We start from the raw sequence: 144179 nt of genomic DNA, 5'->3' as shown, positions 1-144179 counted from the left end.
ATATAATTTGGATACTAGCTTTATTGGATATGTCATTTACTAGTATCTTTACCCATTCAGTAGGTTGCCTTTTAGTTTTATTGATTGTTTCCTTCACTGTGAAGAAGTGTTTTATTTTGATGTAGTCCCAATAGTTTACTTTTACTTATGTTTCGCTTGCCTCTGGAGATGTATCTAGAAAAATGTTGGTATGGCTGATGTCAGAGACATTCCTGCCTATGCTCTCTTCTAGGGTTTTTGTGGTTTCAGGTCACATATTTAGGTCTTTAGTCCATTTTGAGTGTATTTTTTTGAATGGTGTGGGAAAGTAGTCCAGTGTCATTCCTTTGCATGTAGCTGACCAGTTTTCCCATTACCATTTGCTGAAGAGACTATTTTTCTCATTAGATATTCTCTCTTGCTTTGTCAAAGATAACTGACCATATAGTTGTAGGCTTATTTCTGGGTTTTCTGTTTTGTTATATTGATCTATTTGTCTATTTTTGTGCCAGAACCAAACTGTTTTGATTACTGCAGCTTTGTAATACAACTTGAAGTCTGGAATTGTGATACCTCCAGCTCTTCTTTTCTTTTTCAAAATTATTTTGGCTATTTGAGGTCTTTATGATTCCATATTTAGGATTGTTTGTTCTAGTTCTGTGAAAAATGCTATTGCTGTTTTAATAGGGGTTGCGCTAAATGTACAGATTTCTTTGGGTAGTATAGATATTTTTTTTTTAAAAAGATTTTATTTATTTATTTGACAGAGGGATCACAAGCAGGCAGAGAGGCAGACAGAGAGAGGAGGAAGCAGCAAAGAGCACGGTGCAGAGCTTGATCCCAAGACCCTGAGATCATGACCTGAGCTGAAGGCAGAGGCTTAACCCACTGAGCCACCCATGTGCCCCCCCCTTTTAAAAAGATATATTTTAACAGTATTTCTTCTTCCAATCCATGAGCATTGAATGTATTTCCATTTCTTTTTGTCATCTTTAATTTCTTTCATCAGTGTTTTATAGTTTTTACCATACAGGTCTATCACCTTTTTAGGTAGGTTTATTCCTAGGTAACTTATTATTTTGGTGCAATTATAAATAGGATTATTTTCTTAATTTCTCTTTCTGCTCTTCTATTATTGTTGTATAGAAATACAACAGATTTCTGCACATTGATTTCATATTCTTCAACTTTACTGAATTTATCAGTTCTAGCAGGTTTTTTGTGGGAGCCTTCAGGGTTTACTCTGTATATTGTCTTCTCATGCACAGATAGTATAACTTTTACTTCTTCCTTGCCAGTTTGGATGCATTTTATTTCTTTTTGTTGTCAGACACATGAAAAAATGTTCATCATCATTACCCATCAGGCAGATTCAAATAAAAACCATATTGAGATACCACTTTACACCAGTTAGAATGGCCAAAATTAACAAGACAGGAAATGACAAATGTTGGAGAGGATGTGGAGAAAGGGGAACTCTCTTACCCTGTGGGTGGGAATGCAAGTTGGTGCAGCCACTTTGGAAAACAGTGTGGAGATTCCTTAAGAAATTAAAAATAGAGCTACCCTATGACCCTGAAATTACACTACAGGGTGTTTACCCCAAAGGTACAGATGTACTGAAAAGAAGGGCCATCTGTGCCCCAGTGTTCATAGCAGAAATGGCCACAATTGCCAAACTGTGGAAAGAGCCGAGATGAATGGGTAAAGAAGGTATGGTCCATATATACAATGGAATATGATGCCTCCATCAGAAAGAATGAATACCGAAATTTTCAGCATGGACAGTACTGGAGGAGATTATGCTGAGTGAAATAAGTCAAGCAGAGAGAGTCAATTATCATATGGTTTCACTTACTTATGGAGCATAAGGAATAACATGGAGGACATTAGTAGAAGGAAAGGAAAAATAAATTGGGAGAAATTGGAGGGGGAGATAAAGCATGAGAGACTGTGCACACTGAGAAACAAACTGAGGGTTTTGGAGGGAAGAGGGTGGGGATTAGGTGAGGGGGTTAGGTGGTGGGTATTATGGAGGGCACGCATTACATGGAACACTGGGTGTGGTGCATAAACAATGAATCTTGGGACACTGAAGAAATAAAATTAAATAAAAAAATCCATTCTGATGCAAAAAAAATGGATCATAGATCTAAATGTAAGAGCTCAAACTATGAAAGTCTTAGAAGAAAACCTAAGAGTAAGTCCTTCCTTGTGAATTTTGGTTATGCAATTTTTTTTTTTTTTAGTTACAACAGCAAAAATCAAGCAAAAAGGGAAATTTGAGAATTGGACATCATCTAAATATAAAACTTTGCACTACAAATTATAGCATCAAAAAAGAAAAGAAAAAGGCAGTCTGGAAACATAAAGGGAGAAAATATTTGTAAATTGTATACCTGATGAGGGACTTGTAAACAGAATATACAAAGCACTTTTAAAACTCAATGATTGAAAAAAAAAAACCTTAATTAAAAAATTGTCAAGGGATATGAACAGACATTTCTCAAAGAAAGATATGCAAATGACCAATAAGTTCATGAAAAGATATTCAGCATTACTAGTCATTAGGGAAATGCAAATGAAACTAAAATGAGATACTAGTTCATGCCCACTGGGACCAAAAGGACAATAACAAATGTTGGTTAGAATGTGTAAAAATTTTACCCTACCTTAGTGGTGGAAATATAAATAGGGCAACTTCTTTGGGAAACAGCTTGGCAGTTCCTCAAAATGTTAAAAACATGGATTTATCATAGAACTCTAATTCCTAGAAATTCTAATTTTAGATCAGTACCCAAGAGAAATGAACACATGTGTCCACACAAACATAGGTTCTTAGCACCGCTATTTAGTATAATAAAAACTATAAATTATCCAAATGCCCATCATCTGATGAATGGATGGATAAAATATAGTATCTTTAACTATGGACTATGGTGCCTCCATCAGAAAGGATGAATACCCAACTTTTGTAGCAACATGGATGGGACTGGAAGAGATTATGCGGAGTGAAATCAGTCAAGCAGAGAGAGTCAATTATCATATGGTTTCACTTATTTGTGGAGCATAACAAATAGCATAGAGGACAAGGGGAGTTAGAGAGGAGAAGGGAGTTGAGGGAAATTGGAAGGGGAGGTGAACCATGAGAGACTATGGACTCTGAAAAACAATCTGAGGGTTTTGAACGGCGGGGGAGTGGGAGGTTGGGGGAAACAGGTTGTGGGTATTAGAGAGGGCACGGATTGCATGGAGCACGGGGTGTGGTGCAAAAACAATGAATACTGTTACGCTGAAATAAATAAATAAATAAATTTAAAAAATATATAGTATCTTTGTACCACAGAGTATTAGTCAGCAAAAAGGAAGAGTGAAATTGTGGTGTATATGACAACATGGATGAATATTGAAAACATCATGCTGAGTGAGAGAACTCAGTCACAAAAGACCACATGTTGTATAATTCCATACATGAAATAGCAAGAATAGACAAGTCTTTATAACTGAACATCGATTAGTGGTTTCCTAGGGCATAGAGAAGGGGTGATGGGGAATGACTTAATGGTCATTGTGTTTCTTGTGGGGGTTGCAAAAATGTTTTAAAATTAGTTTCTACAGATAGCTGTAGAACTCTATAGCTATGCTAAACTTTACTTTACAAGTTTTCAAGTTTTATACTTGAAGTGAGTTAAATGTATGGTTTGTAAATTATATTTCAACAAACACTAAAAAAATCAACCTTGAATGGAGTGCTTGGGTGGCTCAGTTGGTTAAGTGTCTGACTCTTGATCTCAGCTCAGGTCTTGATCTCAGGGTTGTAAGTTCAAGACCTGCATTGGGATTCAGTTATTAAAAAAATAAAATAAAAAATTGGCCCTGAGGGAGGCATATTATTATTCATATTGCTTTATAGTGGAGGCAATCAATGCCACTAAAAGCACAGCTGGTCAAGTCAGGATTCCAATAAGTCCTCAGCTGATTACAAAGCTCATGTTTTGTCCCTGTATGTCCAGTCTGAGGAACTGAATCTTAGGCATATCCCACTGGCTAATGTGTACAATAAAGAACAGCAGAATTCAGAATGGGAGACAGCTGTATGGCACATGGTGTTATGTCCTTGGCTCACTGAATCCTGAGCACTGTGGGATGGAAAAAGGAAGCACAGAAGGGGGACAATAACCTGAATATGGGATTTTATAGTCTTCTTAAGGAGGTTGTAAGGGTGATGAGCCTACATTATATCCCCATTTGAGAAATAAGGGACCAGAAGCTCAGAGAGGTTAACTGGTTTGCCTAAAGTCACACAGTTAACAGGTGGTGAGCATCATACATCAAATACAATACGTTTTAGGTTTTCCCATTTTTATTCCTGTAGTGCATGTTGTGGGAAAAACACTCCCCTTAATTGTGACAATATTTACTCATATTATTGTCACTAACTACTTAAGTGAAAAAAAGTAGCTCTGAGCATTTTCATTGGGTAGGTTGTTTCTTGAAATAATACACAATGTATCATAAGTTTAATTTCTTGGAAGTGGTTGGCCTTCAAATATTGCAAGTGACTATCTAAATATGTGAATAGGTTTAAGCTCTGATAAAGACAGTAAACATAGCTGGCATGTTTCATGCCACAGATTATAACAACTCTGTTCATCAGGAATGTTTTACATTCACAATCTTATTGTTCTCTATTTCTGAGCATGTATATTTAAAAATAGATCTTCATTGAGTCTGTAGAGACTCACACTTCAAGTGTTAAGGTGTCAGATATTCTTGGAGCATATTGTTCTGGTGATGGAGACAAGAGAGTTGTGTGTTCCAGGTGGATCGGCCAGTGGACAATTGTGGCAGACTGGTTGCTCCCAGTGAGTAAAATGAGGGAAAGAGATCAGTGTCAGGAGCCTGCAGTTAGGATTTATGATAGCGGACAAATTACTGTGCCTGCTGAAGCTTTCAGAGGAGGAGCTGGCACTCAAGGAGGGCATTTTCACTTATCATGTCTCATTGGAGCCTGGCAAATTTGGAGATACATATTACTGTATCTATTTTAAAGATGAAGAACCTGAAGGCAATGAGGTTACAGAGATTGGTCATTGTCACAGAGATGTAAGTGGCAGAGTTGGCATTTGATCCTAAGTCTGTCTAAAGCTGAAGATACTGTACTCAATGGCTCCAACCCCACTGTCTCCTGAATGCAGAGTCCTACATACCAACACTCTGGTGGAAGTGTTGTGGTAGAAGTTTTTCTGGTGGAAAAAACTGGATCAGAATCCAAAGCAGAAGCAGATCTTTGTTCTTGATGTCTTAGGCCAACTTGTCTTTAAAGGAAACAGCCCTGAGGAGGAAGGAAATAGAGTTGTTCTCCTCTGTGCCACTTTAGTTTTGTGACCTTGGGGAAGAAAGCCTCGCCATCTCTCTGAACTTTGATGGATTCACATCTTGTGATACAGATCTACTAGTCTTCTCTGCTAATGTCACAGGGTTATTGTGAGTTTTAAAGTCTCAGAGATTGAAGGATGGTAAAAATATGGGATGTAGCTGATTCATTCATATCCATGATTCTGTTCTGATTGAGAAAAATATAGAGGGTGCTGATGATCATCTTTTGATCCCCTCACTTCTTGCTTTAGTTCTACTCTGTGACCATCTCATGGCCACCACATGGCAAGTGCTTTCAACCTTACCCCATTTGCTACATTAGAGTACAGATATCCAACCAGCAGTTTCAGAAGCTGACAGATTAATTTTAGGACATCAGTAATTCACAGCCCAGACTTCACAGGTGCTTTTGTATTTAAATTCCTCTTGTAAAACAAGGGCTCATAATCTGGGGTCCCACTCATTTATAGGCTTGAGGGAGCTCATAAAGCATTTGAAATTGCATGAAAAATCACCTCTATTTGTGCCTTTTTCTAGGTGGAGGCTTCAGAGTTGCTGTCAGATTCATAAAACCCACTGAATCTAAAGGGTTAAGAAGTTTCTCTTTGAAGGTACAGTTTCATGACCAGGTGACAGTCTCCTGATTAGACTCTCCAGGCACTGGCAGGGTTGCTCCCTTCTGATAGCAATATCCAATGGACCATTTAGCCCTTAAACTCAAATTTTCCTCCAAACCCAACTTTGCCAGTGGAGACTTCCATCATCTATTGCCACGAGTATTGAAATGTTTGAAATGGTCTTCCAGCCTCTGCATGGGCTCCTTAGCATCTTCTCTGCAAAGCCCACACTCCTTTTGCTTTATTGTCATGGCCTTACCGGCCCCTGACTGGCTGCGTCCATCCCAACTTTTTAGCCAAGTACCTTTCCTGCTCCTACAGCTCCAGCTCCCCTCTGTGGACCTTACAAACCCTATTCCAAGTGACCCCCCACTGTTACACTTCAGTTTTGCTGTTTCCTCTGTTTGGAATACCATTTGGGCCTCTACAACTTGCAGACTCCTTCCCAGTCTTTTGGGCTCAACATCACAAGGCACTTCCATTGGGAATCTTCCCCCATCTCCATACTTTACTTCCTAGAATAGTGAGTCTCCCCTTTCTCTAAGCTCCATATCTCATTTTTTGCATAATGTTTCTACCAAATTGTATTTCCTTAATTCTGCAGATATCTCCACCCTCTACTGTACTCTGACCTTTATATTTTCAGAGGTGATGAGGATGAGCAAGACCAACCAGTGACAACAAGGAGCTTGGAGAGCTATAGTTTATAAATAAAAGTTTATTGAATAAAGTTATTGAATAAAACAAATCAATAACTTAATAATTAATGTTGAAGAAGTAGGTACCACTGCAGACACCAGGGAGTGGGAGCTGAGACCAGTGTGAATCTTTTGCCATCCTTGGCGAATCACATTGGTTACTGCTTTGATCCATGACATTTAAATAGAAGGCCAGCAATCAAGTATTGGAAAGAATTGAGTCCACAGATAAAACTAGCATATTGGAAAGAACATTGAATTTGGAGCACTACATTTTAGTATCAGCCCTGCTATTAACTCCTCATATGGCACTGGCCAAATTGGTTCTTGTCCGAGGGTCTCAGTGTTCATAGTGAAACAGTGTTAAACCAGAGTATTTCTTAGATCACTTCCAGTATTAACATTTTATGAGTCTAAGAAAATATACCACAACCCCACATTCTGGGCTGATTTCCTAACCCTGTTTTGACAAAGAAAAGTAGAGATGTGAGAACTACTGCACCTCAGTTAAAAAAAAAATGTGTCTTTTTATGTGAGGATCTTTGGTCAAGATGCAGTGGAGAAGGAACGTTCTGATGGTATTGATCTGGGATTCTGTAAAGATACCTCAATTGTGCTAAACTCTGACATTATGTCTAATTTCCCAGAAGAGCTTTTATGAGCCTCTCCTGAGTCAAAGATTCCCTGCAGGACCATCCAGAATTATGACTCAGGCTTGGTAAGTTAATAGGAGGGTCAAGAAGCCAAAAGGCCATGGAAGGAATCAAGATCTTAAATCTGGACTGCACCCCAAGTCCGGCTGAAGTCCTTGGAGCATGTAAGCATGAATCAAATGTCCCTCTCATAAAGAGTATGGACAGAGTTAACTTTTATCTTCATGTGGTGGAACATTTATTTCATGATGAAAAAAGTTTCTGGTGTAGGGAGAAGGGTACTAGACCTTTTTCAACTTGCTGGGTCAGTTCCCTATGGAAACTCTTATAGTCTCCATGGGCATCAGTTCCCCCACCTGTGTAATGGGAACAGCCTCCCTGTAGCTACTTTGTGTTGTTGGGAGAAAAGATAACTCTGTGTATGTGAAATCACTCTGGAGACTGTGAGATGAGAGTCCTGTGAGGGAGTTGATGGTAAGATGGAAAAAAATATCAAAGAAAATCATCCTTTCTGTAACTCCTGGCTCATTTTACTCCTAAACTTGATTGGTTTCTCTCTCAAAGGTGGCCATTTTGGAACTTTAACTTGAATTGCTTGGTCTCTGAAGACAGAAGCACGGAATGCCAGAACCCAGAATATTTAAGAATGAAGTTAGAGCAAATGCTAGACATCAGCACTTAGTAGTAGAAAGGAGGAGAGCTAAAGTTGATTAGCAAATTTTACTCTTCACAAGACACTGATTCCAGAAGAAGGTAAAAATAAATATTCATTGACTTCTGGTTTGAGTTGTATATTTCAACTTACATCAAACCACAGCTTTTAGGGAGTTGGGATTGGCTCCTCTGGTCTATTCAACCTCCTCCCAAGTCATCACCTGGCATAGCTGCCCTTTTTTTTTTTTTTTTTTTTTTTAACTAGTCATGTACCTGTATTGGTTTTCTGCAGCTGCCATAACAATATATACCATATATATACCATATACAATATATACCAATATATACCATAAAGCAAGTAGCCAAAATGACATGATTTTATTGTCTCACAGTTCTGGAGGCCGAAAATCTAAGATCAGGAGTCAGGAGGCCTTTGCTCCCTCTGGAGGTGGCAGGAAAGGATCAGCTTCTGGTCTGTCTCCCAGTTCCCAGTGGTTCTGTGGCCTGTGGCAGCATCGCTCTGATCTTCACTTGGTGTTGCTTTCCTTGCTACATGTCTGTGTTCAGATTTCCCTTCTAGGGACACTAGTGCTACTGGATTAGAAGCTTCCTACTCTAGTATGACCTCATTTTAGTTAATTATACCTGCAATGAACTTAGCACCAAATAAGGTCACATTCTGAGGTGTGGTGGGATCAGGACTTTAACATATGGGATTTAACGGGGACATAATTCAACCTGTGACACTCCCCTCTTTGTCAAGAGAAAAACATTCTTGTCCTTTGGACTCTCATCTGCACCACCCATCAGTTTGGTCATGATGTCCCTCTTACCCACTTGATGTCTCTACTGACTTCACTCCCTTACCCTGGTCTTGGGCTTAGAGGATTTGTTCAGTGGATTTTATGTTGAATAGGATGGCGATGTGTAGTGGATCCTCTGTGTGGAGAGATAAAGAGAATGAAGAGTTATTTGAAGTGGGCTGGCATCAGAATGGAGGACATCTTACGGGCAGTATTGACTTCCTATTCGGAAATTTGCAATGATTTAATGTAATACAAGTATCTATCTTGATTTACATGGCTCCCTTCCATAATTCTACTTTAGCTAGTGGGATAATGGTAGGCAAGATTTCTTTGTGCCTTTTTCTTTTCCCCCAAAGATATACGTATTTATTTGAGAGAGAGAGCACATGCAAGCATGGTGGTGGGAGGGGCAGAAGGAGAGAGAGAAACTCAAGCAGACTCCAGCACTGAGCACGGAGCCTGATGTGGGGCTCAATCTTATGATCCTGAGATCACGACCTGAGTTGAGTGTTGGAGGCTTAACCGACTGTACCACCCAGGTGCCTCTGGTGGACATTACAACATTGCCACTACTTTATATTGTCTTTCAGTATAGGGAAAATGAGGAAGAGACTCATCATTTTGTATTTATTTTAGCCTAGGTCAGTGGTTTTCAACCAGGGTTGACATTCTCCTCCAGCAGACACTTGGTTATATCTGAAGCAGTTATGACTTTCTCAAATGGGGAAGAGCTGCATTTAGTGGCCAGGGATGCTGCTAAGTATTCCATAAGGTAGAGGACAGTCTCATGTCTGGCCCCCAAGATCAACAATGGCAAGACTGAAAAACCCTAGGGACATAATTTTCCTTTTAGAATGACTCTGAGCAAGAATTCTAAATGCCTTTCTACTTAATTGGAGTTTTCTGGCTATGGATCCTCTTAGTATGTGATCTTCATACCCTTTGTAAAGACCAGTAAGAAACACTCCTCAGGATTCGGACCCACTTGACTTATCTACAACCAGGTATGTTTATTCCGTTGCCTCCATCTGTAAAAGACAGGCCCAGTACTTGTCAATCTCTGGGTCTCTTAGTTCTTGAAGCCCTTGAATTTCTTATTTCAGGAATAACACTACCGTCTATTGCTATAATTAAAATTCCAATAATCTCACCATTATATTTCTACAAATAGTTCTGTAATTTTTTTTAAGATTTATTTATTTGACAGACAGAGATCACAAGTAGGCAGAGAGGCAGGCAGAGAGAGAGAGAGAGAGGGAGGCAGGCTCCCCGCCGAGCAGAGAGCCAGATGTGGGGCTCGATCCCAGGACCCTGAGATCATGACCTGAGTTGAAGGCAGAGGCTTTGACCCACTGAGCCACTCAGGCACTCTGGTCTATAATATTTTAAAAGGCAGATAATCTATAGGGGGTGGTGACATTGTCAATAATCTGACTTTACAAATGTGACACTTTGTAAGTCACACTGTTATTTATTGACATGTAGATCAGCTTAGAAGACAAAGACAAACCTGGTTTGAGGAAGCTGAGTTATATTTATGTAAGTCTGGTCTTCCAGCAACCTCTTGAAAATGAGATTGACTTAGAGGAGAAAATATTTCTTCTTGTCATATAAGAACTCACCATTCTGATTTGTGATGGTGTTGATGATGGTAACTATGGAGTTCCTTCCATGTTTCAGATATATTACATAGATTACCACATTTAAATACCACCACAATCTATGTTGGAAGTACTGTTATTGTCTCAGGACAGTGAGGTCACAGAAAGTAAACAGCTTGCTCATGGTCACCTAGCTACTAAGTGGCTAAATCATAATTTTAGATCAGATTAATCTGACTTGAGAACCTCAAACTCTGAGTGAAAATTCAGTTAATAAACAGTGTTCATTGTAGAATATTTTAAAAGAGAAAAATAAGAAATGATTAAGAAGTGAAACCAATAAGGAAGTGCTTAAAGTATAATAGTATCCATAATATGCACTATTGCATAGCTATAGAACCTGAGCTTTAGGGTAGTAATAAAAATAAGAATATATACGAAGGATCTACATTCTAGGCATAGGAAAATGTGCATGATATATTGATAAGTGAAAAAAGTGGGATGGAAACAAAAGTGTATGGTGTGACTTCAATTAAAAAAATAATTACGTGCTATACATACTAGGATTGTATGTGAAAAATAACCATATAGTATATACATCAAAAGAATAGGAGTACTTATGACTAAATGATAGGATTATAGGTCATTTCATTGATTTCTTTTGTAGTTACCAACCTTAACCTTGCATTCCTTTTTGTAATTAGATAGAATATTTTGTGTATGTGGGTGTCTGTATGCTCAGCCATGTCCGTATCTAGACTGGTATCCGTGTATCTACTCTAGGAACTGACCACTGAAGTGAAATACTGTTGTTGTCTATTCAGCATCTTCCTGTTTCCCTTTCTTAACCATACTCAGATCTATACATCTCTCAGTTTATCCATTTATCACTGGAGAAGTTAATCCCACCCAAGCTCCATGGGTAAGCTCTGATTGGTCTAAACTTTTCCAAGTAAGTCCCTCTACTTCGCAGAGTGATTGGTGTAGGCGATACAGACCGGAGCTCTAGGGGTGATCACGCACAGGGTCTGGATCCCAGCTGAGCATAGGGGACTCGATTAAAGCCAGTTAGATGAAAGTAGAGGATTTGTAAGAGTGTCTGCAGGAGAATTTTGCTTATTATTCTCATTTAGTTACTAGAAGAGATACTTTTCTTCTGGAAGGCATGGTGTTTGAATATGAACCTTAGAACTTCTCCAGGCACTTGGTCATGGGTTGACCTGCCTCTGGATGAAGAGCCTGCAGAAGTGAGAGAAAAGTAATGGATGCATACAAGTGTGCACACATGCGTAGATGCACATACACACAGGTCTTAGATGACCCTGTTAAGCCTGTCAATCCAAACAATCCTGAATCTACCTTACCTCTGGACTTTCAGTTATGTGAATAAAATAACATTTCCTGTATCTTTTCAGTACATTTGAATTGGGTTTTCACTCCTTTGAAACAAAAGTGACTCCTGTCTAGTACAGTTAAAAAGTTGGAAGCCCAAAACACAGGCCAAGAGATAAACCTCGCTTTAGATGTTTTTAAAAATGAACCAGCTCTACTATATTGTTAATGCTATCATTTCCAGAATATCCCATTGAAGAAATATCTAAATTAGTTACTTGGATCTTCAATAAGGTAAACAAATAGTCCTAAGCCTGACAAGGCCAGCTTTCATCTTTTCCTTCTCTATAATTTGGAATATTGGAAAGATAGGTCTAGTTGAATAAAGGCAGGGGAGATAGTTCTTAGGCATCTGTGTGTCCATAAACCACACTTTAATCCCATCTCACTTTATTCCACAACAGTCCTCAACAGCGGTGATTAAACCCGTTTTATAGATATGAAAATACTGGCTCAAAGAAATCATATAATTTGTTCAAAATCCAAGATTGGACTCGAGTTCCTCCTGGCACTGTGACGTGCTTCCTGGTATCCCACCCTGTTTCGATTAAGAAGGAAAGATCTAAAGTTTCAGTAGTCTCCAAGAAAGTAATTCCATTCCTTTTGCATTTGTGCATTATCCAGAATCTGACTACTAGAAAGATCTTAAGAATAGCAAGTGGAACTACCTGCATAATTAGACTGAAGCAGGTTTTTTTTTTTTTAAGATTTTATTTATTAATTTGACAGAGAGAGACCCAGTGAGAGAGGGAACACAAGCAAAGAGAGTGGGAGAGGGAGAAGCAGGAAGCCTGATGTGGGGCTCAATCTCAGGACCCTGGGGTCATGACCTGAGCCAAAGGCAGACACTTAATGACTGAGCCACCCAAGTGCTCTATAGACTGAAGTAGTTTTTAATCATGGCATCATTTGACCCACCTTAAATTGTTATGTTTATTGTATTTACAAGTAGCTTGGCTTTTTAAAAAATTTTTTATTTTTTATTTTTTATAACCATATCATATATTTTTATCCCCAGGGGTACAGGTCCGTGAATCACCAGGTTTACACACTTCACAGCACTCACCATAGCACATACCCTCCCCAATGTCCAAAATCCCACCCCCTTCTCCCAACCCCCCTCCCCCCAGCAACCCTCAGTTTGTTTTGTGAGATTAAGAGTAACTTGGCTTTTAAACAGAACATAAACACTTAAGATTAACTCATGTAATCCTATATTATAATTCCTACTATGACACTTATTAGCTGGCTATTTTAGCCAGGGCACTTGCCCTCACTGTGTTTCCCATTTATGTACCTTGTATAAGTCAAGATAATATTTTACCTTCCTTATTGTGGAAGGTAAAAAAAAAATAATAAAAAATCTGAAAGTACATAGCTAGGTCCCTGACATTTGAAAGTTCCTAATGAATGTGTAAGTGAGCTACAAAAATAGTGGAGAATCAAAACTATAATGAGTTTTTAGTGTGTAAAAAAATAGAAGCCTCCATATCCTCATCATATGTATTAATCCTACTATTTTAGGTGCTCTTGATCATTATTGCATGAAGTAACTTGAGATTCTGTAGGATACAAAGTTCCATGGAAACTTCCAGTGTTCTAATAACTTCATGGTGTTGCAACAAAAATATGAAACCACTCAGAATGGATGGAAAGTTCCCCTGAAATCTAGTATCTTTTTTTCATTTATGAATTCACTTCCTTTAAACAAAGTGCCAACTGTGTGTCTGGAATGCTATTTCTGTCCCCCTCTATCTATTTGAAGCATGTTATTCTGTAGAAACTTTTTGGATTTTAGTAGCTTTTTCAACTTATAATTTCTTTCTTTGATCTATTTTTTTTGTATCTAAAGTACTTATTTAATCATGTTGTCATGTGTTATTATTTAAATACTGCATATATTCATCCAGTCATTGTTATTGTGCAGAGTACTCTGAGGGGAAGCTGAAGGCGAACGAGGAATAATACTTACTTGTATAGGTATTACTTGTGTCCATTCAGTTTGGAACATGTGGGGTCATTCTGTAACCAAAGCAAATGGTAGCCTGAAGAAGCTTGCACACAGGGGAGGCCACACTAAGGGAACCATGGAGGAATGCAGCTGAAGCCATTGCATTATGTCATGTCTGCACCCTGCTTTCCCCCTGGATTTCTGTTCCTGTGAGCTTCATGAATTATTTCCAGATCCTGTAAGCTAACCTCTGTTGGATTTTTCTGTTATTTGTAGCCCATGATATTTTAATTAATATACCTACTCTTTTTTAAAAAATATACCCACTCACATCTCTTGGGTATGACCCTAAGTTTCTGAAGACTAGGGAATGGCTTATGAGGTCCTATGTTAATTGATACAGTGGGGTACCCAGAATATGAACCTAGATATTTCTGATTCCATACACTGGGATGATACATAGCATTAAAAATAATGATTCTTAGTGTTTGGGGGGTCATGTGTCTTTTACCAACTGATAAAAAGTATTCCCATATCCCTGAGAAATACATACTTTCACATGCAGCAGACCAAATGTTTATATGCAATGTTGGGATTTCATAAACCTCTGAAGCCATTCATGCATCCAGGCTACTACTAAGAATCCCATTCTAGGTGATGATTTCTGGATAGAAATTTGCATTTCCCCATTATTCATGCTCTTCTTTGAAACCCATCTAATATGAGATGTGACCTTCCAAACCTGTGTTAAAAGGAGACTTGTTTTTTACTGACTAGTTAATGTCAGTATTATCTACACATACTCCCTCTTATTAACTTGAGACATTCTACTCATTTAGTGCCCATTACTAATGAAATGATTTCTTCAATGAAGGAAGGATATCTTCAAAATTTCAAATGACCATGCTTTTAAGGTTACCTTATTTTTTCATAAATTCTGATATTAATAGCCATAACAATAACTTTAACAAGATATCAATGAGTATTTGTGTAGCAGGTTTCAGTTTTCTGAGCATTTGTCTCTAATTTATTCCAGTCTCAACAACCTTGTGAGGTAGAAAGAGTGGACATTTTTTGATTTATGACTATCCAGCATCCATTAATTTGAGGGACCTAACTAGCCCCTGTTTTGTACATTCTCAATGGGACTATAAATCAATGTCCACTGCCCTCCTAATAGAGAACTAGAGGCCCCTGGAGGTTGGTGCATTCTCTCTCCTCCAGACTTTTCCTTTACTGCTTCAAAGAAGCCAAAGGGCTTGTGATCTACACTTAGTCAATCAGACTTCTCCCACAACTTGGCCTGTTGCACTGAGTGACTCACACCAAGGAGAAATGGCTGAAATCCCTCATTCCAGGTGTGGCATTATGAGGAAATGGTAGAATGTTCTTGTTGCTTGGATCCAATTCTGAGTTTTTGTTCTGATTTTTTGCCTTATTTTATTTTATTTATTTTATTTTTTTCAGTGTTCCAAAATTCATTGTTTATGCACCACACCCAGTGCTCCACGCAATCCGTGCCCTCCTTAATACCCACCACCAGGCTCACCCAACCCAAAAACCCTTAGTTTGTTTCTCAGACTCCACAGTGTCTCATGGTTCTCAGACTCCACAGTGTCTCAGTGTCTCACTTCTCCTCTCCATCTCCCAGTGTCCTTTGTGTTATTCCTTATGCTCCCCAAGTAAGTGAAACCATATGATAATTGACTCTCTCTGCTTGACTTATTTCACTCAGCATAATATCTTCCAGTCCCATCCATGTTGATACAAAAGTTGGGTATCCATCCTTTCTGATGGAGGCATAATACTCCATAGTATATATGGACCACATCTTTTTTATCCATTCATCTTTTGAAGAGCATCTTGGTTCTTTCCACAGTTTTGTGATTGTGGCCATTGCTGCTATGAATATTGGGGTACATATGGCCTTGCTTTTCACTACATCTGTATCTTTGGGGTAAATACCCTGTAGTTGTTAAGATTTTTTTTGCCTTATTTTTAAGCCTGGACACTAGCCTATCAATTTACTGTGAGAGATCTTTGACAACATTCCAACAAATTCCCTTTTTGTTTAAGTTAACCAGATTTAGACTGGGTTGTTGCCAGGAAAGAGCTCTCATAGAGAAAACATAGTAGACTTTGAATCTCCATAACACATATGAGAATGTAGAATTGCAATTCAACAGTAAAAAGTGAAGCCAGACCTTTAAGATTCAGAGTGTTTTGCTATTGCTATTGCTATTGCTATTGCTTTTCTAGATAACTTCTTATTTGTTGTATCATTTGGGTGTTCCTGGTGTAAAAACAAGGACTGAACAGAATTCCACCTCAAACATTATTTTAGTTAAAATTAGCTTCAGTGGAATTAACAGAAAAATCCAACCTAACAGTGTTTTCAACAAGCTCACTCCCCCCACCCCTCCATGTGAGCTAGCTCTAGAGAGAAAGACTGGCTTGTGAAAAGTTGTCAAGCAGGGACAGATCTTCCAGCTAAGTTCTCAGATATCCTTAGGATGTGGCTCTTGTTCTCGTGATCCAAGACAGCCTGCACATCATGTGTATTTCTAGGTGAAGGTGGAGGAGAGAATTGGAAAAGACCATGCAGTACCCTTTTAAAAAGACTTGCTGGCCGTGCCACTCAGCACCCATGCTTATACACCACTGGCTAGTTGTATTACATCCCTAGCTGCAAGGGAGTCCTAGAAACAATAATTTTTTTAGCCGGGCATAAATACATTCAGACACACATTGAAGGTTTTTAAATTTTAACTTTCATCAATGATTATATATAAGTGTACAGCCTGATGAGTGTTCTCAAACTAAGTCCACCTATGTAAACAATACCCAGATCATTAAACAGAACATTGTCAGCACTAAAAATAAGAATTCTTTTTATAAAGAGAAAGGAGGGAACAGATACTTGGTGGCAACTGGTAGTCTCTGCCACAAACCCCAAACCACAGTAAACCACAGTAATTTGCTGGATTATTTGACTTGAACAAGCATTACTTCCAACCAAATCACCACCCAACCAGTACTTCCTTCATTGCATCCCCAGTGGCACAGAAAAGATGCTCAGAGAATTTATGTTGATTAATTGATTGAGCAAATGAACTTCTCAGACTCCCATTAGCTGAAATACTGAATTAGTTTGTACCTACATTTGCAAAAAGCATTTCATAAAACATTTGATCTTGTATAGGAAGGGAAGGTCAAAAGTTATATCAAATTTGAGCACTTGAATATTTTGTTGTGGTTACTGTTGAGTAATTAGTTCCTAGGTTTCAGGCAGTAAGCATTTTGTACATATTGTATCATTTAATTTGCACAGCACATTAGGTAGTGTTAAAAACTCAAGGCTCAGAGGTATTAACTCTTTGGTCTAAAGTTACCTGATCGATAACATTTTCTTAAAATTTCTGTTCTGTGTCACTTTGCTATGACGAATTTTTAAGTTTCTTCCCTTTGCCTTCTTCCTATACTCTCTCTCATAATGCTACCTCTCTAGGTCCATTTCTTTTTTCTCTGATCCCCCAATACTCTGTAGATTCTGGGTCTTTAAATATACTCTTTCTAATCTTTTTATACATGCACACGGTATTTCACCAGGCCTCAGCTGAAATTCCACTTAGTCCAAGAATTCTGACCTGTCTCCCCATGTCATTTCCCCTTTGTGATCCCAGCACTGCTCAACTTTTTCTAATTCCAACCTAAAAACAAAACAAAACAAAAACAACTTATAATGTATTATTTGCCCCAGGGACACAGGTCTGTGAATCATCAGGCTTACTCATTTCACAGCACTCACCATAGCACACACCCTCCCCAATGTCCATAACCCAACCACCATCTCCCTATCCTCCCCCCCCCAGTAGCCCTCAGTTTGTTTTGTGAGATTAAGAGTCTCTTATGGATTGTCTCCCTCCCAATTCCATCTTGTTTCATTTTTTTTTTTCCTTCCCTACCCCTTACAGCCCTCCACCATGCCATGATATCAGACCGATCATATGATAATTGTCTTTCTCTGATTGACTTATTTTGCTTGGCATATTACCCTCTAGTTCCATCCATGTCATTGCGAGTGGCAAGATTTCATTTCTTTTGATGGCTGTAATGCTACCCTTTCTTGCTCAATAACTCCTCGGCAATGAGCTTGAGAGGAGGGCCCTGTTTTGCCCACTGTGTTCTATTCAAGCATAGAATGGCTACTTGGAAACATTTGTTGGATGATCAAATGCATGAGGAAATGGAGCTATGATTCAAAGCCACTTCTGGGTGATTCTACAGCTTGTGTGCTCAACCCTGCGATAGGTAGCATCAATTTAGAACCTCTTGTCAGGAAGAGAAAGACCTGTCACAGCATATAGGATCCAAGATGGGTTTTATCTTCTTTAAAACAGCATTCATCCACCTGGTTTTGCCATATAATGTGATTTTTACCCCCATTAGGAAACATGTTCTTTCACACCACATCTCTCATTTAACATGAATGGCCATAAACAGTTTCTTTGTGTAACTTTTATCATGATGCTTACTTCTCGTTACTTTGCAGTTAGGAGGGTCCTGTTTCAAAGCACAGGAGCTCTCCCAGTCATTCTGAGAAGGGTCAGCCCTGATTGGGGGACTGTCACCATCACCAACTGCTCCAGCGCTCCAAACACTGGGGCTCGGCACATGGATGGTGTCCTGTGAGGGGTGCGGCCTGTGCTAGCTCCAGGGGAAAGGATCGCTTGCCCACTGCAGGGTTTTCCATCTTAAGCTTTTTGGATTCTGTGAGCTGTGTAGGCTGGGTGTTGATTTGATGTTAAGGGTAGGTGAACTCAATAAATAAAGGCGATTTTCCACTCTTATTGTTTCATTTCCAGCGCAGCCCTGGCCCAGACATGGCAGAGGCCATTTATTGTGGAAGCAGAGTTGTGACGACGGCGGCCCGAATGGGTGATATACGTGCTTCTGCCTCTGCTTTTATAGGGCAGCTGTTTCTTGGAGGATCAAGCTCAGGTATCGGGAGTGTGAATTATGAGTCTTCATCAACTTGGTCATGCTTTGTGGCCTGGGAAAAGCCAAAGTGTTTCCCTTTTATGATTTGAGAGTGCTCTCTTTGCAGCCTGTGGAGCAATTAGCCAATCTTTGAAATGGATACCCTGTAAACGCGGCATGTCCTTGGGGAGACACCGTGGCAGGTTCCTGCAGGAGGGGAGGCCAGCAGGGGGTAACTGCTAAGCTGTGGCTGAATGGCCTGCAAGCTGATGGAAAGATTGACCAAAAAAAAAAAAAAGAAAGAAAAAAAGAAAAAAAGAAGGAAAACTTGTAGACAGGCAGGAACACCAGCAAACCACGCCCGTCCCTCCCCCACGAAATCATGTCGGAGATTCCCCAACAGGTAGACCAAGTGTTAGGAAGGTTGATGCTATTTACTTTATTCGGAAAGTTCAGCTGTCTCTGATTATAGCGTTGATTTTGTCAGGCCGAATGTTAGGCTCCTCAGAAGGAGGTGAGTATCTCCTGAAACAGTTGAGAAAGACTGGAAGTCAAACATCCTCCTCATCTGAACGAGACTCTGAACCAAGCTGAAGCAGGAGCTCCCCTTATGATTACACCACCCCCCATATGCTTTTTAAAGTTTGAGATGAAATTCATTTAGCGTAAAAGTTTTTGTTTTTTTTTTAAGATTTTTATTTATTTGACACACAGAGAGATCACAAGTAGAGAGGCAGGTGGAGAGAGAGGGGGAAGCAGGCTTCCTGCTGAGCAGAGAGCCCGATGTGGGGCTGGATCCCAGGACCCTGAGATCATGAACTGGGCTGAAGGCAAAGGCTTAACCCACTGAGCCACCCAGGTGCCCCTAAAAGTAACTATTTTAAAGTGAACAATTGAGTGGTATTTAGTCCATTCACCTTGTTGTGCCACCCCCATCTCTATGTAGTCACAAAATATTGTCATCCTTCAAAATAAAACTCTAGAGCCATTAAGAAGTCTTCTCCCCTGAGCCCCTGACTGCCACCCATCTATTTTTTATTTCTTTGGGCTTACTTTTTCTGGATATTTCATGTAAACAAGAGTCACAGGATATGGGGCATTTTGTGGCTGACCCCCCCCCCCCGTACATATTTGAGGGATATATTCAATCAGAAAGCTTCAGAAAAAGTGAAAAGTTACCTTAGGTCCAGAAATCTGGTTCTAGAAAGCCACAAATTGTCACTTACTTCATGTGGGAACTCAGAAGATGAAAAAAACAAAAACTATTAAAAATGAAGTTTTGCTCTTCTTTTTCAGTACGATTATTTTGACTTAAAACAACATTCTAGGGATGCCTGGGTGGCTCAGTGATTAAGCGTTTGCCTCAGCTCAGGTCATGATCCCAGAGTCCTGGGATTGTGCCCCACATCAGGCTCCCTGCAGATGGGAAGCCTGCTTCTCCCTCTCCTACTCCCCTTACTTGTGTTCCCTCTCTCACTGGGTCTCTTTCTGTCAAATAAAGAAAATCTTAAAAAACAAGCAAAACAAAAACAACAACATTTTATCACGTCCTGATGGCAGATGGACTTCTGGCACACTTGGTGAGGTGGTGGTTCTCTGGGCAGATTGGGGTGCTTGGTGGTATTCAGATGACATCGGGCTAGTCCACAGGAGTCGAGGCAGCTTGGCTCCCTTCTGGGCAGCTCCGAGACGGCTGGGAGCCTGGGTGCCCCTGGATCCCTGGGATCCCTGTGCGTGTGCTCTCAGGGCTTCTCCAAGTGGTATCCCCAGTGGAGTCCCTGTACTTCTTAAACAGCTGTTCTTCATAAACAGCGCCAGGATCTACCCGGCTTCCAAGCTCCGAACTTCAGTATCATGCATGCTTTCCTCAGCTCTGTCAACCAGCCAACTACCCATTCTTTCCAAGCACTTGGAGATTCTTCATTATACTAATGTTTCTCTGATTTTTCTAGTTTCAGAGAAACTTATGTCTCCCTGCTACTTTTTAATAAGATCTTATTTATTTCTTTGAGAGAGACTGAGAATGAGAGGGGGGAGGGTCAGAAGGAGAAGCAGACTCCCTCCTGAGCAGGGAGCCAGAAGCTGGATTCATTTCTGGGATTCCAGGATCATGACCCGAGTCGAAGGCAGTCACTCAACCACTGAGCCACCCAGGCACCCCATCTCTGCAATTTTTTAACATTTCGGGGATCTATTTCTGGTGGGGACAACAAACAGCCTTTTGGTTAGTTTCTACCTTTAGTCTTGATTCTGTCTCACCCACTTCCAAAGCAGCTTTTGGGGTCCTCTTTAAACACACAAACGCGCGCGCGCACACACACACACACACACACACACACACACATAGAGTTATTACCTTGTCAAGAATCTTCAGAGGTTGTGCTGCCTTCAGCGTAACTCTGAGCTTGTGTAACCTGAATGGCATTTTACTAGCATCATCCCTCTCCACTCGAAACTCTCCTGTCTTCCCTGTTATTCTGAGCTTCTTTAAGATCCGAGCTGCACCCCATTTTTCCCCCTCTGTAGGCCTTTGTTTTTACCAATTCTTTTCTTGGAATGGCCCCTTTTCACCTAGATCTTCCCTACGTTTTATCCCAAGACTAAGGTTAGCTGCTCTCTCTGGGAGATCTTCCCTCCACATCCCACCTCTCTAGCACCTACTGTTTGTCCCTTTCCTGAGCTCACATGAACATTCTGGAAGCAGATTTGGGGGGGGGGGCAGGGTACGTCAGATAGGGAATTCCCTGCGGGAAACTGGTTATGACAGTGTAGACAAAGCCAAAGGAGCAAATAGGAGGAAGGGGAATACCCCCAAAATAGAAGCCTGTAGGCAGCACCCACTTGGTGCTGTTGGGAGACACTGTCACAGTGGATTCTGGGTGCACACAAAGCATCTGGCTTTGCCCTGGTAGTTGAAGTCTGGAGCCCATCCTGACCTCTAAGACTACTGTGGGAACTGTCACAGGCATGGCACCTGCTTCTTTGTGCTCTGCAGTGTGAAGTGGAAGCTGCAGATGTCCACCACCGAGGGGCTCTACTCTGCTGCTGAGGAACTAGTGTGGAGACAAGATGAATGCCAGATCCTTCCCTGCCTCCTGACATGAGGTCTTGTCTGGGGTGCAGGCCCTGCTAGGTGCTACAGACTCAGCAGCGAATGACGCCCAGCTCCCAAGTGCAAGGAGCAGTGGGGGGATGGGCAAAGCAAATTGGTGTCTGTCACATGGTGGCAGATGCTCCTGGGCCAGGCAGAAGGCAGCAATGCTCACAGGGCAGAAAAGCACAGCATGGAGAAGACAGCCAAGCCAAGGTGGTCATAGGGTAGGAGTGGGGAGAGAAGGCTGCCTCCATCCCAGTCCAAGTTGCTGGCACTGGATGTTGCATGCAGATTTCTGGATGTAGTGGGGGTGTGGTCTGCAGCCCACACCTGCCAGCAGAGGCACTTGGAGCTCTTGGATACTGGGGCTGTCCATTGCTTGGGAGAGGCTCCCAGAAGGGTTTCTTCCCATGGCCATATGTCAGGACCTCCTAGGCCCCTGCATCAACACTTGCCCTGACCCTGTGGCCCAGAGGTGACAGAGCCCAATGAACGCTTTGTTCCCCCACACCTAGGCCTGAGTGTGCCGAGTCGGCACATTACATTGGGCTCCCTCTGGGTGCCTCCTGGACTCAGATTTTTAATTGCATATTTTGGTCTCTCTCTCTTCCCGGGATGGTACAATGAAGACATGGCTCATTTATTATTGATTCCTCAGTGCCTCATGTTAGGACCTGCCCTACGTATGGATGGATCATGAAATATTGGGGAATATTAGTTGACTGGTCCTGAGAGGCCAGAGACCAAAGAGTTACTATTTAAGGCCATATCATTTGTTTGATTCTTTGTCATTTGGATGACATAATGCTCATTTAGGGTTAAAAGACTAAATGTCAAAGAGCTCTTGCTCAGTTGTGCTGGAAGAAAAAGAGTCTGAGTAGGAATAGTTTTGGTCACTGTCTCCATGAGATGATTGTCTCCTTGAAATCTGGCTCAGCGCATACATGAAATGATCTTTCCTCTTCTGTGAAAATTTTGTAAGACTTCATCGTTTGACTTAGTCACTTTCTGGACAAGCTTCCTGACCTCGGTTGATGAAATGAGAGGCGAGAACTGAATGCATCAGCCCTAAAGGAAATGGACCCAGTGAAACCAATCTTGTACCAGAATGCGCTGGCAGTTAAGTCTGTGTGTCTGTATGGTCACTGAAGCAGCCACTGGTCACTGAGTTCCGGTCAGGAGGACCACCTTAAAGGACCGAGACTGGGTTTACTGGTTTTCGACAACAACTGCAAGCATTTGTTGGATTTCTTTTCATGACTTTTGACCCCATGCAGGCTTGGTCATTCCCACATTCGTACCAGCACCGCACATAGTGCAGACCACAGCCGTGGCATTGTCACCACGCCAGGCCATTATTTAGGAATGTGTCTGCTTCTCTTTGAGGATAGGCTTCACTTCTCAAATTCTTCTTTATCCTTCTTGTGCATAGCATGGAACACGGTACCAATGAAGTACTTGAATTGATAACTTTCATAGCGTCGAATAACCTGTTGTCTTCTAAGGGTGAAAATTGTGTGTGATTTTTCTTTTTCTAGTACTATCTGGGTCTTGTAGAACTCTGTTGATTATTGTGGGCATTTTTATATGAATTCATAAATTCACCTTGGTCCATAAGCACAGTGGTGTTACTGATAACACTGTCTTCTGGATTATGAGAGTTTAATTGTGCTCCTGTGTCAAAGATGATCTTGGGATCAACTACCATGGTTCTACCTGTTAGTATTCTATCTTCTCAAAACCCCATGAGAAAATACTGTTATTACAAGTGATTCTGTACAGAACACCAAATTTATTGTGAAGTTATAGATGTCTCCTATGTCATGTTCAAGCTGAGGCTGATAAAAAAGGTTAGAGGTGGACTAAGGCCTCTCCAGGGTGGCAGAAGCAATGATCGGAATTTACTGGGCCTTGTCCACTTGACCACAGCCAGGTCTGGAATCTTAGGGCCTCCTTTGCAGGGGACATTGTCTTGGCTCAGTTGCACCTCTTGGTTTTAGTGATCCTGTTTTCTTGGAAATGAGAAAGATGTCTTTCAGCCCGGAGTTCCACACTTGAGAGACAAGGAGCCTTCTTCTCCCTATGGGAATCTGAGAATGTCAGTCAGAGAATGTCGTATCATCAGTTTAGGGGAAGGAGAAGATCTTCCCACGTTTTTTTTTTTACTCTGACTCTGTTTCCCAGAGGATGCACCCAGTTATGTTAGTGAGTCATGAAAAAATCCCTAGAGGTGCCATACTTCCCTGAGTTTTGTGCTTCCATTTAGCAGCTTGTTTTTTTTTTTTCTTTTTCTTTTTTTTTCCCTGGAGAAAATTAAGATGGAGGGTGCTAGGATGATGTCTTAAAAAGAGGAGAGCATTCTGGGAAAAAGTGGCAATAGAAAAATGGGAAAAGACCTAGTCATGCGATCAGGACAGTGTGTAACTATGTGACTTCGGGCAAATCATCTAATCTCTCTGAGCCGGGTTTCTTCAGAAAATTCAGAAAAATAAAACAATTTGTTTCTCCTACAGTCTAAGAATGAGAAATAGAAATGCTGTTTACTAAAATATGCATTATTTTTTATTTTTGGATTTATTTTAAATGACAACATTTTCTAAGATAGCTCAGGCAGGAAACTAGTTCATCTAGCTTGCCTTGAGCCGCACTTGCCTTAATGGGCCCACGGATTCTGCCCAGGTAGGGAGAACCTTTCAGGATTCCCAGTTTAGCTCAGCTTCTGGATCCTGATTGGGATAAGTGGTCTCGCCAAAGAGGTATCTGGGGAGGAGTGTCGTGGACTGAATGTTTATTGTGTCTCCCCAGAATTCATGTGTTAAAATCCTAACCCTGGAAGAGGTGGCATTAAAGGGTGGATGAAGTCTTACAGTGGAGCCTCTGTGAGCAGATTAGTGCTCTGGTAGCAGGGACCTCCCAGAGCTCCCTCACCATTTCTGCAGTGTTGGGACATCGTAGCAAGATGGAACTAGGAAGTGGGGACCCTCACCAGACCCTAAATGTGCCAGAGTCTGCCAGCCCCTGGATCTCAGATTGCCTAGCCTCCAAAACGATAAGAAATGCCTTTCTGTTGTTTATAAGCTACTTGGCTATAGCCGGCTACGCAGACTGAGGTAAGGAGCGAGTCCTTGCGAGTCCTTCTTTCTCCTGCCTCCTTCCCCACTCCAGATCGGCGACTACAGAAGTGCCCTTGCCGTTCTAATGCCTTTGATCATTTCTCCTGTTGTCAGTGTTATACAAGCAATGGTTTTAGTTTTATTTCACCAGGAGAACTCTTTAATCTTTGGGGATAGAGACTCTGTATGTATCTCTGTGCCTCAGTTTCTTCATTTGTCAGGTTGGGCCAGTAATTCCTGCCTGTCCTTCCTTAGCTTGAAAGGAAGTTGTGAGGTCACATCATAAGGTCCTTTGAAAACTAAAGTAGTGATTCAGTGTGAATTGTTTCTCTCTTGCCTTCTCTCTTAACATAGCACAGCCCTAGACTGCAATAAGTCATTCATTAGTGTATGATGTAAGTGACTCAAGGGTTTAAGATAACCTCTCAGCTAGATTGGAATGGCCAGTGATTCTCCACTGATAAACAAGGCTGATTGGTTCATTCACTGCAAAGTTTAGAGAAGAAGAGCTGCATAATTGCAAACTTCTTGGCCATGGATGAAACCAATGCTTTCTCTTAATTAAATTAATTCATGCTTCTCCTGGGTTACACAGGCCAATGGGCAACATTTTAGCTACAATAGATGTATAGCAGAGTTTCTCAGCTTGGCATTACTGACTTTTGGGCTGTAAAGGCCTTTGCTGTGGGGTCGGTCTTGTGCATTTTGGATGTTTAGCAACATCCCTGTCCTTTACCCCTAGGTATCTGTGGCAGTTTCTCTCTTCAAGGTGTGAAAACAAAAATGTCTGCAGATGTTGGTAAATCTCCCTTGAGGGACAAAATTGCTCTTGATAGCCATTCTTTACCTAAATATATTTCTTTCGTTAAAAGAATGAGTAAATGAATGAACGGATGAACGAATGAATGAATGAATGGATAAAGGAGTATAAAGAGAGGAAATGAAAACAGTTGACATGGCTGCTATACTTTATCAAACAGTCTCTTATAGGCTGTGTTTTTTTTCATTTATAACTTATAAGTTCATATAAATAGAAAAAAGGCATATATGTATGCACCCCTTCACTTCCCCAGAGAAAAATACTTACTTGACATATGATTTCAAGGATCTCAGTATCCCTAATGATAACACTGGGAGTACAGGTAGAGATACCAGAGTAGTATACCATAGTATATCTAGTAGTCGACACTAGACTAGAAAAGCAGCTGTTTTTTGGTTGAGTGAGTCACTCATGTAACAACGATTTATAGATCACCTTCTGGGTACCAAGGTCTGTATTAGGTGCAGTCTAGTGGATATAAATGAATGAATGAATCTCACTACCTATAACATGAGGTAATACAGGACATACTGCTACAATATAATTAAAGACATGTTCCTGTGAGAACACAGATTCACTCCATTTTAGGGTGTAGGTGGTTTTGGAAGGATTCTCTGAGGAACATGAGAAGTATCCCATAATTAATTATTTGTACAAGTTTTTCCAGCTGTAGGTACTTCTTAAACAATCAATCATTTGTTTATGTTATTCCACATTTTTAAAGTGCTCAGCCTTTTCTGCCTAAGCTCAGCTTAGCTGTCTTTGAGGATAGGAATGGGAAGTGACAGGAAGACTGAAAGGCACTGTGGTTGGTATGCTACATGCCATGACAATGAACAGAACAGACACAAATCCTTGTCCTATAGAAGTCACAGTTCATAAAATAAAATTCTAGGCTTTTCCCCTTCACTCTAAGTACATCTTGAGGTAAGTAACTTTATCTCTCTAAACCTCTGTTTCCCCAGGTATAGAATTGGGAGGTAGGATGAGATTATCTCGGTTTGTCAGCATCTGACTTTCTGTAATTCCACATTTCTTATATCCCCTACAACCCTTAAATCACAAGTTTTCAACAAAAGTCAGCTGTTCTTCAATTTGAGGAAATAAAATATATGGAAAACACATCCTGTTATAGAGCTAGATTTCTGAGAAATGGCACTACTTGCTTGGGGAAGACACCTTTGCCTGGTTGAATGTATCCATTGGGAAGTAAGGGAACTTAGAGAAAATGAGAATTAAGGAATGTTAAATGGCAGGTTCTGAAAATCCTTCTTAATGTGAGTGCTGATGCTCACATGTGGGTGCATGACTTGAGTCTTACGAGGTTTATTTCCTGTGTAGGATGTATAACTAAAAGTTCTTTATCCTGTGGATATGAACCCAAGATGTCCCCCTCATATATGATTTATACCAAACCTTTTTTTTTTTCTATTCAGCATGTAAATTATTTCTTTCTCTGGTGACAACTTAATTGCCACTGATGGTAATATGATTTATCTGTAATACTTATAAACCATAGTTATAGTTCTTGACCTGGATATCATATAAATTCTCAAGCTATAGCACAGATAGTATCTCATTTGTTCTTCCCAACAATATTATATATGTTGGGTGAGGGTCATTATTCCCATTTTATAGATGGGAAACTAAAATGCAGAGAGATTTATTAATTTACCTGATTTCTCACAGATAAGAAAGTTGTGGAGGCATGGTTCAACTTCATTGTTTCCACAACAGTATTTAAAATTGAACAGGATACCTGGGTGGTTCAGGCAGTTAAGCATCTGCCTTTGGCTCAGGTCATGATCCCAGGGTCATAGGATTGAGACCCGCATTGGGCTCCTTGCTCAGCAGGGTGCCTGCTTCTCCCTCTGCCTGCCATTCCCCCTCCTTGTGTGTACTCTCTCTCTCTGACAAATAAAGAAATAAAATCTTTAAAAAAATAAAAGTGAACAAAGACTCAAATCAAAGACAAGCCACAGAGTGAGAGAAATTTGCAATCCATATGCTAACAAAGGCACTACAGAATATATAAAGAACTACTATGGACCAATAAGTAAAAGACAACAGCAAAACTTGGCAGAAAAGCTTGAATAGGAATTTCATAAAAAGTGTCCCAATGACACTTTATGAGAAGTTGTTCACCTTCATTAGCCCTCAGGGAAATGAAAATTAAGATAATAATACAATGTCACTATACATCTACCAGAATGGTTCAAATGAAAAAAGGACATATTAAAGCATGTTGGACAATGGAAACATTAGTTTGTAGGAACTAACCAATAGGAACAGTGATAAGAATTAATGGGAACAATGGCTAGTGAACATGTGGAGCAATGGTGACCCTATATACTGTTGGTGGGAGTAAACCTTGTCGCAACCACTTTGGGAACCCAGCAGTATTTGGCACGTTGAGTATTTTTATACCTGCTGACCCAGGAATTCTAATCCTAGGTATCCCAAAGAACACTGTGCATATGTTAACAATCATGTACAAGAATGTTCCGCCACAGAGGGACGGATAAACAAATTGTGATGTATTTACACAGTGGGATACTATACAGCAGTGAGTATGAAGAGTAACACTGTTATTAACAACCTTGATTTATCTTATAAATACGGAGTTTAATGAAAGAAGCCCTAAGCAAGAGTCCCCATGGTGTTCTTATTGGTGCCAGAAGTAGGGATAATAGTTCGTTTGGGAAGTGTGTGACCAGACAAGGATGAAGGGGCTTCTGCAGTGCTGATAATATACAGTTTTGTGGTATGGATGCTGATTATGCAAGTTTGATCATTTTGTGAAAATCCATTAAACTGTATATTTGTGGGTTGTGTACTTTTATTTTTATTTATTTGAGAGGGAGAGAGAGCAAGAGCACGAGGACAGTGAGGGAGAAGCAGACTTCCCGCTGAGCAGGGAACCTGAGGGGCTGGAACCTAAGACACTGGGATCATGACCTGAGCCAAAGGCAGACACTTAAACTGACTGAGCCACCCAGGCACCTGGAGTTGTGTACTTTTCTGTATGCTATTATTCAGTTAAATTTAATAAATCCAGCAGATGAACTGGAGTCATTAGGACACAAAGAGTATCTGTCTGCCAAGAAGAGAGATGACTTCATGCAAGATCACCAACACATTTCTTATTTAAGAAAGTATCAGTGAGGGAGAAGAGTTGAAAGGGGATGCACCGTATGTGAATGGACCACTGGCCATCTGCTCACAGGACGAAAAAAAGCTTCTTGTGGGTTAAGTAAATTGCTGAAGGTCCAACAGGTCGTAAGGGGCTCAGCTGGAATTTCAATCAGTCTTTTTATTCTGTAGCTCATGCTTCTTCAACCATACCATCTCAGCAGGCAGTATTTTACTTCAGCCTCAAAACGGTGAAGAATAGGAAAAACAGAAGGAGGTAATAGGGTAGATGTCATCAAGAAACTATTTTAAAAATTGGTTTGAAGTCTACCTTTTACCATAATTCTTATGAGAATGTAGGCTGTATTTGTTTTGTTAGCTACTGTTTACCCAAGGAGTCTTTAATAGAAGGAAAGAAAGAGAGAGAAAGAAGGGAGGGAGGAGAAAGGGAAAGAAAGAGAAAAAAAAACGACTTGGGAGGGATGTTACATTTCATAAAGCTAACAAAGCTCCTTAAAGTTTTTGATTTTCATATTCTAAGTTAAGAAGCAAATAGGAAACCCTAGATATATGTATGCAGATGCGTGCATCCCTCTCTCACCACGGGGGGGGGGGGTTGGGGGCACACACGCGCGCACACACACACACACACACACACGCACCCCGCTTCATTGGCCTACAACTTCAGGGATCTCAGTATCCCTAATTACAGCTTACATTGCAGGCTCCACAGAAGCGCTGCTCATTCCAGCCCTGGCATGACTCCTGTTTAAACATACTTCCCAGAAATCTTAGGCAGCTTGCCACGATAAGGAAACAATTGACGTCAGATTTTGAGCAGGGGAATCCGTCCAGGGTGGGGAGGAAGGCGGGGGCGGGTCGTTAAAGGTGGTGAGAGCGAGGCTTTTCATGGGCGCTACAGCTGATCACTATTTCCCTGACCCAGTGTCAGGACAAAGAGGTTATTATTCCTGCTTGGCCCACCATTGCCTCAGCAGCTCTGTTCTGAAAGTCAGTGGCTGCCCGAGGTTTCCTTTGGGGATACCGAATGAGTCTGGCGACGACGCTAAAGAATTTTCCTCTCATTCGCTGGCTCTCTTGATGGTTTGCCGTCGTTAAAATATTTCTTTTTCTTAATTATGGATGGTCTTTAATGTTCCCTCTAGTTCACAGACTGTCATTGAAATGACCTCAGAAATTATTTAGTCAAACTTCTTTGCATTGCAGAATTTTGTGTGTGTGTGGCACAAAACCATTCTCCAGCCAATAAATATTTATTCACTGTGGCAGATACTGTTAGTATTCTACCTCGTGTTCAACTACTTTTCCCTTTTCCTTGCCTGTAGAATTTTTTTTTTTTTTTGAGGGAAGAATTATGTTCACACCCGAGCAATAAATTTTTATTGGTGTAAGTCAATCATGATAATCCTATTCTCACTCTCTCAGCATTCTTGGAAGCCCTTAGTATACCTTCTTTCTGGCCAAGGAGACCTAAGAAAAGGAAATTTCCCTGCAGAATTCTTGAAGAGATTTTGATTTTCTGATGAAAAGAGACAGACACACTGCAATGCCCTTTCTCATTCTGGCCTTTACTGTGAATATGATATTTGCTACCTTGTGACCATGAGGATAATGGCAAGAAAGCTATAGACATTATGGATTTCTTGAACCAACACAACCTATTAACAGTAGATACATTGTTATATAAAGAAAACATAGTCACTCTGGTCAGGCCTCCTGTTTCCTGCAAAAAATATACAGTTTAGATATACTATATTCAAGGAGCACATGGGTGGCTCAGTTGGTTAAGCATCTGCTTTTGTCTCAGGTCATGATCCTGGGGTCCTGGGATTGAGCCCCATGCTGGTCTCCCTGCTCAGAGGGGAGCCTGCTTCTCCCTCTCCCTGTGCCTACTCCCCCACTTGTGCTCTCACTCTCTCTCTCTCAAATCAATAAATAAAATCTTAAAGAGAGAGAGAGAGACAGAGACAGACAGACAGACACTCTATTCTGGCTGGGCACTGTGTTAGGGAAGGCATGTGATAGACATAGAGATGTACTATCCAGATCTCCCTTCAAGGATGACCAGGGGTCCAGCAGTGAGGCTGGGGATCAGCAGACAGCCTCCAGCTGCCAGCTCTTTTAGGATCTATCTTGGCTCTGGAGAACTCCTCTCCAGAGAGTCCCCCTTCCCCATCCAACCTGAGATCTCACTCTTCCTTGGGCACTCAGCATTTTGTGACTAGGTGAGGTAGGCGGGTAAGGACAAAACCAAATAATTCTGGAAGGGATTATGCTTAGTGAAATAAGTCAAGCAGAGAGAGTCAATTATCATATGGTTTCACTTATCTGTGGAGCATAACAAATAGCATGGAGGACATGGGGAGATGGAGAGAAGAAGGGAGTTAGGGGAAATTGGAAGGGGAGGTGAACCATGAGAGACTATGGACTCTGAAAAACAATCTGAGGGTTTTGAAGGGGCGGGGGGTGGGAGGTCGGGGTACCAGGTGGTGGGTATTAGAGAGGGCACGGATTGCATGGAGCACTGGGTGTGGTACAAAAACAATGAATACTGTTATGCTGAAAATAAATAAAAAAAAATAAAAGTAGAAAATGTAAAACAAACAAACAAACAAAACACAACCAAATAATTCTGGGCCAGTGTGGGATCCACTGGCAGGCAATACTTATTCCAGAACTCCCCATCAGGGTGACTGAGGATTTGTCAAGCTATCGTTGCATTCATGCCCTTGAATGGCAGTAGCAAAGAGAAATGACCTAATGGGCAGAGTGTAGGGGTGTGAAAATATCATTGGCCACGTTTAGAATATGTATGGAGATATGGTCAGTAACAAATGGCTGACAGGCTGGTCCATGATATGTAAAGGAAAAGGTTGGAGGACCAGTTACAGAAGTTTGGGTTAGAGGCATACAGATGAGTATTTGGGAGTAGGTAGAGTAGACCTGTATCACAGAGCAACAGCCACCTGAGAGTGTCTATTATGAGAAAGGCACTAAACAGCCAAACCGATGAAATGACTGGTCTAGTTGTTGTCAGCCAGCCTCTGTCCTCAAGCATCCCAGGGTTATCATGGCAGGCACAAGAGTGATGTAGCCAAGGTAGTAGAGATAACACATGGACTCTATAGTATGGACTCTTACTGAACAAATCTGATTAGCTGTGACATGGCATGGCACTGGATGGTCTACCAAGCCAGCAGCACAAATGAACCATGAACATCTGATACAGCACCAAGCCTTGAGACCAATAGGCCACTTAGTTGCAAGTTGGCTACAGGCTCCTTCCATTCTGTATGAGTCAATGCTTCTTTCTTACAGGAACAGAAACAATACTTTGGATTTGGAATTGCCTTTACTACCTGTGGGATTTAAGCAGTCACTACAGTCTAGAGGCTTACAGCAGGATCTACCAGTATGGGATTCCCGTATAATAGGGCATCAAACCAGAAGACCCACCTTACAGTAAAAGAGGCATAGGAATGTTTTACCTTGAATTAAGCAACAGTCTACTTTTGTAAAACTATACCTCTCAGACTCGTGTTGCTGCTTTTATGGCAGTGTTTTACCAATGTTGATAATGAATACCAGGTTATACCATGTTATAAATGGTATTGTTATAAATAACAATACCATGTTATAAATGAATACCAGGTCTTCCCATGCCTTCTAAGGCAGGATTCTGGACAAGGATAGAGATAGAGGATAGAGATAGCTACTCCTGTATTAATAATAGGATGATTATTGTCCTGCTCCAGCCACAGGAAAATTCTCTACCATTCTATGCAATAATGTCCATCAAATTAGCATTAAGAAACATTTGGGGACTTAAGATTAGGACTCTGAAAATTGATTAGATTTATTGATGTAATTTATCAGTCATAAAGAAAGCTTACACATGAGTTTTGTGTGCATTTGTTTTACCATGAATATATTAGTGATGGTGGATGATAATGAGAAAAATAAGCCCAGGGATTTTGGAGACATGACTTAAAATCACACACAGTGATTCTGACATTTTTTTCATACCTGATGTTTTATTTTTTTAATTTATGCAAATTTTGCCTTTTGTTTCACAGTGTATCCATTTCTGTCATACTAGAAAATAATCAATTCATCTCCAGGTCTTCATAATATTAATGTTCTAGAAAGACACCTTTGTCTTCACTTTTCTGCACATAGCAACATATCTCCTCAGTGAACCCTTGGATTCATAGATATTGCTCAGAAATGGAATGATGATGAAAATAAGAGGAATACAGAGGACTGATTCCTGGAGAGCACCTGTTCAAATAGAGGATATAGGCAGAGAAGCCGTGAAGGGAAGCAGGAAGGCGAAGGAATGGAAGACTCCTGGAAACTGAGGAAAGACAGTGTCAGTTTAGGACCCAAACCCCTTATGAACTTTGAAAGAACAGTTTCTGTTCTGTGGAAATAAATGAGACAGTGGGTTAAAGAATGAGTGGAAAGGATTTGTAGGTTTGTCTAAAATTACAAACTTCTCAATGAAAGAGTCGACAAGGGATGGACAAAAAGAGATGAGGATGAGAAAGCAAAAGAGATGGGGTGAGACAGAGGGAGCAACAGAGGTGGGGGTGATGAGAGAGGGAGAGAAGCAAAAGAGGGTACTTCTTGACGGTAAAAAAAAAAAAAATACAATTTAAGGGACAGATGAAAGAGAAAAATATTGGCAGCCCATAATAAAAAGTTTCAAAATCCATAATATAGAGTTTCAACACATAAATAAAGGAAAGAGACTGGATTGCCCTTTTGATTTCTTAAGAAAGTTGTAGGTAAATTGCTGAGTGCTTTAATAAATATTGAGGAGACAGAGGCATTCTGGACATGCTGTTCGCTCTGCAGAACTACACACAGAAGGGGCCAGGTTGGCGCCTTTCGGTACTCTGACTTTCCAGCCCATCAAGACTCAATTACAGTCTTAACAACTAATGAGTATCATCAGGTACTGATTATTACACCAGACTCCAAGTCATCAATGCAATAAAGCATCTAGAACTACAGTGGGAACTAAAGAGTTTTTGTCATTACATTTCTCCTCCGTGGGAAATTCTCAAGGCAAGTAAAGTCAACATCAGTAGCTTGCTTACTGAACAAAGGGAGTAGACTCAAAGCATCTTCTCAAGGCTGTTGGGAACCTGTATAGAAATGTGGAAAGCGGGGCACCTGGGTGGCTCAGTGGGTTAAAACCTCTGCCTTTGGCTTGGGTCATGATCTCAGGGTCCTGGGATTAAGCCCCACATCAGGCTCTCTGCTCAGTGGGGAGCCTGCTTCCTCCTCTCTCTCTCTGGAAAGAACCCAGATTTTGGGGAGGGGAGGATAGATCAGGATTTGATTCTCCGTTTCGGCAGTCATTAGAGCAATTGTCTTATTCTCTCTGGACCTCAGTGTTTTATCCCGTTACAAAGGAGGTAATGGTTTAAAGGATATTTGTGGGGTATTAAGTAGGATTTCCTGGCACTCCAAATGTGGGAGTCCCCATCTCTGGGACATCAAAAGCCTGGAACTGGGCAATCAGAGCTCCTGCTTCTTCCTATATTGGCTGTTGACCCTGAGCCAATTTCCATCTCTGTGCAAACTGCATGGATCTCTTAACATCTCTTCCCTCAGAATGTCTAGTTTCAGTTCAATATATGAACTAACAACTATCCTTGGTCACATTGGAGATTGGAGGATGTGCACAGCTACTCTGAATTTGGGTGATTTCCAAGTTTCCTCAGGAACACATTTGCATGTGATGTCTTAGGAAGGGCTACTTCTGTAAAGAACTAGCTATTACTCATAGATTGGTTTTGGTCTCTGCCAGATGCTTTTACCTTTTTCCAAATTTTGAGGGACTCACAATTTATTCAAAAAATTATTTATTTTTTCAAAAAATTCTTTTAGAAAATATATATTATGCCCAGCTTATGTGAAGGGGTGGGGATACACATATTAAAAAAATCTAGTTTCTGGTGATGAGGTGTCAGGAATATAGACATGTCTTTAAAATAAAAATGTGATCAGTATTAAAACAGGATTATAAATAACATTTTTGTGTCATTCTCTCTGAATTGCAGTATCTCCTTGAGATACTGTTGGGTGGGGAGAGCCCAGTTTCTTATCACCATGTCTCTAGGAGGAGACTTCCACTCCTAGGAATTGGAATGGGACCGTTTTTTACTCTGTGAGCCACTGTCCTCCCCAAAGAAACACCGTCCTGAACGTGGAGTTCGTACAAGAATAGGTTTCTTTTCTCTTCTTCCTCCTCGTTGAGCAGGCTTACAATTGCCCTGTTCCTTGTAGGAAGAAAAATTTAGGTTGATAGAGGCTGTGGTGGTGGAATAGTTGGAAACCTTATTCTGACCAAAGGGTAAAGCACTTTCTCTAATTCAGCTTCCACAACAATAAATCCTTGTTTTGTATTCACTGATCTGATCCTCTTGTTGATTATTATTTTCTGCAGTTATTGCATGCATTATTCTCTCTGTGTTAAGTAGTTTGTGTTTGTTTTTCATGCTATTCAAATATCCTACATCCTTGCTGATTTGGGGTCTACTTATTAGAACTTGAATGAAGTATGCATTCATTTTTTCCAAATACCTGTGACTATGTCTATTTCTCCTCTTAGTTCTCTTAATACTTTCTGTATGTATTTTGAAGTTATGTTACTAGGTGGATGCAAATTTGGAATTGGTACATTTTCTTATTGGTTGATTTTTTTTTTTAATAAAAGCTGTCCCTTTTATCATAGTACTGTTTCTTTCTTTAAAATTACTATGTTGGATATTTGTATATATCCAACTTACTCTATTACTGTTCACATTGCATAAATCTTCCTCCTTCACTTTCAAACTTTTACATCCTTTTATTCAGGGTATATCTCTTTTAAGAAGTATATGGCTGGTTTACTTTTAATCTCTGCTGTTAACCTTTGTTCTTTTAATAGAAATATTTAATCTATTTACATTTAAAGTAATTACTCATACATTTTTATTTATATATACTATCTCACTCTTTCTATTTTACTCACTTTTTTTTGCCTTACTTTGGAGAATGTTTTTATTAGTTATTTTTATTACTATTTAGTATATTATTTGCCCCAGGGGTACAGGTCTGTGAATTGTTAGACTTACACACTTCACAGCACTCACCATATCACATATCCTCCCCAATGTCCATAACCCAACCTCCCTTTCCACACCCCCCATCAAAAGAAATGAAATCTTGCCTTTTGCAACAATGTGGATGGAACTAGAGGGTATTATACTGAGCGAAATAACTCAATAGATAGATAGATATGGGATATAGATATAGATATCCAATGGATATATTGAGTTATTTCACTCATTATATCCACTGGATATCTATCATCTATATATCTATCATCACATCTTCTTTGCCCATTCCTCTGTTGATGGATATCTAGGTTCTTTCCATGGCTTGGCTATTGTGGACATTGCTGTTATAAACATTTGGGTGCATGTGTCCCTTTGGATCACTACCTTTGTATCTTTAGGGTAAATACCCAGCAGTCCAGTTGCTGGGTCATAGGGTAGCACTATTTTCAACTTTTTGAGGAGCCTCCATGCTATTTTCCAGAGTGGCTGCACCAGCTTGCATTCCCACCAGCAGTGTAGGAGGGTTCCCCTTTCTCCACATTCTCTCCACCATCTGTCATTCCTTGACTTGTTAATTTTAGCCATTCTGACTGGTGTGAGATGGTATCTCATTGTGATTTTGATTTGAGTTTCCCTGATGGCAGGTGATGTTGAGTGCTGTTGTTGAGTGCAATAGTCTGTTGGCCATTTGGATGTCTTCTTTGCAGAAATGTCTGTTCCTGTCCTCTGCCCATTTCTTGATTGGATTATTTGTTCTTTGGGTGTTGAATTTGATAAGTTCTTTGTAGATTTGAGATTCTAGCCCTTTATCTGATAGGTGCTTTGCGAATATCTTCTCCCATTCTGTCAATTGTCTTTTGGTTTTGTTGACTGTTACCTTTGCTGTGCAAAAGCTTTTAATCTTGATTAACTCCCAATGTTCATTTTTGCCCTTGCTTCCCTTGCCTTTGATGATGTTTCTAGGAAGAAGTTGCTCTGTGGCTGAGGTCGACTGTGTTCTCCTCAAGGATTTGGATGGATTCCTGTCTCGCATTGAGTTCTTTCATCCATTCTGAGTCTACTTTTGAGTGTGGTGTAAGGAAATGATCCAGTTTGATTCTTCTGCACGTGGCTATCCAATTTTCCTAACACCATTTTTTGAAGAGCCTGTCTTTTTCCCATTGGACATTCTTTCCTGCTTTGTCAAAGATTTGTTGACCATAGAGTTAAGGGTTCATTTCTGGGCTCCCTATTCTGTTGCATTGAACTACATGTCTGTTTTTGTGCCAGTACCACACTGTCTTGATGATGACAGCTTTGTAATAGAGCTTGAAGTCTGGAATTGTGATGCCACCAACTTTGACTTTCTTTTTCAACATAACTCTCGCTATTCAGGGTCTTTTCTTGTTCCATGTAAATTTTAGGATTATTTGTTCCATTTCTTTGAAAAAAATTGATGGTACTTTGATAGGGATTGCATTAAATCTGTACCTTACTTTAGGTAGCATAGACATTTTCACAATATTTTTTCTTCCAGTCCATGATCCTGGAACATTTTTTCATTTCTTTGTGTTTTCCTCAGATTTCTTTCATGAGCACTCTATAGTTTTCTGAGTACAGATTCTTTGCTTCTTTGGTTAAGTTTCTTCCTAGGTATCTTGTGGCTTTGGGTGCAATTGTAAATGAGATCAACTCCTTAATTTCTCTTTCTTCTGTCTTGCTCTTGGTGTATAGAACTGCAACTTATTTCTGTGCATTGATTTTATATACTGACACTTTACTGAATTCCTATATGAGTTTTAGCAGTTTTGGAGTGGAGTCTTTGGGGTTTTCCACATAAAGCTTCATATCATCTGCAAAGAACGAGAGTTTGATTTCTTCTTTGCTGATTCGAATACCTTTTATTTCTTTTTGTTGTGTGATTGCTGAGGCTAGGACTTCTAGTACTATGCTGAATAACAGTGGTGATAGTGGACATCCCTACCATGTTCCTGCCCTTATTTTCGCATTTGTGTTCATCAAAGATATTGGTCTGTACTTTTCCTTTTGATGGGGTCTTTGTCTGGTTTTGGGATCAAGGTAATGCTGGCCTCATAAAATGAGTTTGGACTTTTTCCTTCCACTTCTATTTTATTGCAACAGTTTCAGGAGAATAGGTATTAATTCTTTAAATATTTGGTTGAGTTCCCCTGGGAAACCATCTGGCCCTGGGCTCTTGTTTATTGGGATGTTTTTGATGACTGCTTCAATCTCTTTACTGGTTATGCATCTGTTCAGCTTTTCTATTTCTTCCTGGTTCAGTTTTGGTCATTTATGTGTCTCTAGGAATGCATCCATTTCTTCCAGATTGTCAAATTTGCTGGTGTATAGTTGCTCATAATTTGTTTTTATAATTGTTTGTACTTCTTTGGTGTTGGTTGTGATCTCTCCTCTTTCATTCGTGATTTTATTAATTTGGGTACTTTCTCTTTTCTTTTTGATAAGTCTGGGAAGGGGTTTATCAGTCTTATTAATTCTTTCAAAGAACCAGCTCCTAGTTTCGTTTATGTGTTCTACTGTTCTTTTGGTTTCTATTTCATTGATTTCTGCTCTGATCTTTATTATTTCTCTTCTCCTGCTGGCTTTAGGTTTCCTTTGCTGTTCTTTCTCCAGCTCCTTTAGGTATATGTTTAGGTTGTGTACTTGAGACCTTTCTGTTTCTTTGGAAAGGCTCGTATTGGTATATACTTTCCTCTCAGGACCACCTTTGCTATGTCCCAAGGATTTTGAACAGTTGTGTTTTCATTTTCATTTGTGTCCACGAATCTTTCAATTCTTCTTTAATTTCCTGGTTGACCCATTTGTTCTTTAGTAGGATGCTCTTTAGCCTCCATATATTTGGGTTCTTTCCAACTTTCCTCTTGTTGTTGAGTTCTAGCTTCAGAGCATTGTGGTCTGAAAATATGCAGGGAATGATCCCAGTCTTTTGGTACTAGTTGAGACATGATTTGTGACTCAGGATGTGATCTATTCTAGAGAATGTTCCAAGTACACTAGAGAAGAATGTGTACTCTGTTGCTTTGGGATGGAATGTTCTGAATATATCTGTGAGGTCCATCTGGTCCAGTGTCATTAAGGCCTTTATTCCCTTGTTGATCTTTTGCTTGGACGATCTTTCCATATCAGTGAGGGGGTGTTAAAGTCCCATACTATTATTATATTATTGTCAATGTGTTTCTTTGATTTTGTTATTAATTGGTTTGTGGCTGCTTCCACGTTAGGGGCATAGATATTTACAATTGTTAGATCTTCTTTTTGGACAGACCCTTCAAGTATGATATAGTGTCCTTCCTCATCTCTTAGTATAGTCTTTGGCTTAAAATAGAATTTATCTGATATAAGGATTGGCACCCCAGCTTTCTTTGGATGTCCATTAACGTGGTAAATTGTTCGCCACCCCCTCACTTTAAGTCTGGAGATGTCTTTGGGTCTAAAATGAGTTTCTTGCAGATAGCATATAGATGGGTCCTGTCTCTTTTATCCATTCTGATACCCTGTGTCTTTTGATTGGGGCATTTAGCCCATTGACATTCAGGGTAATTATTGAAAGATATGAATTTAGTGTCATTGTATTGCCTGTAAGGTGACTGTTACTGTATATTGTCTCTGTTCCTTCCTGGTCTGTTACTTTTAGGCTTTCTCTTTGCTTAGAGCACCACTTTCAATCTTTCCTGAAGGGCTGGTTTGGTGTTTGCAAATTCTTTTCATTTTTGTTTTTCCTGGAGTTTTATTTATTTATTTATTTATTATTTTTTATTTTTTATGGACATATATTTTTATCCCCAGGGGTACCGGTCTGTGAATCACCAGGTTTACACACTTCACAGCACTCACCATAGCACATACCCTCCCCAATGTCCATAACCCCACCACCCTCTCCCTACCCACCTTCCCCTGGTCACCCACAGTTTGTTTTGTGAGATTAAGAGTTTCTTATGGTTTGTCTCCCTCCCGATCCTATCTTGTTTCATTTATTCTTTTCCTACCCGCCAACCCCCCAACGTTGCATCTCCACTTCCTCATATCAGGGAGATCATATGATAATTGTCTTTCTCCAAGTGACTTATTTCGCTACGCATAATACCTTCTAGTTCCATCCATGTTGTCACAAATGGCAAGATTTCATTTCTTTTGATGGCTGCATAGTATTCCATTGTATATATATACCACCTTTTCTTCATCCGTAGGTTCTTTCCATAGTTTAGCTATTGTGGACATTGCTACTATAAACATTCGGGTGCACATGCCCCTTCAGATCACTACATTTGTATCTTTAGGGTAAACACCTAGTAGTGCAATTGCTGGGTTATAAGGTAGCTCTATTTTCAACTTTTTGAGTAACGTCCATGCTGTTTCCCAGAGTGGTTGCACCAGCTTGCATTCCCACCAACAATGTAGGAGTGTTCCCCTTTCTCTGCATCCTCACCTCTTTCTTCCACTATAATCCTTTTATATCCCATACTTTTTTTTTTGTTTTTTTCCTCCTACCTTTATCTAGATTTACAATATGCCAATAAGAGTCTTTGAAGAATATACATAATGAATGTTAAAAACACAGCCTATGAGTTTAGTCTCTGAATAATTGTTATTTCGTTTTCTCTAGCTTTCTCTTTTTTTCACCAAATATTGAGTAATAAAGAAATATATTTACCTATTATCTGTACAGTAACAAATGTTGTTACTTTTATAGCAGAATTTTTCATACTTTTTAAAGTGGGGTTAAAATTATTACCTTCAAATATGTCCTTAAAGTCTGTTTAGTGACTTAATTATCTGAATTATAATTAAATATTAAAATTATTTTGTCTTTAAAATAATCTGTCCTCTTCCTCACTAATTTTTAAAAAGCCTTTTTTTTTTTTTTTGAGGAGTAACTTTTTTTAATTTTATTTTTTCAATGTTACAAGATTCATTGTTTATGTACCACACCCAGTGCTCCATGCAGTACATGCCTTCCTTAATACCCACCACCAGGCTCACCCAAACCCCCACCTACCTCCCCCCAAAACCCTCAGTTTGTTTCTCAGAGTCCACAGTCTCTCATGCTTTGTCTTCCCCTCTGATTTCCCCCAATGCACTTTTCCTTTCCTTTTCCTAATGTCCTCCATGTAATTCCTTATGCTCCACAAGTAAGTGAAACCACATGATAATTGACTCTCTCTGCTTGACTTATTTCACTCAGTATAATCTCCTCCAGTCCTGTCCATGTTGATAAAAAAAAGTTGGGTATTCATCTTTTCCGATGGCTGAGTCATATTCCATTGTATATATAGACCATATCTTCTTTATCCATTTGTCTGTTGAAGGGCATCTTGGCTCTTTCCATAGTTTGGTGATTATGGACATTGCTGCTATGGACATTGGGGTGCATGTGGCCCTTGTTTTCACTACATCTGTACCTTTGGGGTAAATAGCCAGCAGTGCAATTGCAGGGTCATAGGGTAGCTCTATTTTTAATTTTTTGAGGGATCACCACACTGTTTTCCAATGTGGCTGCACCAACTTGCATTCCTACCAATGCAAATGACACTACAGATAAATGGCTTATATCCAAGATCTATAAAGATCTCCTTGAACTCAACACCCAAAAAGCAGACAATCATGTCAGAAAATGGAGAGAAGACATGAACAGACATTTCTCCACTGAAGACATACAAATGGCTAGCAGACACATGAAAAAAATGTTCACTATCATTAGCCATCAGGGAAATTCAAATCAAAACCACACCGAAATACCACCTTACACCAGTTAGTATTAACAAGACAGGAAATACTTCATAATCTTTTTACAGTGTCTTTGGAGTAAAATGCTATGGTTTCTATACAATATTGCATTAAAATCAGGTCTGAAATATTTTAAAGATCCACTAAAGTAATCACAAAATGTTTTACTTTAGACATCCTTAGGATAGATAGAACTTGCTTTTTTAAAGACTAGTCCCTAAATAATATCCACTTGTTTCAGCCTTTTTCCTTCTTCAGGTTGGATAGTAAACCATGGAAATTCACTGAAGGCTGCTACCCAGGAGATTCAAAAGGGAATTGTTAAAAAGGAGAACTATCCAAACATTGTCCTTTCTCTTTGCAGCCTAAGCAGGCTTTCATAGGCAAAGTAATAATAGGTGAACACTCCAAGAAGAATATTGTCTGGACTCAGGAGCTGTGGCTCTGGCTCCATGTCCAATGACCCAAGGTTTATGGGGTTCAGGTCCAGAGAAATGGATTTCTGCCACTGAAGACTCATTAGGGCTGATGCTGTCATGGTGCTAGAAGGGAAACCTTATGTTCATCTCAGATCTGCCAGCTGTCCAGCTGCCATCCCCACTGGCAATGGCAAAAATTTTCTGAACTTGGACTAGAGAAAACATAGTGAGAGCCAGCCTAGTCCATGAGCCCAATCATGGGAATGCTAATAATAGCAGACCTTTCTTGAGCACTTACCAAGAGCTGGTACTGCTGAGAGCAGTCTGCATGTATTAGCCCATTTACTCCTCACAACTGTAATGAAGCTGGTGCTGTGATGATGACTGTTTTGCATGTAAGAAATGAGGCCCAGACAGCTGAAGTAGTTTGCCTATGATTGCTCAGCCCGAAAATGGTAGAGGTGGGTTTTGCACTCAGGTCTGTCTAATGCTGGTTGCCAGGATCCCATCACTAGGCTTTCCCATCTCTCAAATCCAGTCTCTCAGCAGGGCACTCTGGTCCTCCAGGATGTGACTCAGAGCCTCCTGCCCTCTCTCCCACCAGGGTCTCCCCTCCCTAATCACCCCACACCTCTTTTTTCTGGCCCTACAAGTTCAGGCTGCACTCCTTGAGCACATCTTACACTTCCAAGATTCTTTCCTTTTGCTCATTACCTGTGCTTTAAAGGTACTTTCCCTTCTTTCCTGCCACACCAACTCTGTCATCCATCAGTTCCCTGTGCAAATGTCACTTCTTATATGGATCTTCTCCTTGCTTCCCCTTCTTAACTCTTGGCCTCCTTAAATCTGTTCCCTCAACATCAAGTTCATGTTTTAGCACAGCAGTCAGCACACTATGGTCTGTAGGCCAAATCTAGCTCACTGCCTGGTTTCATACAGTCCACAATCTAAGAATACCTTTTATATTTTTAAATATTTGGAGGGAAAACATCAAACGAGTAGCATTTTGTGAGTCATGAAAATTATTTGGAGTACAAATTTCAACGGATATAAGTAAAGTTTTATTGGTAAATAGGCATATTCATTTGTAGATGTATTGTCTAGGGCTGCCTTGGCACTACCACAGCAGAGTTGAGTAATTACAATAACGACATAGAGCCCAGTGTCTAAATTAGTTGCCTCTTCACATAGAAACAATTGGGTTAAAGTGGTGTTTCAAAATAATGGGCACCCACGTGTTTCTGATATTTATATCACTGTGTCCAGCTTGGGGCCTTGTTCTAAGGAGACAATAATTTAATGAGCCTATGAATGAAAATTAAGTGAGTGTTAAGACAATACACCAAGAACATGGACTCTGTATCATTTCTGTCACTGCTATCTCAAAGTTGGATAATTTGATCAACATTTTTCACAAAGGGATAGCACAGTAATTCACAGCTGGCAGCAAAAACTTGTTATCATGTATAGACTGGAAGGGTCTAGAGGTGGGAGCAGCTTCCGGATTCAAGAAAAAGAAAATCACGTAGACTTAGTCACTTTGGGAATACCGGTAGCTGTCTATAGAGATGCCTGGCCACCTGATAGGAATCTCTCTCAAGGAAGAAGCCAAGAAAATAGATGCCCTGGCCTCCTCCTGCCCCTTATGCCCATCTCTGGTCCATCTCTCCGTTAGCAGAGCTCACCCAGGCACTGGAGCCTGTCAGTGTTGGGCATGAAGGCCGGCTCCTGGAAAGCACCGAGGATGAAGACAGTAGCCTGGAGCAGTGAGGGGAAGATGTCCTATATACAAACCAAGTGGCAAGTTACCTCTTCAGGCATCAATCTCATCACCTGTAACATGGTCAAGTTGGATAATAAGGTTTATAATGATACTAACAAGCAACAACCAGACTAATAGTTGTTGTTGAGACCTTATTGTGAATGCTACATTTACTTTGTCAAACCACCTTCAGAATAAATACCATCCCCCTTACACAAGCAAGAGACTGGAGACTCAGGAAGCTATTGCAGGATACTCACACAGCCGATCAATTGCCCCCATTGGAAACTACATTCTTCCTGAAGTCCCTCCCTCATTTTTGCTTACAGTTCTGATCGCACTGGCTGTGGCAGTAGCCTCCTCCTGATATCTTTCAAGTTAAACAACACTAACTAGTCATCCTTGGGTTACCCGTCAGCTCTTCTGGATTCACTAAATTCATACAACCTCTTTCTTCTCGTATCTGCTTTCCTATAGATGCCAGTTTCAAAGTCTCCTCTCTGTTTCTCCTGAAAGCAGAAATGCCAAGGAAACATGGTCCCCCATCCCCTACGCTCTTTCTTGTTACTATCATAAAACTTGGGCAGGAGTCCTAGTAACAGAGACGTCATCAATAAAATTAGTCTTATGACGACCAGTTTTCCAAGAAACACGTTGAAGGCTGAACATTATAGGTCTGAACCCTGCTATGTTTATTTATTTATTCTGAGCAATTTGCTCAACACTAGAACCCTTGTACATCATAGCATAGATGTGATTTCTTAATTATTCATGCCATTAATAATTGACACCATTAATAACACCATAATTCCATTAATAATTGAGTATATAAAATGGAATTCTCTGGAATTAATTTATTATCATTAATTTTCTGTGCCAGCTTACCAGAGCTCATTAGAATGTTGGTCAGGATCTGTGCATCAAATTATTTAACTAGTCATCTTCAGGCTTAAAAGGCCAAGGAATTGTGGAATCCACTCCAACCACTTCCTTTCCTTACCATGAACGGTCCCTTTTTTGTCTTTTAGCCCTCCAGGAAAGGGGGAAAGCTTCTTGGGAACACCTCCACAGAATTCAGCTTATGTTTCTGCTGGCTTATAAAACAGGCCTAACAAAAAAGAGGAGGGAAGCAGGCTGCCTGTGGGACTATAAAACCTTGTAGCAACCTTCTCTTCGGGGCTACCAGCCATGCCAAGTCAGACCCAGGACTCAGCCCTCTCCTGGCTTAGACCCCAAGGACTGTGACTGCTCCCAATCTCTTATTAAAACTTTGGCAACCTATTTGCTGCTCCATGATCTCTCTTCCTTAAATTTACTAAAGGAAAATATTCCTGTCTTCCCTTTTCATCTTGATGCTATTCCTGAAGACGAAGTATTTGACCCTTTTAAGAGTTTCAGAGCCTACATAGATCATGAGTAATTCTTTGATTTAAGAGCTGCTGTCCTCATGTGGGGCACTGCAATTCATTGAACCTAATGTATCTGCAAAATGGTGTAATACGTACAGTGAAGGTAAGAGGGTAGCCAAGGAGAAACACTGCCCCAGATGCCCATTCTAGAAAGCTGAAGGGGAGGGTCAGCAGAAATCTGCAGTTGTCAGCATCTTCGGTGAAGAGAGCTGTCTGGTCTGAGGGCACGGCCTTACCAGGTAGGATGACCAACTCATTCTGTTTGCCTGGAACTTACTTGGCACTAAAAGTCCCACAGCCCAGGATTGGTCCCTGGGCTGAAGTGCGACTCCATAGGCGTGTTTTTAAAAACAGGCACATTGGCCCTAAGCATCTGACAAAGCCAGTCCTTTGTGAAGTTTTGGGTGCATTATCTGGAACAATGGACCACAGTGATTATGCTCTTCCTCCCCTCCTCCACATCAGCTGAGCTGAATACAGCTGCCCACAAAGCCCACTGGGATCTTCTGACAAGAAAATTAATGTGATATATTCCTCCCATGAACTCCCATAACACTCCATAACTTTCTAATGGTGCTCTCCACATTTCATTTTTTATTATAGCTATTGCAAAGCTTGTCTTCCACTTTCCTAAACTGTGAGCCTCAGACCCCAAGCCGGTGACTGCCATGTTTGTGAATGAAGAAATGAAGAAATGTATGGCATGTTGCAACCTACACACCCATTTCTTGGATGCCCATTGACGCTTGAGAGCCCCTAGCGGGAGGGGCTAAATGTATGTGAAAACCTGTGACACCAAAAACATACATTCTTTTCCTGTTTCCACCCAAATCCCAAGACCTATTTTGCTTAACTCTGAGCTTGGTTTGTGCAGGAATAAATCTGTTAAATAATAGATACAAAATCACTTTAGGAATTATTTATGTGTGAGGTTAAACCTAGAAATATGTCTGTGTCTCTGTTTAAACATAGCCTAATCCAGTCCTTGAAACAGGGCAAATGTATCAAAATTGCTCTTCTAAGTTGTACTGAAGTTTTCTGATAAAAAGAAATAAACTACCATTATCTAGGAGCAGATACTTATTACTAATCTTCTCTTAGTGGATTGAATGGTTCAGTTAGCTTTTTAGGACCTTTGAAAATCTTATCTGTGCATACTAGAGCCTTTTCCCCCTGTCTCCCTGGAGGTATATATAAATAGATACAATCATGTGCTCCAGAATGCCAATTGTAGCTGTTTTTCCATCTCTCTGACCTTGTGGAACCCTTCTCCTGGATTTAGCCAACCTGATTAACCAGAGGGGAAAAATTCATAGTATCACCTGGATGCTTTGATGAAGGATACCGAACCCCATGATAGAAATCTTTTCCCTGATGAAACTTATCAACTATTAATTAGTTTCCTCAACTGACCAGGGATCCATCTGCATCAGATGATATTAAATGCTAGGGAAAGGAAACATCTGGGACTCAGAGGCCATTGCATTTGACACTCTTTGCCTTCCTGCCACTGAGGTTTGAGATTGGGGTACCGCTCTAAACTAAATTTAAAACTCAGCTCCAGCTGAAAATGTTAGGTCTTCTATCAGCAGGTATCATCACCTGACATACTAAACATTGATTACTAAACATTAATTCATTTATCTATTTATTGTCTATCTTCCTGTATTTGGTTAGGGATTTTGTAAAGAGTGCCTAGCACAGCAAATTTTCATTTGTTGAATGAATGAATAATAAATTTCTGAATTTTCAAACTTGTGAAAATCTCAAGTGAATGGATCCTTAAAGCCATCTAGTCTAACTTGTGTTCTGCACGTCTTTGAACAGTCATCATCCTGAACATAATCCACTCCAGGAAAAGGGACTCATTACCTTCTAGGAGAGGCAAATCTGCCAACTGGCTTTAATCATGGCATAGAATAAGTTCACTCCCAGGAAACTGTTTCCATAAAGCCACACCTATTTTTGTACTTGTTAAAATGGGATGAGTACACAGCTGCTCCAGAGTTAGTAATTAATACTTTTCATAATGTCAAATGCATTTTTTACATTTATTGAATCCTTCCTATGTTCATTGCTCAAATAATGAATACTTGCAGAATGCTTAGCTCACAAAATAACAGAACAAATCTATCTAACCCTAAATTTATTAGCACCTATTGAGGAAGGAAGGCATTATCACCCTGGAGCTAGAACTCCAGAGACATGTTCAAAACAGTAAACAGTGAAGTTAAGACAAGTTAACTGGAAACAAATTGCACATTACACTGTAACATTATACCACTACAAAACAAAACAAACAAACAAAAAAACAAGTGCCCTCCTTAATGCGCATCCCCCACCCACCTCCCTCTGTCACCCCTCAGTTTGTTCTCTATTGTTAAGAGTCTCTTATGGTTTGCTTCCATCTCTCTCTCTTTTTCCCCATTTGTTCATCTGTTTTGCTTCCTAAATTCCACATATGAGTGAAATCATAGTCTTTGTCTTTCTCTGACTTATTCCCTTGGCATAATACACTCTATCTCCATCCATATCATTGCAAAAGGCAGGATTTTATTCTTTTTGGTGGCTGAGTAATATTCCATTGTGTGTGTGCGTGTGTGTGTGTGTGTGTGTGTGTGTGTTACATCATCTTTATCCATTCATCAGTTGATGGACACCTTGGTGTACCAAGAGATGGACACTTACATACACATAGGGGGATCTTATGATGGACTCAGGAGAGCTCCTCAAGGACAAGTCATCCATACATACTGTGCTGCCTCTAGAGGGCACAATGACCACATTCTATCAAAGCCTGTTTCAACTCTGGGGAGCCTGAGGAAGACTAGTGAGGGAGAAGAGAGGGAAAGAAAGGAGAGACAAGAAGGTAACCAGGTATCTCTTCCTCACAGCAATCTCCCAGGCATGAAGCAGAACCTAAGCTGGTGTAGAAGGGAAATCTTCAACGGCGTTAGTGGGTGGTGATATATACTAGACTGGATACTTTAGTTGCTGAAATGAGGCTGTTTTCAGGCCTCAAGTTGGCCAGAGAACATATGTCAAAATCTGGGGTGACCTGGAAAAGTTGAAAGTTGGCCTCTCAAAACCCACTGCACAGGTTTAAAGGGACAGATAAAAGGGAGAAGAAAGCTGCTCTCTGTTTATATACTCTGGAGTCTATCACGATCAACAGAACTCCTTGGCATAGAATTGATAGAATACAGGTCACACAAATGCAAACCTTACTTCATTGTTTAAGGATACAGCATGAGCACTTCCTCATACTCAAAAGAAATTTCATAACTATTTCCTGAATGATCCACCAGCAAGTGTGTATTGGGTGATTGGGTTGTGTCAAGTAGTTTAGGCTCCGGGTTATTGCACACACAGCTACGTGTTTCTTACGTGCATATTATTGCTCACCTGGGGGAATGAATCCAAAAATCAGATCTTCAAGAACCTTGGACTTCCTTCAAACAATGGGCTGATTGTCCCACTTGAATTAACTTCTTCAGAAAGACTTTAGACAGGAAATGGGAGGAGACTCTGACCTGCTCAGAGCGAGGCTCTCAGCTGTCCAAATCTGCTCTGCTCCAAGCTCCCGTAGAAGATATCAGAGATGCTGCACTTTGGACAACGAAAGGAGCCCCTATATTAGCTTGGTCCCAGAACAGATAGCAGATAGCATACATGGTGTAAGAAAACCCCTTTCCCTGAAAAGTTCTTGAACATATCCTGGATCATTGAGCCTCAGGGCCTACATTATCACATTAGAGCTATAAAAGAACCTTGACTGGTGACCAAGACAAATGCATTATCCCCATTTAGCAGATGAGTAAACTGAGGCTCAGAACTTTCCCAAACTCAATTTACTGTTGCATAGCAGTGCTGAGGGCCAGAATTGAGGCCTTTTCTATCATTCATATATATATATATATATTCATAATTCAGGTATAGACACATATTTGAAACTATTTACAGTAATACAGTGTTCATGTGTATAGATACAAACTATTGCCACTGCTTGTAATAATCTGGGACTGGAAAGGTTTGCTTGGATAATGAAGGCCCTGGGATCTGTTATGGTCTGGTTTTCACCAGCTCAGTACGTGTTCTACAACTCTTCAGGCTCTTGAATTTCAAGCCAGAACTGTGCATTTAGCAATTAGGAAAATTCAGTGAAGTATGGCCTTGCAAAGGAAGAGAGCTCTATTCAAAGTGCTTTTTAGAATATACAGCATTTCCTTCCCTTTATGAAATAGTGATCTAAGTGTTCCATTATTCAAACATGGGGTGAATAATAATAAGGCACTGGCTGGAACTATTAAAATGGGGAAAATACTTAGAGGGATTTATAAGTTTTTTGGTATCGAAACTTGTTCAACCTCTTCTCTTAGCGAAAACATTCCCAAGACTTGCATTGACTCCTCTGCTGCATGCTGTTTTATTTTCGGTGCAGGTCAGGAGAAATCCTAGCTGTCTGCAACGTGAGAGGCAGTGGGTTATAGAACTATCAAAAGTAAAGACAGGGAATGGCTGCAGAACTATTGCTTATGTTCTGGGAGGATGAATGCTGGATTCCACCCTTTAATACGTTCCTCATGTAGTATAGATGAGTCTGATTTCAGTGGTGGATGTAACCGAGACCTTTGCCCTCAAATTCATTGCAAGGGGCTGTAGACAACAAAGGCCACTGGAGGACTGACAAGGAGTCTTCTTGGAATGAGTGTAATCCAAAACCCATCACAGAGTTTTATTAGAACCAGGGAAGGGGACAGAACTATTGGTCACGACTCCAAAGAAGCTAGAGAAATCCCACATGCTTAGGGGACTGCTGCAAAGCCATTGTCAATGCCAAAGGCTCATATCATTTTTTCATTTCCCTCTTTGACCAAGGGCAGAAGAACGTACTAGTATTAGCATGAGCAGAGATGATGAAGAAGGCTATCTGGACAGTGTAGCACTTCTGCTGGAATATAAAGAAGGGTCAGGAATTAATTTGGTAAACTGGTGGTGGGGAGAAAGTTCATTCTAAGCAAAAGTAGCCCACACGTGAAAACCTAAAAAAATGGGATAACCTGTGGCATATTTATGAAGATGATAAAAGCCTAGCATGGCTGAACTCCAGAGATAAGGTCCTGAGGTGGAGATAAGGAGAGGCTGAAGTGATGGGTCAGGAATTTGGTCTTTCCAAAGGGCAACAAAAAATATGAGTGTGTTTTAAATATTAGAGTAGTCAGATCAGATTTGAATTTTAAAGAATGCATTTGAAGGGCATGAAGATGGATTTGAAAATACTAGTAAGAATACAACTATAATAGAGTCATGAATGCTGCTGCCTTCAAAATGGAGAGGGCACAGCGCGAGAGAATAGAGAGAAGTGGATGGATTTCAGAAATATTTAAGGAGTATGATCAATTGGTTTTGGGTGATTGGTTCCATGTGGCATAATGAAGAAAAAAAAAAACTGATTCAAGATTGAGTTGCAAGTTTCTGGTTTTAACATCTTGTTGGATGGTGGAGAAAGTAGCAGTTATTTGTATGGAGGACTAAAGGGAAGGAGCAAATTTGGAGTAGGATGGCCATAATAACTGTGCCATAGTATTTACTGAACATTTGCCATGGACTATTGACCATTCTAAGTGTTTTATATACATCTACCCACTTGATATTCCAAAAACTGTGAAGAATATACAGTTACAAATACATAAATAATTCACCTAATGGTTCTATTGCAGGTTCCTGGCAGACTGGTATTTCAACACAACCGTCTGATCCCTGAAGCCTTGAGTTGACTTACTACTTGAGTTGACTTACTACTCTACTTGAGGGTCCAGTTGTAGAAGGGCTGAATAGAAGGTGGGATGTATAGTTCTGGAGTCCAGAAGCAAAATCTGAGCAATACATATAAATGAGGGAGTCATTGTGTTAACGCATGATAGGCCATGAAAGTCTCAATAGTTTAACTCAATAAAACACAAAGCCCCATGTGGATGTTCTAGCCTGGTAGCTCTCACAGGCTGCTCCCCTCTAAACATTGACTCGGAGAGCTTCCTCCAACTCAGGGCTCCACTTCTCCCTGGAGGCTTCTTGGAGTCCTGGTCTGGCATCCTTCCTATATGTTCAACTATCAGATGAAGAGAGAGAAAGAAAATGGAGGGTTTCTCAGGATGATGTTGGAGGCCAGGACTAGAAGTTGTGTGCATTGTTTCCGCCCAAATGATAGTGGCCAGAACGATTCATATGGTCCCAACTGGCTCCTTGCATTTAGCTGAGAAAATGAAGATATGTTCACAAACCTAGATGGTGACTGAAGTCATGGGAGTGAACAGGCTTACCTGGTGAGTGGCTAAAGAATTAGAATGATGACCTGGGTCATATACTTGACAAGCTCTCTTTGATAATGATGATTAATAATAGCCCAAACTTTTAGAGCATTTACTGTCTACCAGGAACATTTACATATATTAATTCATGCACTCCTTACAAAAGCCCTTTGTGTAATGCTATTATATAGTTTTATGTATATATAGAAACAAAGCTATGGAGATAGTAAATAACTCTTTCAAGGTCATAGAGCTCATGAGTAATAGAACAGGAATTTGAATGCAGGCAATCTTGTTCCAGAGTCTATGAGTTTAACCTATGTCATATACTACATAATTACTACCTTCAAATACTTGAAATATGTCACATTAATATGTAAGTATCTTTGCTATGGGTTCCCAAGAGATAGGACTATAACTAACAAATGGAATTTAAATGATGGTAAATTTCAGCCCAGAAGAAGCCAGCTCTTCCTAGCTGAGCTGTCTGAAAGGAAGCAAAGTGTATCCCTAGATAGTGAGATCAGTGCAAGAACTCAAGCTAAGAACAAACCATTGGCGGGTGCCTGAGTGGCTCAGTGGGTTAAGCCGCTGCCTTCAGCTCAGGTCATGATCTCAGGGTCCTGGGATCGAGTCCCGCATCGGGCTCTCTGCTCAGCAGGGAGCCTGCTTCCCTCTATCTCTCTCTGCCTACTTGTGATCTCTCTCTGTCAAATAAATAAATAAAATCTTTAAAAAAAAAAAAAGAACAAACCATTGGCAAAGATATCACAGAGAGAATTCAAATATCAAATGGGTGCTTGGGAAAGATAATATTTGTGTTCTCCTGCAACCTATGAGAGTTAGGAGAATTTTTAAATACATATTTGCCAATTTCTCCTTGTGAATGTATAACCCACACACCAGTGGAAGTTCTGAATTAAAATCAGTTTCAATGCCTGTATCTTCTTTGGGCTGATGTCTGAAAGGAAGAGAAAGGAAGAAAAAAAAAAAACCATGAAAGAGGAATTAGCCCCTGCTCTTAAAGTTCTTACAATTGACATAGAGACAAGACATTCACTTGTGTACCATTCTTGTGAATAACCAGAGAGCATCCTATTTAGAATCTTCTCTGGAAGGAACTGAGATGTGATTTATAGATGGCTGAGGAACTCTAGGTTGACTTAAGTGTGTTGTCTCTTTGCTCCAAAGTTCTTTCTTTTCCACTACCAAGGGATTTCTACAACTTTAGCATGCATCCAAACCATCTGGAGAGCTTATTAAACCAACCTCAGCTTTCTGATTGGGTAGGTTTGGGCAGGGACCCACAAATTCGCATTTCTAACAAGTTCCCAGGTGATGCTCATGCTGGTCAAGGTGATCACGCTTCGAGAACCACCATTCTAACATAAGATTTATTGACCAGTGCCATAATCCTCTGTGTATGTGTCTAGTTCTTCAGACTGTGAACCCCTAGAAAAAGGACTGTCTTGTTTGTCTTTGTGTTCCCAGGGTCCAACCCACTGTTTGTCCCTTAGTGAATTTGTGTTGAGTAAATAATTTGAAAGAACTGTGTAGTTTTTTAGAAGTATGAAGAGGAAAAGAAACTATGGGAATCAGTTGGGGGAGGAATCCTATGATCTCTCCTCCCACAGATTTGGAAACATGATTCAGGCAAGGAGGTGTCTGAGCTGAAAAGCAACCAGTACTCTATACACAAACACCCCATTTCATAATTATGCATATAAGACTCCAGTCCTCAGATGAGTGTCAGAATCTTTTCTTCTCACCTCCTTTCCCCATCATCTTCCTTTCTGATGGTCACAGCCCCTTCATGAAAGGAAAATAGCCTTTCTTGTACATTGAATGTAATTTCCCTCCTCCAGAAGTCCGTTGGCTTTGGCCGAACTTTGCTATCCTCACTGAAGAGGGAACCCTTTCCCACTGTTCTCTAAGAGAGCAGCCCCTTTGAAGTCACAGCTGGCTTGACTAAACTCATTTCCTCTATCTACAATGTGTGTCTGATGCAATGTTGGCTGACGCTCCCTCTTGCCGGCTCCCGCTATTGAACCAGACCCAAGTGCAATGTTTAATGTGAGTGTTTGGCTTGGCTTAAATTTGGCCAAATCATCTGTACTTTGTTTCATTTGAAAACCCTCTCTCTCTCTCTCTCTCTCTCCACCCCCCACCCCGCTCTCCCTCCCCCTCTTTCTCTTACAACTAGTTCATTCCAGATGTTTTTGATTTGTCCTTCTGTGGTCTACTCCACCCAGTTCCTAAATCAGTAAATTATTTTCATGCTTCTACCAAAACTTAAGGGAAGAAAGTACTCAATTAGAGAGAGAAACTGATTATAGGTTTCCTAGAGCTTACATTTAGTGATGGCAGCTCTTCTCAGGAAATACCTTTGAAAGGTAGGAGAAAATGTCTTATGGTAGAGAGCACAGTTGACCCTTGAACAACATGGGTTTGGACTGTGTGTGTCCACTTATGTATGGATTTCTTTTTTTTTTTTTAAATAAATACAGTACTTATGTAAGTGTTTTATGATTCTCAACATTTTTTTCTCTAGCTTACTCTACTATAAAAATATAGTAAATAAAATATATATAAAATATCTGTTAATCAACTGTTTATGTTATCAGCAAGGCTTCCAGTCAACAGTAGGCAATTAGTGGTTAAGTTTTTTGGGGCGGGCAAAAGTTACATATAAATTTTGATTGCAAGGAAGTGGGGGTGGTCAGCAGCCCTAACCCCCCCACTGCTCTGGGGTCAACTGTACTTGAATTTGTCTTTCAACCTCTTAGCATTTGGAATAAGAGAGTAGACATAATGTTGATGTACTAATCACAAGTACCGAAACTCTCTTCCTCCTTCAAGGCTGATATGATTATTATTGTTTGAAGTCTCTCTGTTACTCAAGTCCGAATAGATTCCCATTCTGTGAACTCCCGTGTGAGAGATAAAATGTAAGATAAAATATTTATGGCCATTCCCCTCTCCCATCACCTCTGACCCTTCTCAGCATGTTGATTATGGCAACGAAGGTCAGGGTAGACTGGGTGCAAGAAGGGAGAAATGTTTGCTTTATTACTATTGGAAAGAATGAAGACCTCAGAGAAAACTGTCAATTTGATAGGCTAGCAAGAGAATTTAGAGAGTGAAGTCCGTAAAATCCCTGAGTTAGGGAAGAGAGTTCTGGATGTTTTTGCGTACAGAGGTGAGAGATTGAGGGCAGCTGATTATATGAGATTAGAAGAGAAGTAGAGAAGGAGATTTTAAGAAACTGAATTGTGATTTTAAACTGATTTTAAGAAACTACATTGTGTTAGGAACAAAATTTCTCTTTGGTGCCTTTTAAAATAACTTTAGTTAATATTTACAGTCCTTTCTGAGGCCTTTTGTGTGGGTTTTCTTCTGGATTTAACATGAAGATGAGACAGACCATTCAGGTTATGTCGGTAAAACTCCTTATTTTGGTATTTCGTGCTGCCATTTGTCTACATGATTACCTGATGGATGGAGCGGAAGGAAAATGGCCTGTAGAGCCACACAGATGCTCTTGTCTCCTGGGAGGATGCAGGTTCTTCTAGTTACTCACATAGTCATGTATTTAGTTACGTTAGGGACATAAGTTCTCTGAACTATCTCTGAAAAGTCAGTGTATTAATATCCAACTTGCATGATAAGAATTAAATGAAATCATCTGAAGTGCCTAGCACGAGGTCATATTTGTAACTGGTATGTGGAACGACCAGGACTCATCGAATGCAATCACAGCACAGCTTCATTTTTGTTTCCAACTCCTAATTATTTAAATACTAGGGGCAGTTACCCAGGCCACCGAAATTTTGGCACATTGCATCATCTTCTAGATGTTCTTGGAAATAAAGATAACTAATGATTTTGTATATCAAAATCAGATGAGTCAGAAATGTCAATGAATAATGGACATGGTACCTACAAAATAATACTTTGGTCTTTGGTTAAAGGTGAGACCTCTTACCCAGCCTACTCACTACGTTGGGGCAGTCCAAGTAGGCCAGTTTATGTTTTGGAGAATTGAGTCATGATTAACCCCCCCTCCTTCCTTCCTTCCTTCCTTCTCTTCCATCTGTTCACCTATTAAGCTTAAGTTGACAACCTGTCCTCTGTTGAAAGCAGGTTGAGAAATGGGAATAGAGGGAGAAAGTTCTTAGTTGGTGAGTTGTAAGTTTGGCTTACAAGATGGGTTCTGGCCGATGGGTTCAGCTAACCTTTCACAGGAATTTCCGTGATTCTTCAATGGCTCTCCTACTGAACTTCTCTAAGTGAGGACTCCACAGGCATGGACAGTGCCTTTACTTTTGGTTAGTGTGGCCTTTATCCATACTCAACTCAACTTATATTTCTGGCAGTCTACTCCACATATCTTCCATGGATTCCCTTACCCTCTGGCAGAAGATTTCTTTGATAGGATTCCTATTTAAATAACTGAACTTTCCAATGAGATTTCACATCTGAACACTGCTAATCCACACAGGAGAGTGTGATGACTTTCCAAGCGCCCCCCCCCATCTGCTTTATAGATGTGGGCCATTCCATCCAGCTTCTCCCCTTTATTCTTCAGGCATGTGTCACTCTGAGTCTCAGCATCCCCCCAGATCCCCCAAACACAGAGCCAAATAGTCTTGCCAAAGTCCTTCTCTAAATTTAAAGTAAAATGGCAAGAGAAAAGAGGGGTGGGTTCCTAGCATAGCTTTTCCAAATAATTTTCACAAGAATATTCTTCCTAATTCCTATTCTTTTGACCTCTTTATCTTCTCTGTGTGTTCCACATGATTCTCAGAATTACTTCAAAATGTCTGCATGTGGTATAGTATTCCACCTTGGAATTTTCATCTATTTTTTCTCACCGCCTCAGTTAAAACTTTTAAGTTTACATCTTGGTACACGCTCAGGTGTCACCATTTTCCTGTCTTTTAAAAAAATTAATAAATAAATAAATTAATTAATTTTCAGCATAACAGTATTATTCATTGTTTTTGCAGCACACCCAGTGCTCCATGCAATCCATGCCCTCTATAATACCCACCACCTGGTACCCCAACCTCCCACCCCCCCCACCACTTCAAACCCCTCAGACTGTTTTTCAGAGTCCATAGTCTCTCATGGTTCACCATTTTCCTGTCTTACTGCCATGAGATGAAATATAAGTTTTGTGAAAACTCTAGTGATAATAATGTCTTCTGTAAAGTCCGTGATATACTTACATGGCAATACTCACAGAGTAGATCTATAAGAAAGTTTTAACAAAATTGAATTTCTCAGGTTCATCTTAATTAACATACATATGGAGATGTATAGTTCAGTGTTCTAGAAATATTTGGTAAATTAAGGAAACAAGTTATCATGAGCTCTTTGCTATTAATTGGATATGTGATCTCAGGTGAAATACCACTTCAAAAGATTGTTTCTTGTTTCTCAAAGGGAGATTGCGTTGATCACCTGTGAGCCCTTTCAGCTTTAAAGCCCCACAATTTTATAATTCCACAAGTGGATTTTGTTGTTGTTATAATAGTTTCACGTATGTACCTTCTCTGATCAAGTAAATGGCAGGAGAATGTGGGTAGGGATTGTATGACCTTTATGTGTGTAGATATTAGAGTTAACAAAATTGATTTTATGCTCCAACTTTCATAAAGAACCCAAGTGTTCTGGGTAAAGAGGATTAAGGGCAATGGCAAGGATGCCACTGTTGGGTAAATCTTTCTAACTGTTGGAGCTTTGGGTGATTAAGAATCTATAGAAGGACACAGTATCCCTATAGTATGGTTTTGGGAAGTCTGCTCTTTGGTGTCTCTTCTGGAAGTTAGAGCCTTTGCGAAATTTGTGCCAACATATTCACAGGATCTACAGGGCTTGGTAACTGACAAGTCCTAGAAGTGGATGGCAGAAGTACCATCCATGAAAGCTCAGATGAGGGGAATGATCAATCTGTTGGGCTCAGGGAAGCTTTCACAAGAGAGACAAACTTAGCTGAGTCATAAGAAATGATTAAGCCTTCATAAAGCACAAGGAGGGAGAAGAAAGATTACTGTAGGTAGGAGATGAAGGAAACAGAAGTCATCTCCTCTCTTCTGTGGGACCTGAATATCAGCTTAATAGTACACAATACCAGTCTAAATGCATTTACCTTAGGATGCAGCAATTTGCCTATGAGACACATACCCTGGAGAAACTTGCACATATGTGTACATGGAAGCTTATCACAGAATATTCATAACAGCGTGCCTCTAGTAGTGAAGTATGGGCAACCACCTGAATATCCATCACAATGTATATGCAGTATGTTAATCCATGGGGATACTATAATCAGTTGAGATGAATGTACTTGCAATATGTCTGTCAACATGAGTAAACCCTGATGACATAATATTGTGTAACATATTGTTACTCAAGTAAAAAAAAAGGAATTATTTATATGAATATGTGAATATACTATTCATATATATAAACAAGCAAAATATCGATATTGTGAAGGAATGCATACTGTAAATATGAAAACATTTGGAGGAATGATAAACACAAAGTTCAGCAGTGGTTCTCTCTGTGATAGGAAGTGTGTGGGAGAAGAACAGAGACAAGAAAGCATATACAAAGAAATGCAATGGTATGGATAATGGTTTAGCTCTTAAGCCAAGTCGTTGGAGAATTTCTTCTTTGTAGTGTTCTCTAGCATTACCTGAACTTCTTGGATCTCTGAAATAGAAGGTTCATAAATATCCAAGCATATAATCTTTTAAAAATAAACTTTATTACTGGCAAACTACACTGAGATCTAGGCTTAAACCCAATCCCAGAATGAGCTTCTAGTCTGCCACCTGAACAGACTTTGACCACAAGCACAGGGCAGCAGGAACAGAGAAAATAGACCAAGCCACTTGTTCCCCTGCACACACAGCTGTCTGACTGAGAAGTGGAGAGGAGGTCACCAACTTTTCCTCAATATTTCTAAGACGGGCGAAAAGCTCCCATTGTGTGGCTTTCCCATTTTCCTAACCAGGATATTCCATTTCCACTTTTGTCATTTAATTAAAGACAGTTTTGTTAATATCAGAATGCACGTAAATTATCCGTAGTGACTCTGACCTTGGTTCATCTAAGTGGGCTCTAAAGAGTTCCCTGATTCTTACCTGGAGAGACAAAGGCAGCAAATAGATGTTGAGTGATCACTTGGGGAAGCCTTTTGCCATCTTAGGAACTTAGGAATTTCTACTCTGCCTCCTGGCAGAAGCATCTTTGATTGCAAACAGACTGTGTGACAATAGAATCTGATGAGACTGCCCCAGGCCTGTCTGGGTAACTGGTTCCCCAGAGCTGCTTATGAAGGACTCCTGGGGAGCCAAGAGAAATCTGGCGGTGTTCAGTTCTTTAAGCTTTGCTACCATAGAAGCTTCCAAGACACAGTGTATTTCCCCCAGATTCTGATCCATGGAGATCGCAATGGAAGGCTCTAAGGATGGCTGCTGAGGGAAGCCTGGTGTGGTGGGAGAAAGAATTGGTTGGAGCTAGAAGCTGGTTTCCAGACTCTGGTTCTGTTAGGTTCCAGGATCAAGAACACTGAGCCAGTCAGTAATTAGGGACAAGCTGTTGGTTCAAACTTAGGCGAACTGCTGTGACTGCAAGGGTATACCTTGAACAGGTATCCACAGAGCAGTGAGTAGGGTGGAAATCAGGGATCATGCCCATTTCCCCACTTTCAACATTCTCAGAGGGAGAAACCAATCAGAACAAAGTAAGAGACACGCTCAAACAGTTGTGTGAATTGTAGGGCACTAGTTTTAGTTTCATTTGATTTGTGGCAGGGTAAATTCACAATTTGTTTTTTTATCAAGATAGACTAAATAAAAAAAAGATACTATAAAAAAAGATACTATGCACTTTATTGGGGGAAAACATACTATGACTAATCTAAGTAATCTTTAAGTCCTTTCCAAGTATTTCAGTCTAGAAGCCACACTAAGAAAGCCAGCCAGTAAGATTAGAAGTGGCATGACACAAAATCTGGGAGTTAGACAATGAGGGCCCCAAAGGGGCTCCCAACCAAAAAGCTCTTTGGCTTTGCTTAATGTTTGTAAACCTTACTTTATAATGCTACTGATCTTAGAAGTGTTAAATGAGGTCATATCTGTATATGTGAAAGGACAGAATGGTTCATCCCAAAACGGGCTTCATCTTTTCCCCATAAGGGCTGCTTCTTGACTTCAAAGCTAAGCTAAGTTTCCCCAGTCTCCCACCAGTGTCTGAGGATTCTAGTCCCGTCTTCCCAGAGAGGCCTTTCTGCTGGCGTTTCTGTATTTGTCTCCAGTCTTGACTAGAAGCCAGGGGGAAAATCATTGCAAGATTTCAGAAATGCTTATTCATTTTTACTTTTCTTCTAGTGGTGGGTGGACTTGAGTTATTCCTCTAAACACATCTGCCCTAAATTTGCATGTATCATGAAAATGATTTTGTGTTAAAATGTTTTTGTTAAGTTGTGTTCAGATTTTTATTTCAAAATATTTTGTTGTGGTCAGGATACACGCTTTCTAAAAGGAACTCCTTTATGAAAAAAGTAAGTGGATAACCCAAAGTGGGTGGCTGCTAAGGGAAAGGGCACTGAATTAGCAATACCATTGTATACATAATTCCAGCATTTGCCAGCTGTTGGGAGGAAAATGTCAATTATCATTTAAACCCAGTGTTTACTGAGGTATAGATACATATACAAATCTTAAATGTATAAATCAACAGTCTCTCTCTATATATCCTATTTTTAATAACTGGAAGGACCCTTCATGTCCCCTTTGTAAGGATGAACCTACATGGTCTGCCTCTTTCCCCCCTAAAAAACTCAGGTAACCATTATTCTGACTTCTATCACTACAGTATAGTTTTTCTTGTTCTTGACTTTCTTATACCGAATTACCCAGGATGTAAGATTTGTGGTCAGCCTCTTTTACTCATTCACTGCTGTGTCTGTGAGATACAACTGTGACATTCTTGTAGCAGATGTTCTGTTTAACTGTGGCACAGTATTCCACTCTCTGAATATTCTGCAATTTATTTATCAATTCTACTGTACCTAGACATTTGGGTTCTAGTTTTCGCTATTATGACTAAAACCGCTATGAAATTCTTATCCTTGTCATTTGGTAGACAAATGTACTTGTTGACCTATGTCATAGAATAAAATTACAGGGCCATGGGGTAGATATGTGTTCAGCTTTAAAAGAAGGTGGTTTCAAGAGGTCTTCCAAAGTGGTGATTTTCATGTAAGAGAAAAAAGTAGACTTTTTCGTTTGTGGGGAGAGAGCCGGGGAGGGGGGGAGGAAGGAAGAAGGGAGGGGTTGGACCACACCCCTATAGGATACACAGGTAACACAGGAGGCTGGGTCCTCAGAGTTTCTTTTCTTCTGAGTGAGATGAAAAAAGCGGGGGGTGTTTTGTTCTTAGGGAAAAGCATCCAAGGGAGGATGGTGACTGTCTTTACTTTCCCTAAGAACAATCACAGGGCTAAGCTGAAAATAACCCTCATGTTTCAATACTGAATCAAAAAACAGAAAGAGTTACATTTTCTTAGGTATAAGATGGAAGAGAAGGAAAACAAGGTTAGCACCATCACAGATGAGTGAATAAACCCTATAATGATACTTTGCGTCACTTTCTCAAAGAGCCTAGAATGTACCATCTTAAATACAGTGTCTTGTAATGAGTGTTTAAATCCTTTAGAAGAAAAACTGAAGGATTCAACTTCCAAAACCTTATCCCCCCAAAAGTGAAAACAAATATTAAAATGGACTGTCTCAAAATTTTTTTGTTGTTGCCTTGTAAAAGGAAAAGCAGCTTCAGTTTGGCTCTCACCAAGAGCTAGGTTATCTATTACCATGATGCTACAAATCAGATCTTGTTAATTATTCACATATGTTCTTATTCAAGGCTTGATGCATTTGTATCATGAATATTTACACGTGGCAGTCCATCTCAGTCATTCCGAATTTCTCTTAGGATCAGCAATACGAGTACATTGTCAGCCGCAAGCTGTAGAAGGCATCTATTATATGGGGGCTTTGGGGGTATTTTTAAATTATTTGGTCCTATGCCCAAGTTAAGTGGGGATCTGGCAACAACCTGGCTTGTGATCAGTGCAGGCATATAAGGCAGATAATTCAGGTCCCTACAGGAAAAGCGACATAAAATGTGAACTCAGGCATGTCACTTTTCCTCTCTGCTGCTCAGCCTCTTCATCTGGCAGAAGTGGAGGTTACAGTGGATAATCTCCAAAAGCATCTGCTAGCTCTAATGTTTGATGACTTTATAATTGTCATCTGGCTATACGATTATTTCACCAGTGAATCTCAGGGACTGGAATCATCGATATTGATCAAAGGAGGCTGATCAGTTCAACTAAACCAACATTGAACAACGACTCTTGGGCTGACACTTTTCAGAAAGGGTCAATAGAAGTTGGATAAGTGGATGAATGCATATATATAGAGAGAGCAAGGTACAGATAGAGAAGGTGCTTACTACAGAACCAGACAGACACATTTCTTTGAAAACAAACAAACAAACAAACAAAACCCAGAAGTTAGTGTATATATAGCTGAATGAAGTAATTGTAATGAAAATGTGAAGTAAAATCAAGTGCCAGCCAGTGTCTGAGTGACTTTCCTAAACGATCAGATGTCATTTGATTACAGTAATCAATGTAATATAGTGGGAAGCCACTTTGGGCCAGATCTGAGAATGCGTCCTGACCTGTCACCTACCAGCTTTGTGACATTGGGAAGATTACATACTCTTTGAATCTGACTCTATCAAGGACTTAGCTGAACTTTGTAGATTAACCCTCAAGAACACTTTCTTTGTGCCAATCTAAGAATTAATGAGACTGTGAAGGTGAAGTTACTTGGCAAACTGAAAACCATTCAAGTGTTTATTTTTGTTACTATCAATAAACTACACATTGTAAGAACACAGAGGAGTTAGTGCTTCATTAGAACTGGAAGACATCAGAGAAAGCTTGACAGAAGTTACATTGGGTACATTTTCAGTCTATTCCATGCTTTGGGGTGAATCAGGCACATATTCAGGAGATCAACATAAATAAGCATTTATCATATGTCAGAACCCCACGATGTTTTAAAGACACACAAATACCAATATGTGGTTCTTGACCTTAAGAAACTCACAATGCTGTGGGATTTCCAAATATTTGCTGAAAATATTCTCTGTGCCAGGCAATGTCAGTTGCCAACAATCATTCTGGTGAAAATGGAAGGCACCAGTCTGTCTCAAAGAGCTTATATCCAGGTGGGAAAAGGAGACCTTCAGGCAAACAATTTGAACACGGTGTTATAAGTGGATGATAAGGGACTTTTGAGAAGCACTAGTTCACATGACACCTAAATAGTGTTCCCCTTCCTTCCCCATTAGTAAGGGGGGAGCACCCCTATGTGTTCAACAGCAACTCACAAGCTGAAATACATAAGAACCACCTGTGGATCTTGTTAAAATGCAAGTTCTGAACCAATAGGACCAGAGTGGGGCCTGGATTCTAACAAGCTACTGGCTGGTGCTGATGCTCAGGTCAGTGTCCCTCACTTTGGGTGGCATCAGATGTAGCAGTGTTGAATATACAAAATACAAATGAATGGCACGAGTTTAAAAATAGATCATTTAACTTCTGAGATAGGATTTAACCTGGCTGATATTTGCTTCATAGGGAAAAAAATATCCTCAATAATAAAACAACAGAATGACTTTCTTATTTTCCTCCCAATGATTCTCAAAGGTTCTCAGGAGGCATGCTCTCTGGGGAGACATATCTAAGTTATTAAGGGTTTTCTTTTCTTTTTTTATTTTTTTAAAAGCTGAGTCAACCCTTTGGTGCTCCTGTTTTTTGAGAATCAGCACCACAGTGAACTCCTTTAAATAACAGATTGTTGGTACTGTGTGTCTTATTGTATAGACATGTTAAAGCCACTTCTAGCCTCTTTTACCTTGGGCAGATTTAGAGCATCTGACAATCCCCATGAACTCTTTTGATGGTCTTCCTTCTAATTCCTCTGACTTCAGCATCTTGTTATGGAAATAATTTTGAAATTCTTCCTTCCTTCTCAAGGTGTAGATGTGGATGGACAAGTTGGCATTGAATTAGTTGGTTAGAAGATCCTAATTATATTGAACCTAGCCACCATTCTAGATGGACAAGTTTCTAGGCAGACCTGGATACAGATGCTGGCTACCCCACTCTTTCTATGACTTTAACAAATTACTTACTTTCTCTGGGTCTTAATGGCCCACCTTTAAAATGGAGTCGTTAGCACATGACTCAGGAGTAGTTGTCAGAAATCTGTAAAATGGTGGGGGAGGCATCCGGCACGAGGTATGTGCTCCATCAGCAGTCTTTTCTTCCCTACTGTATTTGGAGTAAGAAAAATTCTGATTTTGTGTTCTATTTCTACTATTTCCTTTAGAAAGTCTTTATCTTTATTGAATAGAAGCTCTGGAAAATACCTGACAATTCTTCTCTCCCTTGCCACCAAAAATGTGTGTGTAAAGATCAAGGTCATAAGGAAAGCCAACTAGGGAGCTCACAATTCAAATGTTGTCAGGTAGGGTCTCTGTGTCTTCTAGGAATTAGGACTCACTGAGTTCTGTACTTTATCTGCAATGGTTGCTGTGGATATTAGATCAGTGTGTCCCAAGAATATATCCATGATTGGGATATTCAAGATAACCAAGAGATACTTTCGTTTTTTTAAAATTTTTTTATTCTTTTCTAACCATCAGAGTTGTGCTATAATAAAATCTTAGGTGTCATAGGAGCTAGTGGATTTTCTAACACTGAAGGTTGAGTAGGTGATAAGTATTGTTAAATTCATTCATTCATCAAACACCTATTAAGTACTTACTAGGTGTTAGCACTCAGTGTTAGGAGAAAATATTTTAAGTACACACTTGGCCTTGCATATGGCCAGAATAAGAAATGGAATACTCATCTGGGAAATAACAGCAAACCATTTCAACAAATATTTTTAAAGTATTTATGTAGGAGGATGAGAGAAACTTATTGTCCACAGATAAAACTTTGATAACATTTTATGTTTAAAATAAGAGACTCGTTACAAGTCCTGGATGTAAAATATTCTTAAATATGTGAAATGATTTTGAAATTATAATTTTTTGAGGCATAGACCTTCTTTATGGTCCTTCTTTCTATGTATTCTAATAAAGACACAGGTTTTAGTTACTAGTACTACATTGTGTGTTATTTGGTGTGGGCGTTACAGATGATTTTGCTGACAAAATGGTGTTCATTTATCTGGTCACTCCTTAAGTGGTGAGGTGGGAGCCACACACTGCAATTTACCCGTACCTGCAAACAAACAAAAACACCCGTACCCATACCTGCAACAGAGACTGAGGCTGGCAAGTAGTGTTTTATATCTTCACTTGATATGTCATCTCCCTGTAAGGTAGAGGGGCCAGTTTCTGTTTTGCTCATTATATAATAATTGGGTGAACAAATAATCCAGTGGGTGCCATATTTGTGTTATAATTCCTTATTGATGACAGATCCCTGCCTGGATGCTCCCTTACCCAACTTTGCCTCTTGTTCCCAAATGGTCCAATAGTCTGTTTAAAAAAAAGGGTATGGGAACACATAATTATAACCTACTGTGATGTATATTGTGTTAATTATTTCTGCTTGTCACCTAGCATTAGTCAAGGAGAAACTAGGTGAGGCCAAGGGGAGGTCAGTTCGGTCACCCAGGCACTGTGGAAGCTGGGTTAAATTTGAAGGGATTTCCAACAATAAATGGCAACTACTGAAACACGTCCAGTATGAAACAGGATGTGGATCTATATTGTTGTTGACTTTCATTTCAACCAGATCATCTTTGAGTATGATTTTATAGACTCTGCCTTTATAGCAGGAAAGCTACTGATAAAATCCTAAAAAGGAAGTCATTTGCTACTTTCCTCCAGAGAATTTATTGATTTTTTTTAAAGGGGAGCCATATTTTGCCACTTGAAATCTAATAACTATTTTCCCTAGGGTGTTGTTAAAGTTCAGAATAAGATTCACTTAGAATCTGTTGTGTAATAACATCTATAACTAGATTATGTGAGAATGCTTCCCCTAGCCTCACTTACATAGTTGACTTGGCCTGTGATGAGTATAGAGCCAATATACCCAAAATACCTAGAAATAAGAGAATGTAGTCTTAGAAATAGAATGTCCTCCTGCCAGCTCCCCAGATATTTCCTTTCAAAGCAGTCATGAGAATATTTACTGCGTGTTTATAATGTGTCTTGCTTTACGACCAATATGATAGAAGATTCTCTCTCATTCCAACTTACTCTGCCTCCTCCAGTCCTCTCTCAATGAATGGTATCTCCTCCTCCAGAGTCACCTTAGCTGGAAATCAAGGACACACATTTCACATGCTCTCACTGCTCCCTCTTGCTCACCTGCTGTGGTACATGCTGCTGATTGGCTGATGCTACCTGTCCCCTCTTCTTGATTAACACCACCTCAGTCACCTCTCCCTTTTGCTAAAATGACTTTTTAAAATAATTATAAAAAATTCAAACAGACAGAAAAGTCTGTGTAATGTGGCTAATATCCATGTACTTCCCACCCTGTTGCTAACAAATATTAACATTTTTACATATACTTTGGACTTTGATAAAGCAAAATATAAATTTAGATGAAATTTCATTCAGTAACTCTATTTGTTTCCTTCCTTTTTCCTCATTCATCAGAAGCAAAAAGCCATGTAGTTGTTCATTCTTCCAACTGATGCTTAAAAAATATTTATTATACAAGCATATATTTATATATAACATGTCATATTCCATGTATTAAAGTAAGCACTTATGTTATCAAACTAAACTGTATATACCATTTTAAAATACACCACTTGCACTTTTATGTTTCTTCTGATGCATATAGATGTAATGCTTCCATTGTAACAGCTGTTGTTGTCCATTTAAAAAACCACAATCTCTATGTTTCTCTATTAATGGATTTTAGGATGTTTTTCTTCTATTTTTTTTTTTTAGCTGGTACAACTGATGCTACAAGGAACAATTTCCTATGTATGTCCTTGGAAGTTACTGGAGGATTTATGTAGATTGTGTCCCTCAGTGTAGAATATCAGAATAATCGGACATTTCCAGCTTGGCAAATTGTTCTTCTTTATTTTTTTAATTAATTTATAATATATCATTTGCTTTAGCGTAATATCCTCTAGTTCTATCCATGTTGTAGTAAATGGCAAGATATCACTTTTTTGATGGCTGCATAGTATTCCACTGTGTGTGTGTGTGTGTGTGTGTGTGTGTGTGTGTGTCTGTGTACCACATCTTCTTTATCCATTCATCTATTGATGGACATCTAGGTTCTTTCCATAGTTTGGCTATTGTGGACATTGCTGCTATAAACATTCAGGTGTATGTGCCCTTTTGGGTCACTACACTTGTATCTCTGGGGTAAATTCTCAATATTGCAATTGCTGGCTCTAGGGTAGCTCTATTTTCAACTTTTTGAGGAAATGCCATACTGTTTTACAGAGTGGGTGTACCAGTTTGCATTTCCACCAACAATGTAGGAAGATTCCCCTTTCTCCACATCCTCACCAACATCTGTCATTTCCTGACATTAATTTTAGCCTTTCTGACTGGTGTGAAATGGTATCTTATTCTGATTTTGATTTGTATTTCTCTGATGTCGAGCAATGTTGAACACTTTTTCATGTGTCTGTTGGCCATCTGGATGTCTTCTTTGCAGAAATGTCTGTTCCTGTCCTCTGCCCATTTCTTGATTGAATTATTTATTCTTTGGGTGTTGAGTTTGATAAGTTCTTTATAGATTTTAGATGCCAGCCTTTTATCAGATATGTCATTTGAGGATATCTTCTCCCATTCTGTCAGTTGTCTTTTGGTTTTGTTGATGGTTACCTTTGCTGTGCAAAAGCTTTCAATCTTGATAAAGTCTCAGTAGTTCATTTTTTCCCTTGCTTTCCTTGCCTTTGCTGATGTTTCTAGAAGAAGTTTCTCTATGGCTGAGGTTGAAGAGGTTGCTGACCGTATTCTCCTCAAGGATTTGGATGGATTCCTGCCTTACATTGTAGTCTTTCATCCATTCTGAGTCTATTTTTGTGTGTGGTGTAAGGAATAGGTCCAGTTTGATTCTTCTGCATGTGACTGTCCAATTTCCCCAATGCCATTTGTTGAAGAGACTTTCTTTTTTCCATTAGACATTCTTTCCTGCTTTGTTGGAGATTAGTTGGCCATAGAGTTGAGGGTCTATTTCTGGGGTCTCTATTCTGTTCCATTGATCTCTGTGTCTGTTTTTGTGCCAGTACCATACTGTCTTGATGATGACAACTTTGTAATAGAGCTTGAAGTCTATAATTGTGATGCTGACCTCTTTAGTTTTCTTTTTCAACATTCCTATGGCTATTTGGGGTCTTTTCTGGTTCCATATAAATTTTAGGATTATTTGTCCCATGTCTTTGAAAAAAGTTGATGGTAGTTTGATATGGATTGCATTAAATGTATAGATTGATTTAGGTAGCATAGACATTTTCACAATACTTTTTCTTCAAGCATAGAAGGTTTTTCCATTTCTTTGTGTCTTCCTCAATTTCTTTCATGAGTACTTTATAGTTTTCTGAGTACAGATTCTTTGCCTTTTTGGTTAGGTTTATTCCAAGGTATCTTATGGCTTTGGGTCCAATTGTACATGGGATCAACTCCTTAACTTCTCTTTCTTCTGCCTTGCTGTTGCTGTATAGAAATGCAACTTATTTCTGTGCATTGATTTTATATCCTGACACTTTACTGAATTCCTGTATGAGTTCTAACAGTTTTGGAGTGGAGTATCTTGGGTTTTCCACATAAAGCATTTTACCATCTGCAAAGAATGAGAGTTTGACTTCTTCTTTGCCTATTTAGATGCCTTTTATTTCTTTTTGTTGTGTGATTGCTAAGGCTAGGAATTCTAGTACTATGTGGACATCCCTGCCATGTTCCTGACCTTAGGAGAAAAGCTATCAGTTTTACCCATTGAGGTATGATATTTACTGTGGTTTTTCATAGACAGCTTTGATGATATTGAGGTATGTGCCCATTATCCCTACAGTGTGAAGAGTTTTGATCAAGAAAGGATGCTGGATAGAAAGTCAGGATGGCAGAGGAGTAGCAAATGGAGATTACATCAGGTAGCAGGAGTTAAGTTAGATAGTTATCACCTACAAATCCAACAGGATATCAAAGAGAAGAAGAGCAGCAATTCTAGAAACAGAAAATCACCACTTTCTGAAGGGTAGGACCTGCACAGAAGTGAATCCGAAGTGACAGGAAGATAGACCATGGAGGGAGGGGCCTGCTCCTGGCAAGCGATGGAGCAACAGAGCACAAAATCAGAACTTTTAGAAGTGTGCTTTACTGAGGGAATATCACTCCAAAGGCTAAGCAGAGGTGGAGCCTTCAGGGGACAGCGTGGTCTCAGGTCCTGCAGGGTCACAGAAGGATCAGGGGTGTCTGAGTATAGCAGAGCTAGCAGGTATTAGAGTGGGGAAGCTGGCTATGGAGACAGAACAGATGAGTGAGCTCTCACTCAGGGTTACTTTAAACTGTGATCTGTGGCACAGTCAGGCCATTGCTCTTTGAGCAGTGACCCACAAGTGGAAGATCTGGGGACACACCCCTGGAAGAGTGGCAGGGATCTGCTGGGTGTGGAGCCTCCAAATGGGGCTGTGCACCAGAGATAGAAATGCTTGGTTACAGGCTGGTTAAGCAGAGAGTGCGGCCAGAGACCAACGAGATGGGAGTGATTGAGTGCTTTTCTCTGAGGGTGCACTGAAGAGTGGGGGCCCAAGCTCTTAGCTCCTCCAAGTGGAGATTGGGAGGCTGACATCTTCATTTCCATCCTCCACAGCTCTACGGAAAGCATTCAGGGAACAAAAGCTCCTGAGAGCAAACCAGAACAGATTACTTAGCCTGGCCCCTGGCAAGGGTGATGCAATTCTGCCTCTGGCAAAGATACTTGAGAATCACTACAACAGGCTAGTCCCCCAGAAGATCAGCAGGAAATCCAGCCAGGACCAAGCTCACGGATCAAGAACAGTAGAATAACAGAAGAGGGGAAAGTAAAGCATGGAATTCATGGCTTTCACCCCATGATTCTTTAGTCTTGCAAAGTTAATTAAATATTTTTAATTTTTTTATTCTAATTTTTAAAACTTTTACTCTTTCCTCTTTTAACTTTTTTTAACTAGTTTATCTTAACAATACCTTTCTTTAAAAAAATAGTATTTTTCAACCTTTATTATTATAGTTATATTTTATCCTTCATTGTATCTAACATTATCTTATTTATACACATAGGGTTTTTTTCTTCTAAAATATTTTGGGATACAACTTCTTCTAATAGATTAAAATGTACCCTAAATCTAGCACAGGATTTGTTCTAGTCTCTAAGCCTGAGCAAATTCTCTCCTCTTTCCTTTTCATTCTTTTCCCAACCAACTTATCAACTCCTTTTTTATAATTTTTTAAAAAAATTTCAATCTTCACAGTCATATTACATCCCTTTATCGTGTTTTCCCTTATTTTTATGTATGTATGTAGGTATATATATATTTTTTCTTTATTTAAAAATTTGGGAGGTAGTTTCTTGTAAGGGACAAAAATACCCCCCAAATCAAGTGGGAAGCTCTGTTGTATTCACCAGTCTAATATATATATTTCCTTTTTTTTTTTTTTTTAATTTTTGAACTTCTTTTTACCCTCTTTCTTCTCCCCCATGGTTTGGGGTCTTTTCTGACTTGGTTAACACACATTTTTCTGGGGTCTTTGCTGCCCTTTTACTACTTTATTCCCTCATTCATGAATTCCTATCTGGATAAAATGACAAGGTGGAAAAACTCACCACAGAAAAAAGAATAAGAGGCAGTACCCAAGGCTAGGGATCTAATCAATAAGACATTGATAATATGTCAGATCTAGAGTTCAGAATGACAATTCTCAGGTTTCTAGCTGGGCTCCTAAAAGGCATGTAAGATATTAGAGAAACCCTGTCTGGAGGAAAAAACAAACAAACAAAAAAACCCTGTCTGGAGAAATAAAAGAACTAAGAGCTAACCAGTCTGAAACTTAAAAAAAAAAGTGATTAATGAGGTGCAATAAAAAATGGAGGCTCTTACTGCTAGGATAAATGAGGCAGAAGAGAGAATTAGTGATATAGAACACCAAATGATGGAGAATAAAGAAGCTGAGCAAAAGAGAGACAAACAACTACTGGCCCATGAGGGGAGAATTCAAGAGATAAGTGATACCATAAGATGAAACAATATTAGAATAATTGGGATTTGACAAGAAGAAGAAAGAAGGGGGGCAGAAGATATGTTGGAGTAAATTAAAGCAGAGAATTTCCCTAGTATGGCAAATGGAACAAGCATCAAAATCCAGGAGGCACAGGGAACACCCCCTCAAAATCAATAAAAATAGGTCCACATCCCATCATCTAACAGTAAAACTTACAAGTCTTAGTGACAAAGAGAAAAATCAGGAAGCAGCCCGAGACAAGAAGTCTGTAACATACAATGTAAAAATATCAGACTGGCAGCATACCTATCCACAGATACCTGGCAGGACAGAAAGAAGTGGCATGATATTCAGAGACCTAAATGAGAAAAACATGCAGCCAAGAATACTATATTCAGCTAGGTTACCTTTGGAAATAGGAGGAGACATAACAAGCTTTCAGGACAAATAAAAAATAAAAGAGTTTTTAAACACCAAACCGGCTCTACGAGAAATATTGAAAGGGGTCCTCTAAGCAAAGACACACCCTAAAAGTAGTAGACCAGTAAGGAACAGAGAATATATATAGCAACAATCACCTTATAGGCAATACAATGGCACTAAATTCATATCTCACAATAGTTATCCTGAATGTAAATGGGATAAATGCACCAATCAAAAGACAAAGGGTATAAGAATGGATAAAAAACCAAAACCCCATCAATATGCTCATTATTTAGACCCAAAGACACTTCCAGATTTAAAGTGAGTGGGTGGAAAACAATTTAACATGCTAGTGGACATCCAAAGAAAGCTGGAGTGGCAAGCCTTATAACAGATAAATTGGATTTTAAGCCAAAGAATATAATAAGAGATGAGGAAGAACAATATATCATACTCAAAGGGTCTGTCCAATGAGAAGATCTAACAATTTTAAATAGCTATGCCCCTAACGTTGGAGGAGCCAACTACATAAGCCAATTAATAACAAAATCAAAGAAACACATTGACAATAATACAATAATAATAGAGGACTTTAACAACCCCCTCACTGAAATGAACAGGTCATCCAAGCAAAAGATCAACAAGGAAATAAAGGCCTTAAATGACACCCTGGACCTGGTGGACCTCACAGATATATTCAGAACATTCCATCCGAAAGCAACAGAATACACATTCTTCTCTAGTGCACATGGAACATTCTCCAGAACAGATCACATCCTGGGTCACAAATCGGGTCTCAAATGGTACAGAAAGACTGGGATCATTCCCTGCATATTTTCAGACCACAGTGCTCTGACACTAGGACTCCACAACAAGAGGAAAGTTGGAAAGAACCCAAATACATGGAGGCTAAAGAGCATGCTGCTAAAGAATGAATGGGTCAACCAGGAAATTAAAGACGAATTTAAAAATTCACGGAAACAAATGATAATGAAAACACAACAGTTCAAAATCTGTGGGACACAACAAAGGAAGTCCTGAGAGGAAAAATATATAGCGATACAAGCTTCTCTCAAGAAACAAGAAAGGTCTCAAGTACAGAACCTGACCCTACACCTAAAGGAGCTGGAGAAAGAACAACAAAGGAAGCCTAAACCCAGCAGGAGAAGAGAAATAATAAAGATCAGAGCAGAAATCAATGAAACAGAAACAAACAAACAAACAAACAAAAACAAAAACAAAAAAAACCAACCAACCAACCAAACAAAAAAACAATAGAACAAATCAACGAAACTAGGAGCTAGTTCTTTGAAAGAATTAATAAGAATGATAACTCCTGGCCAGACTTATCAAAAAGAAGAGAAAGGACCCAAACTAATAAAATCATGAATGAAAGAGGAGAGATCAAAACGAACACCAAAGACAATTATAAGAATACCAAACAATTATAAGAACATATTATGAGTAATTATATGCCAGCAAATTTGACAATCTGAAAGCAATGGATGCATTCCTAGAGACACATATACTACCACAACTGGACCAAGAAGAAATAGAAAACCTGAACAGACCCATAACCAATAAGAAGATTGAAGCAGTCATCAAAAATCTCCCAACAAACAAGAGCCCAGGGCCAGACGACTTCCCAGGGGAATTCTACCAACCATTTAAAGAAGAATTAATACCTATCCTCCTGAAACTGTTGCAAAAATAGAAATGGAAGGAAAACTTCCAAAATCATTTCATGAGGCAAGCATTACCTTGATTCCAAAACCAGACAGACCCCACCAAAAAAGAGAATTACAGACCAAATCCCTTATGAACACAGATCCAAAAATTCTTACCAAAATACTAGCCAATAGGATCCAACAGTACATTAAAAGGATTATTCAGGGATGCCTGGGTGTCACAGTGTGTTCAGTCTCTGCCTTCAGCTCAGGTCATGCTCTCAGGGTCCTGGGATCGAGCCCCACATTGGGCTCTCTGCTCAACAGGAAATCTGCTTCCCCTTCCTCTTTCTGCCTGTCTCTCTCCCTTCTTGTGATCTCTGTCTGTCAAATAAATAAAATTAAAAAAAAATAAAAGGATTATTTACCATGACCAAGTGGGATTTATTCCAGAGATGCAAGTTTGGTTCAACATCTGCAAATCAATCAATGTGATACAATACATTAATAAAAGAAAGAATAAGAACCATATGATTCTCTCAATAGATGCTGAAAAAGCATTTGACAAAGTACAGCATCCTTTCTTGATCAAAACTCTTCAAAGTGTAGGGATAGAGGGTACAATACCTCAATATTATCAAAGCCATTTATGAAAAACCCACCATGAATATCATTCTCAGTGGAGAAAAACTGAGAGATTTTCTGCTAAGGTCAGGAACACAGCAGGGATGTCTCCTATCGTCACTGCTATTTAAAATAGTACTAGAAGTTCTAGCCTCAGCAGTCAGACAATGAAAAGAAATTAAAGGCATCCAAATCACCGAAGAAGAAGTCAAACTATCACTCTTTGCAGATGATATGATACTGTATATGGAAAACCCGAAAGACTCCAGTCCGTATCTGCTAGAACGTGTTCAGGAATTTAGTAAAGTATCAGGATATGAAATCAATGCACAGAATCAGTTGCTGTTCTATACACCAAGAGCAAGACAGAAAAAAGAGAAATTAAGGAGTCAATCCCATTTACAATTGCACCCAAAACCATAAGATACCTAGGAAGAAGCTTAACCAAGGAAGCAAAGAATCTGTACTCAGAAAACTATAAAGTACTCATGAAAGAAATTGAGGAAGACACAAAGAAATGGAAAAACCTTCCATGCTCATGAGATTGGAAGAACAAATATTATGAAAACGTCTATGCTACCTAAAGTAATGTACACATTTAATGCAATCCCTATCAAAGTACCATCAATTTTTTTCAAAGACATGGAACAAATAATCCTAAAATTTATATGGAACCAGAAAAGACCTCAAATAGCCAGAGGAATGTTGAAAAAGAAAGCCAAAGTTGGTGGCATCACAATTAGAGACCTCAAGCTCTATTACAAAACTGTCATCATCAAGACAGTATGGTACGGGCACAAAACAGACAGGTAGATCAATGGAATAGAATAGATAGCCCAGAAATAGACCCTCAACTCTATGGTCAACTAATCTTTGACAAAGCAGGAAAGAATGTCCAGTGGAAAAAAGACAGCCTCTTCAACAAAGAGGAAAATTGGGACAGCCACATGCAGAAGAATCAAACTGGACCATTTCCTTACACCGCACTCAAAAATAGACTCCAATGGATTAAAGACCCCAATGTGAGACAGGAATCCATCCAAATCCTTGAGGAGAGCACAGGTAGCACCCTCTTAAACCTCAGTCGCAGCAACTTCTTCCTAGAAACATCACCAAAGGCAAGGGAAGCAAGGGAAAAAATGAACATTGGGAGTTCATCAAGATTAAAAGCTTTTGCACAGCAAAGTTAACCATCAACAAAACCAAAAGGCAACTGACAGAATGGGAGAAGATTTTTGGAAACAACATATCAGATAAAGGCCTGGTATCCAAAATCTATAAAGAACTTATCAAACTCAACACCCAAAGAACAAATAATCCAATCAAGAAATGGGCAGAGGACATTCTTCTGCAAAGAAGACATCCAGATGGTCAGCAGACACATGAAAAAGTGCTCTATATCACTCGGCATCAGGGAAATACAAATCAAAACCACAATGAGATACCATCTCAAGCTAGTCAGAATAGCTAAAATTAACAAGTCAGAAAATGACAAATGTTAGCTAGGATGTGGATAAAGGGGTACCCTCTTACACTCTTGGTGGGAATGCAAGCTGGTGCAGCCACTCTGAAAACAGCATGGAGATTTCTCAAAAAGTTGAAAATAGAGTGACCCTATGACCCGGCAATTGCACTGCTGGGTATTTACCTTAAAGATACGAATGTAGTGATCTGAAGGGGCATGTGCACCTGAATGTTTATAACAATGTCCACAATAGCCAATCTATGGAAAGAACCTAGATGTCCATCAATAGATAAATGGATAAGAAGATGTGGTATATATATATAGATGTGAGATATATATAATGAAATACTATGCAGCCATCAAAAGAAATGAATTCTTACCATTTGCGATGATGTGGAAGGAACTAGAGGGTATTACTCTGAACAAAATAAGTCAATCAGAGAAAGACAGTTAACACATGATCTCCCTGATATGAGGAAATTGAGAGGCAAAGTGGAGGGTTTGGTGGGTAGGGAATGAAAAAATGAAAAGAGATGGGATAGGGAGTGAGACAAACCATAAAAGACTCTTAATCTCACAAAACAAATTGAGGGTTACCAGGGGGGCAGCGGGGAGGACAATAGGGAAAGGGTGGGTGGGTTATGGACATTGGGGAAATGCTGTGAAGTGTGTGAACCTGGCAATTCACATACCTGTACCCCTGGGGCTAATAATACATCATATGTAAATAAAAAATTAAAGAAAAAAAATGATGCTATACTTTGTCAAGTGCTTTTTCAGCATTTATTGGGAGTATCGTGATTCTTGTTCTTTCTTTTATCAATGTATTTTACCACATTGATTGATTTGCAGATGTTAAATCAACCTTGAAGTCCAGGAATACATCCCACTTGGTCGTGGTGTATAATATTTTAATATACTGTTGGATCCTATTGGCTAGTATTTTGGTAAGAATTTTTGGATCTGTGTTCATAAGGGATTTTGGTGGGGTCTTTTTTGGTGGGGTCTCTGTCTGGTTTTGGAATCAAGGTAATGCTTGCCTCATGAAATGATTTTGGAAGTTTTCCTTCCATTTCTATTTTTGCAACAGTTTCAGGAGGATAGGTATTAATTCTTCTTTAAATGGTTGGTAGAATTCCCCTGGGAAGTCGTCTGGCCCTGGGCTCTTGTTTGTTGGGAGATTTTTGATGACTGCTTCAATCTTCTTATTGGTTATGGGTCTGTTCAGGTTTTCTATTTCTTCTTGGTCCAGTTGTGGTAGTATATGTGTCTCTAGGAATGCATCCATTGCTTTCAGATTGTCAAATTTGCTGGCGTATAATTACTCATAATATGTTCTTATAATTGTCTTTGGTGTTCGTTTTGATCTCTCCTCTTTCATTCATGATTTTATTAGTTTGGGTCCTTTCTCTTCTTTTTGATAAGTCTGGCCAGGGGTTTATCATTCTTATTAATTCTTTCAAAGAAATAGCTCCTAGTTTTGTTGATTTGTTCTATTTGTTTGTTTGTTTGGTTGGTTGGTTTTTTTTTTTTGTTTTGTTTCTGTTTCATTGATTTCTGCTCTGATCTTTATTATTACTCTTCTCCTGCTGGGTTTAGGCTTCCTTTGATGTTCTTTCTCCAGCTCCTTTAGGTGTAGGGTCAGGTTCTGTACTTGAGACCTTTCTTGTTTCTTGAGAAAGGCTTGTATCACTATATATTTTCCTCTCAGGACTTCCTTTGTTGTGTCCCACAGATTTTGAACTGTTGTTTTTTCATTATCATTTGTTTCCACAATTTTTTTAAAATTTCTTTTCAGTGTAACAGAATTCATTGTTTATGCACCACACCCAGTGCTCCCTGCAATCCGTGCCCTCCATAATGCCCACCACCTGGCTCCCCCAACCTCCCACCCCCCCCACCCCTTCAAAACCCTCAGATTGTTTTTCAGAGTCCATAGTCTCTCATGGTTCATCTCCCCTTCCAATTTCCCTCAAATCCCTTCTCCTCTCCTTCTGCCTATGTCCTCCATGTTATTTGTTATGCTCCACAAATAAGTGAAATCATATGATAATTGACTCTCTCTGCTTGACTTATTTCACTCAGCATAATCTCTTCCAGTCCCATCCATGTTGATACAAAAGTTGGGTATTCATCCTTTCTGATGGATGCATAATCCTCCATGGTGTATATGGACTACATCTTCCTTATCCATCCGTCCACTGAAGGGCATCTTGGTTCTTTCCACAGTTTCGCAACCGTGGCCATTGCTGCTGTAATCATTGGGGTACAGATGGACCTTCTTTTCACTACATCTGTATTGTTGGTGTAAATACCCAGTAGTGCAATTGCAGTTGCACTACTGGGTCATGGGGAAGCTCTATCACAACTAACACCAAGGAAATAAAAACAATCATCAGAAGTTATTATCAACAGTTATATGCCAATAAGTTAAGCAACCTAGATGAAATGGATGCATTCCTGGAAAAGTATAAACTCCCAAAATTGAACCAGGAAGAAATTGACAACCTGAATAGACTGATATCTAGTAATGAGATTGAAATGGTGATCAAAAACCTCCCAGAAAAACAAGAACCCACGACCTGATGGATTCCCTGGGGAATTCTACCAAACTTTCAAAGAAGAAATAACACCTATTCTCCTGAAGCTGTTTCAAAAAATTGAAGCAGAAGGAAAACTTCCAGACTTTTTATGAAGCCAGGATTACCCTGATCCCCAAACCAGGCAAAGACCCCACCGAAAAGGAGAATTTCACAGCAATATCACTGATGAATATGGATGCTAATATTCTCAACAAGATCCTAGCAAATAGGATCCAACAACACATTAAAAAGATTATCCGCCATGACCAGGTGGGATTCATCCCTGGGTTACCAGGATGGTTCCACATTCGCAAATCAATCAATGCGATAGAATAAATCAATAAGAGAAGAGATAAGAACCACATGGTCCTCTCAATTCATGCAGAAAAAGCATTTGAAAAAATCTAGCATCCGTTCCTAATTAAAATGTTTCAAAGTATAGGGATAGAGGGAACATTCCTGAACTTCATAAAATCCATCTATGAAAAACCCTCAGCAAATATCATCCTCAATGTGAAAAAGCTCACAGCCTTCCTGTTGAGATCAGGAACACAACAAGGATGCCCACTCTCACCACTCTTGTTCAACATAGTATTAGAAGACCTAGCAACAGCAATCACAACAAAGAGAAATAAAGGGTATCCAAACTGGTAATGAAGAAGTCAAACTCTCTCTTCTTGCAGACGGCATGATACTTCATATGGAAAATCCCAAAGACTCCACCCCCAAACTACTAGAACTCATACAGCAATTCAGTAATGTGGCAGGATACAAAATCAATGTAAAGAAATCAGTTGTTTCCATGAATTTTTAAATTCGTCTTTAATTTCCTGGTTGACCCATTCATTCTTTAGCAGCATGCTCTTTAGCCTCCATGTATTTGGGTTCTTTCCAACTTTCCTCTTGTTGTGGAGTCCTAGTTTCAGAGCACTGTGGTCTGAAATATGCAGGGAATGATCCCAGTCTTTCTGTACCATTTGAGACCCGATTTGTGACCCAGGATGTGATCTGTTCTGGAGAATGTTCCATGTGCACTAGAGAAGAATGTGTATTCTGTTGCTTTCGGATGGAATGTTCTGAATATATCTGTGAGGTCCACCAGGTCCAGTGTGTCATTTAAGGCCTTTATTTCCTTGTTGATCTTTTGCTTGGATGATCTGTCCATTTCAGTGAGCGGGTTGTTAAAGTCCTCTACTACTATTGTATTATTGTCAATGTGTTTCTTTGATTTTGTTATTTTTAAAAAGATTTTATTTATTTATTTGACAGGGAAAGAGAGAGAGATCACAAGTAGGCAGAGAGTCAGACGGGGGGGGGGGGAAGCAGACTCCCTGCTGAGCAGAGAGCCTGATGCGGGGCTTGATCCCAGGACCCTGAGATCATGACCTGAGCCAAAGGCAGTGGCTTAATCCACTGAGCCACCCAGGTGCCCCTGATTTTGTTACTAATTGGTTTATGTAGTTGGCACCTCCAATGTTAGGGGCATAGGTATTTAAAATTGTTAGAATCTTCTTGTTGGACATTCTCTTTATTTTATTTTATATTTTACAAAGGTACAGAAGCAGTTTAATGGAGGAAAAAGAGTAATTTTTTACCCATTTTGTTATTTATATTCAAATTAGTTAATATATAGTGTAATGTTGATTTTGGGGTAGATGTGATTTATCACTTACCATATACATACATATATAGATAGATAGATAGATAGATAGATATGTATATATATGTGTACATATATAGGCTGGGTTAGCCTGGTGGTGGACAGACACTTTAAGTATGATATAGTGTACCTCCTCATCCCTTATAGTCTGGCTTAAAATCTAATTTGTCTGAAGTAAAGTTTGCACCCCAACTTTCTTTGGATGTCCATTAGCATGATAAATTGTTTTCCACCCCCTCACTTTAAATCTGGAAGTGTCCTTGGGTCCAAAAAGAGTTTCTTTCAGACAGCATATAGATATGTCCTTTTTTTTTTTAATCCATTCTGATACTCTATTTCTTTTGATTGGGGTATTTAGTCCATTTACATTCAGGGTAACTATTGAAATATATGAATTTAGTGCCATTGTATTGCCTATAAGGTGACTGTTACTGTATATTGTCTGTGTTCCTTTCTGGTCTGTTTCTTTTAGGCTCTGTCTTTGCTTAGAGGACCCCTTTCAGTATTTCCTGTAGGGCTGGTTTGGCATTTACAAGTTCTCATTTGTCCTAGAAGCTTTTTATCTCTCTTTGTATTTTCAGTTACAGCCTAACTGGATATATTATTCTTGGCTGCATATTTTTCTTATTTAGTGCTCTGAATATATCATGTCCATTCTTTCTGGCCTGCCAGGTCTCTGTGGATAGGTCTTCTGCCAATCTAATATTTCTACTATGCTATGTTACAGACCTCTTGTCCTAAGCTGCTTTCAGGATTTTCTCTTTGTCACTGAGACTTATAAGTTTTACTATTAGATGATGGGGTGTGGACCTATTCTTGTTGATTTTGAGGGCGGTTCTCTGTGCCTCCTGGATTTTGAAGCTTGCTCTCTTTGCCAAATTAGGGAAGTTCTCTATAATTTGCTATAAGTTCACTATAATTTGCTCCAATATACCTTCTTCCCCCACTTTTCTTCTTCTTCTGGAATTTCAATCATTCTAATAGTGTTTCCTCTTAGAGTATCACTTATCTCTCGAATTCTCCTCTTGTGGTCCAGTAGTTGATGATCTCTCTTTCTCTTGGCCTCCTTATTATCTATTATTTGGTCTTCTATATCACTAATTCTCTATTCTGTCTCACTGATCCTAGCAGTAAGAGCCTCCATTTTTTATTGTACCTCATTAATAGTTTTTTTAAAATTTCAACTTGGTTAGATTTTAGTTCTTTTATTTCTCCAAAAAGGGATACTGTAGTATCTTTTATGCTTTTTTGAGCCCAGCTAGAACCTTGATAATTGTCATTCTGAACTCTAGTTCTGACATCTTACTAATGTCCATATTGATTAGGTCCCTGGCCATTGGTATTGTCTCTCTCTCTCTTTTTTTTTTTTTTTGAGGTGAGTTTTTCTGCCTTGTCATTTTATCCAGATAAAATGGATGAATGAGGGAATGAAATACTAAAAAGATAGCGATGACCCCAGAAAATATAAACTAATCAAATTAGAAGAGACTTGAAACTAGGGGGAAAAGAAAGGAGGAGACAAAATACCAGAGCCACACAGTTGATTTTTTATTGTATTTCCATCTGGAAGAAACCATGTCCCAAAATTTTGAAGAAAGAGATGTGTATACACACACACACACACACACACACAGAATGAAGGGATGAAATATGACAGTAAAGTGAAAAAAAAGATTCTAAAGAAGATGTTGATAAGAAGTTGGTTAAAAAACAAGTTGGGTATTCATCCTTTCTGATGGAGACACAGTATTCCATTGTATATATGGACCATATCTTCTTTATCCATTCGTCTTTTGAAGGGCATCTTGGCTTTTTCCACAGTTTGGCAATTTTGGCAATTGCTGCTATGAATATTGGGGTACAGATGGCCCTTTTTTCCACTACATATGTATCTTTGGGGTAAATACCCAGTAATGCAATTGCAGGGCCATAGGGTAGCTCTATTTTTAATTTCTCAAGGAATCTCCGCACTCTTTTTCAATGTGCATTCCTACCTATGGGGTAAAGGGTTCCCCTTTCTCCACATCCTCCTGAACACTTGTCATTTCCTGTCTTGTTAATTTTGGCCATTCTTACTAGTGTAAGGTGGTATCTCAATGTGGTTTTGATTTGAATCTCCCTGATGGCTAATGATGATGAACATTTTTTTAATGTGTCTGTTAGCCATTTTGTATCAACATGGACAGGAATGGAGACTATGTTGAGTGAAATAAGTCAAGCAGAAAGTCAAATATCATATGGTTTCAGTTACTTGTGGAGCATAAGGAATAACATGGAGGACATTAGGAGAAGGAAAGGAAAAGTGAATTTGAGGAAATTGGGGAGCGGGGAGATGAACCATGACAGACTGTGGAATCTGAGAAACAAACTGAGGGTTTTGGAGGGGTGGTGGGTGAGGGGTTAGGTGAGCTTATTGATAGGTATTAAGGAGGGCATGTATTGCTTTGAGCCCTGGGTGTGGTGCATAAACACTGAATCTTGGAACACTGAAAAAAATAAAATAATCAAAAACTTCTGCACAGCCAAGTAAACAGTCTAGAAAACAAAGAGGCAACCCATGGAATGGGAGAAGATATTTGCAAATGACAGTACAGACAAAAGGTTGATATCCAGGATCTATAATGAACTCCTCAAACTCAACACACACAAAACAGACAATCGTATCAAAAAATGGGCAGAAGATATGGACAGACACTTCTCCAATGAAGACATACAAATGGCTATCAGACCCATGAAAAAATGTTCGTCATCACTAGCCATCAGGGAAGTTCAAATTAAAACTACATTGAGATATCACCTTACACCAGTTAGAATGGCCAAAATTAGCAAGACAGGAAACAACACTTAGTTGGTGGGAATGCAAGTTGGTACAGCCTCTTTGGAGAACAGTGTGGAGATTCCTCAAGAAATTAAAAATAGAACTTCCCTATGACCCTGCCATCGCACTCCTGGGTATTTACCCCAAAGATACAGATGGAGTGAAAAGAAGGGCCATCTGTACCCCAATGTTTATAGAAGCACTGGCCACGGTCGCCAAACTATGGAAAGAACCAAGATGCCCTTCAACGGACAAATGGATAAGGAAGATGTGGTCCATATACACTATGGACTATTATGCCTCCATCAGAAAGGACGAATACCCAACTTTTGTAGCAATATGGACGGGACTGGAAGAGATTATGCTGAGTGAAACAAGTCAAGCAGAGAGAGTCAATTATCCTATGGCTTCACTTATTTGTGGAGCATAACAAATAGCATGGGGGACATGGGGAGTTAGAGAGGAGAAGGGAGTTGGGGGAAATTGGAAGGGGAGATGAACCATGAGAGACTATGGACTCTGAAAAACAATCTGAGGGTTTTGAAAGGGTGGGGGGAGGTGGGAGGTTGGGGTACCAGGTGGTGGGTATTATAGAGGGCACAGATTGCATGGAGCACTGGGTGTGGTGCAAAAATAATGAATACTGTTATGCTGAAAATAAAAAATAAATTAAAAAAATTATACTAATAGTGAACAATATTGAATAATATTGAAGGTCATGAGAAACTTTCCGTTTTCCTGATTTTTGTGGAGATGCCCCATTAAATGAGATTCTGACTTTGGAACTAAATGATATGTGTTTGTGAGAGAGAGTGTATTACCATATTATAAATGTATCTGTCTGTTTTTATTTTCTTACCTGTTTTTTTAAATAGGAATCATTATCAGATTTGGTGAAAGGATCAATCAGAACCTATTGATATAATATGGTCTTATCTTTGACCAATTAATAAGGCATATTATATTAATGGATTTCTTAAGGAAAAAGAGAAAAGAAAGAATGTGATTAGGCTGGAGCTTAGAACAAAGCCATGCACTAGATTTAGGGTATATTTTAATCTACTAGAAGAAACTGTATCCCAAAATTTTAAAGAAAAACCTATATGTATACAAAAAATAAGGTTAAGTACAATGAGGGGATAGACTATAACAATGAAAATTAAAAGATTTTTTTAAAGGGTATTGGTAAGATAAAATAGTTGAAATAGGTAAAAATAGGAAAGGGAAAATTTAAAAAAATAAGAAAAAAATAAAATTGGAAAAAATTCAACTTTGAAAGACTAAAGGATCATGAGAAAAAAAAAAAAGCCATGGATTTTATATTTTGCTTTCCCCTTGGTCTGGAGTTCCTTAGTTCTCATTTATCAGTGAACTTTATCTTGGCTGGATGTTCTTGCTGACCTCTGGTGGAGGGGCCTATTGCTGTGATTCTCAAATGTCTTTGCCCGAGGTGGAATTGCACCACCCTTGCCAGAGGCCAGGCTAAGTAATGAGCTCGGTTTTGCTTTTAGTAGCTTTTGTTCCTTGAATGCTTTCCATATATCTTTGGAGAACAGGAATGAAAATGTCAGCCTCCCAATCTCTTGCCCCATAGGAGCTGAGAGCTGGGGTCCCCTCCTCAATGTGCTCCCAGAGAAAAGCAATCAGTTCCTCCTATTTCCCTGTTCTCGAGCCATACTCCATGCTCACCCGGCCTGTAACCCTAGCGTTTCTATCTCTGGCCCACAGCCTGGTTTGGCATCTGCAAACCTAGCAGATTCCTGCAGTGCACTCCCACACCACCCCTCCCCTGGGAGGGATGTGAGTTTCCCTGGATCTGCCATTTGTGGGATCCCTACCTGAAGAACAGTGGCCTGACTGTGCCTCAGATCATGGTTTAAGGTAACCATGAGCTCAGAACCTACTCCTCAGCTCCATCTCTGCAGGCAGTTTCCCCCCTCTGATACCTGGGAAACACTGCCACACTGTCACACTCATGCAGCCCTGGTCTTTTTGTGACCCTGCAGATCCTGAGACCACACCCAGAGGTCTCCACCCTTGATTAACCTCTGGAGTAATGTCCCTCAGTGGAGCAGACTTATAAAAGTTTCAATTTTGTGCTGTGCTGTTCCACCACTTGCCAGGAGCCGGTGCCTCCTCGCACAGTCTATCTTCTTATTTGTTGCCTCAGACTCACTTCTCTGCATGCCCTATCTTCAAAAAAGTGGTCACTTTTCTGTTTCTAGAATTGCTGCTCTTCTCTTCAATCTCCTGTTGAATTTGTAGGTGTTCAGAATGGTTTGATAACTATCTAGCTGAACTCCTGGAACCCCATGATATTTACGTCTTTAATCCCTCCACCATCTTGTTCCCAAATTCTTCTTTATATATGTATTATACTATCTGTCTATATCTGTGTATCTACTGAGAAATTTAAAGAATTGGCTCATAGTACTGTAGGTACTGGTAAATCTGAAATGCTTAGGGCAAGCTGGCAAGGATGGTGATTCAGGGGAGTTGACATTGCAGTCTTGAGTTCAAAGGCTAGAAGCTCAGGTGGAAACTATGTAGTCTGGAGAATTCATTTTTCATTGGGAAAACTCAGCCTTTTCTTCTAAACCTTCAGTTGATTGAACAATGCCCACCCACGCTATGGAGGCTTATCTGTTTTACTCAAAATCTGTTGATCTAAACATGAATCACATCTAGAAAATACCTTTACAGCAACATTTAGACTCATGTCTAACCAAACAACAGGACACTATATTCCGGCTAAGTAGAGGCATAAAATTAACCACCATAATATTCTTTGCTGTTTGTTTTCTATCAGTTTGTCTTTTCTTTCATTTAAAAAAAATTACGTAATGATTTATTTAAAAGGAAAACAGAGTTCTTTGTAGAATGAAGTTCATAACAGAATTCTTTTTGTTCAAGCCAAGGACCACATTCAAATATGACTTTCCTAACAAAAACAATACTGGGGACTTTATAATCTCTTATTTATTAAACAAACAATTTATCCTAATTTATTGAAAAAGTAAATATGTTTGTTCTTTACTAATGGGTTTGAGGTATTCTTTAAATATTTTGAATACTAATCCTTTATTTGTTTTATAGGTATCAATTAATGTTCTGTGTTTGCCTTGCATTAACATTTGTTTATACTGACTTCTCATTGAAAAATTTAAGTTTTTGAGATAATCAAGTTTATCAATGTTTTCTAACTTGTACTTTTTATGTTTTATTCAGGAAATTCTTTCCTCTCCTAACTTCATATAGGAATTATCCTGTTTTCCTCAAACATTTTTTTAAGTATACTTTTCACATTTGACTCTTTAATTCACTTAGGGCTTATTTTTGTGTATGTGTAAAATCAAGATGCAATTATGTATATACACATATAATTTTATAATTTGGTTTATTAAAGAACTTTCATTTTTTAGAACAATTTTAGATTTGCAGAAATTGTTAATGTAGTTAACGTTTCCATGTATCTTACACCCAGTTTCCTCTGTTAACATCTGAAATTAGTATGAAGCATTTGTTACAATTAATAAACCCAAACTGACATATTATTATTTAATAAAAGTCTATACTTTATTCAGTTTTCCTTCATTCTTACCAATGTCTTTTGTTTACAAGTCATTCATAAGGGAGATGTTTTGCGAGGATTTTATTTCAGTCTCTGGCTTGTTTTTCCACATTTTCCCCTCTATCTCTCTGTTGTCTTTACACATGCTTGTACCTCTGTCTAGAATGCATCTTAGTTTGGGCTGCTAGAATCAAATACCAAAGACTGAGTGGCTTAACTAACAAACATTCATTTCTTGTGGTTCTGAAAACTGGAATTCCATGATCTTGGTGTCAGCATGATTGGTTTCTTGGTAGAGGGCTGTCTTTCTGGTTTACAATGGGCCACTTTCTTTTCTTTCTTTTTTTTTTTTAAGATTTTATTTATTTATTTGACAGACGGAGATCACAAGTAGACAGAGAAGCAGGCAGAGAGAGAGGAAGGGAATCAGGCCCGCTGCTGAGCAGAGAGCCCGATGCAGGGCTCGATCCCAAGACCCCGAGATCATAACCTGAGCCGAAGGCAGAGGCTTTAACCCACTGAGCCACCCAGGCGCCCCAATGGGCCACTTTCTTTCTGTGTCTTCCATGGTGGAGGGAGAAGGAGACAGGGAGAGGAAAAGAAAGGAGGGGAGGGAGGGGGAGCAGGAGAGCGTGAAGAAACAAGTTGTGAGTCCCTTCTTATAGGTTTCTAATTCCACCATTAGGGCTCCTCCCTCCCAAAGGTCCCACCCTTAATACCATTACATTGAGGGTTTGGATTTCAATATACGAATTTTAGGGGGACACCAACATGCAGTCCATGACAAATGGCTTTGCCTCAGTAAATTCTTACCTGACAACACAAAATTTGTGCTTAGATGTTGCTTTTCCATAAAGCCTTTCTAGGTCTCCCAAGATCATAACAGTTTCCCCTCCTTCCTATTACTGTGGTTATTCCTGCTGAATAATCTGATAAGCATCTCTCTTATGTATTTACTGTATTCCTACTGTATAATCTGATAAGCATCTCTCTTATGTATTTACTCCTCCTCTTCCCCACTGGGTTTTTAGGTCTTTGGAGGTGGGCACTGTGCCTTGTTGTCCTTGCAGCTCTGGTGTTAAGTATTGGGTTCATTAGATGTTGGTTGAATGAATTACTATGTGCATGGTCTTGCCTTGAGGATACAAACATCATTCATTTGAACCAAAGAACAACTAAATTTAAGGTTATGCGATACTGGTTATGTAGGCAAAGGTATTTAGATGAGGCTGAAATGAAGTCTGAGGTAAGTGTCAGCATAGGTATGAGGAAGGTTAACTTGAATGAGGGATTTTGGTAGGTTTGTATGTACAAAATCACCAGGGATCTGGCTTAGGACAGCACCTTGACATGGAGAAGAAGCAAGAAAGGGAGCAGTGTTTTACAATAAAAAACAAAACAAAACAAAACAAAACAAAAAAAACCAGCTGGACCAATGCCAGATTTGTTTCAGTAGAAAAGGAAATATAAAGGTAATAGTAATAATTCTGGTATTCTTTGGTTTTGCCAAAATGCTCTCAAACCTACACCTCTCACATTGCTTGTGGGAACATAAACTGCTACCCACTTTCCACAAAATATATGGGCATTATTTCTCAACAGCCACCACATTCTAACACCATTTGACTATTTCTGTTTCTAGGAATGTATCCCAAGGAGATAATCAGAAATAGGAATAAATATTTATGAGTAAATATGTGCATTATTTATGAGAGCAAGAAACCGGAAACCACCTAGAAATCTAGTACTATGAAAATGATTATGTAAATTATGATATATATTCATGTGAAGGAATAGGATGCAATCATTTACAATTATATTTATAATGCTTGTTAATGATAATGAAAATACTTATGATATAGCATCAAGTAAGGAAGGAGATTATAAAATTATCTCAGTTTTGTAGAGAAAAATGCTTAGCTCAATGCTGAAAGAAAACATGTCTAAAATATTAATGGTGGTTGCTTCTGGGTATAGAGAGAAGAGGTGATTTTCTTTTCTGCTTCACTGAATATGTTTGTAATTTCTGTTTTTTTTTTTAACCTTAAGTATTAGTTTGATAATCCAGAGGGGATTTTAAAATCATTTTTAATACTGTATTCTGGAAGAAGAGGCAGTTTTACACTTAAATCCAAATGCCCCCTCTTCCCTAAAATCTTATGGCCTCTAAATTAAAAAGAGTTACCCTCCCCATCATATACTTCCATACATTTATTAATTTGTTCATCCAGCACTCTGCATTTTGTAGTCAATGCAGGGCAATGTAACATTAGGGCATATTCTCTACTATGAGAACATTTTCAGTTTATGGGACAGGTAAGCATATAGTTAACAGAGTAGAAAAAAAAAACAAGCATAATGCTCAATGGTTTTGTCTTTTTTTTTTTTTTTTTTCCAAGAGAGAGTAGGGAGGCAGGGAGAGAGGCAGAGGGAGAGGAAGAGATAGAATCCTAAGCAGGCTCTGCACAGACAGAGCCCACACAGGGCTCAATCTCCCAACCCTGAGACCATGACCTGAGCCAGAATCAAGTTGGTGACTTAACCACCCAGGTTCACCTAATAGATACATTTACACAGTGGGCTTGGGATAGCAGTGAAAGGAATGACTAACTTTACTTGAGGATATAGCATTTAAGTTGGCTCATCAATGTTTTCAGTGACATGTACTAATTAAAGAAAGAGCTGTGGGAAGGTATGAATTTGTAATCCCAGGTCACAGGAGGTGCAAAGTTATAGTGAGTTTCTGTGTCCATGGAAGATTATGCCTGGGAGAGATTAGTCTGGTCAGATTGAGGTCTGTGATTTATGGACTTGCTGGCCATATGATGGGGCATGGGCTTCTAAGTCATGTATTGCATTAGGGAGCATTGAATGTTTGCTTAGTAGGGGATTGACACTACCAATTTCTTACTGTTTCATATCATTCTTCCCAGGAAAATCCATAGTCCATACAACTTTTGAATTCTTGGTGCTCAAAATGCATTACTGCCAGAAGCAGATTCTAACTTTGGTCATGGTGACAACTGAGGTAGGCAGACATCTGTTGTAGGTATTTTGAGGTTGAAAACTGAAACACAGGTGATAATTTGGGGCAGAGTTTCTCAACATTTCTTCATTATTGGCCCCCTAAGGAGTCTTTTTAGCAGTTTTTACTTAAAATCACATCCACAGAATTTTAAAACCTTAGATATACTATATATTTGTCCATAGACTTCATGCTTATCTGTGCTTTATACATAAAAAGATGAGATTTTAAAAAAATCTCTCTTCCTTAAGATCATTTTTCAATTTTTTTTGTCCTCTTGGTGGTGACATCCTTTCTGTTGAAAGCACATGAGTTAGAGCCTTTAAAAAGCTTTTAACTGTGGTAAAATACACATAACCTGAAACTGACCATCTTAACCATCTTTAAATATGTAGTTCTGTAGGGTTATGTACATTTCCACTGTTGTGTATCCAATCCCCAGAATGCTTTTCATCTTGCAAAACTGAAACTTAATCTGGTAAACAACACCCCTGCCTCTTTCCCCCAACCCTTGGCAACTTTCTGTTTCTATGAGTTTGAGAACTCTAAGTGCTTCATGTAAGTGGAATCCTATAATATCTGTCTTTTTGTGACTGGCTTATTTTACTTAGTAAAATTTCCTTAAGGTTCATCTATGTCATAGTTCCTTTTTAAGGCTGAATAATATTTGATTGTTTATATATGCCATATTTTGTTTATGCATTCATCTATTGATGGACACCTAGGTTGCTTCTACCTTTTGGCTATTGAACAGTTCTGCAATTAACATGGGTGTGCAAATATCTCTTAGAGACCCTTCTTCCAGTTATTTAGGGTATATACACAGAAGTGGAATTGCTACATATTATGACAACAGAGGTTTAATTTTTTGAGGAACCACCATGTTGTTTTTCATACCATTTTCCTGTAGCAGTGTACAACAATTCCACATTCTTGCCAATATTTTCTGTTTTTTTTTTTTTTTGAGAGTAGCTGTCTTACTGACTGTGAAATGATAGCTCATTGTGGTTTTTATTTGCATTTATTTAATAATTGCTGTCTTAAATTCTATCCATATATCTATCCTATCTTCTCTGAAGAAATACCAATTTAAGTCCTTTGCTCATTTTGGAATCAGGTTATTTGTTTTGTTGTTGTTGCTGTTGTTGAGTTTTAAGAGTTCTTTATATATTCTAGAAAGTAATCCCTTATCAAATACATAATTGCAAATATGATCTTCCATTCCTTGGGTTACTTTTCCCCTCTATTGATTGTGTCCTTCGATAAGGTTAGCCTTTTAAAATTCAGTTGTTGTTGAGATATTCCATGGCCTTTGGCATTCTTTTCCTATATGTTCTTCCTCTGGTAACCTGGAGGTTGGAATCTGGATGATATCCTAGGCCTGGGAAAGTATTAAGATCCAGCCTGATAACTGGTGTTTGGGCCATGGTGTCATGGGAAGGTTCTAGATATGGGATCTAATGGGTTTCTGTATTAATCAGGGAAAGCTGGATAATATTGTGTCATTCAACCCAAGCAGAGCATGACAGGAAGCGTGAATCACACCATCAAAAAGAGAGTTTAAAAAAGAGAAAGAGGCATGAGAAAATTAAGAGGAGAAGCCTAGACTGAGACTGGCATTCTCCTCTGCATATTACTCTTTTTCACTTCATCTGTTAATGTCATGGACTATTAACTATTAGTATGAGGGCGTTTTCACCTTGTCTACATAATCAAGTTGTCAACTGATCTAGCTCAAGTGTTTTCTAGATGGACATCTAGGCAACTGACTTGTGGTTTCCTTTCCATCTAGAGATTTGGTCAGGAACAGCACTGCGAGGTATGGTCTCTGATAGAGACAGCTCCCATCAAATCCAGCCAGAAATTTAATACCTCTCAGGAAGTGAGGAGGGCTTGACTTCACTCTCAATTTATGTATGAACCCATCACCTTGCATAAAGATTAAACTTCTTGCAGCAGGAGGGGGAAAAAACCTTCTCTGATATTCCTATGGGAGAGAGGTAATGCATTTAAAAATCTTTCTGATGCCATGACCATAAGATTAATGCTGTAATCCAGTTTGTTATCTGTCTGCTATGTCTCCTTGTGTCTAGCAAAGTCAATAGAACTTCACTTCTCTAATTGAAATCAGTGTGCTGATGGAGTCTGTTCATGGAAATGAAAGGTGGCTGCCATAATCTGTTGGGAGCTGAATTAATCCTTTGGGAGTGAGGCCTATCTAATTACTCCTCTCAGAAATACTGGCCTTGCTTTCAGATCTGTAGTACACAGCCATGGGAAAGAGGCCAATGCACCATTGGACTAATTTTGTCTTAAATTGTTTTAAACTTCCCTAACATCATTTTTGAGACCCTTGCCTTGGGAAGTGCTATTTCTTAGGTTTCTTACTTTTTTATATGAAAGTATTCCTAAGTTAAATGAAAAGTCCAATTTGCCAGTCACATATGAAATTCTTTCTGCCTATATTTATCACACTCTGATATAAATTTATGGCTTTGATATGCAGAAGTAATGCTGCTCACAAATTATTGGGAGAAACACAAAGGCTAAATCCTCTCAGTTATCACTTAGTTTCACCCAATTATTACAACAAGAACAATTAGGTGAATGCATATCATGACTTGGATACTGTTCTAAGCACTTTGCAAGTATTTTTTCATTTAATACTCCCCAAAATCATTTGACGTGGATGTTATTGCTATTCTTTCAATGTATATACATATACTGTAAAGAAGCGCTGAAAATTTAAGGATCTGCCCAATGTCACAGCGATAAGTTTAAGAGCAATAGTAACAACTGAGGCAGTCCAACTTCAGAATTGGGTTGTTACATAAGATGGAGGGCATTCAGAGAAATATGAATTTCAGATAAACATTGGAAAAAAGTATAGAATACATATACCCCAAATATTGCAGGAGACATGCAAATACTAAAAAATTGTTTGTTGTTTACCTGGAATTCAATACCGAGAGTACCACAGGGGTTGTTGTGTTTGTTTTGTTTTGGCTAAATCTGACGGCCCTATTTAAGATCACATGTTCTTAAGCACTCTGCTACCCTGCTACTACCTGAACAGTGAGTGCACTGGGCCCTGAATGGAAAAGTGATTTACTTAGAGCTCCCCAGCTGATTAGTGGCAGAGCTTCCCCCCCATCCCCATGCCACCCCTAGAGAGAGCTAGTCTCCCTTTTTCTTATCATTTCATATCCCACCTTTATGATGCTTAGTAAAATGCTACTTTTACAATGTCACAAAACATACTACAGGGCACTGGGTTCTTTGTCTGGGAGCAGGGACTCATTTGTACTTACCATTGCTAAATCTCAGTAGATATGACTGGCATACATTTGAACACAGCGGCCTAACATTCGGTGTGTGTGTGGAGGGATGAACATTCATAATTCAACAAGTGCAGCATTTACATATTCATACATCTAGATACATTTATTATTTTTCAAAGTCCTTTGAAGTGTTAAATGTTTTGCTGAAATATTTTAGTAATGCTGATGACATCACAACTGGCCTAGAGTATCTGACACAGAATGTTGCTTAATAAAGAGTGCCTCCATCGAATTATTTTTCTGCTCACATGTTTCACCTTATAGTGATTAAGACATCTGCATTCTGATCCCAGCTGGGACATTAGAATTTCTGAGACCTTGGGCAAGCTTCTCCCTGCATCTTAATTCTATCCTCCATGAAGTACAAAATGGAATAGGGTGTTTCTCTCCTAGCGCTGCTTTTGTCCTTGATATATCCTCATTCCTGGTTTTTGTACCTAGTATTGTTCCTAGTATTCTAGGCTCTGTCTTCATTTCACCCATGTGGGGGTCTACTCTTTAATTCTATATGGATCCTGAAGTTGGCTCCTTACAAGCTTGGCCACTTAGTCCTCTATATGGACATAAGAATGGTGTCTAAAAATTCTATTCTCTCTTCTATGGGGTTCAACAAAATTCTAGGCAATTAAAGGTAACTAGAATCTTTTCAGTTAGTTGACCGTTTGATTACTTCGTACACAGGATAAAGATCCTGTACATTCTGGCACAAATCTGCATTTGTTTCCATGCTTTTTCGTCACCATTCAACGTATTGTTCCAGTCACATAAGATGACTTTCTCTTAGCTTAATATGTTGGGTAGTTTTTTTCTCCTGTCCTGATATTTCTGAGCTTCAGTTTTCACATGAAACTATAATATCCATTTTATATGGTAGTAGCCATAAAAATTAAGGAAATATAGAAGCACCTGTCAAGCTAGTCATTTAGTTAATTACCTTGTCTTTCTCTATGTGGGGGGAAACCTGATTCAGAGACTTAGTGTGTTGCAACATTAGTCAGTTTCCCTCACTGCTGATTCAGCTTATACCCACAGCACCAGGATGGTACCAGGCACTTAAGAGGTGCTTGTTGAAAGTTGAATGCATCATGGAGAAAGTAATTATCACTGCTCTTAGAAAAGCCACAACACTTCAAGTTATATTACAAAGCTGTAGTGATCAAGACAGTATGGTACTGACACAAAAACAGACACAGAGATCAAAGGAATAGAATAGAAAACCCAGAAATGTATCCACAGCTCTATGGTCAATTAATTTTCAACAAAGCAAGATCATCCAATAGAAAAAGTCTCTTTGACAAATGGTGTTGAGAAAACTGAACCACTTTCTTATACCATACATACAAATGAATTGAAAATCGGTTGAAGACCTAAATGTGAGACAGGAAACCATTAAAATCCTACAGAAGAACACAGGCAATAACCTCTTTGGCATTGGTCATAGCAAATTCTTCCTAGATAGGTCTCCAGAGGTGAGGAAACAAAAGCAAAAATAAACCGTTGTGACTACATCAAAACAGAAAGCTACTGCACAGTGAAGGAAGCAATCAACACAGCTAAAAGGCAACCTATGAAATGAGAGAAGATATTTGCAAATGATACATCTGATAAAGTGTTAGTATCTAAAATCTATAAAGAACTTATCAAACTCAACTGGATCATTTGTTTTTTGGATGTTAAGAAATGGGCAGAAGACATGAATAGACATTTTTCCAATGAAGACATCCAAATGGGCAACAGACACATGAAAAGATGCTCAGTATCACTCATCATTGTGGAAATAAAAATAAAAGATACAATGCTATATCACCTCACACCAGTCAGAATGGCTAAAATTAACAGCACAGGAAACAACAGATGTTGGCGAGGATGCAGCGAAAGGGGAACCCTCTTACACTGTTGGTGGGAATGTAAGCTGGAGCAGCCACTCTGGAAAACAGTGCGGAGGTTCCTCAAAATGTTAAAAATAGAGCTAACCTACAACCCAGCAATTGTACTACTGGGTATATACCCAAAGGATACAAAAATATTGATTTGAAGGGATACATGCATTCTGACATTTATAGCAGCATTATCTATCATAGCCAAATTATGGAAATAGCCCAAGTGCCCATTGAATGATGAATGAATAAAGATGATTTGGTTTATATATATACACAATGCTATATTACTTAACCCTAAAAAGGAATGAAATCTTCCCATTTGCAACAACGTGGATGGAATTATAGAATATTTTGCTAAGCAAAATAAGTCAGAGAGAGACAAATACCATATGATTTTACTCATATGTGGAATTTAAGAAACAAAACAAATGAATACAAGGGACGAAAAAGAGGCAAACCAGTAAACAAACTCTTAACTACAGAGAACACACTGAGGGCTGCTGGAGGGGAGACGGGTGGTGGGTGGGTTAAATGGGTGGTGGGGATTACGGAGGACACTTGTTGTGATGAGAACCGGGTGTTATACGTAAGTGATGAATCATTAAATCTTACACCTGGAACTAATGTTACACTGTGTTAACTAACTAGAAAAAAAAATTGGGGGGAAAAAGAAAGGAGAAAAAAAACCCAAAACAAAAATAACATACACTTAGTGTTTAGATATGGCCTGACTTCTTCACTTTGGCTTCTTTGGGGAAAGAGGACTAGGGTCTTAGTTTTAAGTATGAGGTAATGCTACCTTTTGGAAAATAGAAATACTTGTTTTAGGACTATGTAAGCAGGGGAATTTGTTTTATTTTGAGGAGTAAGAAACAGCCATTGGCATTTCTGTGCCCGTGGTTCTGTCAGCACCAACAGTCTTTAGGAACATCCCTGGCTCAAATTTCTGGCAGGCCTACAGTTCTAGACTCTCCTACTGCCCTGCCTAATCTTAACTCCATGCTGATTCTCTTACTCCTCTCTTTAGAAATGAGGGAACCTAGCCTCCATGTGTAGACAAGGGCTGCCTGTCATTGCTCTGTGCCCTTTTCAGGGCTACCCGAGGAGAACAGAGATATCAAGGGACAATGAGGACAAGAGGAAGCAATGGCTCCTTTAGAACAAGAAGGAGAAGGTATAAGCTGGTGAGAGAGGAGAAACAGCAAAGGGGAAGAAGCCCAGAGACTGGCATTTCCTTTTGAATGGACCTGAGAAGCTGTCGGTTCCTTCCTAGTGTCTACACTTTTACCTCTGTAGGCCTGGGACACCCATTCCAGTCACCTCACCAGCGTAACTGCTGCTCATGCTTTAAGAATCAGCTTGGGAGGAAAAAAAGAAAAAAAGGCATCAGATTGGCAGTTGGCTTTCTCTGATCACAACATTGGGTTTAGGAATCCCTCCGTAGTGTTCTGTGACCTTGTGTTACCTCACCTTACTGCTTCATTGTGTAGTTTGTACACATACTTATTTTCTCCAACAGACCCCGAACAGCTTAGACTATTATCACTGTCAGTGTTCACTGACCATACTCTTAATTCTAACACACCCGCTAGAATGAATCACTTAGAGATTTCTGCCAACACCACTGATAGAGGTACTCCTGGTTTGGAATTATTACTTGGCATAAACTTTAAGATTAACTGTTGGAGAACTAATGTACCAGATTCTGAGTGGAACAAAATTTTAAAACCAGTCTATTGACATTTATTTGATAGAATCAGATGTTCATTCATGTATTCATAAAACAATTCATTCTTTCAATACATCTTTCTTAAACACCCCCAGTTTATGAATCCTTTTGTTCATTCAACACCTATTTATTGAGTGCCTATTAAGTGTTAAAGCTGTGTAGGTATTGGTGAATGTAACAGGAATATTTCCTCCATGGGAATCTTATAGGATAATGGAGAAAACAGGTAATATGAATGTAAACACACCAATTTTATGAATTGTGGTAAGTAAAAAGGTATGGTAGTGGAGAATAAAAATGACAGTGTGGTCAGTGAAGGTCACATAGACTGAGGTCACATAGACTAAGCCCAGTATTCCACTAGGCACTCATCTCAGGAGGATCTGAGTGACTGGTGGGCCATACATCCAGAAGTCTAAGTGTGATACTTGCCGAGGACAGTGATGGACAATAGAACGGGGAGTCAGGAACAACGAATGGATACCAACTCCAGTTAGGCCTTCCAGGGATGGTTTCCCAGAGGAACTAAGGTTTCCACACACTCCCTCCTGGAATAAAAAGACATTTTTGAAACCTTCCAGGCAAGCGGACGGATACCTCATTCTAACTTCCCTCCCTGTCTACTATATTTCTCCCCTCCAGTTCATTCTGCAGGAAGGATCTTTCTAAACACCATGTCTGATCATTTAATCCCCTGATTAGCAATTTACATAGTTTCCCAACTCTGTACAGGAGATACAGACCAAACCATGTCGGCTAGCATAATTTGCAGCAGATCTCAATGTCCACACCTGCCCCCTCCTTGCCCTCAGCCTTGTCCATTCCTTAGCAGTGAGTTCAAAGCTGGGCTCCTTCACACATTGGTGATTTATCCCAGGGTATTCCCTCTGCTTTGGAAAGCTCAGCTTCCAGGCTTCTACTTCAAGGTCCAGGTCCAGTGTCACCTGGATGACCCTGGCATACATCACTCCTCTCACCCCACTCTACACTAAGAGAGAGTTGGTCCTTTCTTTCTCTTCTTTCAGGGCGTCTAGAACCTAGTTCTATTTTTTACAAATCATTTCACTGGACTGTAATTATTCCAGGGTCTGTCTTCCTTACTAGACTGTGTGCTTCCTGAGAGCAAGAATTCTGTCTGAGTAATCTTTGTACTCCTAGGCCCAGAATGCTCAGTGATTCCATTATAGGTGATCGATTAGTGGTTTCTAATGGAATGAAAGAATGAGGAGAAGGAAAGTGAACTTATTGGGTGAAATTTCATGGTTAACAGTTTGAAGACTACAGACAGAGGGCACCTGGGTAACTCAGTTGGTTAAGTGTCTGACTTCAGCTCAGGTCATGATCTTGGGGTCCTGGGATTGAGCCCCTGTGTAGGGCTCCCTGCTCAGTAGGGAGTCTGCTTCTCCCTTTTCCTCTGCCCCCCTCCCCTTGCTTGTGCACTCCTGTGATCTCTCAAAGAAATAAATAAAATCTTTTTTTAAAATAGAGGGCACAGATTGCATGGAGCACTGGGTGTGGTGAAAAAATAATGAATACTGTTATGCCGAAAATAAATAAAAAATAAATTAAAAAAATAAAAATAAAAAGGAATATAGGCATGTGTGATAAATAGAAGGAAATTAAGAAAGACAGACTGTATTCAGCTTTACGAGAAATGTACAAGAAAGTAAGAAACATTGGTTCCACATTGGCAATTTTCTGAATTCACAAAAGCCATGAAGACAAAACAGAATTGTTAGCCATGTACCTCCGTGGACAAATCTGGGAACTAGCTAGAGCACCCTTGTCCAATAGTTATCTAGTGAGAACCATGCAAATAATTTTGAATTTTCTAGTAGCCACATTAAAATGGTAAAAAGAAACAGATGAAATTAATTTAAATTACATATTCTAATTAATGAAAATATAGCCAAATGTTTATCATTTCAACATGTAATCAATATAAAAAATAATATGATATTTTAATTCCTGGCTTTTCTCGTGAGTCTTTAAAATCTGGCATGTGTTTTACACTCACAGCTCTTCTCAGTTTGGGCCAGCCACCCTTCAAACCCTAACCATATGCAGCTAGTGGCTCCACTAGTGGACAACTCAGAGCTAGAGCATTTGGGTAGCTTTAAAAAGATGGTATAAAGGGGCGCCTGGGTGGCTCAGTGGGTTAAGCCTCTGCCTTCAGCTTAGGTCGTGATCTCAGGGTCCTGGGATCAAGCCCTGCATGGGTTTTCTGCTCAGCGGGGAGCCTGCTACCTCCTCTCTCTCTCTGCCTGCCTCTCTGCCTGCCTCTCTGCCTGCTCGTGATCTCTCTCTCTGTGTCAAATAAATAAATTAAAAAAAAAGATGGTATAAAATTTGTTTTTAATAGATTATTTGCCTGATCATGTTCATTGCATAGGCAGGAGAGATGAATATTTACCTAAAGAGTGCGTTTAATTATTTTACACAATTGCACTGAGCTGGTTTAAATATGCAATCTAATGTCTTTGGAACACGTACTGCAGAAAGTGGAAGAAAATAAAAAGAAGGAATTAAAGTCTCTATTCACAGACACTTCTGGAAAATATATAAATTCGTAAGCCCTCCCTAAAATTTACCAAGAGCTTTAGGAATGTTCATACCTACTGTTTGACATAAGAAATCTCACTTCCACAAATCAACCATCAGGAAACATTAGGAAATGCATACCAAGATTTAGGCATCAAGATTTTCAGTGTCATTTTGTTACACAAATTTATAACCAGAAGTCATCAAAGTCCAGCATTGTTGGAGCACAAATTGGGTACATTGTAATGAAATATTGTGCTGCCACTAAAATTTATGTTCAGAAGATTTTTGATGTTGTGGGAGTTGTGATATAAAGTTAAAAAAATATGGGAAACAGAATTGTATCTTCAGTATTGAGCAACTTATATGAAATGTACAATGAAAGGCTGGAAGGAAATACGGTGAAGTGCTAACAGTACTTCCCAGTGGTGGGATGATAAGGGACTCCTTTTTTCTATTTTGATGGCTTTTACAATTTGTCTCACAAGGGGTGTACATCAGTACACTGGGTCCATAAGCAAGCAAACGAACATGGAAAATACTGTGCCTTGTTCACTTTCCCACAACCACCATAGCTCTCGCAAGAAATGCTTCCCTTCCCCCTCTCTTCCCTGCATAGGCATACAGTCTCCCTCTGGGAAAAGAATGGAGAGAGAAGTGGCTTGAGGCAGGGAAGCCCCAAGGCTGCTAGAGGACAGGACAGCTCACTGAAAGAGAAGAAGGGAGACCAGCTTTCTTGTTTTGGATTCCTAACACTGACTGGGAAAATCCCATCATTCCCTGAGGTCCCCCTTCCTCATCCAGACAAGACAATAGAGATCACTGCAGTGAGTTACCCTTAGCCTCTTCTGATCCTCTCGCATGAACTCTCTGACAAAGACACTTAAGTTTGGCACGTCTTCTCCCCTGCCCATGACATATCTATTCAGTTCTGGCCCTACTGATTCTAAGTATTTCTTTTACAAATGGCATCCAGCTGAAGATATTTGAGCTCCCCATCCACATACCAAAATGTTCTTCCTACCACATTCCCAGAGCGCCCCCAAATACCAGTCCCTGGTTCAGGGAGCCTCTCTTGTTTAGCATATATTTGGAAGACCACTTGTCCCCTGGGTCAATAGCAGGAAAGCGAATCTTAGGTCCATTTCAGAAACTGTATCAAATAATGGCATTCTGTTGAAACATGAACAGCCCTCTTTTGAAGATAGTAAGTTTGAAAGCAGAAAATCTTCCCCAATATGTCTTCTCCATGAATGATTGAGGAATAGAGGCCTGTAGATACCCTAGTGATCTTTACAATATGAACCCCCACCAAAACATTTTACAAAAGTACTGGCTATAAAAAAAGCTAGGGTGCATCATGCTAATTCTGCATCATGTATTATTTGAAAATGCCACTGCGGGGAGACAGGTTTTGCTTTTACATTATGAGGCTTAATGTCTAGATTATCTCTATACAAAATCCAAACTCATGGTTTGACCAAGTAGTTTCTGAGATCTTGAGAGCCTTATTATATTTCCATTACCTAACCTGGTACCTTGTATGTCCTATGTTTATTGATCAGGACTGTTCTTAGATTAATAAATGATGAAACTTCTGGTCTCCCCTAAAAACTGTGGGATGTAAAGTTGTCAAATATCTATGCTGCTATAGTATTATTATCCTCCTGAGTTTTTGCTCACTGTACTTCCTTTATTATTCATTCACTCACCAAATATTTTGGAGATATTGTGCCAGTCACCACTTTTTGATACCCACCAATCAACAGCAGACTCTGTAGGAACTTATGGACTTACAACATTTGGATTCAAAGCCAAGTTCTGCTTCTTACCAGTTGCCTGAACTTGAGTAAGTTACTTTCTCCCTTCCGTTTTCTGTAAAATGGGGATAAATGTAACCTATGTTACAGGGCTAGTATGAGTATTCCCTGACATCACTTATGTAAATAAATCACTAACCGTCCCAAAGATGAACTTGAAACCATTATTTTTAGCTATATTTAAGGTACATACCAATTTTCACAAGAGTTACCTCTCACGAGGTGCCTGGGTGGCTCAGCTGGTTAAGTGGCCCACTCTTGGTTTTCAGCTCGGGTCATGATCTCAGGGTCACAAGATGGAGCCCTGAGTCAGGTTCTGTGCTGAGTGCAGAGTCTGCTGGAGGTTCCTTCTTTTCCTGTCCCTCTGTTCTCCCCCCCCCCCCCGAATTGCTCTCTCTCTAGAATAAATAAATAAATCTTTTTAAAAAAAAGTTATGTCTTGTAATGCTTCCATCTCTATGGTGAGAAGATGTATTATTTCTAGCTTTTGCACCTGAGGAATTGCATGAATAATCAAGGGGCGGACATTTTGGGGCATGGGAACCATCAGAACATTGATGTTGTAAGATATACTCTTGCTAGTGTTATATATCGCTCTCAGTGAGGTGTGCGTTGGGGAATGTGTGCAGAGGCCTTTTGTAAAGTGAAATTTCAGTAGCAATAGTGACCTATCTATGGCCTAGCAAGGGAGGAAGCTAACATTTGAATATTTACTTTATGCTGTGGCCTTCATTATCACTGCCATAATTTGTGACCTCCAGACACGTTTACAAATGAGGAAATGTTAGGCTCAAACGTTTATTTGGTATGAGATTCCCCAGCTCCCAAGTGCCACAGCCAGGCTTTAAATTCAGGTTTGTGTGGCTGAAAAAGTTGTAATTTGAATGTTAAAGCAGAACATCTGAAATTGCTAGTCATGGATATGATAATAAATGCAGGTAATATCTACTGAGCCCTTATTATCTGCCAGGAACTTTCTAAACCTTGGTTACATATTATCTCATTGAATCCTCCTCAAATTCTACATAATATATAAGGCTATATTCCTCATGTTACAAATGAGGACACCAAGGTGAAAGATATTAGCATATGCCTAAACTCACCCAACTAGGCACTGATGGTGGTGGGGTTCAAATATAGGCAGACTGGTTCTGTGACCCTCCAACTTAACCTTGATAGAATACTTTTAGAAGTCAAGCCTCAAATAGGAGTTATTAATTATGACCTTCATAACCTAGAAGTCCTAACTTAAATAATTTATAATTTGAAATGTAATAGTTCATTACAGTTTTCCTTATCTAATCAAAAGTGAGAATAGAGAAGTGTGCAGGGCAATAGGGAAAACAAGACAACGATGAAATTATGGTTCTGATGGGTGTATCCATGTTCTGATCGGCCTTTGTCTTCATCTGATTTTTATTTTTTCTAAGGAAAAAGTAGTCATGGTTGCTGGCTGCTGCTTGCTTGGCTGTGCATTTAGAAGGTCTAAAATGTATCCATTTATCTCCATCTGATGGCGGTCTTGGTCAGGAAGCTGTGGGCAATTCATCTTGTTGATAGCCTTCCCGAATTCCACCTGTTCTGGTCACTACCTCACTTCTTAAAATTCTTCTTCTGTTTTTTCTTTCCATTTTGATATATTATACTTGGTGAAAGGTAGTTTTAGAGAGAGGAGAACCACAGATTTGTAAATTTTTTGAATGAGTGGGTGTATAAGGTTGTCATGTTTGATTGCATAAGTTGAGCACTGTACAAGTAAGAAGACACCATTTGCATTATCTATGATGTGAATGATATTCCCTGGAGTTGTACAATATATGTTCAAGTACCTGTATGAATATTGATGTGTGTATGGTTAAGGTGACATTCATCTCTGAACATGTCTCTGTATAAATATATGACTAATGTGTCTAGCAATTCATCATTGTGTATACATGACGCTGTGCATATATGTCTATTTGTGTCTTTGTGTCTGACCATGAGTTTTGATGGTGGAGTGGGAGAGATAAGGCAGGAGAGACTGGATGGCTTAACTACCTTAAGACGTATGAGATCACAACAAGAGGAGTCACATGCCTCTTTTGCCAAAGTGAAGTAATGTTTAAGCATGATATAGGATAGGCTGTGTTGATAAAATGCTACATAAAGCCCTTGGTGATTATCCAAAGTTCCTCCAAATTTGTCTCCTTTTTCCAAAATCAAGGAATGTACCTCCTTTTTGCTTAAATAGGTTTGTTTAATATTCTCCAAAATGGAAAAATAATAAGGGCTGAAGTTCTGAGCTTTACTTTTAGCTTCATGGACTTTCTTCTTAGTCATACCTGTTCTTTTTCACCTGTAAAAAACAAAAATCATAATCCCCAAACATATGTGTGCAAATATGTGTTTACACATAAAATTTCCTTGTACATGACAGAAAGCTGTAAAAGGAAATAAGGAAACTTGATGGAAAGGTATTCTAAATGTATGAAAAGTCATACATACATAATACTAAATTTCTGCTTTTCTTCTTTATATTTCATTAATTCAGTTCACTCATTCTTCAACAAACATTAATTGAGCAGGTACATTCTTCAAGGCATTATGGTGGATGTTGGGATACCTGTAATCTCCTCAAAGTACTTACAGACTATAGGGGAAGATGAATACATGAATAGATGTTAAAAACCAATTTGGTTTTTATTGGTAAGGCCAGCTTATGACTTTGATACGCTCACAATCTAATTAGAAGAAAAGGCTAATAAAGAAAGCATTGGGGTACCTGGATGGCTCAGATGGTTGGGTCTCTTACTTTGGCTCAAGTCATGACCTTAGGGTCCTTAGATAGAACCCCATGTTAAGACCTGTATCAGACTGCACTCAGCAGGGAGTCTGTTTGTCCTTGTCCCTCTGCCCTTCTCTCTGACTCATGTTATCTCTCTCTCTCTCTCAAATAAATAAAACCTTAAAAAAAATTGGAATTCTGATGGTTAAACATTACTTTCGACATGTTTGAGGGAAACAACAAATTTTGGGTTTGAGAGCCCAGAATTCTTTGTGGAAAAGATAACATTCTGTTTTATCAGGTTTTGTTTCTTTGATCTATAATTTACAATTCATGAAGACTACCCACAGAAAGTCTATAATTTAATATTTTGTAAATTTATTGAATAATACATCCATAGCTGCAAACTAGTTTCAGAATATTTTCACTCACCCCAAAAATTCCCTGGTCCCTTGTTTACACTCTTCATTCCAAAGCCAAGTCACATGAACATCTGCTTTCTGTCTCTAAAGGTTTGCATTGCATGGGCATTTCACAGCAATGGAATTATAAAGTATATAGATTACTTGTGTATATCTATTTTCTTCCACTTAGCATACTTCTGAGGTACACCACACTACAGAACAAAACAGTAGCATGCTACTTTTTATTTTTTAGTTTTTTTTATTGACATATAATGTATTATTTGCCCCAGGGGTATAGATCTGTGAATCATCAGGCTTACACATTTCACAGTCCTCACCATAGCATATACCCTCCCCAGTGTCCATAACCCAGCCACCCTAACCCTCCCTTCTCACCCCTCAGCAACCTTCAGTTTGTTCCCTGAGATTAAGAGTCTCCTATGGTTTGTCTCCCTCCTGATCCCATCTTGTTTCATTTTTTCCCTCCCTACCTCCCTCACCCCTCTGCCCTGCCTCTCAAATTCCTCATATTAGAGAGATAATGTGATAATTTTCTTTTTCTGATTGAGTTATTTTGCTTAGCGTAATACTCTCTAGTTCCATCCATGTTGTTGCAAATGGCAAGATTTCATTTTATTTTGATGGCTGCATATTCCAGTATTCCATTATGTATATATACCACATCTTCTATATCCATTCATCTGTTGATGGACATCTAGTTCTTTCCATAGTTTGGCTACTGTGAACATTGCTGCTATAAACATTCGGGTGCATGTGACCCTTTGGATCACTACATTTGCATCTTTAGGGTAAATACCCAGAAGGATGGTTGCTGATTCATAGGGTAGCTCTATTTTCAACTTTTTGAGGAACCTCCATACTGTTTTCCAGAGTGGCTGCACCAGCTTACATTCCCACCAATAGTGTAGGATGGTTCCCCTTTCTCTGCATCCTCGCCAACATGTGTCATTTCCTGACTTGTTAATTTTAGCCATTCTGACTGATGTGAGGTGGTATCTCACTGTGGTTTTCATGTAAGTTTCCCTGATGGCGAATAATGTTGAGCACTTTTTCAAGTGTCTGTTGGCCATCTGGATGTCTTCTTTGCAGAAATGTCTGTTCCTGTCCTCTGCCCATTTCTTGAATGGATTATTTGTTCTTTGGGTGTTGAGTTTGATAAGTTCTTTATAGATTTTAGATACTAATTCTTTATCTGATATGTCATTTGCAAATATTTTCTCCCATTCCATTGGTTGTCTTTTGGTTTTGTTGACTATTTCCTTTGCTCTGATAAAGCTTTTGATCTTGATAAAGTCTCAGTAGTCCATTTTTGCACTTGTTTCCCTTGCCTTTGGTGATATTTCCAGGAAGAAATTGCTGCAGCTAAAGTTGAAGAGATTGCTGCCTGTGTTCTCCTCAAGGATTTGGATGGACTCCTGTCTCACATTGAGGTCTTTCATCCATTTGAATCTATTTTTATGTGTGGTTTAAGGAATAGATCCAGTTTGATTCTTCTGCATGTTGCTGTCCAATTTTCCAAACACCATTTGTTGAAGAGACTGTGTTTTTTCCATTGAACATTCTTTCCTGCTTTGTTGGAGATTAGTTGACCATAGAGTTGAGGGCCCATTTCTGGGCTCTCTATTCTGTTCCATTGATCTATGCATCTGTTTTTGTGCCAGTACCATACTGTCTTGATGATGACAGCTTTGTAATAGAGCTTGAAGTCTGGAATTGTGATGATGACAACTTCAGTTCACTTTTCCAACATTCCTCTGGCTATTTGGGGTCTTTGCTGGTTCCATATAAATTTTAGGCTTATTTGTTCCATTTTTTTTGAGAAAAGTTGATGCTATTTTGATAGGGATTTCATTAAATGCATAGATCGCTTTAGGTTGCATAGATATTTTCACAATATTTTTTCTTCCAATCCACGAGCATGGAATGTTTTTCCATTTCTTTGTATCCTCCTCAATTTCTTTCCTGAGTACTTTATAGTTTTCTGAGTACAGATTCTTTGCCTCTTTGGTTAGGTTTATTCCTAGGTATCTTAAGGTTTGCAATTGTACATGTGACCAACTCCTTAATTTCTCTTTATTCTGTCTTATTGTTGGTGTATAGAAATACAACTGATTTCTGTGCATTGATTTTATATCTTGACACGTTACTGAATTCCTGTATGACTTCTAGCAGTTTTGGAGTGGAGACTCTTGGGCTTTCCACATAAAGTATCTTATCATCTGCAAAGAGTGAGAGTTTGCCTTCTTCTTTGCTGATTCAGATGCCTTTTATTTCTTTTTGTTGCGTGATTGCTGAGGCTAGGACTTCAAGTACTATGTGGACATCCCTGCTGTGTTCCTGACCTTAGGGGAGAAGCTCTCAGTTTCTCCCCATTGAGAATGATATTCGCTGTGGGTTTTTCATAGATTGCTTTAATGATAATGAGGTATGTGCCCTTTATCCTTACACTGTGAAGAGTTTTGATCAAGAAAGGATTCCATACTTTGTCAAATGCTTTTTCAGCTTCTATTGAGAGTATCATGTGATTTTTTTCTTTCTTTTATCAATGTATTATATGACATTGATTAGTCTGTTGATGTTGAACCAACCTTGCATTCCAGGAATAAATTCCACTTGGTCGTGGTGAATAATTCTTTAATGTACTGTTGGATCCTATTGTCTAGTATTTTGGTGAGAATTTTTGCATCCATGTTCATGAGGGATATTGGTCTGTAATTCTCGTTTTTGATGGGGTCCTTGTCTGGTTTTGGGATCAAGGTAATGCTGGCCTCATAAAACGAGTCTGGAAGTTTTCCTTCCATTTCTATTTTTTGCAAAAGTTTCAGGTGAATAGGTATTAATTCTTCTTTAAATGTTTGGTAGAATTCCCCTGGGAAGCCATCTGGCCCTGGGCTCTTGTTTATTGGAAGATTTTTGATGACTGCTTCAATCTCTTTACTGGTTATGGGTCTGTTCAGGTTTTCTATTTCTTCCTGGTTCAGTTTTGGTAGTTTATATTTCCCTAGGAATGCATCTATTGCTTCCAGATTGTCAAATTTGCTGGTGTATGGTTGCTCATAATATGTCCTTATAATTGTTTGTATTTCTTTGGTGTTGATTATGATCTCTCATCTTTCATTCATGATTTTATTTATTTGGGTCCTTTCTCTTTTCTTTTTGATAAGTCTGAGCAGGAGTTTATCAATCTTATTAATTCTTTCAAAGAACCACCTCCTAGTATCATTGATGTGCTCTATTTTTGTTTTGGTTTCTCTTTCATTGATTTCTGCCCTGATCTTTATTATTTCTCTTCTCCTGCTGGGATTAGGCTTTCTTTGCTGTTCTTTATCCATCTCCTTTAGGTATAGGGTTAGGTTATGGATTTGAGACCTTTCTTGTTTCTTGAGAAAGGCCTGTATTTCTATATACATTCCTCTCACGCCCACCTTTGCTGTGTCCCAAAGATTTTGAACAGTTGTATTTTCATTTTCATTTATTTCCATAAATTTTTAAATTCTTCTTTAATTTCCTGGTTGACCCATTCATTCTTTAGAGGATGCTCTTTAGCCTCCATGTATTTGGGTTCTTTCCAACTTTCCATTTGTGGTTGAGTTCTAGTTTCAAAACATTGTGGTCTGAAAATATTCAGGGAATGATCCTAATTTTTTATTACCATTTGAGACCTGATTTGTGATCCAGGATGTGATGTATTCTGGAGAATGTTCATGTACACTAGAGAAGAATGTGTAATCTCTTGCTTTGGGATGGAATGTTCTAAATATATCTGTGATGTCCATCTGGTAGGGTGTCACGTAAAGCCTTTATTTCCTTGTTGATCTTTTGCTTGGATGATCTGCCCATTTCAGGGAGGGGGGTGTTAAAGTCCCTTACTATTATTGTATTATTGTTGATGTGTTTCTTTGATTTTGTTATTAATTGGTTTATATAATTGGCTGCTCACATGTTAGGGGCATAGATATTTATAACTATTAGTTCTTCTTGTTGGTCAGACCCTTTAAGTATGATATAGTGCCCTTCCTCACCTCTTATTATAGTCTTTGGCTTAAAAACTAATTTGTCTGATATAAGGATTGCCACCCCCTTTTTCTTTGTATGTCCATTAGCTTTGTAAGTTGTTTTCCACCCCCTCACTTTAAATCTGGAGGTGTCTTTGGGTCTAAAATGAGTTTCTTGCAGGCAGCATATAGATGTATCCCCCCCTTTTTTTTAATGCATTCTGATACCCTGTGTCTTTTGATTGGGGCATTTAGCCCATTTACATTCAGGGTAACTATTGAAAGATATGAATTTAGTGCCATTTTATTTCCTGTAAAGTCACTGTTACTGTATATTGTCTCTGTTCCTTTCTGGTCTGTTACTTTTGGCCTCTCTCTTTGCTTAGAGGACCCCTTTCAATCTTTCTTGTGGGGCTGGTTTGCTGTTTACAAATTCTTTTCATTTTTGTTTGTCCTGGAAGCTTTTTATCTCTCTTTGTATTTTCATTGACAGCCTAGCTGGATATAGCATTATTGGCTACATAGTTTTCTCATTTAGTGCTCTGAATATATTATGCCAGTCCTTTCTGGCCTGCTAGGTCTCTGTGAATAGGTCTGCTGCCAATCTAATATTTCTACCATTGTATGTTACACACCTCTTGTCCTGAGCTGCTTCCAGGATTTCCTCTTTGTCACTGAGACTTGTTTTACTATTAGATGATGGGCTGTGGACCATTTTATTGATTTTGAGGGGGGTTCCCTGTGGCTCCTGGATTTTGATGCTTATTTCCTTTACCAAATTAGGGAAATTCTGTGCTATAATTTGCTCCAATATACCTTCTGCCCCTTGCTTTCTTCTTTTGGGATCCCAATTATTCTAATATTGTTTCCTCTTATGATATCACTTATCTCTCGAATTTTCGCCTGTGGCCCAGTAGTTGATTTTCTCTCTTTTTCTTGGCCTCTTTATTCTCCATCATTTGGTCTTCTATATCACTAATTCTCTCTTCTGCCTCATGTATCCTAGCAGTAAGAGCCTCTATTTTTTATTGCACCTCATTAATAGCTTTTTTGATTTCAACTTGGTTAGATTTTAGTCCTTTTATTTCTCCAGAAAGGTATTCTCTAGTATCTTTCATGTTTTTTATTTTTTTTTGAGCCCTGCTAGACCTTGATTATTGTCATTCTGAACTCTAGTTCTGACATCTTACTAATATCTGTATTGATTAAGTCCCTAGCCACTGGTACTGCGTCTTGTTCTTTTTTGTTGGAGGTGAGTTTTTCTGCCTTGTCATTTTATCCAGATAAGAATGGATGAATGAGAGAACAAAATACTAAAAGGGTAGCAACAACCCCAGAAATATATGTGCTAACCAAATCGGAAGAGATCTGAAGTTGGGAAAATTGGGAGAAGAATGAAAAACCTTATGGTTTGTCTCCCTCCCAATCCCATCTCATTTCATTTATTCTTCTCCTACCCCCTTAGCCCCCCATGTTGCATCTCTACTTCCTTATATCAGGGAGATCATACGATAGTTGTCTAAGTCTCTACTCCTCCACCATCTTGTTCCTCTCTATTGCTGAATAATAGTTCACTATCTGATTCTATCACATTTTATTTATTCATTCACCAGTTGGTGAACATACAGGTTGCTTTCATTTTGAGGCTATTACAGATAATTTCCAAGAGTATTTGTATACAAGTCTTTGGGAGGACATGGGCTTTTACTTCTGTTCTACTAAAAGTAGAACAAGTGTTGGGGGGGGGAGGGAAAGGAGAGGGAGAAGAAGACTCCCCCAGTAAGCAGGGAGACCTGATGGATCCCAGGACTCTGAGATCATGACTTGAACCCAAGGCAGATGCTTAGCCGACTAAGCCCCAGATAACCCTGTATATCATCTTTAGTAAAGTAATAGATTCATATACTGTGCCCTTCAGAAAAAGTTGTAAAGTTTGTCTAATTATTTTTGAGTTATCAGAGTTTTCTGCATATTATGAATAGATGCACTTTATCAGATTTATTATTTGTAAATATATGTGCATAACAGTGACATTAAAAATTTGGCATTATCTGGTAAAGTTGAATATATACATGTATCATATATGATCTAGCAATTCTACCCCTTGTTATATACACAACAGAAGTCTGTGCACATCTGGACCAAAAGATAGAGAAAAATATGTTTTGTAACCAAACAGTGTGTGTTAGATCCAAAATGGGAGCAACACAAATGTCCATCAGTAGGTTAGATGAATGTGCTTTGAAATGTTCATGAAATTGAATTGCACAGAGATGGAATGTAAATATCATAGCTAAAGCAATAAATAGATAAATCTTATAGAAGAACACTGAATACAAATGGCTATATACAGAAGATATAAATAGTATAATTCAATTTATATAAATTTCAAAGGCTGTCAACAACTGATAGTGCTAGGCGTCATATAATTGTTATATTTGGGGGGAATGGGTGAGTAGTGATTCAGAATGGGTGAGAAAGGAGCTTCTGAATTGTTGGCAGAGTTCTAATTTTTTTTTCACCCAAATGATGGTTACATATATGTGTCAATTTATGAAAAGTCACTATATTTCATGTTTATAATTTGCAAACTTTAAAAATACAAACTGTGGTTCAATAAAAAGATTTTAGAAAAAAAAAAGGAACATGGGCTCTGGTGCTAGACTGGGTATAAATCCTACTCTCTGCTATAGGACCGTGGCTATAGTACATAAGTACTTTATGTTCCAGTTTCCTTATTTTAAAAGTATAATAATAATAGCACGTATTCCCTAAGTTGTGAGAATTATATTACTCAATTAACGTATTTAAAAGAGTGTTTATACCCAGTGTGTGCACAATGACTCTTGGCTATTGTTGTTGTCATGTCCTAGATGTCCCCCCACTCTGAAAAATATTGTCTCCTTCATATCCCACTTGAAAGCCCAATTTTTCTCTAGGACCCTCCCTATCCCAATACTACACTTGCCTGTCTCTTCACACCCTCCTGAATCATCTTTCCTACCACAACTTACCGTGGGGTTTTCAGTCTTTATTTGCCATCTTCATATACCCAACAACCTCCTGGACACCCTAAATCACCCAACTGAACTCCATACTTTACTTTGAAACTTCTTTTTCCTTTTCTGTTCTACATTCTTCTGCTCTCCTTTTTCTTTTCTTTTCACGATCAATTGTCCCACACAATAGCAATGACACTGAAATCAGACAGATCTGGGGTCAAATCCTGGTTTTGTTTATGCTAGCCATGAGAACTTGGGAGCCAATTAACCCCCATGTCCTTCTGTTACATCTTATTTAATGGAAGGAAGATGACATAACCTACCTAGGTTTGGTTGAGGGCATAAAATATTATGGTACTTGATACTGAGTTGTGATCTGGGACATAATATGCATTCAATAAATGTTAACTGTTGTTATTTTTGTTATACTATTGGTTTAGTTATTTCTATTCATATAACTAAATAGCATTTATTTCTTTGAGTTTGTCCCTCTTTTTTATTCCTGCTACTGCTGGTAGGCTCCAGTTTAGATCCTCATTATCATTTTTCTTCCCCTCATTATCTTTTGAATCACTATGAAGGTCTCCTTACTTTTCCAAACTTGAACACTCAATTTCATTATCTATGCTACCTTGAATTGTTGTATCTAAAACATGCCACCTACCAGCTCAAGCCCCTCAATGACATTTTCCTCTTGTTTCTTGGACTAGGTCCAAGTATCCAAAAGTGTATTGCATATAATATCAAAGGACAGAATTATCTTTCTTGAAGAAGATGTACCATATTGCCTTGATGTAGAGGTCTGGACCGAATGACCTCATTAACTCTCTTTTAGATTTGGGAGTCTTGGTGTAGAAAGGCATTTCCTTCTTTGCAAAGGAGGTCAGGGAAAGGGCAATGTAGTGTTTTCCACTAATGAAATAACAGCTACAGTGGGAGATCAAATCCCTCCAGAAGCTTGCCTCTTATTTTTAGCTCAGCTCAAAGGGCTGTATCCTATTTTAGCCAGCTCTGGGACTTCCCACAGCAATCTGAGAGATGGATGTCCTGGCTGCAAGTGAAAGAAAGCTGTGAATTTTAGAGTGGAGAGTGATACTCATCACTATCCACTGGGAGGTATGTTTTGACTAAGAAGAATTTGGCTTTTTTTGGAGCCACTGGCCACAAAAACATCTATGAGACAGTAAATAAAAGCTACTATTTGAAACTGAAAGACCTGGGTTCCAATTGTGCCCTAACTAGTTAGCTATTTAACATTGAAGAAGATCATTAATCTCTCTGAGCCTCAGTTTCTTCATTTGTAAAATAGGGATAATGACTCCTATCACAAAGCCTTATTATGAAGGGGAGGGATTGGAGAGGGGCAGAAGGACAGAGAGAGAGAGAGAATTCCAAGCAGGCTCCATGCCCAGCACAGATCCTGACTCGGGGCTCGATCTCATAACTCCAAGATCATGACCTGAGCCAAAATTAAGAGTCAGATTCTCCACTGACTGAGCCACCCAGGTATGCCCTCACAAAGCATTGTTCAGAATATATGAGAGGTTGGGAACACAAGATGCCTGTTGCATAGCAGGCGCTCAGGATATGAGAAGTACTTTCCTCATGATGGGTGGGTTCTGGGATTTTCACTGGCTGCATTCTTGCAGAATTACCTTGTGCACACTCTTTAGCAAGAGAGACATGAAATCAAAACTGGCCCAGCCTCTAGAGGAGGGAAATTAAAAGTGTTCTAAGCTAGCACCTCAGGACCATGAATCTATTTCTTCAGCATGCACTCCCGCTCTAACTAATCCTTCACAATTCATACCAGTCCTTGTAAAAGCATCTCTGTCTGTCCACATCTGGGTCTGTTCTTCATTTGAAAGGCCACAGATGGTATATTGGAAAGAGCAGAGTGTCAAATGGCCTCAGATACAGAATTCTGGACACTGAATCGTATACTGTCATGAAGTCTAAATTTATACTTTGGGACAGATTTGCTGCTTCTGGACTTGATTTTGTTTGTATCTGGCTCATTAACTCAAATTTTAAAATTCGTATTTCATTCACTAAATTCTACTGTCCTAAGCTAGCTTACAGTAATCTGTGATAGTTGTTTATAGCATCTTTCTAGAGACGAAATGAATATAAAATTTTAAAACCCCATACATTTTGAAACCAGACACCTGGTTTTGAATATCAAAAGTTTTCTTTTTTTATTTTTGAATATCTAAAGTTTTAAAAATATATCTTTTGGTAAAAAGGAAAGCAAATCACACAATAAACTGGGAAAACCATTCAAACCTATTGGCAGAGAAATGACATATATGAAGATCTCTTAGAAATTAATTCAAGGAAGATAACCAACTAACAGCATAGTAAATAAGATACATGAACCAGTAATTATAAAAGGGGTATAAAAATAGCAAATGAACCTAAGAAAAACTGAGAAGACACACTAATAGAGAAAATCAAGTTAACACATCCAGAATGTGGATCAGTGAATTTTATTCTGGGACCCACATAGGCAGAGGGTTATGGAATGTAACTGCGGACTATGAGTTGGCAGAGGTAGAGGCTAGATTGAGAAGAATAGGCAATTTGAGCACCTGATCTCTCATATCACCTAAGATCTCTTTCTTTTTATCATGTACTATCTTGGGTTTGGTCACAGACAAATGATAGCAGGAGTTTCTTGTTAGAAATATATGTAAGTCAAAAGAGATACAGAGAATTTACTTGTTTCTTCTTTTCTCCTATGTCACCTGGCACATAGTAGATGTCTGGATACAGAGCTGATTAGTAAAAATGTCATATAAATCTCAGGTTGCTGAAGCACTAACTCATCTCATGAAATGGACCAGCATGAAATAGAACGGTCCCAGTGATAGAGAAACAGTTGGATAAATAGAGAAAAGAACAAGTATTTATTTAAGATGTTATTGTGCAGGGACTCTGTGAAGAATCTTGCCCACATTATTATATGTGATGTTCATGATAATCCTAAGAGGTAGGAATAGTTATTCTTACTTAAAAATGGGGAGCATGAAGGGTACCTGGGTGGCTCAGTCAGTTGAGCATCTGATTTTTGATTCTGGCTCAGGTCACAATCTCAGGGTTGTGAGATCGAGCCCCACATTTGGCTCCATGCTGGGTGTGGAGCCTGCTTAAGATTCTCTCCCTTTCCCTCTGTCCCTCACTCTCACACTCTCTCTCATCTCTAAAAAAATTAAGTTGAATTAAATTAAAAAAAAATGGGGAAAGTGAAATTCAGAGAGGTTGGATCACTTACTTGAGGTCTTCAAAGAAGGAAGAAAAATGCTGGGATTACTAATGCTAGACGGGAAAAGCCCACCAATCAGCTACCAGAGACTTGAACAGAGCAGAAACCCAAGCTTTCCATTCTGTTTTACATTATTCCTCAAGCCCTCTTTTCTTCAAGGTTTGTTTTTTTTTTTTAAGTCCTGATATTGTTTTAAGAAAAAGCTCCATTATGTTTAAATATGTACTTTTTGATTATAACTAATGACTTATAAGGTCACCTGGCAAAGAGTCACCAGCTCTGAGCAGTAGCAGAAGCAATTCTGTCCTGCTCTCAGCAATATTTCTGCAAGCAGAGAATGTTTGCTGAGCAAAAAATGTTCTCATTTGAAGGTAGGATCTGAACAATTTTTCCTTTGTAAGAGTGACAAAGATTCCACGTGATGAGTAAATGCACATTTGACAAAATTTGAATTTTAAAATAGAACATTTTAAACTTTCATCTTAACATCTTCAAAAACATAGTTCACAGTTTAGAGAATGTCTCCTGCCTATTACAGTGTACATTAGGATACACTGCCCCTACTGAACTGTAATCGTATTGAACTGTATTCTGATGGGGAATTTTATGTTAGAGAAGATTCTTCATTACTATGGTAAAAAGGTATTTGCAAGATTCCCAGTGTAGTCACTGGGACCTTAATGGCAAAGAGAAGGATGAAGCTGAGAAATGTCAAAGTCCTTAATGCAGGAAGATATGAGTCAGGCAGATCCTTACACATATATACTAATTTTTTTTTCTTGGGTTCTGTGCTCAGCCAATAAGCCATACCTGTTTTTCTCACAACTGCCATATTCCAACAGGTGAGGGCCTTGGCCACCACAACTTTACTATGTGACCCTATTTCCTTAATACTGGCCTTCCATGCGGCTTACAGAGCCCAGAGTAGGCATGTGACCACCGAAAGGGTCAATCATATTCTCCCAATTCAGGATTTAAAATTGAGATTTAAAGATGTTAGCCATATTCTGCTGGTCAAATATGAGAGGCATGTAAACTTCAAAGGGATAGAATGGCCATCTTTTACCACACCCAGAAAATGAGAGAAAATGAGTTTGTAGAAAGAAAAGAAGACAAAACATGGGGTGAGGCATGATGTTGTTGGGGAGAAAAATGCACACCTATCTTTTCAGGTTCTTCTGTCTGGTCTAAGAATCAAATTGACATGAGAGAGAGTAACAGGAGAAAATCAAATTTAATTTCACATGTATGGGAAACCCACATAAACATGAGATTCCAAAGGCAGGCAAAATAAAGTATATATGTCATCCCAAATGAAGAAGAAGGGAGTAAGGTCCTTGAACTTCAAAGGGAAAGATAGCAATTCACAGGAAGATGAAAAAGAGCAAATGTTTGGTAAACAAATGTTTGCTAGGCCACTCAGAAGCAAGAAGCATAGAGAGGAATTTTAACAGGAATTTTAATTTTCACTACATTTCTCTCTGTCCACCACCCCTGCTTCATATTATACTGTATGTTATTCATAGTGACAGCTTCCTTCCTGGAGCAGGTCCTCTATCTAAATTCCTTTTTATTAAATAGAGATTTTATTTATTTATTTGACAGACAGATCACAAGTAGGCATAGAGGCAGGCAGAGAGAGAGAGGGAAGCAGGCTCCCTGCTAAGAAGAGAGCCTGATGCAGGGTTTGATCCCAGGACCCTGAGATCATGACCTGAGCCGAAGGCAGTGGCTTAACCCACTGAGCCACCCAGGCACCCCCAAATTCTTTCACGTAGTTAGTAGGAAAGTCAAAATTTCTTCTAAGTCTTTTGGGCTCAATTACTTTCAGCTCAAAATGATCTGCATGCTGTGTTGGGGCAGCTGAACTCCTACAGTATCATAGAGAGAGGACCTAAGGCATTTTGGCACTTGAGTTTTTTGATAGGTTTCTGTTTCCAGATTTTAATCTCTTCTGAGTATATTCCTTTCTTTGGCTTCCATAGAATATCCCAGTCTCCTTTGGATAAATTCCACTTTTCCTGCTCATTTATGCAGTTATTTGTTATTTGTTTTTGTTTTTTTCATTTTTTTGTTTGTTTGTTTTTACTTGCAACCCAAAAGAGCTTTGATTAAAACCCCAGGCTGTCACCCACACAGAGGCCAGCGGAGCTTATTATTCCTGGGATGGCCATGTGTTATACATACAGTTCTGGAAAGCGGATTAGCTAGGAAGTTTGGTCTCCAACTTCAAGGCAGCAAAATTGAATGCTGTGAGCCCTGGGCAGGGCTGAGGCTAAGATTCAGAAAGAGCAAATCAAGCTGGAGTCCAAAGGGAAGAATGCCAGAGAATTTCTGAAGTGGCTTATTTCCCAGGGTTATTGTAAAGTCAGTGAGACAATACAAAAACAAAATGCTTTCTTTACTGTAAAGGGCAAGATAGTTTAGTGGTTTAGGGTATAGATGTTACAATCAAACTGGAGTTTAAATCTTGGCTCTGATGCTTTCTGGCTGAGTGATCTTGGGTAGGTTAAACTCTCTGCCTCAGTGCCTTTGATCTGTAAATTGGAAATGATGAAGATATTTCCTACTTCACAGTGTTACTTTGTTAATTAAATGTTAGTTAGTCTATGTAAAGTGCTTAGAATACTGGGTAGGCTGTTAGTTCCATGTGTTTGTTATTGGTGTTCATGTAACTCTATTGTTGGCCTTGATTGTCGCCCAGATGTGATACAGGATTTCTAAATAACTATGGCATTCTTCACGATGATCTACAGGCATACCATAAATGACACAAATTTCCCTTGAGCTAAGGTGTTATGGTATTAAAAAATAAATCAAAAAGCATTTATTAGGGTCATCTTTTATGCCAGACACTATACCTGGGCTGTTTATTTTAGGCAACACTAACCATCCTGTGCTGCATTTATTTTATCTCCATTTTCCAGATAAGGGCACTGAGGAGGAGAAAGGTTGAATGCCTGAGGTCATTCACCTCAGAGGTGAGATCTGGCAGAGCCTATGCAGATCTAAACCCAAGACTGACAGACTTCAAACTGACAAGTCTATGACTTTAATCTCAATGTCACATAAGGTAAGGTCACATAACAAACCTTTGGTTTCTTTAATCCTAAGGCAGTTTCTCCTGCAGGGATTCCTCAAAGTAAGCCTTGCTCTGCTGCTGGCTTCTCCTCTCTTTCCTTTACCTGGAGATAAGCAAAACAAAACAAACAAACAAACAGAATAAAATGACCATAAGGTACTGAGGAAGGGTTTGAAAGGGGGTTGTGGCAGCACGAGAGTATCCCGGAGGGCTGGGTGTTGCGTGAGATGGAAGGCAGATCTGGGAGCACTGAAGAGTTTTGTAAACTCTTGCTACAATAGAGGAGCTTTTTATAATTGCTAGAAAAGCTTATCTGATTAAGAGAGGAGTTGTGGGAGTTGGGAAGAGACATAACAACTGGCTTTTCAGATTCTCCAGGGCTGAACACTATGCAGGCTCACAATTCATACTGCAGAACATAACTACATTCATAAAGGAAAAATGTTGATTTGGCCACATTTTTATAGTTTTATAAGATATGAATCAGTTGATCCTTGAACACTTTTCTCTGTAATGTGCACTGTGTATTACAACTTAACCATATGTACTTAAAGATTCGAGGAGTCTACCACAAATCCTTTCTGCATCTTCTTTTGTGGGAAGAGTGATGCCCGGTCTGCTGTTGAGTTCTAGTTGTTCAACTGGTCACCCCGTAAAGTAGTGAAATTAAGGAGTGGCTTTGGGATTTTCCACGTTCTTCATCACTTCTCTTTACACATTGTCCAGGAAAGCATATACTGGAAGGGAAAACAGCATGCTTTCTATGAAAACGTAGCTTCTGAAATCAGTTTTTCAGGTGGTATGAACTGACTCAGGAAACAATAGGAAGCCTGTTCTGTAGTGTTTGTTCATCTTTGTCCTATGAATACTCCCATTATGGCTGATTTCAGGGACGGCTGCATTTAACAGCTGCCTAACAAAATTCCCAATACAAGCTGGCGTCAGTACATATCTGAGCCTCCTAAGCCAGGCCTAGGTAGAAATTCTGGAGCTAATATCACCAACAATGAGTGCAGAACATTCTCTCCTCTAAAACATTCAAGCCATCGTGGGATGCAGCCACAGACTTGGCATGTCCCAGGACTGCAAGATTTGTTTCTATCTACCTCTTGTCCACCAGCTTTATTGAAGTATAATTGACAGATAAGATTAAAATATATTCAAAGTGTACAGCATGATGATTTAATACATGTACACATTGTGAAAGAATTCTGTCCGTTGAGTTAATATATGCATGACCTCACACACTTTCCACCTCCTCTGTCCATGTGTGTGTGAACACTTAAGTTCTATATTCTTAGCGAATTTCAATTATACATTGTATTATTAGTATCAACTATACTCACCATTGTATATCGGTTCCTCAGACCTTATCCACCTTATAACTGAAAGTTGTAGCTTTTTGTCAACTTCTCCCCACTCCCCTTCCTCCCTGGTCTGACTTATTGCACTTTATATATAATGCCCTCCAGGCTAATCTATGTTGCCACATATGGCATAAGTTTCTTTTTGCTTAAGACTAAATACTATTCAATTATATATAAATTTTCTCTATATATATTAATATGACATATTAATATATGTAATATATTAAAGTAACATATAATATGTATTCATTACATAGTATATATTTATTATATATATTTAGTTTTTAAAATTTTAATTTTAGTGTCATTAACATACAATGTTATATTAGTTTCAGGTGTACAATATAGTGATTCAAGACTTCCATATATTACTCAGTGCTCATCAAGATCAGTGGACTCTTAATCCCCTTCACCTATTTCACCCTTTCCCCCACCCACCTCCCCTCTGGTAATCATCTGCTTGTTCTCTATAGTTAAGAGTCTATTTTTTTTTTTTTTTTTTTAATTTCTCTGTCTCTCTTTTTTCCCACTTTGGTTGTTTTGTTTCTTAAATTCCACATATGAATGAAATCATATGGTATTTGTCTTTCTCTGACTGGTTTATTTCATTTAGCACAATGTTCTCTAGCTCCATCCATGTTATTGCAGAAAGCAAGATTCCATTCTTTTTTATGGCTACATCACACACACACACACACACACACACACACACACACACACCACATCCTCTTCATCCATTCATCTATCAGTAGACACTTGGACTGCTTCCATAGTTTGGTTATTGTAAATAATGCTGCAATAAATATAAGGGTGCATGTATCCTTTTGAGTGAGTGTTTTTGTCTTTTTTGTGAAAATACCCAGTAGTAGTGCAATTCCTGGATTGTAGGGTTTTCTTTTTAATGTTTTGAGGAACCTCCATACTATTTTTTTTAGAGTGACTGCACCAGTTTTCATTCCCAGCAACAGTACAAGAGTGTTCCTTTTTCTCCTCATCCTCACCAACACTTGTTTCTTGTGTTTCTGATTTTAGCCATTCTGACAGGTGTGAGGTAATTATCTCATTGTGGTTTTGATTTGCATTTGTCTGATGGTAAGTGATAATGAACATATTCTCATATTCTCATTTGTTTGTTTGTTTGTTTGTTTGTTTTGGTGTTGAGTTGTATAAGATCTTTATATATTTTGGATACTGACTCTTTATCAGGTATGTCATTTACAAATATACCATTCCATAGGTTGTTTCTTACTTTCATTCGTTGTTTCCTTTGCTGTGCAAAATCTTTTTACTTTGATGTAGTCTTGATAGTTTATTTTTGCTTTTGTGTCCCTGGCTGCAGAAGACATATCTAGAAAGATGTTGTTATGATCAATGACAGAGAAATTACTACCTTTGTTCTCTTCCAAGATTTTTATGGTTTCAGGTCTCATATTTAGGTTCTTCATTCATTTTGAGTTTATTTTTGTGGTCTAGTTTCATTGTTTTGCATATAGCTGTCAAGTTTCCCCAGCACCATTTGATGAAGAGACTGTCATTTTCCTATTGGATATTCTTTACTGCTTTTTTGAAGACTAATTGACCATGTTATTGTGTGTTCATTTCTGGATTTTCTATTCTGTTAATTTATGTATCTATTCTGTTCTGTTAATTTATGTATCTATTTATGTGACAGTACCATACCATTTGTTGTTGTTGTTGTTTTGCTTTGGAGAGAGAGAGTGACTGAGAGGAGGGGCAGAGGGAGAGAGGGAACCCTGAAGCAGACTCCCTGCTGAGTGTGGAGCCGGATGTGGAGCTCAATCCCAGGACCCTGAGATCATGACCTGAGCCAAAATCAAGACTTGGCCACTTAATCCACTGAACGACCTATGTGCCCCACCATGTAATTTTGATTATTATAGCTTTATAGTATATCCTGATATCTGGGATTGTGATACCTCCAGTTTTTTCTTCTTTCTCAAGATTGCTTTGACTATTTAGGATCTTTCATGTTTCCATACAAGTTTTAGGATTGTTTGTTATTGTTCTGTGAAAAATGCTGCTAGTATTTTGATGGGGGTTGCATTAAATCTGTAGATTGCTTTGGGTGGTATAGATATTTTAACAATATTTCTTCTTCCAATCTATGAGAATGGAACTTCTCATAGTCTTTCCATTTCTTTGTGTTGTCTTCTCTTTCCGTCAATGTTTTATTATTTTCAGAGCATAGATCTTTTACCTCTTTGGTTAAGTTCATTCCTAGGTATTTTATTACTTTTGGTGAAATTGTAAATGAGCTTGTTTTCTTAATTTCTCTTTCTGATGTTTCATTATGAATGTATAGAAAAAGCAACAGATTTCTGCACATTGATTTTGTATCCTTTGACTCACTGAATTCATCAGCTCTAGCAGTTTTTTGGTGGAGTCTTTATGGTTTTCTATATATAGTATCATGTCATCTACAAAGAGTGAAAGTTTTACTTCTTTCTTAACAATTTGGATGCCTTTTATTTCTTTTTATTGTCTAATTGCTGTGGCTAGGACTTCCAGTACTACCGTGAATAAAAGTGCTAAGAATGGACATCCTTGTCTTGTTCCCAACCTTAGGATTAAAGCTCTCAACTTTTCCCCATTAAGTGTGACATTGGCTGTGGGTTTTTCATATGAGACCTTTATTATGTTGAGGTTATGTTCTCTCTAAACCTACTGTGCAGAGGGTTTTTTGTTTTAAATCATGAATGGATGTTATACTTTGTCCAATGCTTTTCCTGCATTTATTTAAATAATATTATATAGTTTTATCCCTTCTTTCATTGATGAAATGTATCATGTTGATTAATTTGCCAATATTGAGAAACCCTTACATCCTTACAACCCTTACATCCCTTACAACTCTTAAATACCACGTGGTCATAGTGAATGATTTTTCTAGTGCATTGTTGGATTTGGTTTGCTAATTTTTTTAGGAGTTTTGTGTCTAATGTCCATCAGATATATTGGTCTGTAGTTCTCTTTTTGTGGTGTCTTTATCTGGCTAGTGCTGGCTTCATAGAATAAACTTGGAAGTTTTCCATCCTTTTCTATTTTTCACAATAGTTTTAGAGGACTAGGTATTGACTCATCTGTTGGTGTTTGGTAGAATTTATCTGTGAAGTTGTCTGGTCCTGGACTCTTGTTTGTTGGGAGGTTTTTGATTAATGATCAATTTCGTTCCTGGCAATTGATCTTTTCAGATTTTCTGTTTCTTCTTCAGTTTTGGTAAGTGATATGTGCCTAGGATTTTACCTATTTCTTCTAGGTTGTCCAATTTGTTGGCATATAATCTTTCATAATATTTTCTTACAATCACTCATATTTCTGTGATGTCAATTATTTCTCCTTTTTCATTTTTGATTTGAGTTCTCTCTCTCCATTTCCTTTCTTTATTTCTTTCCTTCTTTCTTTTTTTTTTATGGGATGAGTCTGGCTGGAGTTTTACCAGTTTTGTTGATCTTTTCAAAGAACCAGTTACTGGTTTCATTGATCTGTTCTATTGTTTGTTTTTAGTTTCTCTATCTTTTATTTCTGCTTTAATCTTTATTATTTCCTTCCTTCCACTGGTATTGGGTATGTTTGTTCTTCTTTTTCTATCTCCTTTAGATGCAAGTTTAGGTTGTTCATTTGAGATTTTTCTTACTTCTTCAGGTAGGCCTTAAATCAGTTTTGCTGCATTGTGGATATTTTTGACCACTGTGTTCTCATTTCCATTTCTGTCCATGTAATTTTTTACTTCTTCTTTGACTTCTTGGTTGATCCTTTCATTATTTAGTAGCATGTTTTTTAAATTTCCATGTATTTATGCTCTTTCTAGATTTTTTCTTGTGGTTGATTTCTAGTTTCATGGCTCTGTGGTCAGAAAAGATACATAGTATGATCTTTTTGAAGGTGTTAAGACTTGTTTTTTGTCCTAATATGTAATCTATTCTGGAGAATGTTCCATGTGCACTTGAAAAGAATGTGTATTCTGCTGTTTTAGAATGGAATGCTCTGAATATATCTCTTAAACGCATCTGGCAGGTGTGACATTCAAAGTTACTCTTTCCTTTGGGTTTTCTGTTTGGGTGATTGGTCCATTGATGTAAGTGGCATGTTAAAGTCCTCTCCTATTATTGTATTTCTATCAGTTTGTTTCTTTATGTATTTATGTATTTGGTGTTTTATGTATTTGGGTGCTCCCATGTTGGGAGGCATAAATATTTACAATGGTTATATCTTCTTGTTGGATTCTCCCTTTCATTATTATGTAGTATTCTTCTTTGTCTCTTGTTACAGTCTTGGTTTCAAAGTTTATTTTTTCTGATATAAGTATTGCTACCTTTGCTTTCTTTTGACATCCATTTGCATGATACATGTTTCTCTATCTCTTTACTTTCAATCTGCATGTATCTTTAGGTCTGAAATGAGTCTCTTGTAGGCAGCATATAGATGTGTCTTGTTTTCATATCCATTATGTCAACCTATGTCTTGTAATTGGAGCATTTAGTCCATTTACATTCAAAGTAATTATTGATAGATCTGTATTTTTGCCAGTTTGTTAATTGTTTTGTCATTGTTTTTATAGTTTTTCTCTGATCCTTTCTTGCCCTCTTTCGTGGTCTGCTGGCTTTCTTTAGAGATATATTTGGATTCCTTTCTCTTTATTCTTTGCATATCTATTACTGGTTTTTGATGTGTGGTTACCATTAGGTTTGCATATAACATCTTCTGCATACAGCAGTCTGTATTAAGTTGACAGTTGCTTAAGTTTGAACCCATTCTTTACTCCTCACTCCCCTATGTTTTAGATATATGGTGTTATTTTACATGCTGTGTGTGTGTGTGTGTGTGTGTGTGTGAATCCTTTGACTGATTTTTACAGATGTACTAATTTTATTGCTTTTTTGTTTCTTATTTTCTGTGCTCTCACTTATGGTCTTTTCTTTCCACTCAAAGAGTCCCTTTTAACATTTCTTGTAGGGCTCATGTGGTGGTCATTAACTCCTTTAGCTTTTGTTTGTATGAGAAACTCTAGTTCTCCTTCTATTCTGAATGATTGTCTTATGGGTGGAGTGTTCTTGGCTGCAGAATTTTTCCTTTCAGCACTACAAAGATATCATGCCACTCTCTTCTGGCCGGTAAAGTTTCTGCTGCAAATCCACAGATAGCCTTATGGGGTTTCCCTTTTATGCAATTGTCTTCTTTTCTCTCACTGCTTTTAAAATTCTCTTTATCACTTTTTTTTTTTTTTCTGACATCTTCATTACTATGTGTCTTGGTGTGGACCTACTTGGATTGATTTGTTGGGGAATCTTTCTGTGACTTGTGGATCTGGATATCTGTTACCTTCTCCAGATTAGGGAAGTTTCCAGCTATTAGTTCTTCAAGTGCGTTTCCCCCCCTTTTCTCTCTCTTCTTCTTCTGGGATCCCTGTTATATGAATGTTACTACTCTTGATGGAGTTGCTGAGTTCCCTAAATCTATTCTCATTTTGTAAAAAATTTCCCTCTCACTTGCTCAACCTGATTACTTTCCATTACTCTCTTTTCTAGGTCACTAATTTGCTCCTCTTCTTCCTCTAGCTTGCGATTTATTCCATCTAGTGTATTTTAAATTTCGTTTATTGTGTTCCTTGTCTCTGATTGGCTCTTTTTAAAAAATCTTTTTGTTCTGATCTCCTCCACTCTTTTCTCAAGTCCAGTGAGTATCTTTATGATCACTGCTTTAAATTCTCTCCAGCATATGACTTATATCTGTTTTGCTTAGGTCTCTCACTGTGATTCTGGTTTTGTCCTGTTCTTTCATTTGGGACATATTCTTCTGTCTCCTTATTTTGTCCCTTTGTGTCTGTTTCATGTATTAGGACAGTCAGCTACTTCTGCTCTTGAAAGTAATGTCCTTATGGAGAAGACGACCTGTAGTGCCTTGCTGTGTGGTGTCCTTTGTTCCCCAGAACCTGGCATTTCAGGGTTCATGCGTGGTGCATAAACCCTGCTGTTTTGTCCCAGCTGCTTTTCCTTCACTCCAGTCATCTGCAGGGGCTCTTCTTGCCTGCTGTGGGCAGTGTTTGCTCCCTGGCCAGGGTGAGGTATACGGTTTTAATAAGGTGCACACAGGTCTGCTTGAAAAATTATACAAGCTGCTACCTCCATGAGTGGGCCTACATTGGCAGGGGTACAATCTTAACAAGGTGCACCTTGGCCTTCCATAAGGCCCACTGCCACTGCCACCATTGCCACTGCTGGGAGCAAGACGCCCTCAAAACACATGGGTTAGGAGATGCAATATTGGTAAGGTTTGCATTGGTCTTCTGGGGGAGTGGACCTGATGTACTGGGGGGTTGAAGCAAGTCTGACGGGGAAAGGCAGAGCCGCTGAAGTGCAGGGGGCAGGGCAAGTTAAGTAGTGAATGCCAGTGCCTTCCTGGTTCTTGCAGGTGGCTATGTGTGTGGGTAGGGGGGAGATGGTACCTGCCAGATCCTTTGTTCCTGGAGGATTCTTCCTCTGAGACACACTCTGAGTTGAGTAAATAACCATTCCTCCCAAGTGCTCCACCACTTTCCAAACTGCTGCTTCTATGCTGTATCTCCATAGCTGTTAGTCATACTGTCTCTTTAAGTGTGGGAACGCAGCATCCTAATGCCCTTTAGGATCTCCCAGAACCCAGCCTGCTGCTTTTTAAAATTCCAGGCTTTATGTCCCTCTGGTTGTAAGAATTCATAAAATTCAGCTCCTCATGCTTTCAATGTCAAATGTTGTGAGGAATCCTCTTCCCGTGTGGGTACCCCAGTGTGCCCTTTCCCATGCCTGCAGCTCCCTCCCACCCATGGATGACTGTGATTTGTTTTGCTTCCCACTTTGTCTCTGCCCTTCCTACTGTCTTTGATGTGGCCTCTGAGCTACCTTTAGTTGTGGAGTCTGTTTGAGTCATTTTCTATGTTATTTACACTGATAGTTGTATCCACAGGAGGAGATGAGTTTAGGGTCCTCTTACTCGGCCATCTTCCCACAGTTCTATATACATGTTTATATATATATATATTTAAAAATATTTCAATATCTATCTTTTATCTATCTACCTATCTAGCATTTTCTTTATCCCTTCATTCATTGATGTATACTTTAGTCTTTTCCATACCTTGGCTATTGTGAATAATGCTGCAATGACCATGACAGTGTAGATATCTCTTAGAGATAGTAATATCATTTTCTTTGAATATATACTCAGCAGTGGTATTGATGGATTTTATGGTAGTTCTGTTCTTAATTTCTTGAGGAACTTTCCCACATTTTTCATATTGGCTCTACCAGGTTATATTCCCACTGATAGGGTACAGGGGTTTCCTTTTCTGCACATCCACATCAGAATTTTTTGTTTATTGTCTTTTGGTAATAGACATGCTAGGAGGTATCAGGTAGTATCTCATTGTTGCTTTGACTTCCATCTCCCTGATGATTAAAGATGTTGGCGGTGAACTATTTGTATGTCTTCTGTGGAAAGATGTCTATTCAGATCCTTTGTCTATTTTTTAATTGGGTTACTTGGGTGTTTTTGCTGTTGAGTTGTATGAGTCCCTTGTGGTTTTATTTGGCTATTAACCCCAATCAGATACACTGTTTGTAAATATTTTCTTCTATAGTCAGCTTTTTCACCTTGTTGATCACTTCCTTTTTGTTTGGTGTAGTCCTCTATGTTTATTTTTGCTTTTGGTGTCAAATCCAAAAAATGATTGCCAGGACTCCTTACCAATGTCAAGGGGTTTTTATCCTTTTTTCTTCAGGCTTTATATTTAAGTCTTAATCTGTTTGAGTTGATTTTTGTGTATGGTATAAGCTAGGAGTCCAGTTTCATTCTTTTGCATAGGTATACCCAGATTCTTTCCCCATTGGATATTCTGAGAGACTTTGTAAAAAATTAATTGACCATATATGTAGAAGCTTATTCCTATTTTATTATTTCTTTTTTCTTCTTTATGGAGAAAGAAAAATTAAAATTTTGGAAAAAAAACATATTAGACAATTTATGCCCCCCTTCCCCCCTTGTCTCTACTCTCAGATTGAGTGTGACAAAAGTACCAATCACATTTGAGGAGGAAAAGCTTAATTTGTACATTCAACAAGTATTGATAGAGTTCTTACATGTCTCAGGCAAGGGCCTAGGTACTGGATATGAAGTTGTTTGTAGGGAAGGTGGGAACATGAATGCTCTCAGTGTGTTCCTGAGTCATAGTCTCTAAGATCTAATGACTCCTGCAGCCATGACTGCCAGACCCTCTCCTGGAAATCCACCCACCCTCCTTCTGACCTCTATTTTCAGCTTTGCCTCTTAAATTATTTGCCTCCTGCTTGCCAATACCTCTTGCTTCTCATTTAACAAGTACTTACTGAACACCTACTGTGACTCAGGCACCTTTCAAGGTACTTCAAATGCATCAGTTGAAAAAAATAGAGAAAGATTCCATATATTCTACCAGTGATAGATTGCATTAGCCCCTCTAGGCATCATTAAATACTCAAAAATTGTGAGTTTCCTCAAAATACCCAGGCCATTTCTAATTCCTTGTTTTTCCTCTAAAAATGCTTCTAGTCCCTTGTCTGTCTGATAAAAACCTAATAATCCATCAATATTTGTTTAAGTATCTTTTCCTCTATAAATTAATTCCTGACTCCTTTCCTAAAAACAAAGCTAATGTCTCTTTTTTTGGTATTCCTTTAGTATAATCTCATTTTCCCATCTATTTCCACTGTAGACAGTGAGCTCCATGTAGAAAGAGATGGTGGTGGTGGTGGTTGTACATATCGATCTACGTACTATAGACACTTGTTCAGCTGTAACTAATGAGAGGGACAGACAAAATGTCTAATATTCCAGTTATCTCATTAAGCCAGTTTGTAATATAAACACTTTAAAAATATAGTGCTTCAAAACATTCTTGCTTTTGTTTAACTTCATTTTAGAGTATTAATCACACTTAGATTCAGAGAGTACCTGAAAAATGGAACTGTTGGCTAAATCCAACATACTTCATTGGAAGTCTTTAAGAAACCTTGAAGGATTTGAATTTGTTGAATCTGAAACAAAAGAATACAGACAAAAATACAGAGGGAGGTGGTAGTGTTCAAATTTCTGCAGAAGGCATTCACTTAGTAACCACATGTCCCATCCTTCCTGGACTCGATTACACAGTGTCCCTTTCTCATTCAGCATGTTTGGGACATCCTGTTATTCGCCTCTGCAGTCCCAGCACCTCGTACAGCGCTGGCATTCAATGAGTGTTTGATGAATAAATGATACATTAGTCAAACAACAGGTTTAATGGGTATTTATTAAAACAAGCAGCTATTTGAACAAAATGACTGAATTACTGCAATGCTTTATTATCTAGACACTAGCACCGACATCACAGACGGCTGTTGCAGACTCTACTCAATTATTTAAGCTAATCGCAGGTGCCAAAGAAAATGAGCTGCCATAGAGGAAATATGCTTACTGCATGAAATATGAAATGAAAGAATAGGTTTTACTTTATGTTTAAGGAAACCTTGACTATGATGAGGAGACGTAATTTTTGTTGGACGAAATCTTCCAATATAAAAACAAAAACTTTAGTGTCCAATAAAATATTTTTAAAAACAGCTTGATTTTGCATCAGATTGCAAACAGACCACTGTAAAATACAGTTTCCACTAGCCAAGTCCATGCATTCCAACAAATATTTTCTGAGCACTTATGTGTCAGCTCATGTGATGTGAAGATTAATAAAAGAGCTCCTTTCCTCCAAAGAGTTTTTAAAATAATTCACTGTACCCCGGATAAGGTGTGGTTTAATGAGAAATAACTGAATGAGTAATTGATAGATCCAGTTTTTAATTTTTAAAGCATGTGCCACCGTGACCATGTCATTTAGGTCAGGAACCCAGGATACGTCTAACTGCTTATCTTATGCCAGATTCTGGGCGGGCTCTTAGTTCAGAATGTAGGTGATGCCTGGAACTTGGTAGATAATAAATACTTGCTTAATGTGTGAGTGAATGAAGTTATAATGTCAAATAGTTCTCAGTTATTGCCTTGTCCATAGCCAGAATTTGGTGGAGGAAGGCTGATTAGGGAATAATGCAAAAAGCATTATTCTGCTTGAATGAAGGTTAAAGAAGCAGAGTTTCTGTCCAAATTATGTTTTAGAAACACTACGCTTTCCAGAAAGGTTGTCCATTTTGGGCAGAGGAAACAGAAGCCTAAATGGGAAAGGGACCCAGGGGCGTTTTTGGGGCTGCACAGATCTGGTGGTTTGGCTGGGTAATAGGGTAGAATACTTGAGGAAGAGGATGGAGCCGAACCAGGAGACAGGTGGTACCAGTTAAGGAAAATATAGTTCATTTTAATGTTAAGATGCCTGTGAATAGTACAGCCACTCTGGAAGGCAGTTTGACAGCTTATATAAAGTTAAAACTGCATACACAGTTTGATCCGTTTTTAAGCAGAGAAATAAAGACTTGTATTCACATAAAACTTTATACATTTTTATAGCAGTTGTATTTATAATGGACCCAAACTGTAAGCAACCCAAATGTTCTTCAACATGTGAATGGATAAATGGCCGTGCATCACTCTGATGGGATACTATTCACTGATAAAAAATGAAATATCAATTGACAGCTGCTTGAAGGAATCCCGTGGTGAGTGAAAGAAGCCAGTTTCAAAAAGTTATGTAATATATGATATCATGTATATATTATTGCCCCCCCCATATACTGTAGTGACAGAAAATACATCAGTTGGTTGCTAGGGGTCAAGTGTGGGGGAAAGAGGTAACTGCAAAGGGACAGCCTAGGGAGTTATTGGGAGTGACAAAACCATCCTCTGTCCTGAATGTTGTCATAGGGACCACACCAATCTATACATATGTTTCCCATGCAGAGAACTGGACTCAGACAAGAACTTAATTTTGCCTACGTTAATTTAAAACTGAAAAAAAGGTGATTGCCAATGAGATGAAGCCCATAAAAGGGCTTTTTAAATTCAAAATTATACATATTATACTTTATATTATATATAGAATATGACATATTCTATTTGTGACATGATTCATTTAGACTACTCACATTTTCCTCTTTTTCTCTTTAAAGATGACAGAAATTTTATCCTGTACTTTAAATTTATAAGCTTGAGGGTTTTAAGAAACCTTTTGTAAAGAGTTTATGGAGGTACAAAAGTATTCTATTTTGGTGGGGAAATGTTAGACTTGGGATATTCAAATATTAAAAAATTCAAATATGAAAAAACCCCTTTTATGTGCTTAAATGGAATGAAGATTCCTAGGAAAACAGCCTGGGAATGAGCCTGGAATTTCCCCTCAGAGATACTTTGGCACTTGGCTTGGGATAGAAAGATGATGGCCTTTTACTGTGAACCTTGACTCTCAAGTCCTCTAGATGGAGAGCGTGTGTGCTATGCCTTGGTATAACCTCATCTACTTTATGCAGGTTCTTAATTAAAAACTTGCAAAAAGGTAGAGCAGCAAGGAACATTAAAGCTCATCTTTTTCAAAGGAGGGCAGCAGAGCCTAGAGACCATGGTTCTTCTCCAAGGTTATAGTAGACCAGGATTAAAACCCAGTTTATTCAGATAACTGGTGGAGTGCTCTGTTTCATGTTCTGCTGCTTGATGCTTAAGCTGTTTTGTTTGGAATTTTTTTGTTTTTTGTTTTAAAGATTTTATTTATTGGGGGTTGGAACATGAGTAGGGAAGGGACATGAGGTAGGGTTAGAGGGAGAGGGAGAGGCAAAGGGAGAGGGAGAAGCTGGCATCCTGCTGAGCAGGGAGCCTAATGCCTGACTCAATCCCAGGACCCTGAAATCATGATCTGAGCCAAAGTCAAACCTTCAGTCCACTGAGCCACCCAAGTGCCCCTGTTTTGTTTAAAGTTTTTGAGAAACTGTTCCAAGACTTGGAGGGTAGTTCTTTTGCCTTCATAAAATAGTCTTAAAAACTGATAGGAAGTACACAATTCACAAACTCCATGCTTTCGTGGGCATTTGAGAGTTGCATAATGTCAAAGTTCACTTGTGAGGGAGAATGGGACTTGAAAAGCAGCCTGACTGCAAGCTGATGATCATGATTTTTCTGTAGAGAAAATGCTTTTGTTTCTTTTATAGGTCAGGCCTAGGCTCTGACTTGCTTTTCAACAAGTGGAGATGATCTGTGCTGAGTCATGCACACTACCTTGTGTAGTTCTAGTGATCACACTGCGGGGGAGGAGCATTTTCCACACATGTTCACAGGCTTGTGTTCACTGAGGAACTGAACCCCATTTCAGTTTTTGAAGAAGCAGCTGATCCAAGTTGTCAGTCTGATCTTGGACATGGGGTAGCTTTGCACCTTGAAAATGCAGTTTCCCAGGAGGCTAGCAACTTGACTGGGATTGTGACTTTGCCACTAGATTTGAGTGGGTGATTGTCTTTGTTAGGTCTCCCTTTTCCTGTATGGAAAATACAAGATTCGGATTAGATCGGGAAGGGCACATATCTGGCCTATGGGCTCCACTCTCACTCTTGGGACCATGTGGGCCTCCCTAGATGACCAGAGACTAAACCCTCCTGTGATTCCCTGGATCTTTGTAATAGTGCTCTAGATAGTAATGGTAATTACTCACTGATACATCACTAACATATATTTAATGTCACAACATTTTTGTTGAGTGAATGATTAAACACATTAATTAATACCTGTTCTAGAGCTAAGGTGACTCTCAGACACGTCGCCTGACAGTGACACGTGGAGCTGCCGGAATCCTGCCTGTGCTAGCCTCACCTGGAGCCAGGACCGCCATCTTTCCCTCACTGATAATTTCTATCCATGCTTCCCTCTCCTTTTGCTTCTCAGATAATCATAATGACCGGAACCAATTCACAGTTTTTCATGGCTCTTTAGATAAAGCCCTTGGATATGTATGTGAATAATACAAACTGTTATCAGCATGAAATGGCATTTTGTACAGGACGTGCCTCAAACAGGAACTAGCACATGGTCAAAAGCCCTATTATCATCATTATTATTACTTCAATTGTTATCTGTATTAATAATTTAGAAAAAAGGCTTTTGTTTATCTGTAAGGGATTATCATTAAATATGTATTCTGCTTCCCTATCTTCTTGACAACAACCAAATCTACGGTAGCTTCCAGATCTAAATATTCATTCCCAGCTTTAGGAGGATGGCTGAACCCTGCCCAGTTTCACTAGGACTAGGATTTTACTGTTTCTGGACTCTATTGACATGAAGTAGTAAGTGAAACCTTCTCATCTAGGATTTCTTTCAAATGGAAAGTGGTCATGTTTTCTCTTTTATAACTAAAAAGAAAACTTTGCCCTACTGAAAAGTCCGTCGTTTCTAAGAAACCGGGTCACCCGCAGAGGCTTTTCTACATCCCCTTTTCAGCCTATAATAGATCCTCGTCTTCTTTCTTCTTAGCTTCATGTATACTGCATTCATGGTTACAGTACATTCATTAGTGTGAATATGTTTTCCTACATGAAGGTGTCATCTAGATGAGAGCGGGGACTTCTGTCTCATCTCGTTATCTCTCCTTGCCATTACCTGATACAGAGTAGATGCTTAATAAATACTTGTTAAATCAATGATTGCTAATGTGAGGGGAGAGGAGGAAGTCCTCTGAATAAACCCTCCTGTGTCCCTGACTGAGAAATGCGTTGACTTTCTCCCCAGAAACAAGTGCTTTCACAAGTACCTCACTCTTCACAAATGCCTGCCTGGTCTAAGCCTTTGGGACCATAAGGGTTAATTTTATGTGTCAACTTGACTGCACCAGGGATGCCCAGATAGCTGGTTAAACATCTTATTGGGTGTGTCTGGGGGTGTTTCTGGAGTGATTAACATTTAAATTGGTGGACTGAGTAGAGTGGATAACCTTCCCCAGTGTGGGTGGGCATCACCTAGTCCTCTGAGGGCTGGAATGGAACAAAATGGTAGAGGAAGGTTTGCATTAATTTCACTGTTAAAGTTGGGACTTCATCTTCTTCTGTCCTCATGCTTCTGGTGCTCAGGCCTTTAGACCCTCAACTAGAAGCTGCACCATCAGCTCTCTCTGCTTCTCAGGCCTTTGGGCTATGTCACTGACTCTGCTGGGCTTGTGGATGGCTCATCAGGGGACTCATTAGTTTCCATAATCTCATGAGTCAGTGCCTTATAATAGATTTTGTACATACACATTCATACCTCTTACTAGTTCTGTCTCTCTGGAGAGCCCTAACTAAATACAGAGACACACCTTTAAAAGTAATTACTATTCATTTGATCTTATTCCTTCACAAATGTTATATTCTCTTCTTTTTTTCACTCAGAATATAATTAGGCTTTTAAATAGAGTTGAAAATTGACCTCTGTGGAAGGTGAATGATGCTAAGCAAAGTAAACATATCCTCTGTCTCCCCATAGAACCATCAACAAATTTCACATTGTCAAGTATTGCTTTTTGTGTCTCTCTGTCTGTCTGTCTATCTATCTATCTATCTATCTATCTATCATCATTTCTTTAAGAAAAGAGACATTGTGCTGCTGTTATTCTCAAGGGAAGAGCAGGTCTGGCTTGAGAGCCCTGAACACACCATGATTACTTCTGCCACACTCTGTGTTACCATTTATACATACTATCTTGAAGCCTCATTTTGGCCCCTCATGCTAGGTTTTACTCCCATTTTGCACGTAATAAATCTGAGGACCAGAAATGACAAGAAATGTGCCCTGAGTTCTAGGTTTAGTCTTTGCTGCCTCCTAAAGATGCATGTTCTTAGAAGTGGGAAAGGCAAGAGAATTTTTTTTAAGTTGAAGAATCACAAGCACCAAAGTATGAGGGTGTGAAAGAGCATGGTGTGTCTAGGGAACCTGGAGTCGTAGAGGTCACCTGAATTGTATCAGGGAACAGAATAGCACCGTGTGGGTCTGAACACTGTCTGTAAGTCTGAGCAGCGAGTCAGGGATGGTGAACCGGTAGCTGTAACACCACACCGCTCTCTTTGGGAAGTATAAGGTCAAGTCTTCTTATTCCTAAGAAAATACCGCCTTTCCTTTCAACCTTCAGCTGTGTAATTGATGACAGAAATAATTATCAAAGGGTTTAGAATTGGCTAAGATTCATAGAAGTCTCTCTTAAAAAAAAAAAAAAGAATTCCATGGTAATCCAGGTTATATACAAGCCCTGAGTGGATGTGATGCCAATTACTGCCACCTGCCCCATCTCGTCTCACTTATGACACCCCAGGGAGAGCTGCACTTAAGGTCCTGTCAAAAATGTCAGCTCTGCTTCTGGGGCCAGGTGCAATAACTTCCCTTGAAGACTGCCGGGGCTGCGTCCCATGTGAAAAGCAACATTAAATCTTCCCTCAGGCTAAACCGTGACTGCCAATCTAGCACTCTCTTTTCAGCATACACTGGGAGACTGAACACTTCCTCCAGAAAGAATGTGCCAGATGTTGTACCAGATGCTCTAGATAGGTTGTCATTTAATGCCTGACACCTGAAAGCCCATTTATCCTCATTCCCAATTTACACGTGAGAATATTGAGGCTCCGATATTTCGTGTTTTATGGGGATAAACAGGGATTTTAGCACATCATTCTCACCCCCACGTATATTCTCCACCACTCCCATGATCAATGGTAAGGATTTGCTTAGATTTCTTTTACGTACTTTAATTGGGAGCCCTTGATAACGTTCTCCCCCCACTATCTTTAAAATCTTTGTTTCCATCCTCAGCTTCTGCCAAAAATCTAACTTCAAGTCAGACTGACTTGACATGTACACCGCCATCTTGGTTTTTCACAGTGAAACTCATGGAAAAAAACATAAATGCTAAAGGCATGTCTCTTATGAGAGGCCCTGGTGACAAATATAAAAATGAGGAAGTTATTGGCCATATTTGCAAGTTTTAGACAAAAGAGCTGTTAAAAAGAATGGAAATGATTGTGACCAGTTTCTAAGGTGATAGAATTCTTCATCTTTGTGAGCTCCTTTACTTGTTGAGCACTTACTAGTTCAAGTAACTTTTACAGGTATTATGCCATGAGATGTTCACAATAGCCTTACTAGACAAGTAGATGAGGAAATATAGCTGTCCATCTGAAAAATTCCTTGTTCATTGTCTCAAAGCTGTATGTACTGGATCCAAAATTCAATTCCAAGTATTCTGGCTATACCCGGGACTGTTTTCACAGCTATCCAGTTGCTTCCCACAACGTGCCTAATACCTAATTATTAAATATTCATTCTTATGTTTATTCATCCACATTTTCTGTCAATAATATTAGTTGTTTTTATAGGCCAGATGTATTGTGTGTGAGAAAAAAGGAAAAAAAAGCTTTATCAAAGAACTCACAATCTTAACCGAAAGACTGACAAGCAAGTAACAATTGTAATTCAGTAAAATAAACACAACCACCAACGATGGAGATCAATACAGAGAGCTACAAAGGAGAGATGGAGCTTTGTTTAAATGGTTCACAGAAGCTGCTTGATGTGGCTGTGACAGATAAGAATTTGCCAGGTGCCTAAACATGCGAAAACCTTGTCATGTGAATTTTACCTGAAAGTCTATTACATTCAATTAAAAGAACTGTAGTTTCAAAAACATACAATGGTACCCACATCTTAACAAGTCATACGTTTTGCTTTCCTACATCTCAGGATAGCATTTAATTGTAGTAGGCCCACCTTCAACCTAGATGCTTTTCCTATTGTTCAGAATAGTTTTTACACATTGGCCATATACACAGGTTTTAGTTAAAAGATTACTCTCTTTGCTAATAGGGTGTTTCTTTTCTGCTTGTTAGCATTAGGAAGCATGAGTATTCTTTGCACATTGCAGGAGAATTTGAATTTCACCCCAGGGAACTCGGTAGTTCACATACAATTTCTTGCATTAATCACAGCTATTGAAAGAGGAACCCTTCTGAAGGGCTTTGATTTATGTTTCGAAATAAAAGACTAAACACAATTATGAATAGAAACATAAACACATATGATGGTTGTTCAACACTTGCTGTGTGCATTAGCCATAGATCACTCATCAGCTTTGCCATAGTGATAATTTAGTATGCAGCCATAGAAAAGTGTTGGAGACTATGTGAAGATCAGGTATCATTTTTCCGATGCTTCAGATCACTGTTCAAAACAAATCCCAACTGGGGGCCAGATAACTTGAGTGGAACAGGCCCCAAGCACAGGGAAAGGAATGCCCCATCTAATCATGTAGCTTCAAGACAGCTAGAGTGGATCATCGCCGTGCAGAAATGTGGGCTATTGTTGCCAATTTTTCTGATTTTCTACAAGAAATTGAAAAACAACATATTTCATAAAAATCTCTCAATATTTACATTTTGGTATATTCCTCATTCGTTGAAATTATGAAGAGCTCAGCAAAATGCTTTAGAGGGCTGGTTATGGTGCAGCAGTTAAGACATTCGGCTCATTTTTTTTTTTTTATAAAGATTTTATTTATCCATTTGTCAGACAGAGATCACAAGCAGGCAGAGAGGCAGGCAGAGAGAGAGGAGGGGAAGCAGGCTCCCTGCTGAGCAGAGCGCCCGATGCGGGCCTCATCACAGGACCTTGGGATCATCACCTGAGCTGAAGGCAGGCGCTTCAACCCACGGAGCCACCCAGGCGCCCCAAGACATTCGGCTCTTAATGGTGGTGCCAAATCACAGAGTTTAGGGGCCCCTGGGTGGCTCAGATGGTTAAGCATCTGACTTCGGCTCAGGTCATGATCCCAGGGTTCTAGGATAGAGTCCCGCATTGGGCTCCTGGCTCAGTGGGGCGTCTGCTTCTCCCTCTCCCTCTGCCTCTCCCCCTGCTTATGCTCTCCCTCTTTCTCTCAAATGAATAAATAAGATATTTTTTAAAACTATTGAAAAAATCACAGAGTTTATATAACTGCTCCATGTAAGTGTCAGCCTTAGGCCTCCCAGAAAGCAGGGCCACCACAGACCATTCTGATTGTATTTCTGATTGTTCATCCTAATGCTACATTTTTTTAGGTGGGGTCAAACTGAAGAGTTTCTAGGCATGGATTTATATAGGAACAACCCCACAGAGAGCCATGGCGGTCGATGCCTGGTGGGTGAGAGGGAGCTAGCGCCTCGTCTCCTTGCTGCATCTGCTGGGCAGCCTCTCAAGCTAGATAACATGGAGAAGCTTTCAACGCATTCTGAGGTTTTATCTATTTTTTTTTTAATAAAAATAAAAGATGCATTTTCACTTAGGTGATGATTTTAGGAGCCTTGGGAAATACCAAATGATTGTATTCAGAGTCCTCGAGAAGTATGAATAAACCAAAAATCCCACTTGTATTCATTTTTGGGTAAATGGAACAGAAAAACAACCAAATTGGCAGGATGATATCTTGTTAAGCTGACTATCCACACATAGCTTATTTATCCAATAACAAATGATATCCTAACTCCTTATTCTGAACTCCTGCATTTTGTTTGCCTTAAAAAAAAAAAAAAAGTAAAATCTAACAGTCACCTGTCCTGTGATCATTTTCACTTTTCTGTGTTCTCTTCTGGGTTAGTCTGTGTGTTCTAGGAGAAGAACTGTCAATGTGAAATCGCTCTAGGTCAGAGCTGTGTTTTCTGTCCTTAATCCCAGTGAACTCAAGGTGAGTGGATTTGCTATTTAATACCACAAGCTCTGGAATCGGGCTGCCTGTGGCTGAATCCCGTCTTCACTAGTTAGTAGCCAGGAGTTTTGGGCAATTCCCTTAATAGCTCTGGGTCTCCATTTCCTCAGCTGGAAGAAAAGATGGTGAAGATCTTATTTCACTTATTTCATGTGTAGATGACATAAGTAAAAATGATGAAAACAGTGTCTGGCACATAACAGACATTCAAGAAACATCACCTACCATGACTCTCTTCCTTTTGGCATAGATGCCCAGGTGAGAGCCAACTAATGGATTTTCTCATGTCCGACCAGTGGTGTCAAACATGCTCTGGTACAGAAGGAGGGAGGCAAGTAGACTAAGTGCCTGCAGGAAAAAACTACCCTCAGATGGGGAATGAACAGTTCCCCATGAGGGAGTCCCTGATGATGTACCCCAACACACACCATGGGCTCTGATCCCAGAATACCATCTCGTACTCCACACTTTCTCAAACTGATAAACTGCTAACTCCTTCTTCAGAGATCAGCTGGATGCCAATGACTATGTAGCTTTTGTGAGAACTCCAGGTAGTATGACAACCTGGGTAACACCCCTCCAAGACAGCAGGCAGCCTGCTTGGTTGGGTTACATTCTCGTCTCCCCTCTACTGTAAGTCTCCTCCAAAGAAGTGATCAGATTTGTTCATCTCTATAACCCCAGCACTTTGCGAAGTGCCTGGCACATCAGAGAGATTCCAAGCCTGATTGTTCAGAGAAAATAAAAAATGTTTCCTAATGGAAACGCTAATAGAATTGATGAATGAATGTGCAAATGAAAACAGGAATGAATTATACAAATTGTTGGCACCAAGCTGAAATTATATTTTCTCCTTTGATTTCCCTAGTTTAGAACAATGGTTGGATTAATCTTTTAAAAGCTGTCAAATTCTGGGCCACTGGGTGGCTCAGTGAAGGGCTGGACTCTTGATTTCAACTGGGGTCATGATCTCAGGGTCATGGGATGGAGCCCCATGACAGGCTCTGTGCTCAGCAGGGAGTCTGCACCAGATTCTTTCCCCTGCTCCTTCTGCCCCTCCCCTCTTTGCTCTCTCTTTCATATAAATAAAAATCTTTAAGAATTGTCAAATTCTGTTGCAAACTGAATATAAATGTGAAAACAGATTAGATGCTCACAATCAACTACAACACACCCCTTAGTTAATTGCATCTTGTGTTCCTCTTCGACACAATGCCCTGTATCAGCTGTGTCCCCTTGCTGCTATGTCCCACTGCTGTCCTTGTCATTTCTTCTGTCCTTCATGCCCTCTTTCCTCCTTTCCACTCTACCAAATGCTACTCATTCTCTGAAGCTCAATTTAATTCTCCCTTTTCCCAAAACTTGCCCTTCAGCTGATCTTCATTAAAATTGCACAATTGCCATTATTACCATAACACACTACTTACATCTCTATTGTCTCCCTGACAAGTTGTAAATTTTCTGAGGGAAACATATATTCTATTTTTCCTTACATATCTTATATTGACAATGGCTAAAAATTTCTAAAACATCACCAGGGGCAAATTTGAAGTGAAGGAGTTTTTTCTTTAAAAGGGACACCATAATAAGTATTAAATATAATTTATTTTACTAAAAATATTTAAAAAATATATTTCCTAATTCCCATCACACACTGCAGTAACTTTTATATATATCAAATGTTTAAGCAAAAATAATGAAATTATAAAACACATAACAAGTACTAAAGGTAAACATATTTAAGACCTCATATTGGGCCCCAGGGGTACAGGTCTGAGAATCATCAGGCTTACACATTTTACAGCACTTACCATAGCACATACCCTCCCCAATGTCCATAACCCAGCCACACACACTATCCCTACCCCTCCAACTCCTCACAACCCCCAGTTTGTTTCCTGAGATTAAGCGTCTCCTATGGTTTGTCTCCTTCCTGATCCCATCTTATTTCATTTTTTCCCTACCTACCTCCTGCAACCCCCTGCCCTGCTTCTCAAATTCCTCATATCAGAGAGATAATATGATAATTATCTTTCTCTGATTGACATATTTTGCTTAGCGTAATACCCTCTAGCTCCATCCACATTGTTGCAATGGCTAGATTTCATTTTCTGATGGCTGCATAATATTCCATTGTGTGTGTGTATACATATATATATGTGTATATATATATATTTATATATATGTATATATATATATATCACATCTTCTTTATACATTCATCTGTTGATGGGCATCTAGGTTCTTTCCATAGTTTGGCTATTGTGGACATTGCTGCTTTAAACATTTGGTGCACATGCCTCTTCAGATCACTACATTTGTATCTTTAAGGTAAATGCCCAGTAGTGCTATTGCCAGGTCATAGGGTAGCTCTATTTTCAGCATTTTGAGGAACCTCCCTACCGTTTTCCAGAGTGGCTGCACCGGCTTGCATTACCAGAAACAGTGTAGGAGGGTTCCCCTTTCTCCGCATCCTCGCCAACACCCCACATTTCCTGACTTGTTAATTTTAGCCATTCTTACTGGTGTGAGGTGGTATTTCACTATGGTTTTGATTTGTATTTTCCTGAAGGCAAGTGATGTTGAGCACTTTTTCATAGGTCTGTTGGCCATTTGGATGTCTTTGCAGAAATGTCTTCTTCCATTTTTTGATTGGATTATTTGTTCTTTGAGTGTTGAGTTTGATAAGTTCTTCATAGATTTTGAATACTAGCTCTTTATCTGATATGTCATTTGCAAATATTTTCTCCCATTCTGTCGGTTGTCTTTTGTTTTTGTTGACTGTTTCCTTTGCTGTGCAAAAGCTTCTGATCTTGATGAAGTCCCAATAGTTCATTTTTGCCCTTGCTTCCCTTGCCTTTGGTGATGTTTCTAGGAAGAAATTGCTGCAGCTGAAGTTGAAGTGGTTGCTGCCTGTGTTCTCCCCAAGGATTTGGAGGGATTCCTGTCTCACATTGAGGTCTTTCATCCATTCTGAGTCTATTTTTGTGTATGGTGTAAGGAATAGGTCCAGTTTGATTCTTTTGCATCTGACTATCCAATTTTCCAAACACTATTTGTTGAAGAGACTTTTTTCCACTGGACATTCTTTCCTGCTTTGTTGGAGGTTAGTTGACCATAGAGTTGAGGGTCTATTTCTGGGCTCTCTATTCTGTTCCATTGATCTATGTGTCTGTTTTTGTGCCAGTACCATACTGTCTTGATGATGACAGCTTTGTAATAGAGCTTGAAGTCTGGAATTGTGATGCTGACCATTTTTGTTTTCTTTTTCAACAGTCCTCGGGCTATTTGAGGTCTTTTCTGGTTCCATATAAATTTTAGGCTTATTTGCTCCATGTCTTTGAAGGAAGTTAATGGTATTTTGATAGGGATTGCATTAAATGTGTAGATTGTTTTAGGTAGCATAGACATTTTCACAATATTTTCCATTTCTTTGTGTCTTCCTCAACTTCTTTCATGAGTACTCTAGTTTTCTGAGTACAGATTTTTTGCGGCTTTGGTTAGGTTTTCCTAAGTATCTTATCATTTTGAGTGCAATTGTAAATGGGATTGGCTCCTTAATTTCTCTTTCTTCTGTCTTGCTGTTGGTGTATAGAAACACAACTGATTTCTGTGCGTGGATTTTTTATCTTGACACTTTACTGAATTCCTGTATGAGTTCTAGCAATTTTGGAGTGGAGTCTTGGGTTTTCCACATAAAGTATCATATCATCTGCAAAGAGTGAGAGTTTGACTTCTTCTTTGCCAAATCAGATGACTTTTATTTCTTTTTGTTCTCTGATTGCTGAAGCTAGGACTTCTAGTACTATGTTGAATAGCAGTGGTGATAGTGGACATCCCTGCTGTTTTCTTGACCTTAGGGGAAAAGCTCTCAGTTTTTCTCCATTAAGAATGATATTTGCTGTGGGTTTTTCATAGAAGGCTTTGATGATATTGAGGTATTTGCCTTCTATCCCTACACTGTGAAGAGTTTTGATCAAGAAAGGATACTCTACTTTGTCAAATGCTTTTTCAGTTTCTATTGAAAATATCATGTGGTTCTTGTTCTTTCTTTTATCAATGTATTTTATCACATTGATTGATTTTTGGATGTTGAACCAATCTTGCAGCCCAGGAATACATCCCACTTGGTCATGGTGAATAATTCTTTAATGTACTGTTGGATCCTATTGTCTAGTATTTTGTTGAGAATTTTTGCATCCATGTTCATGAGGGATATTGGTCTGTAATTCTCATTTTTGATGGGGTCTTTGTCTGGTTTTGGGATCAAGGTAATGCTGGCCTCATAAAATGAGTTTGTCATTTTCCTTCCATTTCTATTTTTTGCAACAGTTGCAGGAGAATAGGTATTAATTCTTCTTTAAACATTTGATAGAATTCCCCTGGGAAGCCAATTGGCCCTGGGCTTTTGTTTGTTGGGAGATTTTTGATGCCTGCTTCAATCTCCTTATGGGTTATGGGTCTGTTCAGGTTTTCTATTTATTCTTGGTTCAGTTGTGGTAGTTTATATGTCTCTAGAAATGCATCCATTGCTTCCAGATTGTCAGATTTCCTGGTGTGTATTTGCTTGTAATATGTTCTTATAATTGTTTATATTTCTTTGGTGTTGGTTGTGGTCTCTCCTCTTTCATTCATGATTTTATTAATTTGGGTCCTTTCTCTTTTCTTTTTGATAAGTCTGGGCAGGAGTTTATCAATCTTATTAATTCTTTCAAGGAACCAGCTCCTAGTTTTGTTGAGGTGTTCAACTGTTCTGTTGGTTTCTATGTCATTGATTTCTGCTCTGATCTTTATTATTTCTCTTCTCCTGCTGGGTTTAGGCTTTCTCTGCTGTTCTTTCTCCAGCTCTTTAACAATATTTGTTCTTCCAACCTGTGAACATGGAATGTTTTTCAACTTCTTTGTGTCATCTTCTATTTCTAAGTTTTATAGTTTTCAGAATGCAGATTTTTCACCTCTTTGGTATAGTTGTAAGTGGGATTGTTTTCTTAATTTCACTTTCTGCTGCTTCATTATTAGTGTATAGATAAACAACAGATTTCTGAATATTGATTTTGTATCCTGCAACCTTAAACTAAATTGATTTATCAGTTTTACTAGTTTTTTGGTGGAGTCTTTAGGGCTTTCTGTATAGAGGATCATGTCGTCTGCAAATAGTGAGCTTTACTTCCTTCTTACCAATTTGGATGTCTTTTATTTCTTTATATTGTATAATTGCTGTGGTTAGGACCTCCAGTACTATGTTGAATAAAAGTGGAAATAATGGGCATCCTTGTCTTGTTTCTGACTTTAGGGGAAAACTCTCCCCATTGAGTATGATGTTGGCTGCAGGTTTTTCATATGAGATCTTTACTATGTTGAGGTATGTTCCCTCTAGAGCTACTCTGCAAAGGTTTTTTTTTTTTTAATCATGATTGAATATTGTTTTTTGTCAAATGCTTTTTCTGCATCTAATGAGATGATTATATGGTGAATATTCTTGCTCCTGTTAATTTGTCACAATAGTTTTTGAATATTGAACCACCTGTGCATTCCTGGAATAATTCCCACTTTTAATATAGTCTTGATTTCAGTTTGGTAATATTTTCTTTTTGCTTCTATGTTCATGAGGGATATTGTTCTATAGTTTTTTTTGTTTGTTTGTTTTTTGGAGTGTCTTTGTCTTGTTTTGGTATGAGAGTTATGCTGATTTGGAAGCTTTCATTCCACTTCTATTTTTGGCGTCACTTGAGCAGAATAGGCATTAACTCTTTTTAGACATTTTAAGAATGTACCTGTGAATCCATCCAGTCCTGGATTTTGTTTGTTGGGGGTTTTTGATTGTCTACTCAATTTCCATAGTAGTAATTTGTCTGTTCAGATTCTCTATTTCTTCCTGGTTCAGTTTTAGAATATTATATTTTTCTAGGAATTTATTCATTTTTTCTAGGTTGCCCAATTTTTTGGCATGTATTTTTTTCTAATAGTTTCTTATAATCCTTTGTATTTCTGTGGTGTCAGTTTTTACTTCTCTTCATTTTTAATTTGAGTCCTCTCTTTTTCTTGATGAGTCTGGCTAAAGGTTCATCACTTTTGTTGATCTTTTCAAAGAACCAGCTCTTGGGGCACCTGGGTGACTCAGTCAGTAAGTGTCTGGGCACTATCTAGGGGTGTCCTGGTGTGCATTGCCTTGCACTTGCACCTGCAAGGCAGGTGAGCCTACCTTGTTGGGATGGCTACAAAGATCAATTTTTGTAGGAAAAAACAAGGGTTTTAAAATAATGGACTTGAATTATGGCTTCACTTCTCAACTCTCCCAATCAGTTGTCTCACCAGAGACCCTTAGAGTCTTAATTTTCTGATTAGTAACAACAGTTCTAATATGTACTTTTCTGGCTTGTTGTGGGGTTGAATAAGCTAATTAGAGAATCGAGTAAAATTTCTGGTGCTCAAGAAATGATCATTCCATAAAATGAAATCTTTGGAGATAATAACCAGTTTGCTTTATATTGAGAAGTTGTTCAGTCAATAGAAAGGCAGACACATTTATTACTGTTACTTGAACAGAAGGCTCTTCTATGGAAGTATGAGTCCACATGCTATGTACATGGTGTGTTGGTACTTGAAGTTAGCTTCTTTGTGTACAGAAGTTGGGCCTATAATTTCCAGAGGTGTTCTTGCTCTCTGATTTTCTTGCTATCTGCCCGTTATTGCATGAGCATCTTTGGCTAATATTCTTTTTGATGTGTTTCCTTCATTATTCACATATTGGGCTAACCAGGACTAGGAGTAAGGCTAATGTCAATTCCTAGTTTTGCACTAACAGTTCTGCAGACAGAGAACAGAGGGAAGAAAACAGATGCGGGGAAGAGCAGCTTCAATATCTGCTTGCCAAATCCTTGCTCATAAACTTTCTCAATGAAGAAAAGCTCTCTAAAGCCATACTTATATTTTCTTTCTTTTAAAAAATTGAGTCTGACACTTATTCTTTATCACATTACCCTCTCTGAATGATCTTCAAATATTTAGAGCCTCTTGCAGCTTTGCCATGTCTAACATACATTCCCTAATCCCTCCTATCTGGGGGGTTTTTCTTAGATGTGCGTGATGAATGCCAAGAGATTTGCTAGCAAGTGGGGCAAGGATCATCCCCAGGCTCTGTGGGGGCTGGCCTGGCAAACAAAGTCTGTGAATCTAGGATTTATGGTCCTGCCTGTGCATTGAAGACAGGGAACAGGGCCAGCAGGGACTGGCCATTCAAGAAAGTATTTCCAGCACGTGGCCTAGAGATGGTGTTCAGAAAATGTTTGCCAATCTCAAGGTAAGCCTTGCCTGTGAAATCTGCAGGCTGTTTGCTTATTGCCAACAATCTAATAAGATGCCATGTCCTCAAACTTTGTAAATCTCATTCCTCTCTCCCTAGTCAAGTAATATCTCTGTTAGGATTCCTGTATCTCTCCTTGAATAGCTCCAG

The sequence above is a fragment of the Mustela putorius genome, unplaced genomic scaffold, assembly GCF_011764305.1.
Source record: "Mustela putorius furo isolate JIRA1106 unplaced genomic scaffold, ASM1176430v1.1 tig00000228_pilon_pilon_pilon, whole genome shotgun sequence".
Classification (NCBI taxonomy): domain Eukaryota; kingdom Metazoa; phylum Chordata; class Mammalia; order Carnivora; family Mustelidae; genus Mustela; species Mustela putorius.
The sequence above is the reverse complement of the archived record's forward strand: the minus strand, read 5'-3'. Positions refer to the sequence as shown.